The sequence below is a fragment of the Leuciscus leuciscus genome (assembly GCF_965113295.1).
Source record: "Leuciscus leuciscus genome assembly, chromosome: 4".
Classification (NCBI taxonomy): domain Eukaryota; kingdom Metazoa; phylum Chordata; class Actinopteri; order Cypriniformes; family Leuciscidae; genus Leuciscus; species Leuciscus leuciscus.
In genome coordinates this window covers 26405621-26549799 of record NC_138728.1, presented here as the reverse complement: position 1 = coordinate 26549799, position 144179 = coordinate 26405621, and the positions used below count along the sequence as shown (strand labels likewise).

Here is a 144179-nt window from a genome sequence, read left to right as displayed (position 1 = left end):
TCCTGATAGAAGATCCAACCACGGCCCATTATAAGATTTCTAGCAGAAGGCGTCAGGTTTTGATTTTTTATCTGTTGATATTTGATAGAATCCACGATGCCATGTATCTGAATAAGAAGTCCAGGACCTCCAGCAGAAAAATAGGCCCACAACATTAAAGATCCAATGGTATATTAAATTGTACACATGGGGTACTTTTTATCCTTGTGTGTACTAAACCCATCTGGCGTGTTTGCTGCCAAAAAGCTATTTTTTTTGTTTCATCTGACCACAGAACCATGTGCCGTTTGAAGTTCCAGTCATGTCTGACAACTGAATATGCTGGAGTTTGTTTTTGGAGGAGCGAGGAGGATTTTTCTTGAAAACCTCCCAAACAACATGTGGTTGTGTAGGGGTTGTTTGATTTTTTTTTTAATAGGCTTTCTGACCCCAAGACTCAACTAATCTCTGCAATTCTCCATCTGTGATCCTTGGAGAGCTTTGGCCACTCAAACTTTCCTCCTCACCGTCCATTAAGACAATATAGACACACGTCCAGGAGGATTCGTAACATCTTTAGTTGATTATAACTTCTTAATCATTGCCCTGATGGTCAGAATGGGGATTTTCAATTCTTTAGCTATTTTCTTACAGTCACTCTCTATTTTGTGATGCTCAGCAATCTTTTGCTGCACATCTATATTCAAAGAACTATATTCTTTGGTTTTACTCATTGTGATGGATGATTAAAGAACTTTGGCCTTTGTGTTTCCTCATATTTAAACTCCTGTGAAACAAGAAGTCATAGCTGGACAATTTCATGTTCCTAGTCACCCTGGTGTGCTAAAAAAGGTAAATATTAAGGAGATATTTTATTCATAAAACATTCTAGGGGTATGAATAATTGTGGCCAACGTATTTTGGAGAAAAACATTTATTTCATAATGTGATTTCCCCCCCACTTTCAATTCTTTTACTTCAATGAAAGGTTATTTTTTACAGCCATTTTTTTATCATATTTACCAGGGGTATGATTAATTCTGAGCACGGCTGTATATATATATATATATATATATATATATATATATATATTAGGGCTGTAACAGTACATGCATTCGTCCCCACGGACGTCACGGTTCGGTGCATGCAGTCGCACGACGAATACATTCAGTATGTATGGAGCGTGCACGGCAATTCATCGCTGTTTGCTACCAGTAAAAAGTGAAGAAGAAGTAGAGACGATCAATCGATATGTTTACATTTCTCAACCAGTGTTTCAACTGCGGAAAGATATCAATAAAACAGCTTGAGAATAATATATCACGTAGCATTACATTAACTTGGGCATTTAGTGTCGACAGCATGTTAGTTCCCAAGCGAAATGAACTCTAGAGAGAAGCATTTCGTATATGCACTATATTAGCCTATGCATTACATTTACTTAACCTGTAAGTAATGTCTTGATTATTTAATGTATGTTTAAATAAATTTGTCATGAAAACAACTCATGACAGCCACTGTGTAAATTATTATATTTCAAAAAATTAATTGGATTAGAAAATTAACTTTATAATTAGATTTAGAAGTTAATGCAAAACCTGCCTTATGTTCAATTTAACAGTACATACTTTTTTTTTTTACTTGAGTGTTGATTATTATATCTAAAAACAAATAGCAATTGAATTGAATAATTATATAATTATATAATTGTATATATATTACATCAGTTTGTAATAGAGTAATACACAGCAATATAATTGTAATAGAGTAATACACAGCAACATAATGCTGTGACAAATGCACATCTCACATCTCATTTGTATTTTGCTAAAAAAAAAAATTCAATTGTTATGTTTATTAAATGTTATTTAGAATTGTGAGACTAATATTTATTTATTGAACTGAATAGTGAAATAGCCATATCAACCCACCCCTAGTGATAACATGAATACTCACAGAGCTTTTCTGCAGTTCATCACAGCTGGTATCAGTCTCCATCTCCCCTCATATGATGTGTTGTATTTTATAGGCTCAAACTCATCCAGCACCTCCTCTGACATCTGAATCATGTAGGCTATTGCTGAGCAGTGAACAGGAGAGAGTTTCTTGTCTGAGTGTTTGTCTGATTTTACAAACTCCTGAATCTCTCTGCACAGAGTCTGATCCTTCACTTCCAGCAGACAGAGGAACAAACTGATGGATCTATCAGCTGAGAGATTATAACAATTGATTCTGTCTTTAATGTAGTGTGCAGTTTCTCTGATGGTTTCTGAGCTGTTCTCTGTGTGTGTCAGTAGATCATGTAAGAGTCTCTGATTGGACTCCAGTGAGATGCCCAGTAGGAACCGCAGAAAAAGATCCAGGCGTCCATTTTTACTCTTAAGAGTTTTGTCGGCAGCTGAAGTTAGTAGCTCACACAGAGTGTTTCTCTTAGACTTGTCTCTCTTATCTTCAAAATTTTCATATTCTTCACACAGAAACAACTTCAATGGCTCCATGTTCTTCATCAGATGGGAGTAAAACACATAGAAAGCAGCTAGAAACTCCTGAAAGCTCAGATGTATAAAGCAGTAGACTTTTCTGTGCTGGAGCACAGATTCCTCTTTAAAAATCTCAGTGCAAATCCCAGAATACACTGCGTCAGTGACGTCTATGCAACACTCTCTCAGGTCCTCCTCATAGAACATGGCATTGCCCTTAATCAGATGATTGAAAGCCAGTTCAGCAAGCTTCACAATCACTTCTCTGTTGGACTGCAGACATTTTTCTGTATCTCTCTTCTCATACTTCTGATTCTTCATGTTTATCTGAAGGAGCAAGAAGTGGATGTACATTTCAGTCAGAGTTTGAGGGATTTCTGCATCTTCTTTCGGGATTTTTTCAAGCACAGTGGCTGAAATACAACAGAAGACTGGTATGTGGCACATTATGTGGAGGCTTCTTGCTCTTCTAATGTAGGATATGATTCTTCTAACCTGATCCTCATCATTGATTCTTTTAGTGAAATATTCCTCCTTCTGAGGCTCATCAAATCCTTGAATTTCTGTTACACGGTTGATGTACTGGGAAGGGATCTGATTGGCTGCTGCTGGTCTGGAGGTGATCCAGATGAGAGCAGAGGGAAGCAGCTCTCCTTTTATTAGGTTTGATATCAACACACCCACTGATGAAGTCTCAGTCACATCAGTAACTCTCTCACTGTCTGAAAACATCTGTGTAATTCTGCTTTCATCCAAACCATCAAAGATGAACACAACTTTACACTCCTCATAAATCCTTGAGTCCAAATCTTGAAGTTTAGGATGAAAGTCCAGCAGAAGTCTGTGAAGACTGTATTTATCATCTTGAATCAAGTTTAGCTCTCTAAATGGAAGCACAAACATGAAATCTACATCCTGATTGGCTTTTCCCTCTGCCCAGTCCAGAATGAACTTCTGCACAGAGACGGTTTTGCCAATTCCAGCAATCCCTTTAGTAAGAACAACCTTTATTTTGTCTTTCTTACATTCTGGTTCATTTGAGGGTTTAAAGATTTCATTACAGAAGATTGGAGTGTCTTGTGAGTGTTGTGCTCTAGGTGTTTTCTCAATGTGTAATACCTCATGTTCATCATTCACCCATTCACTCTCTCCCTCTATGATGTATAGCTGTGTGTAGATCTGGTTCAGGAGGGTTTGATTATCTTGTAGTTTGACTGGCTCAAATAAGCTCTCATGCTTGTTCTTCATGCTGGTTTTGTGTAGGTCTTTGACTCTCTGTAGTTCATCATCAACTGGTTGGTGAGAAACCTGCTGCAGGTTTTTAGTCTGATCATCTCTGTGCACACAGCAAAAACATGAACACAAAGCATGAATGAAAGAGTGGGCAGTCCAAATTTAGAACTGAAACAAATGTAGGCTTCTATTTTTGCATCAAATTTAAGCAAAGTAGGCTAAACGTTAACATTGTGCGCCCAGTTTTTCTATAAAGGCTATATGCATCTCAACAGGTAATGCGTCTATATAATAGCTAGTATAGCCTACTTCGTGATATTTTAATTTGTTAGTAAATTTTTAACTGAAACATAACAGTGTATTAAATTAACATAACATAAATTAAACAAAATTATCGTTAAATTAAAACATTTGATGTTAGTCGGCAGCATTTGTGTTTTAGCATTCTTTATTATTTTAAGAATAAAATAGGCTTACATGATTAGCATAATTTTCTTTAATAAATAATGAAAACATTTCAACATAAAACATTGCAATAGAAAAATGTTACATCAATAAGCCTTTGCATGAGCGTAAGAGATTAAGCTTTCAGATGATAGCTTGGTGGTGAAGGCTACAACATGCGCCTCATGGGTCTTCAAGAGTTCAGAGTTCGAAACTCAACTCTATAAACTAATTTCATAATTTAGTCTTCAGTTTAATATTTTTAGAAAATAAAAACTTTTGAAATGTGCATTTATTGATTTGAAACACTTTTCAGAGCTTTATTATTCATTGTCTGTCCTTTTTATTAACATGCGTTTAGACGATAACATTGTAGACCCTATAGCTACATGCTGTTAACCGATGTTGGCCGACAGCGTTTATGTTTAACCAGTCTTGAAAAAAGTAAAGCGTTTTGTTTCATTATTAATGGCACATTACAACATAAATTTGCCACATTCCAGTGGAGCCTCTGTTGCGCTGCACAGACGACAAAACCCGAAGGTGCTGTTGAAGTAGATTATCAGCCGATCGCACCAGAAAATCACAATGGCCTGAAGATGATGAAGCTCGTCTTTAATCTGCTAAATCATTGTTTTGTGAATCATTCACGAAATTGAGATGACTGACAGTGATACTCATAGCAACGAAAGAAAATTTTCAAAACAGATCCATAGGCCTACCCAGAGCCATATAGAGAGAGAGTTGCGACAACTCCATTGACAACAATGGAACGCTTTTTTACAGCAATGGCGGCTCGTGGAGCCCCTCAATAGTTCCCGGAAGTAGCAGCAGCGCGGTAGAGCAGACCGTTTGTGATGGACTTTTATAAAAGGTAAGACGTTTAAAGAATACGATTGTATATTATCAGTACATCTGAATCAAATTAACTTGTATTAAAGCATGCTAGTTGATTATTGCTCTCTAAATTAGTAGTTTTAGGGGACGTTATCAGATAAAAGATAGGTCATTGGATAAAGTTAGTAGCTCATAACAAACCACGAACAGCCTATTAATGGTTAAACCCGTTCTATTAATGCAGTTTTATCCTTGTGTAATAAGAGGGAAAGGCTTCTAAACAGGGGTTAAATATAACATTGGGGAGTGTGATATGTGGAAGTGATAAAATGAGAATATCCGTTTCATTCCTCATTAAATGTGCAATAACAAAACAAAACAAAAACATTATTTTAGATTGCATTTTTGAGTAACAAAAACGTATGGGTGGAGTTTTTTAGACATTGTGTTTCTGTTGACTATTAGGCTGTCTATATTATGTTTCAGCTCAGCTGATTTTTGGATTGATGGGAAAGGGAAATGGAAGTTTATTTGTGAAATTAAAAACAATGCTTAAAAGCAGCAAGCCATTTTAAAAAACAAATCACACTAGACTTAATGGGGAATAATACTAAATACCACAACATGTAATCTATACTACTACTGTATATAATTTGTCCCGTTTTTGTCTCCTTTATCTCTCTCAACACAAGAAGCTCAAAGGAATTCAGTGGATCATGAAGACTCCCTGCACTGACGCTGTACCCTCACCTTCAGTTTCAGCATATTTTCTCCTCTCTGTGTCAGACACCACAAGAACAACATAGAGGAAATGACAGACAACATGCTTGACGTGCAGTTTATTAGACATTTATAAATCCCATTGTGCTAAATCAATGCAAAAGTATATATATATATATATATATATATATATATATATATGTATATGTATATGTGTATATATATATATATTAAAACTGATGTAATGCATATTTTTGAGTAGTGAACTTTGACTTTTTGAAATTTAAACAAGTTTCAGCTGTAAACATTTCTACACCTGACATGGAAAGTGTACCAACCTACCCATACTTGAAAACAGTTTTTACCAGTATTTGAGAGATCTACAACCCTTTTCACTCATCATTAAGGCTCCTCTGGACGATGCATTGTCATGTATACTTTAATTACTATAATAAAATAACCAAATAAATAGGTTTTATAGATTAAAGTGATGTAGCTCATGAATTTATCAAATTATGTTAAAAGTAAATGCACATGGACACTAATGAAATAATGTGTGTGTGTATAATCGTTTTGTTTGAAAATGTAATATTATACATTAATATATTATATATTAATTTATACAGTAATAAGTGCATGGGGTTCATAAGCATTGTAAACATTAAGATTAATGAAATTTCACTTAATTAAATTCTACATTTTACTTGTTTGCAATGGATTTTTTTAAGACAATCACCTGTTACCTGCAAGTCTCTGTCCTTGTGAAACCATAGTGAACATTACGTGATACCTTTAAATATTCTAGTTAAAGAACAATAAATAGTCAAAGTCAAGTCATCTTCATTTATATAGCGCTTTTAACAATGTAGATTGTTTCAAAGCAGCTTTACAGAGATACACGTATAATTTATGGTAACAGAGATTGTTTTGGCTTTATAGCGGTTCTTTAATAAAGTTATTTTCCAGCTAAAGTTATTGTTCATTGATTCGCTTCCGTCGGAACGATCATTTGTTATTAAATTAGGGGCCGCTAAGACGACACCATTCTCTCTACACAGACTTTAAACGCGAAACTAAATGAAATACTTGAAATACTTCAAAACAACTGCAACACGGTCTTTAACCAAGGTAACAGTTAACGTACGTAGCCAGAAATATGTTAACAAACGGCAGGCAACGCTGGTTGACCACTATAAACATTAAATAATAGCAGATTTGTATCTTTTAAAAATAAAATTACTGTAACTACAAACACATACTACATTCACATATCAGTGTATTATATACATATTGTAAATCAATTAATTTATTGACTACAAACTACCAAAAATCAAAGTTCTGCTCTCTAACTCCATCGATTTGAATTGGCGCTGAAGCACTTCCTGGAACTATCTGAGGTCTACGCGAATCACGTGACAACTAAGCATTTTGAACTTCCGTTGTCGCAACTCTCTCTCTATATGGCTCTGGGCCTACCCATACACAAAAGAAATATATGTGAAATATATTTTCAAAATATATTTTTGGAATATATGCAAATATTTGATATTGGCCCAATAAATATATTTTAGTTCAATATATGTAAATATATTTTCATATACGTTTACATATATGTTCATATATGTTTTAACTTTTGCAAATTGTTTCATTTGAAATTTAAAAAGTTAACATTTTCACAAACAACACATTTTCAGTAAATTTTTTTAGATAGACCACTTCATCTGTGGATAGTGCTTTACCACTTCCCCCAGCCACATTTTTCCTACTGGTCGGGGATCGAACCGGCAACCCTTCGGTTACAAGCCCGAAGCCCGAAGCCCTAACCAGTAGGCCACGGCCCTACTGACTTTATTAGTCTAAAATGACAATTTTATGTAGGAAAGAACACACAGAATGCAGAGTATTTTCCCCTATTTTTACAGAATTGATTACAGTTATTTAATAGTGTGTGTATGCAGTGTTAGACACTGAGTTCTATCTATTGTTTAAGTGTACTTCACTGTTGGAGTGTCACTGTTATACTTAAATGACTTAAATTAAATCAATATTTAAATGACTTCAGGAAAGATGTCAATAAAACAACAATAAATCTAATAATTGCACTTAGTGTCAGGTACGTGCCACCTAATATGACCTAATAGTCCTAGGAAAGCAACTATCTTATATTGCAGTCATTTAAATGTAAGTACAGTATTTATTATAGCTGTGTGTCATAATACAGTAGTGAAATATGGTAGCCTACTGTTGTATATAGGGGAAAAGGTAGAGGAATTACTATGATCAAAATTCATTTTCGACCCTTCTTTAGCAAGCTAAACATTTTATGACCATATATTTTGTCATATATTTTACATTACATGTTATAAATGCAAATATATTTCACACTTAACATCATATATTTTTGTTATATTTCAGAATATATTTCAAAATGATAAATATAAGTGAACAACAATGCAAATATATTGTATTTGGACATGTATTTGGAATATATGCCACATATATTTTTGACACTTTAAAATATATTTCAATATATTTCTTTTGTGTATGGGTATAAACAACTCAGAAAAACTCTTAACATGTTGTTGACTTGGCTGCAAATAAATAACAAACTAACTAAATTATTGCTTTCAATATAAAAACCAATGAAAATGTAAAAGAACACTAAAAGTGCTGCATGTCAGCCACACCAATTACAAAAAACAACTGTAACAAATTATTTAGCCTTTGTTGCTTAAAAGAAACAGAATGCCTTATTGAATTCACCTTACAATAAAACGAGGTTGATTGCGAATAAAAGAGCTCTGTATCTGATGATCACTCGCATAATCACATTTGTTTCTTGCCATGAACGTGTTTCCTCAACATTTCATGTTTAGATAATGCCATATTGTTGACAATCATACACACACTGCTCAAATATTCTAAAACTCAAGAAAAACAGTTGAAACAACTGGATTGAACGCTTCAAATTTAATTGAAAATCTTTAAATACATTAGCTAATTTAATAAGATAGGGCATACATTTGGACACATCAAGAGATTTATCCTTAAAGGAACTTTGCCTGCTCTTTAAGATAAAATCCGTATCATCAGGCTGGCTATCCGACACTCTCCATATGAAAGAGAAGCGATTAACACTTTATTGTCCTGCACCCCCACGATAAAGCCACAGAACTGCCCCTCAAAACCCCCCACAGGCTGTCTGAGAGGAGAGAAGCATCTGAGACTGACTTAAAACAAAGAGAAGTTGCAATTCACAATTAAATCACTATTCTATACATTAGCATTATTATGTTGATAATGAAGGAATTAAATCATTTAGGCTACATGTAATGTTTCTGTCATAAAAGTTTATTAACTGAATATTTCATTATTTCAATGTCAATGATCAGCTAAGCGCCACCCGCTGCCGCGGCGCCAGGGACCCTGACCCAGTATTGTGTTGGACCCTGAGTCTCCGAAGACCTCCTAGCAGCAGGAGGGAAGAAAGAGGGTCCGAGTCTCGCTCTAGCCGGACCGCCCTCGAAAAGAGCTCATGTATATCTCCCAGCTCCCTGTTTAGCTCAGGCAGCTGGAGAACTTTCTATTGTAGTCAATGGACCCGTTGCACTGCACGCGCCCCTACAAACAAACGCTGTTTTTACAGCGACCCAAATAAAACACATAAAGAGTATGTTTCAAGCACACAACACACGGGTTACCGGCCCCCTTTCACTTACTTTCATATTCAGATAACGCCCCATATCACAGGCCATTCATGAGATTCGCCTTCGAGGGGCAGGCTTTTCAATACACGGTTCTACCGTTCTGTCTGTCCCTGGCACCCCGTACATTTACGAAGTGCATGGACGTAGCGCTTTCTCCTCTGAGGCAACAGGGAGTGCGCATGCTGAACTATCTCGACGATTGGTTCATTATGGCTCAGTCGAAGACCGGATTATGCACGAGGACAGGCCTGTCTCCGGCCTCTGGTCGAGCTTACATATCAACTGCCTGGAAATGAGAGAAGTTTGTTTAGCCCTGAAAGCATTTCTGCCAGACCTCAGAGGACACCACGTCTTGGTCCGCATGGACAATATGTCAGTGGTGTCCTATATAAATCGCCAGGGCGGCCTCAGATCAGGCAACCTGTATGTCATGTCAGAAACCTCCTTCTTTTGGCCAACCTGCGCTCTTCTGAGAGCTGCTCACGTCCCAGGCATCCAAAATTTTGATTTTTTAACACTCCCCCAGGCGAGTGGTCTCTCAACCCACAGACGGTTTGTCTGATATGGAGTGTATTCGGCGAGGCAGAGGTTGACCTCTTGGCCTCGAGAAGCAACACTCACTGCACAATGTTCTTTTCAAAGAACAGTGACGCACTGGCCCATCCCTGGCCCAGTCGCCCTCTATATACGTTCCCTCCCGTCTCTATGAGCCCTCAGGTCATCAAACGGATCAGAGAAAGCGGATGCTCAGTCCTCCTAGTAGCCCCCCCTCTGGAAAACCCAGGCGTGGTTTCCAGAGCTGGCTCAGATGATGGACAAAGTCCCTTGGCCTGTGCCAGTGAGGAAGGATCTCCTCACGCAGGCAAACGGGACGATTTGGCACCCTCGCCCTGACTTGTGGGCCCTCCATGTGTGGCCCCTCAACGGGTATCCGGGGACCTCCCAGAGAGGGTCTTGAATACTATCACTGAGGCTAGAGCTCTTTCTACCAGACGCCTCTATGCCCTAAAGTGGTCAGTGTTCACCGGCTGGTGCACAGCTAGGGACTTCGAACCCCAGTCATGTGAAGTATCAGTGATACTCTCCTTCCTACAAGAGCTGTTGGATGCGGGTCGCTCCCCATCCACACTCAAAGTGTATGTGGCAGCCAGCCTACCATGCTCCTGTGGCTGGCCAATCACTGTGGAGAAACGACCTCGTCGTTTGTTTTCTCAAAGGAGCCATGAGGATGAACCCCCCCAGGCCCCCTTCTATACCGGCTTGGGACCTCTCCACGGTCCTTGGGGCCCTGAAAAGTCCTCTATTTGAGCCGCTGCAGTCGGCTGATTTTAAGTCACTTTCGCTGAAAACTGCTCTCCTGCTGGCTCTGGCAACAGTTAAGCAAGTGGGAGATCTGCAGGCGCTCTCTGTGAGCCCTTCCTGCTTGGAGTTTGGGGTTGGTGACTCCAGAGTCACACTCAAGCCAAGGCATGGATATGTACCTAAAGTGCTCTCAACTCCGTTCAGAGCGCAGGTTATTACATTATCAGCTCGTCCACCCTCAGATAACGATGGGGAGGCTAATTTGCTCTGTGCTGTCAGAACTCTAAAAATTTACCTGGAGCGGTCTGCGTTGTTCAGGCAATAAGAACAGCTTTTTGTTAGCTTTAGTGGCCGCACCAAAGGGTCTCCGGTTACGAAGCAGAGACTATCTAGATGGATAGTGGACGCCATCTCTCTAGCATACGCCTCAGTGGGCCAGGTTTGCCCCATAGGTGCTAGAGCCCACTCTACAAGAGGCATGGCTAGTGGTGTACCAATTCAAGACGTGCGGCGGCCGGCTGTGATTTTATAATATGGAGGTTCCTTGCCTGCAGGCTCAAGTCCTCTCAATATGATAATTAGACCCGACGGTGTCCGGTCTTATCAGTCTAACATGTCACTGTCCATAAGCACAATTGTCCTGGGACTTATGTTATAGAGAGAGCCTGGTTCAGGTGCTCCAGCCCCCTTATTCATGAAACCCGACTCAGGTCCGGTTACTGTGTTTTTTATTTTGCCTTGTTTCTGTGAGCCTCGGGGTGCTTCCCTAGGCTCCAGTGGATGCAGCCAGTTGCTAATAGTGCGGCATGTTACATTGTGTCCCCACTGCGTATTAGCTACGCAATACGAAGTGACCGTTCTCGAAAGGGAACGTACTTGGTTACTAATGTAACCTCGGTTCCCTGAGAGTAGGGAACGAGTATTGCGTAGCCTGCCGCACTATTGCAATCTGTCAGAGTTTGTCGCTTTAGTCGGCAAATAATGGGCTTTTTATAGACATAAGCCCCGCTCATTCTGGCGGCTCTGACGTGCTTTGGTGCGGGGTCGCCTGATTGGTTCGCACATCAGAGGCGCTTCGCCATAGGGTGTGCACTTGCCGTAGAACAGCCAATGGGCGAGCTAGACGCTCTGCTGTGTTCGCTGTGCAGCTGCACTGCGTTTTAAATATAGGCTTCAATATTTCTCAAGGAAAGGAGTTTCCCCAATGCGTATTAGCTACGCAATACTCGTTCCCTACTCTCAGGGAACCGAGGTTACGTGAGTAACCGAGTACGTTTTTAAACCTGAACTGTTTGAAGCAATCGGTTTCCCAAATGATATGAGTTACTTCCAAGGTATTTTTACAGTAACATACCGTAAAAAAGGAGTGCTGTAAATGAACGGTAGAGGGCTGTAAACTAACAGTACTTTGCTGGGAACCACAGCTGCCAGTAGATTACCGTTATTTTACAGTGAAATTTTTTTCGGGGGCTTCTGTTGCCCACCGACGTCTACAATATGAAATTAATCATTACATCACTACTAAAACATTAATCACTACTAAATCTACCACTTAACATTAATCTTGCACAGAAAATCACATTATATTACACTTAATTTTAGCATTTACTCTCCCTTTTGAGTGCCATCGGCAAAGCATGCAGGGAAATAGACATCCCAGCCGTTTCAGTTAAACTTAAGTTCGTCTAAATTAAAATAAATAATTTCGTAAAACTCAAAACAATGAAACAGTTCAGTTTACTTAAAATATATCAGTTCTCTGTGAACTTGAAAGAAAAAGAAAGTGCTAAATACTCATAAAAGTTAATCTGACTGTCATTTTTTTTTGTCATTTGACTGAACTAATTAGTTTAATTAGTTTGTCCTACTCAAACCAATTAATTATTTTGAGCGTTGGGGTTTACAGTGTAGATTTTTCATGTTTGTTGTAGGCTTATTTGGAAATTACCATAGTTGTAGTATTTCATCCTTACTGTTAATTGACATTAGCCCCACTTGCATTTCAAAATGCGGCAATTGCTGCTGTTTTGCAAAATGTCCCTTTGCGCCACCTGGAGGTCATTTCGCGAACGACTTTAAAATGGGACTGGTTAATTTTTGTCGTGGTGGCTTTGCCGCAGTTATAGTTAATGATCATGCCCTAGTTTTTTTCCATAGTTACTGATTAGTTACACCTGCGTTTCATTTAGCTCCCCTTGTTTGCCCAGTGTACATATACCATGTGTTTTACTTTAAAAACAGGAAACTTTTTATGCAATTTGGCCATTCATTTACACGACAACAGTGTTTTGGGGGCCTGAAAACGCAAACTTTTGAAAACAGGTTTCAAAGTACATGTTTTTGAAAACGATACCGTTTGATACATGCATATTATGTGTTCAGTCCATGGGTTCATGGTGTTTCTTTAAAAAGTGACATCGCCAACTACAGGCCTGGCAGCATAACATAGCGTTTGTAGTGGTTTTCGGGGATCAGTGTGTACGCAAAAAATGCAAAGGAAAAACTTTTCCACTTTTAGTACATCGTTGTTGTTTAAAATGACCCTTAGTTACTCCTGGTCAGGTCTCCTTAATGTTCATTATTATGTTTCTGAGATTATTACTAGTTTTTGTCTTGAGTTTGTACAATTTTATAAAGGCTGTTAGTCTCTCTAGATGATATGTGTAAAATTTGAGGTGATATGTTCACTTTTTCATAAAAGCATGAAATTTGGTACACTTGTAGTTTGGGGCCCTGAATATTTTCAGAAATGGAGCCATCATTTTACTTTCCGCCATAACCATATTATGTATTATGTATCAAATCTGCTGAATCAAACATGATAATGAAAGCCATGGCTCGCACTGGCCCGACAGTGGAAACGCGGCTACCGTCTCATTCACTGTCTCCTCCACATTGACACAAAGCTGTGCACTTTAAGGAGGCTTTTTTGCATTTGCAATGACCCCGGGAGTCTTTCTTGAAGCCACAACTTAAGAGTTCAAGGATGGACTGGCTTGCCAGTAGAAGAGTTGACCACAATGGTCTCCAATCGCTTGGGTCCATCCAACCCCAGTCTGTTGGAGATGGCATATTTGGTGCCACCTGAAGTACCAAGTTTCATGCTTTTATGAAAAAGTGAACATCATTTTAACATATCATCTGGACTATATTATTGTTAACCCCTTTGTCTTCATTGTGCACTGCTACTCTAATGCTCTAATGTGGACTTATCGAAAGTGTAAGCAACTTTTTTTTTCTGCAGAACAGAAAAAATGATATTTTGAAAAATTTGGTCACCAAACTATATATACCGTATTTTCCGGACAACAAGTCACACTTTTTTTCATAGTTTAGATGGTCCTGCGACTTATAGTCAGGTGCGACCTATATATCAAAATTAATTCATACTGACTGACATGAACCAAGAGAAAACATTACCGTCCCTGCTCCTGTAGCCTACCCCTGAAAAAAATTACTGAAAACAACTGATAAACTGTTAACTGAAACATTAACCTAAAGACAATTGAGAAAGACTGAATACAAACAAAATGCCCCCAAAAAGAAAAGGAAAAAAATCCATGTTTTCGGTCCTGATGCGGTGGTGACGCACGCGTTCATGTAACATGTAAGGGTGGCGCTGCCAATAAAGCACATAAAAGCTGTCACAAAGAACCGGCAAAAGTAATGATTATGAATATGTCAAATATAGCAAGGATACATTTTAATTGTTTATTAATAAACAAATGTTTTCTGCGTCAGTGTCGGCTGCAAAGATGAAGTTGACTATGCTGACTCGCAATCTTCGCAGTAGTGAACGTGCCGGAGGGAAATGCACATTTCATACGGATTACATAAGCAGAGAACAGTCTGTTTTCTTTCGTTTTGAAATGTTCTGTTTAAAAGTAGACATTTCAAGCTTTCTATACATGTCTCAGGTCTGTGAGGCAAGTAGGCTACCTTATACGCTGAGTTTCGGTTCATTTATGAGACGAGCTCCAGTTCACGCGCCGGCGCCTCCGTGTCGTGATTATCTATCGCCTATTATATTTACTTTAATCCAGGCAATTGGTTGATGAAACATTGATTAAAATTAAGATACAATTAATACAAAACGAAATTAAATTAAATTTAGACAGGCTTTGCTTTCTGTTTGAGGTCTCTGTGAACGTTTTAAAGCAGTCAAAGTGCCGCTTTCAGAGCGGTCCCGTCCGTAACATTGTTTTTTCCTCATAAATGCGAGCACGGAAAATAAAATAAAATAAATATTTTATGTTCTGTGGAGAGCCAACCCTTCTTCACCCAGTGGGTAGAAGTACTTTTGGTTTGCGCAGTGTATTTCACAGAATTACAAAAAAATATTTTGCCACCTAAAAGTTAAAGATTGTTTGTGTCACGTCACGCATGTGTATTTCCCTCATATTAAATATAAAACGCATGTAGAGATATTTTTCTAATGTCCCTTTATTAAGGGATTATGGATATATAAACAGACGTTTCAATATATTGGTATTAAATGCATTTTCTGAGAATTTATATTTCAAGTTTTGAATGCAAATGTCACATCCATAACACTGGAATTGCCCAATTTTAAAGAATTTATCCTGAACTAGTTTTGTGGTGTAGGTCTACGTATTTTATAATGTTAACTTAAAATAATACTAATAGTAATTTAAAGGCAGGGTAGCATTGGATCTGGACGGGAAGGATAACTCTGGGAGTTGGAAGGGGTGTGTCCCGATTCTGCCTTTTCACACCGCGACACAGGTTTGTGGATCTGAGTGTCGCGATTTCGGTTTCATATCGCATATCGTTACAGCCCTAGTTAATGTGTTACGTTAACATACCGGACACCTATTCAGCCTGTTGTTCTGTGTGCTATTATTGTGTAGTTGAATAACTTGCCTTTCCAGATTATGTCTATGATCCAGATAAATGTCTGTTCTTGGATTTTGTGAAATAAATTTCTAAATAAATGCGATTTATAGTCCAGTGCAACTTATATATGTTTTTTTTCCTCTTCATGACGCATTTTTTGACTGATGCGACTTATACTCCGGAGCGACTTATAGTCCGGAAAATACGGTATATATATTAGGGGTGTAACGGTACACAAACATGACGTTTTGGTACGTACCTCAGTCATGGTTCGGTATGGGTTCGTTACAGCAGGGGGGAGAAAACTAAACACAAAATTGCACAAAAAAACACTTTTTTTTTCTGTTTTTTTTTGTTTTGTTTTTTTTACAAATGTGCATATGTGTTTAAATACATTTTATTATAATAAAAATGTCCTAAAGGATAAAAAATATCTTAGCTAATGATGTTTTGCATTAATTAATTAATTAATTAAAATATAATGCATAGGCTAATATAGTGCATATAATAAATGCTTCTCTCTAGAGTTCATTTCTCTAGCGAACTAACATGCTGTCGACACTAAATGCCTAAGGTAAATGTAATGCTATGTGAGATATTATTCTCAATCTGTTTTATTGATATTTTCTGAAGTTGAAACACTGGTTGAGAGATGTAAACATATCGATTGATAGTCTCTACTTCTTCTGCGCTTTTTACTGGTAGCAAACAGCGTTGAATTACATGTTTAAAAATTTGTGGAGCAAAAGTTGCATGCAAAACCAGATGTATATAAATAAATAAGTAGTTTACAAGTGTCTGGAAAGCGACACAATTCACTGATTAACTAACTTTAACTACAGTCAAACATAACTCGTACTAGATTTAATGAGTGTGATATATTGTAATTAATTTCTCTAGGTTCATTCTGTGTTAGTGACTATCATATTGAACAGCGGTGGACAGTAACAAAGTATTTTTACTTGATATGTGTACTTCGTCCACCACTGATATTGAACAATGTCTCACCCTCGTTTCATTGCAGCAGTTCAATCAACAGGTTCAAACTACATATTAGTACTTACACAGTGTCAGTGGTCACTGCTTCATCACTGAGATCAGGAGGATGGCGCATAGATCCGTCACTCTTCATAGACACACAGCTAGTTACTGAACATGATGCTGTCCGACGTTCCTTTTGTCTGATAATGAGACAAACATATATAATTAGGATAATCTCTCTTTATTGCCAATGTTTAAAGGGGTCATGAATTGAGAAATCAAAATGTTCTTGATCTTTTTACATCTAAGTCATTGTACTATGAAAACATAATGTATCAGAACTCAAAACTTTATTGTTATTCCAAAAAGAAAACACTTCCAGGCTGCCAAAACATCTCAGGTTATGACTGTAACCATGGTTCCATGAGAAGGGAACGAGACACTGCATCTATGCACTATGGGGAATGCCTCAGCGTGACTGCATCTGAAGCACGTGTGCAACTATTCCAATTATGTTGGGTGTAGAGGCATATACCGCAAGCTATAAAAGATACACAGAACAAAGCAGCATTCGCTTCTGATTGGCTGAAGCAAGCTGCTCCCAGACATGCAAGAAATATGGCAGGGTGACGCAGTGTCTCGTTCCCTTTTCAGGTAATCATGGTAACAGTCGTAACCTAAGACGTTCCCTTTCAAGGGAACTCTATGCTGCATCTGACATCAACGCTATGGGAAATGAAATACCCACTGTGCCATACTGATGCATGCCTGTTCTAGTGTGAAGTCACTAAGAGCACAGTTTAGGATAAAAGCACTCGAGACCCTGGTGTGAAGTCCAAATCCAGGCTATAAAATTTGATCAAAATGTGTGCGGAGAGGCCCAGCCTGCCGCTTCACACACCTCCTGGAGGGAAACTCCTGAGGGTAACACTTTAGATGCCACCATACTCCTAGTTAAGTGGGCCCTCACTTCCAGAGGTGAAGGTAGTTCACGCGCCTGGTCGGCTGTAGAGATAGCCTTGTAACGAATGGATGTAATCAAAATGCCCTAGACATCATAAAACCTTCCCCCTCTCCCCTTTTGTTCAAATAAGGTCACCGGCCCCTAAGAGTCGCAAAACCAGTTTTCTTCAAACGCTGTTATCACCTCGGCTATCCATAAACGACCTTAGCAAAGACGGTGTCTGGAACCCTCAAAGACAGCACAGGAGACCAGACGGCACTAGCCATTTGGTCAAAGACTAGACAAACTTCCAATACACAAGACACTGACTCCATTTTTCCCCACACACTATCCCAAATGTAAATAGTATTTCTCCTGTGTTGTATGCATGTCACTATGTTATATTAGCCTAGTTATGATTCTTTAGTTATGTAAGGGTAACTTCAAATGCTGATATCCAAATTATGTTGTATCACTGCTTTAATGTCTTCAAATCCCTGTCTTTCTTGGTATCAAAAGAAATCTCTTTACATTTCATAATTAATGGTGTATAGTATGTTATAATAAATATATCATAATATTTTTACCGTTCCTTTGTGTAAAAATTGCACAAATTCTCTGTTCCACCATAAAAATGCAAACCGGGATAAAATAGAACAAAGACTTTCTCCCGGTCATCTTTGATTGGTCACCTCAACAAATGGGTGTGAACTGATAGGGCCTTTAAGAGTTCTCTGATCAGTTCAGATCTTGGCTCAATCTCTTTTGAGACGCTACGTTTCCTGTTTCCTTCAGGCAACTTTATCTTTAAGTTAACTTCGTTGGATTCAACGTGGACCACCCCAAGGAACCCAAAATGAATGCTTCAGCGCACTCCTGGCAAAATCATCAAGAATCTACCGCATCTGGACTTGTTCAGCAACCAAAGTCAATGCAAATACCTCAGGAAAGAGAGAGAAAGGAAACTTCAGACGCAGTCATGATGAGGCATTGCCTATTGCGTTGTCGTCATGTGCAGTATGGAGTTCCTTCGAAAGGATCAATGTTTTTTTTTTCTACTTCCTCCTCTATATTACATAATAGAGATGAATACATCTGTGTGTTCTCCCTTCATAATCATTGAAACTGTTTACACTGCACAATTGTGTCTACACCTTTTGGTTATGATGAGAACATTTGAGAGAACAAACTAAACAAAACACTGAACAAAACTGTATAATCAAAAATAATAAAAAAACTGCAATTTATGACCCCTTTAAGTTAGAATTCTTAATACTGATTATCGTATCGTATCGTATCACCTGGTGTTAACGGTCTCATCACTGAGATCAGGGGGATGACGCATAGATCCGTCACTCTTTATAGACACACAGCTGGATACTGAACTTTCCTTCTGTCTGATACTGAGAGAAACACATCAATAATTTAGATTTTTCATATAATTGGTACATTTGCCTCAGATCTTCTTAAATAAAGATGTATTTTTTAGATTAAATATAATTTGTTGAACTGGAACATAAGATGATAGTTTTCTAAGTCACATTACATGATTAGAAGTTTCTGTAGATTTCCATTGTATAGCTATACATTTCTTTGTTGCGGACCCGTAATCTATGCGTTGCCTCGGCTAACGCAAGATCCGAGCAGTGTGATTCTTATATTGTATAATATTCTAGTTTATTTGCTTTCCTACAGGACAAACAAACACCAAAACAGACACAGAGCACTTGCTGAAGACACTGAAGCTAACACTGCGTTGTTCCAGTATCCTTTATAGCTACCGTGGGATTCCATCATGTGTCACAGGGTGACGTTACGCCAATCAGAATTGGAATAATTGCACACATGCTTCAGACACAGTCACGCTGAGGCATTCCCCACAGCGTCGATGTCAGATGCAGTGTGGAATTCCCTCGAAACGGAACAAATCTATTTTTACTTCCTATTCTATATTATGCAATAGAGATTAATACATCATCATAAGACTGCCTGCACAGACACAGATCAACACCTCTTCGTCTATTTGACTCATCTACTAGTACATGTTAGTAAAGAGAAATATATTACATCAGGATTGCTTAGAATAAAAATAGATTTAAATGCCTAAACAACATTGTTCCTTTCAGTAGCATGAAAAACAACTGTTATTCGAACTGTGATTAAATTATAAAGAAAGCAATCAAAGGATGCTCCCTATACAGTATCTCACAAAAGTGAGTACACCCCTCACATTTTAGCAAACATTTTAGTATATCTACTCAAGGGACAATACTATAGAAATGAAACTTGGATATATTTTAGAGTAGTCAATGTGCTGCTTGTATAGCAGTATATATTTACTGTCCTCTGAAAATAACTCAACATACAGCCATTATTGTCAAAATAGCTGGCAACAAAAGTGAGTACACCCTCAGTGATAATAGCTGTACGTCGTTTAACCATCCAAAGCCACATGTCCTATTCATCATGCTCATGTTTTTGTCTGCTTGACAGGACCATACAATTTGTTGTATCTTGTATTAAAGCAGTTCAAATTTGTGCTTTGAGTACAATTCTCTCATACTGACCACTGGATGTTCAACATGGCACCTCATGGCAAAGAACTCTCTAAGGATTTGAGAATTAGAATAGGTCCTCTCCACAAAGTTGACCTAGGCTATAAGAAGATTGGTAACACCCTGAAACTGAGTCACAGTACAGTGGCCAGGGTCATACAGAGGTTTTCCAAGACGGGTTCCACTCGGAACAGGCCTCGCAAGGGTCAAACAAAGAAGTTGAGTCCTCGTGCTGTGCGTCAGGTGCAGAAGCTGGCTTCAAAAAACAGACGCATGATCATGCCAGCATTGCTTTAGAGCAGGGGTGGGGAACGTTGGTCCTGGAGAGCCACTGTCCTGCAGAGTTTAGCTTCAACCCTGAAAATAACTCACCTGATTGTAGCCTTAGTGATCCTGAAGACATTGATTAGCTGGTTCAGGTGTGTTTGATTAGGGTTGGAACTAAACTCTGCAGGACAGTGGCTCTCCAGGACCAACGTTCCCCACCCCTGCTTTAGAGGTTGCAGAAGCAGAAGGTCAGCTTGTCAGTGCTCAGACCATACGTCGCACACTGCTACAAGTCGGTTTGCATGGACGTCATCCCAGAAGGAAGCCTCTTCTGAAGCTGGCTCACAAGAAAGCCCGCAAACAGTTTGCCGAAGACAACCTGTCCAAGAGCATGAATTACTGCAACCATGTCCTGTGGTCTTATGACACTAAGATAAACTTGTTTGGCTCAGATGGTGTCCAGCATGTGTGGCGATGCCCTGGTGAGGACTACCAAGAACATTGTGTCTTGCCTACAGTCAAGCATGGTGGTGGTAGCATCATGGTCTGGGGCTGCATGAGGGCTCCTGGTTCTGGGGAGCTGCGCTTCATTGAGGAAAACATGGATTCCAACATGTACTGCGACATTCTGAAGCAGAACATGAAGCCCTCCCTTCAGAAACTGGGCCGAACGGCATGATAACGACCCCAAATACACCGCCAAGATGACAACTGCCTTGGTGACGAAGCTGAAGGTGAAGGTGATGGAGTGGCCAAGTATTTCTCCAGACCTGAACCCTATTGAGCACCTGTGGTGATCCTCAAGCGGAAGGTGGAGAAGCACCATGTGACTAACATCCAGCAGCTCCGTGATGTCATTATGGAGGAGTGGAAGAGGATCCCAGCAACAACCTGCGCAGCTCTGGTGAACTCCATGCCCAGGAGGATTAAGGCAGTGCTAGATAACAATGATGCTCACACAAAATATTGACAATTTGGACACAGTTTTGACATGTTCACTTAGGGTGTACTCACTTTTGTTGCCAGCTATTTTGACAATAATGGCTGTATGTTGAGTTATTTTCAGAGGACAGTAAATATATACTGCTATACAAGCAACACATTGACTACTCTAAAATATATCCAAGTTTCATTTCTATTGTATTGTCCCTTGAGAAGATATAGTAAAGTGTTTGCTGAAATGTGAGGGGTGTACTCACTTTTGTGAGATACTGTCAATACTGGATCTGTCGATCATGTGAAGAAGACAGACGTAATATGCTGCCATAAATGACGCAAATTGTCACGTGAACAAGCAAATCCACAAAGATCCACAAAGCTAATTAACGTAGATTTCAGCGCTTATGAGAAGCGCTTTCTCATAAAAGACTAGATAACTCGTCAGTGGCAGCAAGGAAAGAGTTAAGTTATAATTCTTACTAATAATGATTATCATCTCACCTGGTGTTAAAGGTCTCATCACTGAGATCAGGGGGATGACGCATGGATCCGTCACTCTTCATAGACACACAGCTGGATACTGAACTTTCCTTTTGTCTGATACTGAGAGAAACACCAATAATTCAGATTTTTCATATAATCGATAAATTTGCCACAGATTTTCTTAAATAAAGATGTTGTTTTTTTTTTTTAGATTAAATATATTTTTTTTCAACTGGAACATAAGATGATAGTTCTCTATCAGTCACACAACATGATCAGTTCAGTTTTGTTTATTTCTTAAGCACATTTAATGGCAACAACAAGGCTGACCAAAGTGCTGTCCAATACAAAATAAAAGACCATAAGATAAGAGATAAAAGTAAACAGAGAACAACAAAACAAGACATTACAATGTATTAAAAGCCAACGAAAAGAGACATGTTTTAAGACTAGATTTGAATGTAGATAAAGTAGAAGCAGTCCTAATTTAGTTTAGGACTTCTAATTTAGTTTAGTTTTGGACCCCGCCCAAGTAGCAGTGCTTCGCCTTCTGAGAATATAGTTCCCAGTATGTATACGGTTAGAAGATGGCTGTGTCTCATGTGACCTTGTTATTTGTACACGCTGTGACTATACAAATCACAACATGTAAATAGGAAAATGTTGGCGTTATTTTGTCACTTATTGGGAGCAGTATGCTAGCTGGAGCCGTTTACCTCCAGTCTTTGTGCTAAGCTAGTCTAGCGGTGGGTGCGTCAGACAGAGTTACGGCACGCACGGAAATGAAAAGGGTATGTATGACTTATCTAACTCTGGGGGATACAGTGAATAAGCTAAAGTCCCAAAAAGTCGGCGTGTTCCTTTAAGCAAGTTCTTGGAATTTGTAGTAAGTTTTGATCTTCAGACCTTTGGCTTTGTGAGGGATTATAGGGGTGGAGTAAATTAGACAGATAGTTTGGTGTTTGATTATGTAGAGATTTATAGACAAGTAATAGGATTTTTAACCCAATTCTATAATTAACTGGCAACCAAAGTAAATATTTCAGAAGGGGAGTGACATGCGTAAATTTTTTACATCCTTTCTAAAATTGCGCAGCTGCATTTTGAACCACTCATAAATGAGAAATTTGAGACTTAGATATACCATAGTAGATGGAGTTGCAATAATCCAGCCTAGTCATAATAAAAGCATGGATTGCAATTTCCAGAGACTTCTCTGATAGAAACGGCCTAATTTTAGCAAGCAAGCAGAGATGAAGAAAACTAGAACCAAATCACAGACCTAATAAGTTTATTAAACTTAAAGGTTGGATCAGTAGTTTTTGAAACACACTTTTGAAAACTGTGTTGGACCGAGTACCAAAACACACTTGTAACCAATCAGCAGTAAGGGGCGTGTCTACTAATGATTGGGAGGAGACACACAGCACAGACATTAGCCGAACGACAACAGAAAGATAGAGATGAAAGAGAAAAAACAAAAGAGGAAAATGTCTGTGGAACTTAAAATTAAAAAGAAGGCTTATGATAAGGCAAGAGGTAGAACTCGTGTTAATATCGGAGAATATTAACACGAGTTAATCTCAAGGAGCGGAAAGGCCTAACATCGGACACCGAGTTTGGTCGAAAGACTAGACAAACTTCCAATCCACAAGACACTGATGTCAGGGTTAGGGTAGGTGGAAGTAGCGAGGACTCACGTGCAGATCAAATGGGCTTTTATTAAGCATAAAATAAAACAAATACAAACAAAACTACCCCGAGGGGGAAAAACAAGACAGACTAGACTTGACTCAGCTTGACTAGACAGCAGGGAAACACACAGCATAGATACGACAACGAACCAGCACAGGACTGCAAACACAAGGAGAATAAATAGGGAGAGCAAACAAAGCAGGTAACGAGGGAGGACAGCTGGGGAAAATGAATCAATAATCAGGTAACAAGGTGGGCGGGGTTAGACAATCGACTAGAGAGCACATGGCACAAGGAAACACATGACAAGCCATGTGCTCACAACAAACAGGACTAGAACACAAAACGAGACATGAACACGCAGCTAGTGAAAACTCATAAGCCACGTGTTCACACAAAACATGACAACATGAAAGCACACAGCCAGAGAAAAACAAGCTGTGTGCTACACAGCACAAGACAAGAAAAAACACATGCAGACAGAAGAGCGCGCGGCTCGAGCGAACTCGAAACCGCGCGCGCTCACGTGACAAGACAGAGCGCACGAGAACAAGCGAAAGCTCTTTCCGTGCGCTCACAAAAGAAAACAAACACGCGGAGCATTGATGTCCGAATCCCGACACAGAACCGAAACCTAACCAGACAGACGTGTCGGGATCCAAACACCACGCCCCGCACATATAACAAGGCACGTAGACAAGTGAGTGCACGGCCCGAGCGCGCTCGGAACCGCGCACTCACACAGAGACGAGACAAAACAGGGAGTGTCAGAGCTCTGTCACAAAACCAAGAAATTAACTAGACCGAAGTGACAGAACCCTGACACTACCCCTCCTCCAAGGGACGCCACCTGGCGTCCCAAAGCGGGACATCAAAAACAAGACAGGAACATGACAAGACAACTCACCAACAGACAACACAAGACAGGAAGATCAAGACACAGAGACAAAGTGGGGAGGGAGGGAGGGGAGCCAAGTCAGAGCCAGCAGGAACATCCACAAAGTCAAAAAGAGGGACCAGGGAGGGACGGGCGGGTTGAGCCAGGGAGGCTCAGACAGATCTGGGGTCATGGCAGAAGACCAGGGTGGAACCGGAGGGACAGACCAGGGAGATTCCGGCGGGTCTGGAATCCTGGCTGAGGGCCAGGGCGGTGCTGGAGGAACTGACCAGGGAGATTCCGGCGGGTCTGGAATCCTGGCTGAGGGCCAGGGCGTTGCTGGGACCTTGGGTGGCATCGACAGGACAGGTTGCAAGGGCAGAGCCATCAGGGCAGGCGTAGCAGGCTGGCCAGGCTTGGGAAAGACAGGGACTATAGTGAGGAAGGCCATATAAGGAGGAGCAGGCTGCTTGGCGACGGCTTCCGGGTTGGCAACGGGCTCTGGGACCGCTTCCGGGAGCTTGGCCGAACCCGGCATGACTGGGAGCATGGGTGGCGCCGGCAGGGCAAGGAGCTTGGGTGGCGCCGGCAAGGCCAGGAGCTTGGGTGGCGCCGGCAGGGCAAGGAGCTTGGGTGGCGCCGGCAGGGCCAGGAGCTTGGGTGGCGCCGGCAGGGCCAGGAGCTTGGGTGGCGCCGGCAGGGCCAGGAGCTTGGGCGGCGCCGGCAGGGCCAGGAGCTTGGGCGGCGCCGGCAGGGCCAGGAGCTTGAGCGGGGCCGGCAGGGCGAGCAGCTTGAGCGGAGCCGGCAGGGCGAGCAGCTTGAGCGGGGCCGGCAGGGCGAGCAGCTTGAGCGGGGCCGGCAGGGCAGGGGGCCTGGACGGCGAGTCAGGGATAGCAGTCACCTCTGGGACGGTCCCCGGGCCCGGAGCCACCGGACAAGTCGTTGAGGAGGCCTTTCTTTTCCTCTTCCGTCTCCGGACCACAGACACAGGGACCACTGGAACTGGAACCACTGGAACTGGAACCACCGACACTGGGACCACCGGAGCAGGAACTGGGACCACTGGAACTGGAACCACCGGACTCGGGACCACCGACACTGGGACCCCCGACACAGGGACCACCGACACAGGGACCACCGACACAGGGACCACCGGAACGGGAACTGGGACCACTGGCCTTGAGTGAGCAACAGGAGCCCTCCTTCTCTTCCTCCGTTTCCGTGAGCAAGGTGGTGCTGCTGCAGTCTCAAGAAACGCCACAGGGGGCGCTGAAGTCTCTTCAGCCGCCAGTGGGGGCGCTGCAGCCTCTTCAGCCGCCAGTGGGGGCGCTGCAGCCTCTTCAGCCGCCAGTGGGGGCGCTGCAGCCTCTTCAGCCGCCAGTGGGGGCGCTGCAGCCTCTTCAGCCGCCAGTGGGGGCGCTGCAGCCTCTTCAGCCGCCAGTGGATAGGAGGCAGATGAGGCGGAACTGTTCTTCCTCCTCCCTCTCCCCGAAGGGGTCATCGGAGGACTGGGGACCTGGCAGCTTGTGAGATGAATAGGAGGTGGGCCAAGAGGTGGAAGGCCTCCCTCCTCACCACGGTTGTATACGTACCCCACAAACTGCCAGAATGAAAGAATCCCCAGCATTCCCATCTCCCAGGCACGGACAGGCTCATTAAGGCCGTTGTTGAAAATGTCCTTGAGCGCAGTGTTGTTAATGTCAAGCCCCTCTGCAGTGATGACAAACTGATGGGCAAACTCTTTCACTGTAGACACCCCTTGGCGAAGAGAAAAGAGCTTGCCATAGTGCTTCATCGTCTGACAAGTGGAGGGGCAAGCACTGGGAGATGGAAACAGGAAGATGACCATCTTTCTGCTGAGTCCTCTGATGGCCGGTTCATTCTGTTATGGTTTAGAAGGAGAGAACCCAATCGCAGACCATTTGCAGACATCTCTAGGGTTTAGTACAGAAAAAACAGGGAAAACAAAACCCACGAGGGGGCAAAACAAGACAGGATTGACAAACAAGACTAGACTAAGACTGACAGAAAACTGAACAATAAACTAACAGCTAAGACAGGATCAAAACACTTCACAAGACTTCTCAACAGGTTACTCACAAATGAATCTTCACATAAAGATTGGCAATGAACCGGCACAGGAAAGCAAACACAAGGGGATTAAATAGGGAGAAACTAATGAGGGAAACAGGTGACGGCGATGATACAATAATGATAACAAGATGAGATAACAAGGGGGCGGGGTTACATGACGAGACAACGCAAGCACATGGCCAAACAAATGGCCATGTGCTGCACATAAAACATGGGTCTGTCATGATCCTGCCTCAAAACAAGAAAGATCTAGGACATGAAGGCAGAACCATGACAACTGACTCCATTTTTCCCCACACCATATCCCAAATGTAAATAGTATTTCTCCTGTGTTTTATGCATGTCACTATGTTATATTAGCCTAGTTATGATTCTTTAGTTATGTTAGGGTAACTTCAAATGCTGATATCCAAATGATGTTGTATCACTGCTTTAATGTCTTCAAATCCCTGTCTTTCTTGGTATCAAAAGAAACCTCTTTACATTTCATAATTAATGGTGTATAGTATGTTATAATAAATGCATCATAATATTTTTACCGTTCCTTTGTGTAAAAACTGCACAAATTCTCTGGGCCACCATAAAAATGCAAACAGGGATAAAATGGAACAAAGACTTTCTCCCGGTCATCTTTGATTGGTCACCTCAACAAATGGGTGTGAACTGATAGGGCCTTTAAGAGTTCTCTGATCAGTTCAGATCTTGGCTCAATCTCTTTTGAGACGCTACGTTTCCTGTTTCCTTCTGGCAACTTTATCTTTAAGTTAACTTCGTTGGATTCAATGTGGACCACCCCAAGGAACCCAAAATGAATGCTTCAGCGCACTCCTGGCAAAATCATCAAGAATCTACCGCATCTGGACTTGTTCAGCAACCAAAGTCAATGCAAATACCTCAGGAAAGAGAGAGAAAGGAAACTTCAGACGCAGTCATGATGAGGCATTGCCTATTGCGTTGTCGTCATGTGCAGCATGGAGTTCCTTTGAAAGGATCAATTTGTTTTCTACTTCCTCCTCTATATTACTTAATAGAGATGAATACATCTGTGTATTCTCCCTTCATAATCATTTAAACTGTTTACACTGCATAATGAATCTCATGAAAAAACTGCAATTTATGACCCCTTTAAGTTAGAATTCTTAATACTGATTATCGTCTCACCTGGTGTTAAAGGTCTCATCACTGAGATCAGGGGGATGACGCATAGATCCGTCACTCTTTATAGACACACAGCTGGATACTGAACTTTCCTTTTGTCTGATACTGAGAGAAACACATCAATAATTTAGATTTTTCATATAATTGATACATTTGCCTCAGATCTTCTTAAATAAAGATGTATTTTTTTAGATTAAATATAATTTGTTCAACTGGAACATAAGATGATAGTTTTCTAAGTCACAATACATGATTAGAAGTTTCTGTAGATTTCCATTGTATAGCTATACATTTCTTTGTTGCGGACCCATAATCTATGCGTTGCCTCGGCTAACGCAAGATCCGAGCAGTGCGATTCTTATATTGTATAATATTCTAGTTTTTTTTACTTTCCTACAGGACAAACAAACACCAAAACAGACACAGAGCACTTGCTGAAGACACTGAAGCTAACACTGCGTTGTTCCAGTATCCTTTATAGCTACCATGGGATTCCATCATGTGTCACAAGGTGACGTTACGCCAATCAGAATTGGAATAATTGCACACGTGCTTCAGACACAGTCACGCTGAGGCATTCCCCACAGCGTCGATGTCAGATGCAGCGTGGAATTCCCTCGAAACGGAACAAATCTATTTTTACTTCCTATTCTATATTATGCAATAGAGATTAATACATCATCATAAGACTGCCTGCACAGACACAGATCAACACCTCTTCGTCTATTTGACTCATCTACTAGTACATGTTAGTAAAGAGAAATATATTACATCAGGATTGCTTAGAATAAAAATAGATTTAAATGCCTAAACAACATTTTCTTAGTTGTGGAAGAGCATAGTTTCTGCATACCTTCATAAGTATTTTGAATTATCTGCAATAGATAATTGTTTTGAAATGTAAGGACTTATGTAGTCAAGTCTCAAAATCATTCATTTCTGTTTATGCATTGGTAAATCAAGCCATTGACTGTACAGTCAACTTCACATTGTTCCTTTCATTAGCATGAAAAACAACTGTTATTCGAACTGTGATTAAATTATATACAGAAAGCAATCAAAGGATGCTCCCTATACAGTATCTCACAAAAGTGAGTACACCCCTCACATTTTAGCAAACATTTTAGTATATCTACTCAAGGGACAATACTATAGAAATGAAACTTGGATATATTTTAGAGTAGTCAATGTGCTGCTTGTATAGCAGTATATATTTACTGTCCTCTGAAAATAACTCAACATACAGCCATTATTGTCAAAATAGCTGGCAACAAAAGTGAGTACACCCTAAGTGATAATAGCTGTACGTCGTTTAACCATCCAAAGCCACATGTCCTATTCATCATGTTCATGTTTTTGTCTGCTTGACAGGACCATACAAATTGTTGTATCTTGTATTAGAGCAGTTCAAATTTGTGCTTTGAGTACAACTCTCTCATAATGACCACTGGATGTTCAACATGGCACCTCATGGCAAAGAACTCTCTAAGGATTTGAGAATTAGAATTGGTGCTCTCCACAAAGTTGACCTAGGCTATAAGAAGATTGGTAACACCCTGAAACTGAGTCACAGTACAGTGGCCAGGGTCATACAGAGGTTTTCCAAGACGGGTTCCACTCGGAACAGGCCTCGCAAGGGTCAATCAAAGAAGTCGAGTCCTCGTGCTGTGTGTCAGGTGCAGAAGCTGGGTTCAAAAAACAGACGCATGATCATGCCAGCATTGCTTTAGAGCAGGGGTGGGGAACGTTGGTCCTGGAGAGCCACTGTCCTGCAGAGTTTAGCTCCAACCCTGAAAAAAACTCACCTGATTATAGCCTTAGTGATCCTGAAGACATTGATTAGCTGGTTCAGGTGTGTTTGATTAGGGTTGGAACTAAACTCTGCAGGACAGTGGCTCTCCAGGACCAACGTTCCCCACCCCTGCTTTAGAGGTTGCAGAAGCAGAAGGTCAGCTTGTCAGTGCTCAGACCATACGTCGCACACTGCTACAAGTCGGTTTGCATGGACGTCGTCCCAGAAGGAAGCCTCTTCTGAAGCTGGCTCACAAGAAAGCCCGCAAACAGTTTGCCGAAGACAACCTGTCCAAGAGCATGAATTACTGGAACCATGTCCTGTGGTCTTATGACACTAAGATAAACTTGTTTGGCTCTTCATTGAGGAAAACATGGATTCCAACATGTGCTGCGACATTCTGAAGCAGAACATGAAGCTCTCCCTTCAGAAACTGGGCCGAACGGCATGATAACGACCCCAAACACACCGCCAAGATGACAACTGCCTTGGTGACGAAGCTGAAGGTGAAGGTGATGGAGTGGCCAAGTATTTCTCCAGACCTGAACCCTATTGAGCACCTGTGGTGATCCTCAAGCAGAAGGTGGAGAAGTGCCACGTGACTAACATCCAGCAGCTCCGTGATGTCATTATAAAGGAGTGGAAGAGGATTCCAGCAACAACCTGTGCAGCTCTGGTGAACTCCATGCCCAGGAGGATTAAGGCAGTGCTAGATAATGATGCTCATACAAAATATTGACACTTTGGACACAGTTTTGACATGTTCACTTAGGGTGTACTCACTTTTGTTGCCAGCTATTTTGACAATAATGGCTGTATGTTGAGTTATTTTCAGAGGACAGTAAATATATATTGCTATACAAGCAGCACATTGACTACTTTAAAATATATCCAAGTTTCATTTCTATAGTATTGTCCCTAGAGAAGATATAGTAAAGTGCTGAAATGTGAGGGTTGTACTCACTTTTGTGAGATACTGTAATTACTGGATCTGTTGATCATGTGCAGGAGACAGACGTAATATGCTGCCATAAATGACGCAAATTGTCACGTGAACAAGCAAATCCACAAAGCTAATTAACGTATATTAAAGGGGTGGTTCAGGATTTTGGACATCGGACCTCATTTCCAAGTTAGCCTGAGTGTTATTTATCAGTGGAGACAGTTTTCAAAAAATTTCACCCAGTCCTTCCAGTTGCATAGTTCGCCGGTGCTAGGCTAGCGCGAGTCAACGGTATCTGTTAGCCTGCCCACTCCACAGTACACCAAAATCAAATAAATTATAACGCCAGACCATCAATATAAATGTCTGTTGAGAGAATAATGTTAGAAATCAAACTACTCTTGCATCTCAATGATCGCATTACATTTACAGGAACTAGTTTCTCAGCAGCGGCGGAATTTTACTTTGCTCCGGTTAGTAGTACTGCGCCGAAAAGTAAACACAGAACAGAAGCGCACTACAGTCGGGACGTCTAGCTAGCTATTTCACGTCTAGCTAGCTATATGTAGCTATACATTTTCTGCACTGGCACCACCAGTCTCCCGATGTTCTGTCCCGGTTCTCTACGGCATCTCCAGCTGCTGTTGTCTCTACAGACATTCTTTCTCTTTCTGCCCTTTTAGCATCCATCTCGATTAATTATTCGTCTGTGTATTCCAGCTCATACATGTACAGTTCGTTGAACAACACACATTCCTCGTCTTCATCGTCTCCAAAGTCCGAAACATTGGCATGGCTTTCAAACGTGGCCATAGTCCTATGTCTTGTTGATTTCTTCGTGAAATATACTCTGATTCTGTAGTGATGAGTGTCAGCGGCAGGTAAATACACTTGCGTGATTATCATGTGGACCGGCTCTCTCGGTTGCCTAGGTAACTTAATATCACTCCGCTGCTGCTGTAGACTGTGCTAATAAATACAGGGAACAAAGTATAACTATTGCAATGCGATGAAAGGGTAGTTTGATTTCTAACATTATTCTCTCAACAGACATTTACATTGGTAGTCTGGCATTATAATTTATTTGCTTTTGGTGTACTGTGTAGTGGGTAAAACTGCTTTTAATGGCAGGCTAACAGATACCGTTGACTCGCGCTAGCCTAGCACCGGCGAACTATGCAAATGGAAGGACTGGGTGAACATTTTTGAAAACTGTCTCCACTGATAAATAACACACAAGTTAACTTGGAAATGAGGTCCGATGTCCAAAATCCTGAACCACCCCTTTAAGTCTAAGTCAAAGTGTCATCCAAAAAGAGCTCACATAAGTAAAAAGTATTTTTAAGACTTTTTTATGGTCTTACATTTTTATCTAATCTAATCTAATCTTTAACCTAATTTAAGACTTTTTAAGGATCCGCAGGAAGCCTGTAATGTTGATGATCGTGTTATCTTACATTTGCATATGATTACATAATGCTATCGCTTGTTTCTGCATCTTCTTTGCCTGTGTGTTTCACTGTTTTGATCAGGAGATTTAGTAGGCTACTCTTTCAGGAGATGCATAATAACCAGTACCTTATAACAGTGAAAACTGGAAAGCCATAAAAATGTATAATTGGCGGGGAAGCGCTTTCTCATAAAAGACTAGATAACTCGTCAGTGGCAGCAGGGAAAGAGTTAAGTTATAATTCTTAATAATAATGATTATCATCTCACCTGGTGTTAAAGGTCTCATCACTGAGATCAGGGGGATGACGCATGGATCCGTCACTCTTCATAGACACACAGCTGGATACTGAACCTTCCTTTTGTCTGATACTGAGAGAAACACCAATAATTCAGATTTTTCATATAATCGATAAATTTGCCACAGATTTTCTTAAATAAAGATGTGTTTTTTTTTTAGATTACATTTTTTTTTTTTCAACTGGAACATAAGATGATAGTTCTCTAAGTCACACAACATGATCAGTTCAGTTTTGTTTATTTCTTAAGCACATTTAATGGCAACAACAAGGCTGACCAAAGTGCTGTCCAATACAAAATAAAAGACCATAAGATAAAAGATAAAAGTAAACAGAGAACAACAAAACAAGACATTACAATGTATTAAAAGCCAACGAAAAGAGACATGTTTTAAGACTAGATTTGAATGTAGATAAAGTAGAAGCAGTCCTAATTTAGTTTAGGTTTGGACCCCGCCCAAGTAGCAGTGCTTCACCTTCTGAGAATATAGTTCCCAGTATGTATACGGTTAGAAGATGGCTGTGTCTCATGTGACCTTGTTATTTGTACACACTGTGACTATACAAATCACAACATGTAAATAGGAAAATGTTGGCGTTATTTTGTCACTTATTGGGAGCAGTATGCTAGCTGGAGCCGTTTACCTCCAGTCTTTGTGCTAAGCTAGTCTAGCGGTGGGTGCGTCAGACAGAGTTACGGCACGCACGGAGATGAAAAGGGTATGTATGACTTATCTAACTCTGGGGGATACAGAAAAGCTAAAGTCCCAAAAAGTCGGCGTGTTCCTTTAAGCGAGTTCTTGGAATTTGTAGTAAGTTTTGATCTTCAGACCTTTGGCTTTGTGAGGGATTATAGGGGTGGAGTAAATTAGACAGATAGTTTGGCGTTTGATTATGTAGAGATTTATAGACAAGTAATAGGATTTTTAACCCAATTCTATAATTAACTGGCAACCAAAGTAAATATTTCAGAAGGGGAGTGACATGCGTACATTTTTTACATCCTTTCTAAAATTGCGCAGCTGCATTTTGAACCACTCGTAAATGAGAAATTTGAGACTTAGATATACCATAGTAGATGGAGTTGCAATAGTCCAGCCTAGTCGTAATAAAAGCATGGATTGCAAGACTTCTCTGATAGAAACGGCCTAATTTTAGCAAGCAAGCAGAGATTAAGGAAACTAGAACCAAATCACAGACCTAATAAGTTTATTAAACTTAAAGGTTGGATCAGTAGTTTTTGAAACACACTTTTGAAAACTGTGTTGGACCGAGTACCAAAACACACTTGTAACCAATCAGCAGTAAGGGGCGTGTCTACTAATGATTGGGAGGAGACACACAGCACAGACATTAGCCGGACGACAACAGAAAGATAGAGATGGAAGATAAAAAAACAAAAGAGGAAAATGTCTGTGGAACTTAAAATTAAAAAGAAGGCTTATGATAAGGCAAGAGGTAGAACTCTTGTTAATATCGGAGAAGCTTACCAGGGCTGGAGAGATCTCAAGGAGCGGAAAGGCCTAACATCGGACACCGAGTTTGCTTTATTTCTTCTCGATAGGTGAGTAACATGGTTTAGCTTTGTTTCACAGAACTAATATATGCTGGCCATTGCTTGAATATGCTCGTGTGTCATCTTTGCTTGTTTTTTTCATTTGCGATATTGTCGTTCGTTTCAGCTATGAAAAAGACACATTCATTTCCACACCATATAAGCCTGGAGCATTTAAACCTCCTCAACTGTCTGTTTCAAGCGTCGGCTCCCAAAGTGTGTCTGAAAAGTAAAATGATATACTCCTAATATATGTTTGTTTACTTTGGTTCCTCGTTTAGTGATCGATATAACCCCCTAATCTTGTTATAGTTGTAATATATTTGTTACAATGACTGTCGTGCTCGTGCTATCGAGTTGATCATGATAGCTTTGAGTTTTTGGGATGGGTGTTGAGCGTCGTCTTCCATGTGAAATGGGAGCTGAACCATTGACGCGTTAAAACACACATTAGTCCCAAAACACATTCGACATGGATTACCATAGTAACACATTGCTTTCACTTATTGATGACATCATACCCTCAGCCGGCAGGTACAGCAGATTCCGGCATAGCCGTTGCCTGGGTTACAGTCGCGTACGTAAGTGCGGGGTGTAGCTATCAAATTAAGGGCGAGAGTATAATAGTGTGTAAAACTTTCCCAATGGGTTGTACGTTTTGTACACGGCCAAAACATATTTAATAATGAGACAACTTTTAAGGCAACATTATGAATCTCTGCGGTGTGTTAAATACCCTATGTATAATGTTAAACTGAATTGATCTATGTCTGGTTTTACATGAGAATCTTAGGGCATTTTCTTTTCACAAATACATTTCCAAGTGTCTTGTTTAAAAATACATTCCAAATCTTTTCCTCATTTGGATTTAGAAAATGCTGTTTCCTCTCCATAATAATCAATGAAATTGGCATACATATAAAATACAAAACCTCTGGGCCCTTTTTCCTCCATTATAATGTTATATTTTGGGAGCGAGGAAAGAGGCAATAAATGACCACCTTGTTGTGTAGCAATTTAATGCCTCACCTGAAAATACTTTTTAAAACATTTTTTTTTTGTAAGTATAAAAGAAACTTTGCATTCAATGGTTCAAATGTCATGAGCATATCTTCCTCATACAAATCACAAAATACGATTTTTATACCAATAATAATAATAATTAATTTGTTTAGCGTTTGTCATTTTGTTAAATGTTTACATTTATATAGTGCTTTTCTAGGTACTCAAAGCACTTTACATATGGAAGGGGGAATCTCCTCAACCACCACCAATGTGCAGCATCCACCTGGATGATGTGACGGCAGCCATATTGCGCCAGAACGCCCACCACACACCAGCTTATTGGCGGAAAAGAGACAGAGTGATGAAGCCAATGAGTAAATATATGAGGATGACCACAGAGAGTCAGGACTTCAAAGACCACCAGAATGATCTGACAATGAACAAAGCAAACACTGGCTGGGGAGGTCCGTCAGTTTGTGGCTGCCTGCTCGGTCTGTGCCCAGAATAAATCTTCCAACAAGCCCTTCCCTTCCAGGGAGGGGTTGGTCTGCTCCAACCCCTCCCTATCCCCTTCTGTTTCTTATGTTTATCATGTGCACTTTTGTTTGTCCTGTCTTTATCCCACCCCCTCGTTTCCTTTTCCTTAGTTAATTTGCCTCACCTGTTGTCTCTTATTACCCTCTTAAATTGTTGCCCTGTTTATTTCCCTTGTGTGTGCTGTTCTGTGCCAGATTGGTGTTTGTCTTTGAGCTTACAACTTTCAGTTAGTGTTTTTCGTCAGGTGTCCAATTGTTTTTTGTTTTTCTTTTGGCTCCAGGATTCTCTGTCTATCCTGCATTCCTTTTTATTTGTCTACCCCTGCCTGACTTAGACTGCCTAATCTGGCCTGCCTGGGATCCTGAGTTTCTCTTCTCCTGACCTGGATCTGTTAGCCTGGCCATTTGGATCTATTCCATTTTCCTGCCCTGGGCTGCCAAGCCAGCACACCTGCCTGTTTCCTGGATTCTCCAGTAGTCAAAGTTTGTCTCTGTGTTGTCTGTGAGCAGCCTGCCCTCCAATCTGTCCATTCACTGGTTCTGCCTGCCTTACTGACTCTGACATCAGTACCAGCCTGCCCCTTCTGGGTTGTTTGCCTGCGTGAATTATTTCCTGCTACTCAGCATCTGTTTCTTTCCTGGCTAAGGATTGGTTTTGTTCTGACCCTCTTGGGCTGGATTTAGCTGAGTTTTGCCTGTTGCAAATAAATATTTTCTATTCACCTGCTTCAGAGAGGTTCTCTCTCCGTTATTGGTCTTGACAAGTTCGCTGCAGATTGACTTTTATACAACATATTAAACATAAAGAAATTTTAGAGAAATAATTTTTTTGCTGGACCGCTCAGATTCTCTCTCTTTATTGAAAATTGTATATTATAATTCTGTATCTTGCCCCAAGTGCTGGTTATTGTCTCACCTGGGGTTAAAGTCTTCTCTGAACTTAAGGGGTTCTGCCATGGATATGTCACTCTTTGTAGACACACAGCTGGGCTCTGAAGATGCTGCATTCCCCTCCTCTTGCTCCTCGTAGAGACAGATTTTAGAGGGGGCTTTCTTCTGTGTCTCCATGAAGATTTAGGTTCTGCATTTAGAGAGAAAAACACTAACAACTAAACACCATCTTTAGAGACAGTTAAGCTCTTCATTATTTAAATGATTTACAACATCCAATAAACAACTGTGATGCATTAAACAACTGACAAAATGCTTTACACACTATACAATAAAGCAGTGTCTAGCCACTTTTTTAGTAGCTTGGTTCTGAAAGTATTTTCCCCATTTATTTTTTTCCGATTATGATTCTACAAACACGATAAGAATTAGTCTTCACGCGATAATAACGATAAAGCCTAGTTGATGACATATTTCTGTTTGGGACCCATTCGCAGCTCACATGCATGTCGTCGTGCAGAGCGAAAAACAACTATGGTAGAAGGCAGATGTGAAGCTGAGGCGGAGTTTGTCGCTAAACGAGGAACTACCTCTAGTACAATCACACCATAGGTACACAGATATATTTTCACTCGCTGAACGCTTGAGAGTTTCGCTCTCCATCAAGCGCACTATTTCAGTTTATTCCAATGAATGCACAGTGTATTTGATGCACAGTAAACACTAGTGTGAGGCGCCCGACTCACCGTCGCTTTGCTGAGAGAGATCAGTGTTTCTCACACACTCAAAGAGAGAGTGAGAGAGTCTTAAGCCACCTTTCCACTGCACACAACATTCGCATACGATTGTCGCATTTCGCCCCCTAGTGTCAGTCGCACGGAACTTTGAAATTGGTCGTGAAGCAACCGTTACCCTCGGCTATTCACAATGGTAAAATTAATGATTTTAATTAATGTAATGCATGCATGAATATATCCACAGAAAACAAATGACCCTCAATACATCTAAAATAAAAACATAGTAGATTTTATAGAGCTAATCAATATAAATATTGATTTAATAATTATAAAATATTTTTTTCTGCCATAATTATTAATAACCGACATTTTACATAAATAGCGTTTACAGAATGACGTTAAAGTGTTAAAATATTGGTTAGAATACATCGCATCCGGTCGACGGTCGCATACGTTCTAGCCGCAAAAGATATTTCAACGCATCCGAAGCTCGAATCGGATCCGAAATTTCCGCATACGCATATGATCGGAACTCCACGCAGCTCCCGTACTACTGTCCAATGGAAATGAATGACTTCCGGTCCGACGGCTGTCATTTGTCGTGTGCAGTGGAATACGATTGTCGCATTTCGCCCCCTAGTGGCAGTCACACAGAACTTTCATTACGATGGTACACGGCAACATGGGAGAGAAGTTGATTCTCGCAGTCTCCGAATACCTCATTCTGTATGATATAACTCTTGAATCATACAGAGACGTCAAGCAGGAAAAAGCCAGGTAGTGTTTTACCCACACTGATTTGAAGTATTTTTTTTTTTGCGTCTCCAGTAAATGAGTGCAACAACAAGAGCCTTTATTCTCCGTGCATTTACCATGGTTGAATGAATGAATTATACCGCCAATAATTTTGGATCGAAAATGAATACAATATTAAAAACAATAATATATATACATATATACTTATTTGTTTTCCGCATACGCATATGATCGGAACTCCCCTCAGCTCCCGTACGACTCTCCATTGGAACGGCTGTCGTTTGTTGTTTGTTGTGTGCAGTGGAAACGTGCTACATGTTAACGATATTACCTGTAGTTGTTGTATTTTCCTGTAAAAATAATGAAGTTCATTTGGAATAATTCAGCATTTATGAGCAAGCAGAAACTAGCATCTATGAGCAAACTCCTCTAGCTTTGAGAACAGGCGCGCTCAACTCCCAAATCGTTTATGGGTGCGAGTAATAAAAGACGTTATCAAAAATAAAGATGAAAAACCACACTCTCGAAGTATAATTTCATAAATGTATTGTTACCATGTCCACACAGACGCGTTTCGGCCTAAGCCATCATCAGTGTGTACATATAATGTACATATAATATAGAGTTTGTGGTTTTTCAAACTCCTCTAGCTACCTTCCCTCTTCATGCTTCTCTCTCCTCCACTCCCCACACACCCCGCTTCATGTGCACGTGCACTAACCCCCCAACCCCAAATCATTCTTGTCTGTTATTGGCTGGAACGTTATTTTTTCTTGCCGTTTGTGGAGCCTGGGCTATCTACAGAGACCGCGTTTTTTTACAGTGTGTTCAGGGGACAGGCAGCTTGCGGATAGTGAGGAGATGTTTGCTGGATGTGACAAAAAATGTTTTGGCCAAAAAACGCGTGACATCGCTTAGAGCACCTTTAATATTCATGAACCCAACAGCTCATCAATCCTAGTGCAGTTTATATTATTAGTAGTAAAAGTCGTAGTAGTATTATTACAGTATCTTATTAGAATTGTTGTTATTCTTATTTTTTCACAGAAACACTGAATTACCAACAATGTCTTAAGCACCACCAGTCCTAAGTTCTGTTAAAATGACAAATATGCATTCATACGTTTTCAATCATACATGGTTACCAAGTTTTAATTCTAATTAGTTAAGTTCTATCATTAAATAATGCTTGATTATTTGCACTTTCTTGTAATTTTGTAACCTATCTGGGTAGGGATTGTTACTTTTGCTGTTTGCACTATTTTTTGCCACTGTTTGCACCATGAGAGTATGAATAAATACAGAATCTGTGTTTACATTTCAAACTTACATTGATTTGAATTATTATTGTGTAATTATTATTGTGTGATGTTTGTCAGTACAGTTGCACTATTTAAACATTATCTGCCCTTTTACAGAATAAACGTATATCTGCAACTTTTCCATTTCTGCAAGGGCTGGTGTTTGGATTTTTACTGTTTTTTTAATTTATTTATTCTTTTGTGTAATTGGTATATTATATGAGCCTATTTGATGATGGGTATGTTTTATATTAGATCAATGTTTGTGTTTCTGAGACTCTCAAGAGTGAATGCAGCTATCACTTGTAGCCAAAAACAGTGGTGTATGGTACTATATTTATATCGTAAATGATATTAGCGCAATACATACGATAAAATATTGTGATATAGTTTTAAGTCCATATCGCCCATCCCTTTTTTTTAATGAACATTAATGAACTGGCGTGCATAAGAGCTGTAGGGCAGGATAGACACTGTCAACTGCAAAATCCACCACACAAGTCTGTGAGTCAAAAGTAGATGTAGTCCCTGTGCTTGTATGATCTGAATATACAGTAGTTACTCAACCAAAATGCATATTACCGTCGCGAGACCACAGCGTTAAATAGGCTACAACCCAATCACATGTGACACTCATTCGAAAATCACCACCAGGTGGCGCAAAGGGACATTATTGTAGCAGTAATTGTAGCAGTTGTAAATTGGTAATTAAACATGAATTAAACAATCTGAGGTATGATACAGATGGCATAGGGAATAATAGGGAATGGCATTCTAGGATACCACTCATATAGTTTTTTTGTAATAGGGTAGAAATAGCAGGATTAGTATTATGCTGTTCTGAAATCAACCATTATTACATAAACACAGTAAAAAAAAAAAAGAGGTGAGGCTCCAGTGTTGAGATTACTTTACTTTGGGTGCTTGGTATAGTTTGTACGTGGTTGTTCTCGTGCGCAAGATGCAACAGTATAAAAAGCAACTGTCATGATTAAGGGTTACAAAAGATAAGACAACATTTATTAATTATAACCAAATTATGTTTGATTTATTAAATAACGAAACAGATATTTATCAATTGGTTTGAGGCTTTTCAAAATGACAGATTATATTAATTAAACTAATAATAAATATATTTCTTTATATAATTACACATGGATGTATTATATATACATGTATATTAAATGAAAATACACTCTCAGAAAAAAATAAACAAAAGCAGTCACTGGGGTGGCATCCTTTCAAAAGGTACACCTTTGTCCCATATTTACCCTTATAGGCAGAGGTGTAGCAATAGGGCATGCAATGCCCCAGCATTTTGAGGGGGCCCCTGAGGGCTGATCATTTATACAATCAGAAATGTTAATATAAACACGCAGCAACATCTCTGCATCCCCCTTAGTGGGGCCCCCTCTCTCGTAATGCTTTTGCCAACTCCCCTCTGCCGCCTTTTTGGTGGCACAGCGCTTACTCGCGGTACTGTAGAAAATGCATGATTTGATTTGATAAACATGAAGAGGACTTATCCGTCTGGCATGGCCGCTCTCTATTGTTAGGCGCATATCGAAAGTGTTTGTACGGAGTGTGGATGCTGAAGTAAAATGAGCTTCAGGACATGGAGGCGCCGGCGTACTCACTTGCATTTTTTTCATAATACATTGCATAATACATCATTCGACTACTTTTATTTGTGTAAACTCACAATAACAATAAAAAAGTGTTGCTTTTGCAAAATAAAGAAAACAAAGAGTGTGCGCTTTCTGCCGTCTTTGTCTCTTAGAACTTGAGAGCGCGTCTCAAAAATGAAACGAAACTCAGCGCGGCGTATAGGCTACTTGCCTCACAGAATTGAGAAATATCTATAGCTATATAAAGCTTGAAATGTCTACTTTTAAACTAACCAATTTGAATCGAAAACAAATACTCTCTGGTTATGTAATCCGTATGAAAGGTGCATTTCTCTCTAAAGGCGCGTCCACTACACTGTGGAGATGGCGAGTCAGCATCGTCAACTTCATCTTTGCAGCCAACAGACTCAGAAAACCCTCATTTTTTTAGTAAATAAACAATTACTTCATTACTTTTCATTACATACTACTATCATTACTTTTGCCCGGTGCTTTGTGGCAAACTTTATGCGTGCGCTTAAGCATGGAATAAAATAATAAAATAAAGATTAAATTAAGATGCTAACCATATATTTCTATATTTAGGAGGAGCATTGTTTGTTCCTGTCACCACCACACAAAACACAGTTTTTTAAGGTGACAATCTGTTATAAATATGAAGATGCTGTACTGTATCTTGGAGATTGTATTGTATTGTATTGTATCTTCTGTTATAAGGATGAAGATTGACATTTTGTTAATTAGAAAATATAAACAATTTATGTTCTGTTAGATGTGTTTTTACTTTTTGTGTGCTGTATAATTATACTGTATATCTAGGCAAATAAGCTATATTAACAACAACAAAAAATCTTTTAGAAGGGCTTCATTGATTAATTTTGCCTGGGGCCCCCACTTAATGTAGGTTCGCCTCCGCTTATAGGGTGCATATAGTATTAGTACCTTAATGGTACACATTAGTACCTCAAGTGTAGTACCTTTTGAAAGGGTTTTGTACCTTTTTTTCTGAGAGTGTATAGTCATTTATATTATACTTATTTACAGAAATTATATAGTCATCATACATCACACCCCTCTCGTGTGTCTAATGCCATCGCAGCAGGGTGTTCAGAATGAAATCATTCTGTCAAATGAAGATATCCCATGCTCAGGGAGAAGAGAGCAGTGAACACTGAACAGGAACACAGCTTTTTTGTTTGTTTTGTTTTTGGACAAAAAGTCCAAAAGCACAGGCCATCTTTAGCATTAGCATCAAAACACATCACACATTCTGAGAGTGTGGATATGGTGCAATAAAGCAAGCCAATCTCAGCAGCTGGCATTTACTTGCATTTTTGAAAGAGGAGTGTTTTGACAGAGTAAAAATGAGTATGGAAAATTGTGGACAAATTCATTCCTTTGTCACGGATGAACAGATCCATCCAGTTGTCACACACCACTTTGTAAAGGAAAAACGCTCTCTGTTTCTAGCTTTTTAGACAAGTCAAGTCAAGTCACCTTCATTTATATAGCGGCTAGCGCTTTTAACAATATAGATTGTTTCAAATCAGCTTTACAGTGATAATAGGAAATTAATGGAACAGAGATTATTTTGGCTTTACAGCAGCTCCAGAAAAAAAGTTATTGTCCAGCTAAAGTTAGTTTTTGATTGATTCACTTCCATTGCAAAAATCATTTAAAACTTAGGCCTAGTGTTTACACGAGAACGCTCGCGGGTGAAAACGTAAAAATATTTTATTTTCGTTTCGTGCCTTTCGTTTAGACGGCGACGGCGTTTTGGGGGCTTAAAAATGCAAAAAAGTGAAACCACCCTCCAGAGTGGAAATCTTAAAAACGCTCCACCGTCGCGTTCCCGTCTAAACGGTAAAAACGCAAAAGTCTGCTAGACTGCTAGGTTGTACGCAGGCGCGCGGACTTGGTGTTGTTGTGTGGCAGTGCTTCACATTGCCACCTAGCCGCCTGGAGTGCATACTAGCCTACATCGAATTTCACACTTTTGCGTCACCATAAGCATGCAGATTCAAAAAGCAATCTTTGTAACTTACTGGTTTCTGGTTTACTGGATTGTTCAAATGTAGCCTAAAACTACAATCATAGAAGAGAAAATGTACATTGTGTTCACATCCACAACATACAGCTTGCTTTTCTTACATAGTAGAGATATTTGAATAGAAGTGAATCTAAAATGTTTCTTTACCCTAGTGCTAGGGCATTAGCCTACAACATTAGCAAAGTGCCAACAGTATGTTTATAATAAAATGTGGTAATAATCATAACATCTCCATACACATAGAATTACTATAGAACAAATATAGAACTTACGGTTATATCCAGGCTTAAACGGTGAAATCATCCACCGATATGAACTGCATAGCAGGAAAGTTAATCTGGACTGTCTTCACGAAATCGAAAGTAAACCGAAATGGCATAATTCTAGTGCAATACATTAAACATTCAGAAGGAGGCAGCTATCACAAATGGAAAATATGCAACAGCAAGTATTTAGAAATCGAATATTCAATCTGTGTATTGTTTCTACCTCAGAACGAAAAATCAAGCTGAATTCTTTTTTTCTTTTTTCTTACAAAAAGGGGTCTGTTTTCTAATTTTTCTGCTTTCAATATTTAATAAAAAAATTTTTTAGAAAAATGAACGAATGATACACGCACCGGACCCAAATGCAAGTGCTTGGATTGGTCTGTTCAGGGACGTCTCTCAGAGATGCATCTCCACTTTACCTGGCTGACAGGACAGCCTGACAATATTAGGCTGCAAAGACTTGTGTTTCAGATCCTCCTGGTCTGATCAGTGATCAGCTCTGCTCAAATGTCCTTCCTTTCCTCTGCATGGACCGCTATAAGTTTCATGTCTAATCTTTAACTACCCATACATTAGAGTAAGAACATTAGAAATGCACTTGGTCAGAAAGTTGTGACAGCCATTTTGCCATCACGCTTCTTTTGGTCAGTCAGTCGCTTGTAACACCTAAAGAACATTACTTTCATGTATTCCAGTTCCTAATATTCTCACCGAACTGCATAACAGTGTTGAGAAGAGTCGAGTGCAAGGTTTATCAAAAGAGCAAAGACAAGATTTACATCTGCAAAATATACAATAATTGGGGCTGCCATGTTAATAAATTAATTTTAAATGTTATGCTAGTGTTCCTTGATAGTGAAGTGAAGTCGAGTCAAGTCACATTTATTTATATAGCGCTTTTTACAATACAGATTGTTTCAAAGCAGCTTTACAGAGATAACAGGAAAATAATGCAACAAAGTTTGTTTCCAGAAGAAAATAGTGTCACAGTCCAGCTTAAGTTAGTTCAGTGATGTTTCATTTTTGTTGTAAAAAAGTTTATTCATTTAGTTAATTTAAATATATAGCCGCTCTGGAGAAAACGTGATATCATCGTCCAGCTCAGTTCAGTTCTCAAATAATGGTGGGCAGGCAGATTAATATTATTGTTGAATATTAAATTAAATGTTAAATGTAATGTCCCCAAATAAGCAAGCCCAACCAATGGCAACAAATGTGGAAAAAGGCGACAGTGGCAAGGAACCAAAACTCCATCAGGTGGCAGAATGGAGAAAAAAATCTTGGGAGAAACCAGGCTTAGTCAGGGGGCCGGCTCTCCTCTGGCCAATGAACAAACAGTGTACTATGATTATGATTCAGGCAGCATTATAGGTCAGAAGTCAGATTGGATTGGAACAATCAGAATATTATCCAGTTCCATCTAATTGAAGATCGGAGTCATCACGCCGGTATGGAGACGGGTTTGTTGAGGATCAGTGCCGATGGCTGTTGTGTCAATGAGGCCTTCACATTGGAGAGTATAGTTGACACAACCTCTGCTGACACTTCAGGGATGCATTGTGGTCGTGTCTAGGCGCAAAGAGTGTTCCTAGGTTCCTAACTGATGATGAAGAATTGACAGAACAGCCATCAATTGTTAGACAGTATTGTTTTTGGTTTTGTATTCACCTTATTTTCCAAGACAACAAGGCCCACAAGTCAGGGCGAGGGTGCCAAATCGTCCCGTTTGCCTGCGTGAGGAGATCCTTCCTCACTGGCACAGGCCAAGGGACTTTGTCCATCATCTGAGCTAGCTCTGGAAACCACGTCTGGGTTTTCCAGAGGGGGGCTACTAGGAGGACTGAGCATCCGCTTTCTCTGATCCGTTTGATGACCCGAGGGCTCATAGAGACGGGAGGGAACGTATATAGAGGGCGACTCTTCAACATTTTCAGAAAATGTTAATTTCCTTTGTTTTCTCAGAGAGTTGCCCTCTCTTCCAGTTCTTCCAGTCTTACAGCTTAAACACGTTTTTAATTTTGGTTTATCTGGCAAAGAAATGTATATTGTAATTGTGGTCATCCCCTTAGGTGCCTTCTTTCAAAATGTGGATGTCTCAAATATCTGCATTAATACCACTCGAGAAACTCACTTATGATACACATCAAAAGTCTAATGACTTTTGGCAGAAATGGACACCTCTTTGGCACTATGTCAATAACCTCTCCTGACTCTCTACTCTACTTTGTATATTTGCTAGTCTGCCTGACATTACATTTTTTTAAATATATATTTTAATGCATTTCATTTTCTCCCTTTTTTCCCTCACTGCATGTTTGAGGCTGTATTTGAATGCTTCTGGACATTGGAGTAACCAACAAATAAAAATAAATAAATAAAAGCAATTAGGTACAAGAGGCTGTTCTGTATTGTGAAGTAACTAACCCTATCCTTAACCCTATAAGTTCATGTAGTTAATATTACTTAATATTTAATTTGTGCAATTACACAGTAACATCACCTTAAAATAGTGTAAAGTAAAAAAATAATTTTTATTTTTGAGAGAACTATAATTTGAAAGTAAATTGAATGCATCTTTCTTTTCACTTTTCTTACTGCACATCAACAAAATGAAAATTTGATGGGCCATATTTCAGATATTTATTGTGCCTATATTACACACTGCATTGTTATGATACATTTTTTGTATGTTTTTTTAGCTTGTTTTCCAAATGCTTAAAACAATTAAAATATACAGTATAATTATTGCAATTGAACCAGAGATTTCACGCTCTAGAAAAGTGCATGTCACCATCCAGTGGAAAACAAGGAAGATTCTTTCAGGAAGTTGGTTCTTTAGTCGCATTACTGTCCGTTTCAGCATTTACAGGACTGGATCCTGCAGGAGAGCTCAAGTTCTCTGGTTTCTCCTCAATGTCTTTAGTGTGCGGCTCCTCCTGAGGGAGATCTTCACCAGAGGGTCTCACAGCCTCCTCTACTGGGGAAGTGTCTTGTGGAGGCGTCTTAGATAAGGGACTTGATTCGTCAGGACACAAAGAAGCAATGCTCTCCTCTTTCACGCCAGGAAACGTCCGGTCTGGATACAAGAGCTTCAACAGTTCCTCAAAGTAACTCTCCAGATTAGCACCCACACTGGCCATCTCAGTGTCTTCCTACAAACAGTGTGAATACACAACATTAGTTGTCACGTGTGTGTTCTTCAATTAGAGGCACTCAACACTCATCACTTATCTATTAACAATGACTTTCATTCCATATACATATACATATACATATACATATATATATATATATAACAGATGATATTCACATGTTCAATTTTAACCATAAAAAAACAGATTTTAGATGCCTTTCCGGATACAGGCTTTCTTTTACAAAACATGTCTTAACAACTTTTAAAGCAATGTCAGAACACCTCCAGGGCCCAGAAAACACCTCAGATCCTAGAGGGTTAAATTATAAGTAAAATGCACCTGCAATGTTTTGCATTTTCTGACTTTCAGTCGGATAAAATACTATTTTTCCAGTCATATTATGCCATTGAAGAATTCTTAAATATGGCGTTTCTTAAAAATATCTTCTTGTCTTGTCCTCATGAACCCGATATCGTGCATCTTCTCGTGTCATGAGCTAAGAATATCGTCACACCCCTAGTTTTCACCAAGCACATTCCAGTTTCAAGGGGACATATCTTGAAGATAATATGTTAACTTGCAAATCATCATACCTTGTGGAAAGTTGCACAGTTTTTGAAAATCAACCTGACGTCCGCAACAAAGTCCTCAGTGCTCTTATAACTGCTTTCCCCCAGTTTGCTTCTGATCACAGACAGGTCCATTGGCATCTTTATTATCTCACTGTATTCTGGCATCGACTGCAAATGTGAAGAGTGAACCAGGGTCAGAACAGAAAACAGTTCTTATCATTAAAATTGAAGCTTTGATTTAAACCCTAGAATCAACGCACTGATTCAATGGCACTGTCTGTGCCATTTCCCCCAAAAATCTGAAGAAAAACCGAAGAAACTATTCCATTTGATGGAAATTAATTTTATATTTTGGTATGGTGATTATTTGTAAAAAAAAAAAATTATGACAACTAAAAAATCTGATTCCAAACACAATGATTTCTTTATTTAATAATTTAATAAAATTAGCATAAATTGAAGGCAGTGGAAAAAACACTACCACAATGTATAACAATTTTAACACTTAATGGAAATCATTAAATTGTACATGAAAAAGAATTAATCATTATTTTCTGTATTACAATAGGCTACTGAGATTTCTGACAGGAAAATGTGCTTTATTATCATGAAAATGGTCACAAAACCCCCAAAAACAATAGTTTTCATAAAATAGGCTTAATTTTTATTGTGCAAAATATTTTCTTCTTTGAATTTGTGGTGATCCAGGCATGTATAGAATTTTATTTATTTTTTATTTTTTTGCAGTTACCTCAATGAAAATCAATCCAATCTAGTTCATGCATGTAGAATGCTATGTGAGATGGATGATCTTACCGATGGTGTTACAGGCTCCTGAAAATCTGTGCTGAGCTCATTGCAATAAAGACGAAGCAGTAGTCGCTCACATTTCTGCATGGACACAAATAAATGCAGCCATTATAAAAGTTAAATGTAAAATAAGTTTTTAAATGTTTTTTAAATAAAGCAGAACTGAATTGAAAGTAGTCCATACTCTTCTATCCACAGGAGTGAAAGCTTCAGAATCCGGATCCTGCTTCACACTGTTCGATTCTCCGCTAGCATTGACGTTATACTCCATTTCAGGTGAGGTAAGGTCACGGCAGAATGTACAATACCACTCACCACTAAAGATACACATATACATATTTCAATCATGACAACTCTCTGAATTGTTTTAGCATGTTAAAGGATAAATCAATGTTAATGTATTTGGTCTTGGTGGAATAGATCTGCTGCGCTACTGCTGCTACTTCAGAGCAAGTATGTTGCATAAATAGACGTACATAAATCCCATAGCAGATTCTGACAGGTGGAGCTGGGGGTGGTGGAGGGTTTCAGAGGAATTTTGATAGCGCAATACAATCAATTCAAATTGATACACCTCTTGATGGAAATAAATGTTGTGATGTTATTTCCATCAAGAGGTGCATCAATTTTTGGTCAAGATCTTGTATTGGCAATGCAAGAGTCATGCACTCAGTAAAGTCTCCTCCAGCACATCCCAAAGAATTTCAATGAATTTAAGGTCTGGACTCAGAGGTGCCGATTCATGTGTGAAAACGATACATCTCCCTTCCAATCATTCTTTCACAATTTGAGCCTGATAAACCTGGAATATGGCCATGATGTGTCTTCATACAAGTTTTTAAAGAAATTAAAAGCTACACTCTCCATCAATTAGAGTTAGAAGAACTGTTGCCAAACATAAAACATGATAAAAACACAATAATAACTGCAATAATGATCCAATCATAGACACTCAAGCATTTGCCTTTTTTAATTCATTTAAATCCAAACAGCAATTTTTTTTCTTTGGCTGGGCAGTGTATATGGAAATGCCTTTTTTGAGACAATACAACAAATAAATTACTTTTCAAATGACAATCCTAGGTCTCATTTGATTATTTTTCATGGACACAAAACAAAAACACATTCACATGCCTATGACATAAAAGACTCAATTATAAAATATAGTTTTGTCTTTAAAATCTGATTAGATAAACAACTAGCCAATGTAACAATGTAGCTATCTTAAATGTCCTAATTGAACTAAGGTCTAATCCTGGCTTAATCTAAGCCCTGTCTGTGAAACCAGGCCATTAGATATGAAATCTCTACAGATTAAATTATCTAATCAGTTTAATTTAATAATTTCTTATATTCAGTGGGGGTTGTTTTAGCTGCTTTCGATATTTCCGTTACCTTGGAGAAGCAGTCAGAGTGGGGATATGGCAGCTAAGATGGAAGACTTTGGGACATTTGTCACAGCAGAGCAGTTCTCCTCCGTTCTGGCACACTGCGCACCAGTCCTCATTGGGGTCTTCGTCTGCTTCTGGGGTCTTCTCTGTTTGCTGCTCACCCTGCAGTGGCGTTTGAGACTGAACCCCCGTGCTGTCTGGAAGACTGGCTTTAGCACTAGTGTTTACCTACAGTAGCATAGAAAAAAAAAAAAAAAAAAAATGTAATATATATATACAAAAATCCAGAAAATCACATTGTATGATTTTTAAATAATTAATTTGCATTTTATTGCATGACATAAGTATTTGATCACCAACCAACCAGTAAGAATTCCGGCTCTCACAGACCTGTTAGTTTTTCTTTAAGCCCTCCTGTTCTCCACTCATTACCTGTATTAACTGCACCCGTTTGAACTCGTTACCTGCATAAAAGACACCTGTCCACACACTCAATCAAACAGACTCCAACCTCTCCACAATGGCCAAGACCAGAGAGCTGTGTAAGGACATCAGGGATAAAATTGTAGACCTGCACAAGGCTGGGATGGGCTACAGGACAATAGGCAAGCAGCTTGGTGAGAAGGCAACAACTGTTGGCGCAATTATTAGAAAATGGAAGAAGTTCAAGATGACAGTCAATCTCCCTCGGTCTGGGGCACCATGCAAGATCTCACCTCGTGGGGCATCAATGATCATGAGGAAGGTGAGGGATCAGCCCAGAACTACACGGCAGGACCTGGTCAATGACCTGAAGAGAGCTGGGACCACAGTCTCAAAGAAAACCATTAGTAACACACTACGCCGTCATGGATTAAAATCCTGCAGCGCACGCAAGGTCCCCCTGCTCAAGCCAGCACATGTCCAGGCCCGTCTGAAGTTTGCCAATGACCATCTGGCTGATCCAGAGGAGGAATGGGAGAAGGTCATGTGGTCTGATGAGACAAAAATAGAGCTTTTTGGTCTAAACTCCACTCGCCGTGTTTGGAGGAAGAAGAAGGATGAGTACAACACCCCAAGAACACCATCCCAACCGTGAAGCATGGAGGTGGAAACATCATTCTTTGGGGATGCTTTGCTGCAAAGGGGACAGGACGACTGCACCGTATTGAGGGGAGGATGGATGGGGCCATGTATCGCGAGATCTTGGCCAACAACCTCCTTCCCTCAGTAAGAGCATTGAAGATGGGTCGTGGCTGGGTCTTCCAGCATGACAACGACCCGAAACACACAGCCAGGGCAACTAAGGAGTGGCTCCGTAAGAAGCATCTCAAGGTCCTGGAGTGGCCTAGCCAGTCTCCAGACCTGAACCCAATAGAAAATCTTTGGAGGGAGCTGAAAGTCCGTATTGCCCAGCGACAGCCCCGAAACCTTAAGGATCTGGAGAAGGTCTGTATGGAGGAATGGGCCAAAATCCCTGCTGCAGTGTGTGCAAACCTGGTCAAGAACCACAGGAAACGTATGATCTCTGTAATTGCAAACAAAGGTTTCTGTACCAAATATTAAGTTCTGCTTTTCTGATGTATCAAATACTTATGTCATGCAATAAAATGCAAATTAATTACTTAAAAATCATACAATGTGATTTTCTGGATTTTTGTTTTAGATTCCGTCACTCACAGTTGAAGAGTACCTATGATAAAAATGACAGACTTCTACATGTTTTGTAAGTGGGAAAACCTGCAAAATCGGCAGTGTATCAAATACTTGTTCTCCCCACTGTATATATAGTCTGACGTTCAGATCTATTTCTTCTCTGGTCTGGTGCAGAATGAGTAAAAGCTTACAAAATGAACTTCATCATCATCCTCTGGTTCATCTTTGATGACGATGACCGGTCCTGGAGACAACCTGCGTCGTCTTTTGGTGGAGGGGTTTGATGGGCCACTCTGGGGGGCTTCTGCACGTTTCCAGGAGACAGAACTAAAAAAAAGAAGAAAAAAAAGAAAAGGAAAACAACAAAATGACTAGAAGCACATTTCATGAAGGAAATAGCAAGGTAGTAAAGGTATTAAAAGAATGGACCTTTTTACAAACTGAGATAACGTATTTCTGATATTACTATCTTGCAAAGTTTTCTTTTTTATACATACATATACATATATATATATATATATATATATATATATATATATATATATATATATATATATATATATAGTAATTTTTAAACATAAAGGCCTGTTTTCACAGACAGGGCTTAGATTAAGCCAGGATTAGGTGTTATTTCAATTAGGACATTTAGTTCGCTTTTATAAACGTGCCTTAGATGAAAAACATTACTATCTTGAGACAAAACAATGGCACTGACATATTTTTGAAGATGTGTCAGTGCAAGTCGGCTTCAGTTAAAACAGCTCAAACATGCATTTTAGGCTGGAACTAGACTTAAACCTTGTCTGTGAAACAGGGGTATTATACCTTAGAGTTAATTAGTTAACATGTGAGCGTCTTTCTCTCTTCTAACTGCTGTAATGAATAGGTCTCATTCACTAACAATGCGTACGCACAAAAGTGTGTGTAAAATCTGCATACAAACCTTTTCACACACACAAAAAAAACAAAAAACTTTTGTACTAAAATTGATTGTAAATTTAGTAACACCTGAAACCACTTTTACACAACAATCACATGGATGGCCTTCTAAACGCGTTGAAATATATTTAAGATATACAATTTTATTTGATAAAACATTTTTTGTATAATTGTATTAATGTAACACTTTTTAATTAAAGGTATAGCGGAGGATTTTCCAGAATTTTAGAAAAGAACCGCCCTCTCCACTTTTTGAAAAAATGCACATGCGCAACACTCTACCTGCTCCCGAGAGGGAACGCCTATTCAACGCTAGCATCGCTAATCATAGCTTACATTAACTTTTACTAGCAGTGATTTTAAATGGATTTCTCCAAATAGCATGCCAAACTTTACCTGTCGAGTAGAAACTTCGCGACTGAGTCATCAGTGGGAAGCCCAACCTGTGCTTTTAGCACACGCCAGCATCTGAAATATTCTCCCAAAAACACTGGTCTTGTTTCTTTCTTCAGAGGCCTTTCTCTTCTTGTCATACAATTCGTAGACACTTTTTCTCTTGCGACCCTCAGACATTTTGAAAAAACCCGGTGAGAACGGCGAGCTTCAATGAATGGCTGAAACCATAGCTCACCACACATATACACCTGAAAGTGCGCATGTGCAGAAAGGACGAGCACGTACGACGGCCTTACGTAAACATATCACCAGAATGATTGACAATTAGGAGGACCAATAGTCTTGATGATCCACCCGGAAAAAGAAAATCCTCCACTATACCTTTAAATTCATTAATTTTATTGAATGTGAAATGAAAAAATACTATTGAAAAAGCTAATAAAGTAGGCTATAGTCCTACAAAGCTATTGTAATCAGAGCATGTGAGCAGATCAGTGAACAAGAGGATAGCGTCATTTTACCAGCGTTGTACAGCACAGTAGGGCTATTGCAAACAGAAACAAGTCAACTTCAGAGAAATTTCATGTCGGCACATCATTTGAGCAGACTTTGTTTTTCCAGTGAGCGGTACATGAGTGGAGCGTTTTCTTGGGCCGTGAGCAGCTGTACGGAGCAGAACATTGAGCAGATGTACAGATGTACCTGCTCGGCCAGAGTCGCTTCAAAGTTGTGCATCTTTGGATGCGGAGCCGCACGCAAAGCACTGAACACTGAGGGACGGGGTGGCATGTATTTCCGGCTCATATTTTCGGCCTTATTTCTCTTTTGGCCAAAATACGAAAATGCCATTTTCTGCCGATAATTTTCAATGGCCAAAATTTCAGTGCATCCCTAGTTTTTATTTCAACAAATAAGTGGGGCAGTGGGTTGGTGGCCAAGTAATATAATCGGTATACAGCCAAACAGCGTGTAACACCAATAGCACAGAATACCGCAGCAAGCCTAGTCCTGTATAAAAGGTGTTTTACTGTGTTTACATTTTCCGTGAAAAGTTCTCCTGTGGGTATAAATGCGAATAATCCATGTAATTATAAGTGAAAGAGACCCAATCTATCTATATTATTTTCCTCTTTTGGAGAGTTCAAGAAATCATTTTATCGTAGTCAATTTCACACATCCCTACTACAAGAGTGCACATGAGCTACAGCAGTGAAAAGAGATGACTGGATATATACAGTACTAACAATGGTAGGATATGTCAGTTTTTTTTTTCCAACTTATTGTTAGTTTGATGGGTAGAGTCAAGCTGGCTAGTTAAAGCGACAGTTCACCCAGAAATGAAAATTCTGTCATAATTTACTCACCCTCATGTTGTTCCAAACCTGTATAAATGTCTTTGTTCTGTTGTACACAAAGGAAGATATTTGGAAGAACGTTGGCAACCAAACAGATCTCGGGCCCCATTGACTACCATAGTAGGAAAAAAAGTACTATGGTAGTAATTAGGGTCCGAGATCTGTTTGGTTACCAACATTCTTCCAAATATGTTCCTTTATATTTCTTTACATGCCCTAAAAGTAAACTTCACATCACTCCCATTATAATGAATGAAGCTACACATGCTCACAGTGTTAACAGATTTATTAATTGTAATAGGAATGATTAAATGTTCCAGACTGATCCATCTACACTATGAGACACTTTCATTGCCTCTCATTTACATCCTTGAAATGGTCTACAGACGGTTATAATAATTTAGTATGCAGATAAACGCAGATCAATCAATATGCAAATATCACAAAGATATCCATATTGATATAACATTTGATATGATGCATAACATTTTGTATGAAGCATTTTAGGATGAATTATTTACAGAAGAGAACAAACACATAATGACTTAAAAAACACTCAAAACCTTCAATTAACAGAAAAATATTGATAAAATATTTACCTGGTCTTTGGTTCTGATGAGGTGATGGACATCTGAGAAAACTGCCTTCCTTGTGCTAAAAGTCAGATAAAATCAAGGCAATATTCAGTTAGTACTGTAACACAAAGCAATTGACAACACAGAACAAACAGTATAATGAACTGGACAGCAAGCCTTTATTTCTCCAATTAACAAGACAAGTCAAGGTGGTTACCAATGTCAGACATTTGTTTTTTTGCTGATTAAGCATACCAGTTCGCTCTGTTGGCGTGGAGGGGTGACTGGGTGGATAACTGGGCCTTTGAGCCGACAGCAGCGCGCTTGGTTCATATCTCCTGTTCAGGTATGATGTTGCCTGCATGTTTTGCTTAAAAAGCCACAACAGAATTGTGCATGTTATATATATAATTGGCCAGCGCCAATATTACTGTATATGGTGGAATAAGATGGCCACACTCACCTGATGGAGCGTGTGTGGAGAGGGAAGTGAAGCTCCACTGGAAAGAGCAGCACTGTGCGGATAGCGGCTTCTAGGCAGAACCTCCATCGGTTTAGGAGGGAAGGTGGGATTGCTGATGAGACCCCTCAGAGTCTTAAAGACAGAAAAAAACAGCAAGTTCAGAGTTACACAACTGTTTTTCCATTCATAAGTGAACACTGTATTAACATACACTACCGTTAAAATGTTCGGAATATTTCCTTTCTTTACTTAAAATTTCCTTACAATTTTTTTCATGTTTTGAAAGAAGTCTCTTCTGCTCACCAAGGCTTCATTTATGTGATCAAAAATACAGTAGAAACAGTAATATTGTGAAATATTTCTACAATTTAAAAGAACTATTTTCTATGTGAATATATAGTAAAGTGTAATTTATTCCTGTGATGCAAAGCTGAATTTTCAGCATCATTACTCCAGTCTTCAGTGTCACTTGATCCTCCAGAAATCATTAAAATGCTGATTTATGCTCAATTATTTATTAATTATTAAATAGTTCTTACTATTATCATTATTAATGTTTAATTTTTTTTAGCAGCTTAATGTTTTTGTGGAAACTGTAATAGTATAGCTTTTTAATGCCATGTCAGCATCTCAGGCTATCGTCAAGGCAAAAACAAGAGTTGCATAAATGCAATAAAAATGAAAACCAAACAAAACAGCAGTTAATATTATACAAGATGTTTTAGATTAACATATGATACAAATTCTAAAACTTTTTTTGGTTGGAAACCGTAATATATATATATATATATATATATATATATATATATATATATATATATATATATATATATATATATATATATATATTTATTTTTTTTTTTCAAGAATCTGTGATGGATAGAAAGTTCAATAAACAGCAATTATTTGAAAGAGAAATCCTTTGTTTTGTTTTTATCACATAAGACACTTTTGATCAATTTAATGCATCCTTGCTGAATAAAAGTATTAATTTCTTCTTTTTTTTTAATCTTACTTACCCAGAACTTTTGAATGGTAAAGAAGAAAATAAGAAAAAGTGTTTCTTGAGCAGCACATCAGCATATTAGGAAAGATCATGTGACACTGAAGACTGGAGTAATGATGCTAAGAATTCACAGGTTTTGATCACAGGAATACAATTACATTTTAAAATATATTCAAATAGAAAGCTTTTCAACAGCAATAACATTTTATATGTATAAAAGTGTTTTTGATCAAATAAAAGCAGCCTTGGTGAGCATTAGAGACAAAAATATTAAATAATTTCAAACTTTTGACATATGTGTCCTATGATTTACAGTAACTTTCTTGTAATATTAAGTCACACTTCACCTGTGGAGGTAAGTTAGAGGGCTGAAGCATAGGTGGAGGGCTTCGTGCGCCATATCTGCGCCCGTGCTGAGGCATGTTGGGTAACGTCTGAGATGGCGAGCCACCCTGTAGGGGTCTATGTTGAGGCGGCCCCGGTAAGCGCATACCGTGGTACCATGACCATTGATTAGGTGGTTGGTGGCGGTTGGTTTGCTGGGAGAGTTTCTCCACTTGCATCTGCAGTTGGGCCAGTGTGCTCTGCCGCTGCTGCTGTTGCTGCTGTTGCTGTTGCTGCTGCTGGGACGGTGAGCTCCGGAACCCTGCCTGAAGACCATCGGGTCTGGGGCCTGGGTTCATTTGCTGGAAAAGGAATTGCTGTGGACCGCTGGGATGACGGACTGGAGTTTTCTCTACGACTAAAGAACCTGGGAAAAGATACAGGAACATTTCCATTTGAGAAGCTGTAGATTTGCAAGAATTTCACTCTCACACATACGCAAGCAACTTAAAGTACACTCCAATGACAATGAGCGCAGATGCACACATTCAGCACGTGGACTACTTAGTGGACCTTTCTTTTTGAGAGCTCAAAACACTTGCACATGCGCTGTTGTCAGTGGATAACAGTGCACATGCGGACCAGTGGATGCATTAACCGAATATTTCCCGTTACTGACTGAATACGTGTCCTCTTTCTTTTGTGAAATAACTCTAAATACCACTTTATTTCTGTGACTAATGTGCAATCTTGACACAAATTAAATTCATTATGATCAATGTTATTACATTTTATTATAAACCTGTGGTAAAACATCAATGCTTGGGTTTTAAATCTTTAAGTAAACAACAAAAATGCCAACAAACGGCCGCTTTTATCATGTTCGTTTTGTGATCTCACTAGTTTTCAGTGATTTCTTTATGGTTATTTTTCTGATAAAACTTCCATTTGTTGGTGAAATGCTGGATTTGTGTGACGTTGTTCCAGAGAGGCGTGTTACGGGCGTGTTTTAGTGTAGCGCTGCGGAGCTTCAGGCACGACGGTGGAAACACAGCGTGATTTTGGGCTCGCTGCTGCAGGCCCAAGGCTTTTAGCCCTGCCCGTTTAACGCCCTGGCTCGGACTGGCCCGGTAGTGGAAATGCGGCCGTTGCCTCCATCCCTGAGGACACACCAGGGTCAAATTCAGCAGTGGATGAGCAAGACGAGGAGGAGCAGCGCCAGCACCAGCCAAGAGAAAAAGAGACAAAGAGGATGAGCTGCTCGAGCTAATAGGGAGGACATGAAGTTTCAGAGAGAGTCAGAGAAGAGGAGATCGCAGGGAGAGAATGGACAGACTGGTCGCTCATTATTTTGACAGATTACACTATGGTCCTGTTTACACCTGGTATTAAGATGTGTTTTGGTCGATCGGATCACAAGTGAACGATGCTGAATTCAGGTGTAAACGGGCTTAAAAAAATTCAAGTTTTCAATTAGCTTTATTTTGTTGCGCTTTTGCTACAATAAATAGACATCCACTCTTGGATTGCGTGTGTAACGGAATGTGCAGGCTGATGACTGATAGAGAATGCTGTGTTTACTTTTTAGCGTCCTTGTTAGCGCACCCAGCCCTGCATGCCAGCTATCAGGGCTCGAGACCGACTCGGAGAAGGAAGGTTAGAATTGGAGGGTGAGCTTCGGAGGCGGAGCAATTAAGAGAGGGTTGTGTTTGCTTGGGTTGATTTCAAATATCAACAATGTTCTAGCCTGGAAATCCAGACCTAAATCTAAAAGATTAATGGTCTGGTGTCGATCAATGAAAATCGTCCAGCTCGAGGGGCGGCACCAAGCATGCATTTGAAAATCTCACAACACGCAATTGGATAACACTACGACCAATCACAACAATAAACCCCATACGCTTAGCTACCAGCGGAGCTAACTGGTAGATTAGACTCTTCCGGTCGGCAAAACGGCAAAACAGCAAAAACACCCTTCTTGCAAAGGAACGATTCGAGCGCCCGTCTTCTGTTCCTCTTTTGGGAAAAAGCCAAGTCTAACTCGTTCATTGTAGCGGCCAAAGCCGTTTCAAACCACTGCTATTTATCCATAGGCATCTTTCCATGTTTACTGATGACTTCGACGTCACAGCGCTGTCGTCTTCTGTTTAGCTCGCCTCTGGCCCGCCTATATCAGATAACCCGATGTGATTGGTGCAGCTCGGATCGAGGGGCATATTTAATGAGCTCCATTGCTCGACACCAGAGTAACTCGCTGAGCAAATTCAACTTGTGCTCTCGCGAGAACTCTGGTTTACCAGGGTAACAATGTTCAGCAACTATAGAGGTTTTTAGGTCTCAGTTGAAAATGTATCTTTTTAACTTCGCTTTTGAAGGAAGAGCATGTGTGGCTATTTGTGTGTAGGCATGTTAATTTTTATTTTTTATTATATGCTTATTATCTTTATTATTTACTCTTTATATACACTTCTAAAACAATTGTGAAGCATTTTGGGCAACAAAGTTTTTAAATGTGCTATATAAATAAGTTGAAGTAGTGTGTCTCTTTGACTACCAACACAAGTGAAATGAGGTTGGAACAATATTTAATGTAACAACACTCGGAGCACACATGTGGTTTCGGTGTGGAATGACACGATGAGTTCAGCAGAGCAGATCACAGTTCATTTCCAGACCGTGTTTCAACGTTTTCTTGACATATTTCATAGTGCTCCAAAAACATGAGCAAGCACCGTAAATGCACACATTTTTCCTCATGTTTTCTTCAAATTAAATGTATATGTTGCAATAAGGACACTGATACAGCCGTACATCTGATCATGAACACAATGAATTATTCTGATACACTGAAGACAATCATGTAGACTGAAAATTCAAAGACAAATGGACAAAAAAATGCCTTTACTCTTTCTGTGTTAAACTGATGTGTCAGTTTGTTCAGAGATTGTAGTGCTGGTAAAAATAATGAAAATATTATTAGACCTTTTAAATGTTCTTCCACATTTTTTAATAGACCAATAGCTTCGCAAAGTTATAATGTTGATTTGATATTTCTAAGAATTATTATCAAAACGTTCATGAGTCTCTAATGATAAGAGTTGGTTGTCATAGGTTTATATTTTTAAAAAACATCAAGGTGCCCTCAACTCTTTTTTTTTTTTCTCCGTTCATTTATTAATATTAATTTGTCAGTACCCTCTACACTCCCACTTTCTTCAGCTTTACACAGCCATCTCTTCAGTCTTTTTCAAAAATGACCAGTGCTTAAACAAGGGATTTCATGACACTTTAAATTAATGACATGATACATTTCACTAAGTTGTACTTGTACTGTATCTTTCAACATGATGTTCACTTATGTTTATTTCGTGCTGTAACTAGTAGTAAAGAGGAAGAGATGACTACAACGATCTGTCACGCCACATTAAAAGGTGTCAAAATGACATTTATTTTTTCAATTTGTTTTAAAATTGACCAAATTTGTTTCATTTCGAAAGTATCAATGCTTATTTTGATTATTGGATGGCAACAAATAATGTTTTTAGAGAAGTATTGTTTATGCATCAACTAAAAACAGCACAGACTAAAAGATCTCAGCTCATCAAAATGGAGATCGACTAAAAAGGAGAAATCAATATTGTTAACACAACCTTAGTTTCCACACGCTGACTAGGGCTGGGTATCGTTCAAAAACTTTCGATATCGATACCGACACCTTGTCTTAGATACCGGTTCCTGTACAATACTTTTTTCGATACAAATTTTATGAAATCCGTTTTAACAAGATTGCATTACACATTACCTAAAAATAAAAAAAACTTTGGTTTTATTTCTTCTGTTTGTTATCTTTTTTTTTTTTACAGACTCAAAGGGCCCTATCTCGCACCCAGCGCAAGTGACTTTGTACACAACGCATGTATATTCCTATTTTGCACCCGCGCAAAGCGGACTTTTCCCTCCACAGAAGCACGTCGGTAAGTTAGGAAATACACTTGCGCTCCCGGGGGCGGTTCAGCGCAAAGAGGAGGCGTGTTCCGGCGCAAACGTTCCTTCATGCTATTTTGCAGGTTTAGAAAACAATTGCGCCACTAACCAGGAAAAAATAGTTTAAAGTCAGTCGCGCGTTGTGCATGTTATTCATATGCTATTTTAAGGGCGCATGCTTGGCCATAATCAATGTAGCGTGTGCACAATGCGCATACACTTTGATTTAGTTAGATAGATAGATAGATAGATAGATAGATAGATAGATAGATAGATAGATAGATAGATAGATAGATAGATAGATAGATAATTTATTATAAAAGCATACATCTAGCTTACACATTTACCCAAATTATCATACGCCTGTTTAACCGAAGCTAATATGGGTGTGTTTCTCCATTTCAATGTAACTTCTCTCTTTTACGGCCGTGACGAGAGTGTTGCTCTCATTGGCTGTGAAGCGTTCCTGGCTCGCGCCTGGCAAATCCGCCGTTACAATAGCAATCCGCTTTGGAAAAAGCGCCTCTGCTCTTAAAGGGAATGTGAGATGTCGCTCTGATTGGTTTATTTCACGTTACGCCCAAACCACACCTATGAATAATGAAGCTACTTCAGACCAACCCATTTTAGATTTGCGCCTGGCGCAAGAGTCATTTATCCCGCCAGGAAAATAGCAACAGCGCCGAGACCCGCCCACAAAGTTACTTGCGCTTTGCGCTTGACACTTGCGTTTCAGATCGTTAAAATAGGGCCCAAAGACTCATAAAGGCCACTGGGGACGGAATATATGCCTTGTGCAACTGAGCCTTATTGGCTCATTGATGTTGACGAGATTAACCCCTTAGCTATTGAAATTTGGTACCAAACGACAAGACATTTTGTGATACTCTATGGCATAGAGTAGTGTTGTTTTTGGCAGCCTGTTTTAATTTTAGTTTTAGTCTAGTCTTTGTGTCAAGCTGTCGTTTTAGTTTTTATTAGTTTTAGTCACGTTCATACTCTTTTTAGTCTAGTCAAGTTTTAGTCGACGAAAACTGATGACATTTTAGTCTAGTTTTAGTCAATGAAAATTGTATTTTAGTCTCTTTTTAGTAATGCAATTTTATTTAACCCAGTCAATATAGAATTTCAAACAAGGTTATCTTATTTAGTATATTTAGGGCTGTGACGGTGGCAGTTTTTTTTAACACCGCGGTGGTAATGGACCAACTACCGGCGGTGGTGGGGTTATAAAAACAAAAAACAAAACAAAAAACTCGTTTTATATTTCCACACAAAGACGCGTGATACCACTCTGCTCTCTGAGGGGGATGTGGGACACGAGCAGGAAAGAGACCATCGATCTCTTTAAATGATAACTTCGTGTTTTTTACTTGATGTAAATTGGTCTGAAGAGCGAATTTTATTCTTCACAAGGGCGAGATATTTAGGCTATGTTTGAGATTGCGCTGCCAGAGAAAGTGAAACTAAAAATCACCCGCGCGTGTGAAGCGCGCTTTACAACTAAACTTGACGCGCCCTATGTCTAATATAACAAGCACAAACTGTGTTAAAAATAATTTGACATGCAAGTACAAATGTAGGCTATCTGTCCTACAGCGTTTTTCTACTTTACCACAGTAAATAATACGAATATAATAGGCCTAATTAAAAGCGAACCAATGAAGAAACGTAACCAGAGACGGTGCCAATAACGCACATAACAGCTGTCACAAAGAACCGGCAAAAGTAATGATTATGAATGTGTCAAATATATCAATGAGACATTTTAATAGAATAACTAATGGAGTAATATTGTTCAATTCGCTGATAATCGGGTGACCAGATCGCAAACCAGAATTTAAACCCGACAAAGCTATGGGTTCACGCACAATTCTCTCATTCGTCGTGACGTTATAACATTGCCGTCGGAGAAGCACTAATTAAACGTCACTGTTTTGGTCAATGATTTCGGCCCCCAAAAACTGTTTTGGCTGAAATAATTTAGGTTTGCGAAATTTCGGTGCATCGCTCTGTAAAATGATGTTCTTGGAAGCCAAATCTGAATATTGTGATGAGGGATTTTCGGTATATAATAACTTAATTAGCTCTGTTCATCACAAGGCTACAATATCACAAAACTTCAGAAGACTTGTATAGCAAATGGTAATTTCAGCACTTTATTTCTTTACAAAGTTTTATTTTTTTGCTGTGAATGGTTATTGAATACCTATTATTCACCTATAATACTTTTCTTTTAGCCTAACGAATATTAATTTCAAACATGCCAAAAGTGTGTAAAAAAAAAAAAAAAAAAACCACCAGTGGATGAAAACCACTACCATGAATGTATGTGAACTGATTCTGTAAGCGTCTTACCAAGATCCACATTTGTGGCCCAAAAAGCAGATCGACACTGGAACCGAACCAAGCTCTGGGGAACATACGAGATGTTGCACTTTGCTCGCATGAGGTACTGGATTTGACATGTTATCTAAGAGGAGAAAAGGAATGTGAGAGACCATCAGCCAAACAGCGGGATGACCAGACCTGTCATAATAATTACAATACGTAATTTGTGATTATTTGAGATAACTGAGATTATCACTTGACATTACTGTTACATTAATAATAAAAAACACACAGGAGAGATGTCATATTATTTTACACGTTTCACTTTATACCCGTCTTGACAAGAGAAAGACACTTACCAACCGCTTACAGTACAGGAGGGCCGTTCCACTGTTACTGGCTGTGGCCCACTTTGTGAAGTTAATCACATGTTCGAGATGTGTGGAGAGTGACGTCACATCATGTTGCTGCTTTTTCAGGAGGGTTTCATGGTCCTTCGTGATGGCCTAAATGAACATGTATTTTACGTTTTATTAGCTTATGTAACACCACACTAATATGTTATATTTAAAATTACGAATTTAACTTGTGGGCAAAATTGGAATATTGTATATAAAAAACAAAATTGCGAATAAAGCAGTTTGCATCTCATGTTTTTAAGAGAACATAAATGTCACTTCCTGGGAAACTGGCACAAAACATCTGTAATAAAAATGGAAGTTGCTGCAATCGGGGCAGAAACTGTGGCTCTTTTTTCCCACATCATATAAATGACTTCGCAATAAACGCTTTCATGTTGTCTAGCGCCTCAATGAAATAAATTGTCTGTGCATTTTTATAACTTATCCACATCATGTTTTTCTTTTTTTAGACGATATCCCAAAATGCGCATCAAAATAGGTGAATGGAAACATAGCTATTGTACTCTACACCAATCAAATGTGACAGCGATGCTTCTCAACTGGTTTTGCTCCAGCACATAAACTTGACATTGGACATCAAATGGCAACCCAAAAAAATTCCCAAAATTGTATATCATATTGATAGCATGCGTTTTGCTGCAAGGGAAGCTAATGTAGTCTATTTTTATTTGACCAGCTTCTACTAAGTGATTTAAAAGGATTGTTGACCCAAATATAAAAATTCTGTCCTCTATTACTCACCCTCATGTCATGTTCATCTTCAAAACAAATGCAGAGAGCTTTCTGTCCCTTCATTGACAGCTACACAACTACCGCTTTGACGCTTAAAGTTCATAAAGAGATCGTGAAACGAATCCATATGAATCGAGCAGTTTAGTCAAAATCTTCTGAAGAGATTTAATTGAGGCTTTTATTCACATCTAAACATTCATCAACTCACACATTGTTTGAGATAAACAGAAAGTGAAGCATATTCGCACATCAAGGAGGTTCGGTTGAGCTTCTGTTCATGTTCACTGATCAATGTTTAAATGTGAATAAAAGCCTAAATTTAATCTGTTCATCATATAAAGCGATTGAGTCTCTTCAGAAAATTGGGACTAAAATACAATCTCTTTATAAGCCTTTTGAAGCATTAAAGTGGTAGTTGCGTAGCTGTCAATGGAGGGACAGAAAGCTCTCAGATTTCATCACAGGATTCTTCATTTGTGTTCCGAAGATGAACGAAAGTCTTACAGGTTTGGAACGACATGAGGGTGATGATGACATAAGGGTATAAGATGACAGTATTTCCATTTTTGGGTGAACTATCCCTTTAAGGTTGATAAGCCTATCAATATTGTTATGTCAATTATGTTGTATAATTGTATTACTAGCATTTGTTTTTCCCTGCTGTACGTAACCCATAATAACACACCTGAGACCAACCAGTTGGAAGCACTGCTCTTGATGATGATGAAATATTGGACACTAGTACCTCAAGTTGATTGACTAATAACTTCCCCTTCCTGTTGATCTCCATTATGAGATTGCAGATGGACTTTTTAATCTCATTAGCCACAGTCTTGCGATTTTCATCCACTTGCTGAAGACTGACAAAAACAAGAAAAAAATAGACCATTAAAATAAATAAAAATGAACAGTTTTCACATACTATATATCGTAACAGTGTACAGGGTTCCCAGTTTTTGACAAATACATTTTTATGACTTCTACTTCATGTAATTTCCTGATTTTTAAAACTCATCAAACAATGACTTCAAACAAAAAGTTAAAATCAAACAGAAACATTTCTAGTGAAATATATCTAACTGAGCACAACTATAACTGTATATCCACCATAGCATGGCTTCCCAAACTTTTTTGCCAGCCGAACCTTTTAGAAGTAAAATATTTATTCAAAGTACCCCCTGAGATTTTATGTTAATATTTCAATAATTTAATGTGGTTTCCTGATGTTATAAAATGGTAAATGAATATATTAGATATTAAGTGTGTATGCACACACACACACACACACACACACACACACACACTGTATATGGTAACAGTTTAATGTTGATTGTTTTAAAAAATATATTTTGTCATATATTGTGATTTGATCTGCGTTATGACATTTCATTTCATATGAAAAGTAAAATGTCTCATATTGCCACTGCTGAGAAATCCAGATACTAAAAACAAAGACTTCACTGCTAATGCAATGGCATTACTTTTAAGGGTGTTCACACTTTACAAGAACCAACTAACACTACAAGTAACATTACAAATATTTATGTCTTAAATTCTTGACTTGCAAATGTTTTAACGGCAAGTCCTAAAGCTTTTTTTGGAGGAATACTGGCGAAACGCTGTAAACTTCTGTCAACAAAAAAATAGGAAAGTATGAGAATTTACAAAAAGTAAACGTAGCGCACTGCGTTCCCAAATGCATGTTAAACTCAGTGCTTGCAAGATGGAGGTCGTGAGATACAGCATTCAACTTAGTCGCTCTGAAAAAAAATATTATAAGCTGCATGCGTGTAAATTGCCACTCTTTACTCTGAAACATGCAGCACAACTATATTCTTCTTTAATTAAATTGCAGCCTTTGATTTGATAATCACAATTTGATAAGATAAGATGTCACTGTTTCAGTTCTATTTTGATCAATTGTGCAGCCCTTTTTATTTCTTTCAATGTTTTTTGAGATTAAGGAACCCTGGCTTTACATTTTCTAAATACACATAAAAATAAATAAATAAAAATCACATATATAACATAACATACCCATTGTTTATGGTATTAGATACGTCCTCTATAGCTTTCTTCTTTTCTTGAAGTTGGCAGGTCATATTTTCCAGATGTTCCTTGTGGTTCTTATACGCATCTTCTAGAAATTGGTAACTGTATTGGAAAATCCTGTGTTAGCTGTAGTGTTCAGTTATTACAGAGACTGATGATGTCAGTGATATTTGCATTTATGTTAAAGCAATAAAGATCTATAGGGCAAAACACTGAACAGGGACAGATATTAAAACGCACACTGCTTCAGAAGTACAGCCTAAAGACTTTCAGATGACACAAACATTTTAATTCTGTCATCATTTACTCACCCTCAAGTTGTTTCAAACCTATATTCATTTCTTATTTCTCGTGAACACAAAAGAAGATATACTGAAGAATGTTGGTTACCAAACAATTTCGGTGACCAGTGACTTCCAATGACAAAAAAACCTCAAAATATCTTCTTTTATGTTCGACAGAAGAAAGGACGTCACACAGTTTTGGAACAAGTAAATGAACAGAATTTTTTGTGAACTATCCCTTTAAACAGAGGTCTTCAACCCTGGGGACCCACATGAGCAATGTGCTTAACACCATGATGAAATTGTTGTAATTACCAGATTTCAACTTGTAAAAAGCATTCACGTCATCGTAGAGCTCATAATTACAGCTTGTAAGATGGGAGTTTTCTAAGAGCTCCTACTTGTACCACATGACCGCTGTACCACCTGTTACGCCCTCGGACGTATATGCTATTAAACTGTGGTTTTCTTTTCTCTCTCGAGTTTTTCCTCTCTCAACTGCTCCAGGTTCCAGCTTCTAATCACCTCGGAAAGCGGATTGTCTCCTCTGTTGGCATCGCATCTTTTAAAGGAGTAGTTCATTTTAGTATTAAAATTTCCTGATAATTTACTCAACCCCACGTAATCCAAAATATTCATGTCTTTCTTTCTTCAGTCGAAAAGAAATGAAGGTTTTTAAGGAAAACATTACAGGATTTTTCTCCATATAGTGGACTTCAATGGGAACCAACGGGTTGAAGGTCCAAATTGCAGGTTCAATGCAGCTTCAAAGACTCACGATCCCAGCCGAGGAATAAGGGTCTTATCTAACCATAGGTCATTTTCTAAAAAAATAAAACAATTATATCGTTTTTAACCACAAATGTTTGTCTTGCAGGTCCACAACTTCACGCATTACATAATCACGTTGAAAAGGTCAGACGGTAACCTGACATATGCGGAAAATGTAGAGAAGGGTGAAAATCTAAATTCCTCCTCCAACTTCACAATCGTCCGACATCGTTGTTTTACCTTTTTTTTATTTAGTAAATGGCGTTTTAACTTAATCTTTACACGTTCGCTTTGTAAACACTAGGTCTGTACTTCCGCCTACGTCACGCGTGACGTCACGCCTTTCAACATGATTACGTAATGTGTGGCGCAATTACGAAAACAAGCGGCTGTGTGTGTGTTCTGCTGGGAGGATACTTGTGTCAGCGTCCTTCCGAACTGTTGTTGTAAAGTAAAGATGATTAGAAGAGGAGTAGCCAGGTACTCACGCTTAACGTTTTTCCCTTCATCTTTTCTTTGGTTATTGCTGCTAGTATTGTTACTATTGTGCCGGTATTAAAAGGCAATCTGTAAATAGAAAAATGCCACTATCTTGTATGAAACGGGTGGCTATTATTTTTAAAAGTATATTTTCTCCTGGTTTGAAACAGATAGGGAGTTAGGGAAGTGGAATGCATTTTGCTTTACTATTACTTTATTAGGTTGTAGTAGTGCTTAAGTAAACCGCTAGTTTCTGTTTTGTTTGTCATTTTGGCACATACCCATTTCTGAAGCTCATGTAATGGCCAGTAAAAGGAAAAGACTGAACGCTCCTACAATAAATGAAAGAAAACCCACGCTTTTCTTATGTGTCGTTTTTCATTTATGTTACTGCACGCTGTTCCTAGACCGGGACGTAACACAAGTTACACAACTGACCACTGCAGATTCATTTAGGCATTGATAGTGCAATAGAAACGCATAATTCCCTGTATGAAGACGTGAACAGCTCTGAATACAGCATCATGTGTTGTCATTTCAAGACTATGATAATTATGACATGGCAGCATTAGATCCAATTAATTAGTTGATCCAATTAGATCCAACCCTAAACAGAAGGGAACTTAATTCTCGGGGAACCACCCTAGTGGCTAGTTCCTGGGAACTAAGTTCCCTTTTGTTTAGGGTTGGATCTAATTGGATCAACTAATTAGTTGGATCTAATGCTGCCATGTCATAATTATCATAATGGTTCCCCTAGGAACGTTTTCCTGGTTGCATTCGCACCGCCGGTAGGAACTCTGAAGTGACGTAAGCCACGCTTGTTGTTGTGACTTTTATTTTGAAGGCGCTGAGAACACCAGAGCACACAGTGCTCACTTTCTCCATGTTCACTAGTTTACGATCTGTCTAACAGTCCTGTCTAATATGTTATTAGATAGAACTGTTAAACATAATTACACAGTATATGACAAGTTATAGGTGTATGCTGTGCGGTTGATGTCCAGTGTTGCTAGCTGTGCAGAAATACATAATCATGTTTCTCTTGTTTCCCTCAAAGTTGCGTTTGGATTTTCTCTTTAGCGTAAAGGTTAAGAGGCCAATCTGTCACTGTTTTCCATGTTCGTGGAGTTAGTTTGTGGAGTAAATATATAGACTATAATCTGGCTTTTACACAGGCTTTTTCAAAAATGGCCGGTGCTGGGGTCTGGCGTGCGTTCGGCCAATCAGCGTTCACTAACGTCACGGATAGTTCCTATAGTATTGGTTTAGACCCTACTCTGAAGTAGGAGATTAATTAGTTCCTCCAAAATTAGTTCCTAGAACCAAAATTGTTCCGGTGCGAACACGCCAAAATCCGGGTACTTCCGCCAATAGTTCTAGGAACTATGAAAAGGTTCCTCCGGTGCGAAAGCCCCTAAACACACCTTAAGTAGCTACTCAAGGTCTTCAGGATTGCTTGAAAATAACAGGCAAGTGTGCCGAATCAGGTTGGAAACAACTTTTCAGGACAGTGGATCCTCAGGAGCAGGGTTGAAGACATTATGCCTGTTAATATGAGACTAGAGTGATAAACATTCCATGAATGATTTCTTACTACAGCTATAAAGTCACTACACATGACATGAATGTGGGCCGTACTTATGGTCCTTGTGTTTGAGTAGCTGACAGTCTCTGCACGTGAGGCGGTCGCAGGTTTCACAGAACAGCTTCAACGGCTCTTGTCTGTGGATGTCGCAGAAGACGGGCTTCTGTGTGGAAGCGCCCATCGCCTCTGTGAACGAACGGGAAGAAAAGTTCATTTGTGTACCTTCAGAATCGACTCCTGCAAGTTTGTAAAGTTTAGTTTCTGTAAAAGACCATGAACGGTAGTGTCACCAAAAAGTTTTGGACACTCAAGTCACACACTGTATATATGTATTATATATACATATACTGATGAGCCAAAACATTATAACCAGTCACGGGTGAAGAGAGGGTTGCTCCCAGTCAATAGATGATGATTTACCAACAGTGTGTTTTACTAACTGTGGTTGCCAGAACTTTACAGTGAAAAAAATAAAGTAGCAACATTTTAGGATTTACACATTTAGTTTACAGGAAATAAAAAAGTTTATTTCATTAACCGATATATTAATGTTAATCTAGCCTGCCAACCAACTGAAATGCTGAAATCAGTTTTGTTTCTTTATAATACACTGACAAACATAAGAAAAACACCGGTAATGAAGAGAAATCCACATGTAGAAGCACATTACAAGTTGCTTTTCCACAAGCTGAGGTAAATACTAATATACGAGTTCACAACACTGTATGTATGTATATACTGTATATTATTGCTGTCAAATCGATTAACAAAAGTTGTTTATATGCATGTGTGAAAGTCACACAAGGAACCCAGGGAATGTCAATTTGCGGTTTTTCACTGTGTGAATTAGTTGTTTTTCTACATTAAATGCCCTGTTAGATTTACAGAGTTCCCACACCTTGGTTAACTTCAAATTCAAGGACCGTTCAAGGACTTTCCAGTTCCAATACCCTCAAATTCAAGGACTTAATGTGGGGACACATTTCAAGAGAGAGCAAGGTTACATCCTCTTTTTTACAGTCTATGGTTACATCATGTTACCTTGTAAGATACATTGTTACAGTGTTCATGTGTCAAACACAACTATGCAAAAAAACTTTTTTTTGCCCATATGATCTGATATACTATTTGTTGTATTTCTGTTTTGCATAAAACTGAAGAATATTCGGTACATCCTATCCTGTGTTCTAAAATGATCTGATATTAACGTTTGCATGGATTTTACTGAAAAGAGCTTAGGCTCATGCAACCAAAAGTTTTAAGATATATGAATATGCATTTAATTTTTTCTTGCCTCATGGTTTACATTATCTTAACAAGCATTCTTTGTAATCTTCTTTGATGAGCCAAATATCTTGAAACCTGAATTTTCCAGGCATCACGTTTCAGCGTATTTTTGCAAAGTTTCACGGTGTGTCTGAAACGCTGAGGTACCATCGTTGTAGTGTGCATGAACGTCATGGTAAAGTGCAACACAAAGTACCTCACATGGGAAACACTTAAAGTAGTTCACTTTAAAATTGAAATTAGCCCATGATTTACTCACCCTCAAGCCCTCCCAGGTGTATATGACATTCTTCTTTCAGACAAATACAATCAGAGTTATATTAATAAACATTCTGACACTTCCGAGCTTTATAAACGGCAGTGGATTGCAACCAACAGATTGAAGCTCAAAAAAGTGCATCCATCCATCATAAAAGTGATCCGCACGGCTCCGGGTGGATAATAAAGGCCTTCTGAAGTAAAGTGATGAGTATGCGTAAGAAAAATATTCATATTTTAAACTTTATAAAGTAAAATAACTAGCTTCCAGCCAAATGAACATACGGACTCGACTTAAGTGTAAAGCGCAACTTATGCGAGTAATGCGACGTACTGCTGTACATGACGCACTACGCTACTTCTGACATCCTAAGTTGCGCTTTATATGTTTTTTATACAATTTTACATTGTAACGTGATAAATATGAATATTTTTCTTGAACAAACTCATCGCTTTGCTTCAGAAGGCCTTTATTAACCTCCCGGAGACATGTGGAGTTCTTATAGAATGGATGAATGCACTTTTTGGAGCTTTAATCGGATGGTTTCAATGGTTGCAATCCACTGCCATTATAAAGCTCAGAAGCGTCAGGGTTTTTATAAATATAACTCTGATTGTATTCGTCTGAAAGAAGAAAGTCATATTAGTGTTGTCAAAAGTACAGACTTCAGTACCAAGTCGGTGCTGAAATTTAAAAAATGTAATGCTTTGAGCGCTGTTGAGCGGAATCGTAAACGCCTCTGATTGGCCATTGTGTTCATACGCTCATTGGATATGTCTGTGATTGGCTACAATGATCAACACACGGGAGCGTTTAAAAGCACACGGAACTGTTTGAACGTTTTTTTTTTTTTAAACGGGTGCGGGAGCTTTTGAAAGTACAATCAGCCGTCTATCAGTGGACCGGTCCACCGATAGACACCTGCTTTTAAACGCTCCCGTGTGTATCTGTGTAAGCACTCGTTGAAGAGCGTCATTGATGTATATTTACAACATGTTTTTGAAGCGCTGACCATTGTAGCCAATCACAGACATATTTGATGAGCGTGTGAGCAATCAGAGGTGTTTACGATTCCGCTAAAAAGCGTCAAATTTTTTGTACTTTTGACAACAATAAGTCATAAACACCTGGGATGGCTGGAGGGTAAATCATGGGCTAATATTCATTTTAAAGTGAACTACTCCTTTAACGCAACGCGTAAATGCGCGTCACTAACGTAAATCAAGCAAGCTAGTATGCATAGGCCACAAAGTGTTTGCGAAATAACACATTAGCGGAGCGGAGGGAATAATATGGACTTTTTCCAGAAAAATTTCTTGCACAAAATAAAATCAAGCACTTTCAAGGTCCTGTATCTATTATGTTTATTTTCAAAAATTGGATTTGGCCTTGAATTTTTTTTTCTTTCAGATTCACAAACTTTCAAGGATTTCAAAGGATCCGTGGGAAACCGGGATTTATTCGAGTTTAAAGGATTAGTTTACTTCAGAATTAAAATTTCCTGCTAATTTACTTAACCCCACGAGATCCAAGATATTCATGTCTTTCTTTCTTCAGTCGAAAAGAAATGAAGGTTGAAAACATTCCAGGATTTTTCTCCATATAGTGGACTTCAACGGTTATCGACGGGTTGAAGGTCCAAATTGCAGTTTCAACGCAGCTTCAAAGACTCCACACGATCCCAGCCGAGGAATAAGGGTCTTATAGCTAAAAGATCGGTCATAAAAAAAATAAAAAAAATAAAAAAAATATATATATATATATATATATATATATATTTCTATACTTTTTAACCATAAATGCTTGTCTTGCACTAGCTGTGATGCGCCACACTTTACATAATCATGTTGAAAAGTCACGCGTGACATATGCGGACGTACCGACCAAGTTTTTACAAAGCGAACTTGCAAAGACAAAGTCAAACGCCATTTACAAAAAAATTTAATTAAAATAAAAGTTGTACGATTTTAAAGTTGGAGGAGAAAACGAGATGGAGTTTTTCGCCCTACCCTAAATTTTTTTAACCGAAACATGCGTGACCTTCCAACATGAATACGTAATGTGTGGCGCATCGCAGAGCTAGTGCAAGACGAGCATTTGTGGTTAAAAACTATATAAACATTTATTTATTTTAGAAAATGACAGATCGTTTGGCTACATAAGACCCTTATTCCTCGGCTGGGATCGTGAGTCTTTGAAGCTGCATTGAAACAATTTGGACCTTCAACCCGTTGGTTCCCGTTCAAGTCCACTATATGGAGAAAAATCCTGGAATGTTTTCCTCAAAAACCTTCATTTCTTTTTTCGACTGAAGAAAGTCATGAATATCTTGGATGACGTGGGAGTAAATTATCAGGAAATTTAAATTCTGATGTGAACTAATCCTTTAAGAAAATATCTTATAAGGTAACTTAAATTAACAGGTTTTTACTGTAGCATTTTTACAGACTTTCACCATTAAAATGTAAATTTTTTACAGTGGACTTAAAATGTCTAAATGTTACTAACCCTAACTCAGGTCTCACAGGCTGATATCAATTACAAATGTTTAGGGTCAAACCTGAGGACATTTCCGTTATCTGCCGGACCGTGTGATCTCTGGTGAACTTCACACGCTGATGAGCATCGATGCAGGTGACGCACAGAAACTCCACACACTCCACGCAGAAACCGCTGGCCTCAGTGTTATCGTCGCAACTCACGCAGAGCTGAGAGCAAAAGAGCCAATGTCAAAGCCAATGCCACTTGAATGAATAAACATACACATTAATTTCTTCACAACCAGCCTTGAATGCTTTAAAAAGCATTATGCAGCATCAGTATTGTGATTTTAAGGAGCATTATGGCACTGTGGTGTTATAAACATTGACAGGCGTAAAAACACACACACCTGACAGCTCTTTTCCATCGTGCTGCTCGGCACTTCCACAGAATCCTTGACAAAGAAGTTATCCAAGACCTCAACATCCATACACTCCTGCTGACAGACTGGACAGCGGATCATGTTCACTGATGTAACACAAGAGAGGAGAGCATGAAAACATATTCACCAGCATGTCACAAGATACAAAAGAGGAGATATTATTAAATAATAAAATAAAATCCATTTATTTGAGCCATCATTATCAATATTGGTATCACTGGCCTTAATTCATAGTAGGCTACTTGGTAAATATATGCCATTAAACAAATATTTATAATATCAACAAATTAAAAGTCTTGTGCTGTTTCCTCATTAACTCAGAGATTTAATGACCATATATCTATGATTGTTACTGTAGGTGTGGTTAATCACGATTAATTATAGAAACCTGTGTGATTATTTGGATCGATTAAAGAACTAACTTTATGTAAAAAAACAAACAAATTTCACCCCTTTCAGAAAAGTTTTTTCTCTACGATTCAGTCTCTCTAAACCCCTCCTTTCAGCGAGACTACTCTGCTCTGATTGGTCAGACGGACCAGTCTGTTGTGATTGGTCTACTCTGCTCTGATTGGTCAGATGGCCCAATCTGGGGCATGTTCAAGTTCAAAACGGTGCGCAACGTTTTGCTACGGTTTCCGGGTTGAACGTCATGTTTCCTGGAAACGGCGTGCACCGGTGTGCAACGGGGTTTGAGATACGTTTTCTCTTGTTTGGTGGGTGTGTCAGAACTGCAGTCCAATCAGCAGCAACATGTATATAAAGCATGCGGTGTTAAAGTGAACTTGCACAATGGGTTCAAGGAAAGTAATTTACAAATGTGTTCGATGCAGCTCGGTATACGCAACAACTGAGGATATTAGAAGACATGTTTGTCGTAAGTTTTATTGTAAAAATATAGGATATCAACATAATGATGTAGTTGTTTATATTTTTAGCTTCATTGCAAGTGTATGACATTTGGTATAGAAATAAACAATGGTAATTAAGTGCTTTTCCTAAAAATGAGAAAGAAAATATAGGGTATTAAAACAGTATGACCTACAAATAAAGTCAGTATGTGAGGCTAAATACATGTGTTTTAGTCTGAATTAGGTAAGATGTGTGCTTCCATTTCAGTTTCAGCAATCCCTTCACTCGATTGGGATGTTCTCTTTTGTTCTGGGCGGCAAGTGCAGTAACTGTAACATGGAGCATATTTTGTAGTATTAAACACATATTTATACCGACTTCATCAGGCTCAGAAAATTCTTCACAAAGAACACAAAGAATGAGCCTTCTCAGCTGCCATAGTTGCAACTCTTGCATCATCAGAACAGTGTGTTCAACGCATCACCGTTTCTATTTAAAAAACGTTGTGCAACGTTTTGCCGGGGCTGAACGCAGCCCTGTTGTGATTTGGTCTACTTTACTCTGATTGGTCAGATGGCCCGTCTGTTGTGATTGGTTTACTTTTCTCTGATTGGTCAGACGGCCCAATCTGTTGTGATTTGGTCTACTTTACTCTGATTGGTCAGATGGCCCGTCTGTTGTGATTGGTTTACTTTTCTCTGATTGGTCAGACGGCCCAATCTGTTGTGATTTGGTCTACTTTACTCTGATTGGTCAGATGGCCCGTCTGTTGTGATTGGTCTACTCTGCTCTGATTGGTCAGACGGCCCAATCTGTTGTGATTTGGTCTACTTTACTCTGATTGGTCAGACGGCCCAGTCTGTTGTAATTGGTCTACTCTGCTCTGATTGGTCAGATGGCCCAGTCTGTTGTGATTGGTCAACTTTTCTCTGATTGGTCAGACGGCCCAATCTGTTGTGATTTGGTCTACTTTACTCTGATTGGTCAGATGGCCCAGTCTGTTTTGATTGGCCTACTCTGTTCTTCGGACCGCCTCGATAAAGATACGGAACAGTGACTACGCAGCAAGTTGAGTTGACAGAGTTTAGCGATTTGGAGAAGAGAAAACTATAGAATAATGTCATGGAGTTCATTCATGAAGCGTCCGGCCGTACATACATCCGCACACAGTGTACATTCAATTCATGTAATAGTGGTAATAATGCGATTAAGGCGTTTACAAGCCTGTTTATTGCGATTAAAATTGGCGTACGCCCCAAAGGTTAATGCAAATATGGTTACTCTGATTATGAGCTTAATTGCATTAGTTTTATCGAAGTATTGTGTTTACATGAGGTAAAGTTTAATCGCAATATTGCCAAAATCCCATTATAATCGAGTGTTGTCGCAGTCAAAGAGACAACTGTTTTTTCCACGTTTCCAAAACTAATTTGTTTGACCTTCCAAAGACTGACGAGTGGTTAAAATTTATTTTAAACACTGTTCCTGAACATTATAACTCTAACGTTTCTCTGAATAACTTTTGTAACTTTGTAATGTATATTTTATTTATAAAGCGTAGTGTTATTTTACATTTGATTACAGTTTCTGTACCTAAAAATCTTAAAACACTGTTTACTTCAATCGTATATTTGGTCAGTTGTATTTATTTGTGTGATTGCTAATTTATTTGTTCTTTTATAATTACAGTGTTTATTTGTCTTTAATAATGCTTGAAAATTAAATTAGTTAGGCTAGCTGTTTTTGTTAATCTATGGTATTTTTAAACCATAGGTAAAAGTTGCTTGTGTAAGCATTCTTTAGCCTGTTAATTTTTGTTCATGGTATTCAGCATTATTTAAAATAAATGTGAATGATATCTAAGTTTAATTTGACCTTATTGGAATCGTTAAAGATACCCAATCAATCCTACCCATGATGAATCATAAGTATTCAATTTGAAAGGAATAGCAGCATGTCACTCAGGGCCTTCTTATCCCCAAGGTCTTCATCTTTTAACTTAAAAATAAAAACTAAATTTTTTTTACTCCACAAATCTAAAAATATATGAATGTGTCCACAAACCCCTCATTAAAAGACACACACACACACACAAATCAACATGATACAATGTCACAGATCACTATTTTCCAGAGACACAAAATGAGATCACTTAATCTTAAAATGGTTTCGACTGACTAGATCTTCCAAATGTTGACATTCTAATGAAATGACAAAATTTTACGAAAAAAAAATAAGTGGGGTGGGTCATTTTACCCTATATACTTTAGTCCTTTTTGTATATTCACATCACCTTCATGCATTTGACAGACAACCTTATGCGAAGAGCTTTACAGTGCATTCAAAGCACATTTTTGATCAGTCATGCATTCCCTGGGAATCGAACCCATGGTGTTTAGTGCCATGCTTCTACCATTTTGTAAACATCGAATGTTCTTTGTTCTAGCCTGAACTTTTACAGCAGCTTCGGTTCTTCTGTCACAGCCATCTTAAGATGAATTTTGTGAACGAGTAATAATGAAAGCAAACTCTTACACTGGTTGGCGTTGCCGGCTGTGCTGGCAGGTGTGTTGTGAGCTGGTAAACATCTCTTACAGAAGGAGTGCAGGCAGGGCAGAAGCTTCGGTTCTCTGCTGCTGAAGCTGAGCTTACACACGGGACACACGTCCATCAGAGCCGTCATCATCATCATCCTCACACTACCCTGGTCTTCATCATCACGCTTACTCTCCGCTTCGTTCTCCACGACAATCACCACATCATCAGATTCAATCTTCTCACTTCCATCCATCCTCTTATTTCAGGAAGACCATCTCAGATTCGCACCAGTAACCGCTGCTGTGCTGCAGTCCGCGCTGTGATCTTCATAAACATCGGAATAAATCTACACAACGCTGAAGATAAGCAAAACATAGAGAATCCCGTTCACTTAATAGCGCGTTATCAATAGTGAATTACGTTTAGAAATGTAGCACAGTGCTGTGTTGTTACCAGACGCATAGGATGATGACGACCAGAGGCCACAGTAATGACGTCCCATGGCCTCCATTGTGACGTGTCCCACGGCAGCCGAGAGAGGACAAATGTCTCAGGGAAAAACAAATCGCATGGTAAAGGTATAATGAGAACGAGCCGTCTTATATTCGTAAACGCAGATATACTTTGTAAAAATTGTATTCTTAATAGGATAAATAAAAATAAGCAATGAAATACTTTGAAAAGCTAGTGAATTCTACCAAGTTTATATGTGATTTGTAAACAATTAACTTTTTCTTGTATTTTATTCTTTTAATTATTTTATTGTAATATAAATGAATGAGAGTTAGCAAGAAATACATCTATAATAATGATTTTTAATAATAAATAAATAAATAATAATAGAATAATAATTTCCCCTGCAGTGTGTAGCCTTTTTTTATTTCAACGTCTATGTAAAGTTCCTGTTTCAAGTTATTCGGGTACAGAGCGTATAATGTTACACGCCCTATGGTTACACGCCATTGTCATCATCATCAAGAATCAAATTGGGTATATAAAACCACATAAATCATTTTAAGCTAAATATTGCTTTATCCAGTTCATTTTAAATCAATTGTTGATAGTTAGGGAGAGTGGGGCACAACCCACAACCTAACAGAGTTCAGCGAAAAATCGGCAGCTGGCAGAAGGAAGTAGTTGCACTGGCAGCTGACGTCAGCTGCCGCTAATAAGCGGCGACCGGAAGTCGGAGGTGGATGCCGCTTTTAGCCAGGCAAATAAGTTATTATATCAATATAACATTTTAGTGCTTATTTAAATAAAATAATTCTATTAGTAATTATTTGATATTATTTGATTAAAAAAAGGTTTATCAAATATAAATCAAGTAACGAAGATCATAGACATAGCCTAATAAAAAAAAATAAAAAAAAACATTAAGCTACATTTGAAATTATGAATTTGTACGTGTATAAATATAATTTATGAATGAGTGTACATGTTTGTTAAATAATGAAATCTATACAGGAAAAAAATGCCTATGTAATCATATTGTATATTTATTAAACATAGGCTATACCCATTTAAACTTAAAAAATGAGAACAGGCAAAGGCAAAATTCCTTTCAGGATAAATCTCTGTCCAAATAGGCCTTAATTAAATTATAAATATTGTAGCTAATGTATTTAAAGGTTTTTCATAAAAAAAAAACACACAGAGCTGAACACAGCACATCTTCCTCCCTCCATGCAGAACAGGACACAAATAGATGAGCCAGAATGCTTTAAATTTCTGAACATTGAACATTGACTCAGTCTTTTTTCACCTGTTTCTCAATAAAATTCATAAATGTTAGTCATGTGAATAACATATCTAATCTCATAGAATAATTATAAAAAATACAAATAAAAGCAGATTGTATCTCAGTATTTCCGCACAACTGATTTAAAACTGGCTAGTGTCTTCTGCTAGTTAGCTAAGCATTAAAGAAGTATCAGTTAACACTTTACAATAAGGTCTCATTGTTAACATTAACATTTAAACCACCTGTGCATCCCAAATCACATACTGTCTAAGTAGGTACTACATTTGAATTCGAACTTACTGACTGTATGAATATGGGTAGTATGAATGAAATTCGGACGTACTACATCAGCAATGTTGTTACTATCACATGACCTACCAGCATCAGTTGCGTTGCTTCATTGCCATTCACAACTCATCTCCCAGACTTCTTCCCGACAGTCAAAGCGAATTTACGTCACGAAAGTGCGGACTTGTAGGAAGACCACAAGTGTTTAGGGTGCCATTTGGGACAGAGCAAAGTGTCTATTGAATGTGCACTTCAGAATCTCGCTGTTAGAAGCTGCTCATCTGGGTATTTTTCGCCTTTTCCTCCCAGAAATCTATATATTCTGACATACTACTCTGTTGGTGTACTGTTTTTCACATACTGTATGTATAGTAGGGAAGTATTCGATTTCGGGTGCAGCTTATGTCTGTTACAACTAGCCCAGCATTAGGTTGTTCCTTGCTAACCCCTATATATCAGTAATATCCAAAGTATTAACCGCTTTAATTTCAGTCCTGCTCTGATTAATAGAAAGACCTGAGGCATCGCAGAATAGATTTAGCAGTTGAAGCCAGAATGTGTGATTGAGATAATTTCAAATTCTTCAATTTCAATGTTGTGTTTTAAAGGCACACCATGCAAGATTTGTACCTTAATATGACAGCTTTGACATCATTTCGATGGTAAACAAACTCATAGTAGGGAGAATCATCCAGATAGCAAAGCCAGCAATGCAAGTTTGAGAGGTGGCGCCCCGACAAATCTCGCGAGAATCACAACTTGCCTTACGGCACGACGTCACATACATCAACAACATATGAAGCAGCCTCTATGGAAAACACTAGCACGCATTTCAGACATGAATCATGGCAGAGTCGACGAAGAAAGCGCGGTCAGAAGAGGGCAGTACTCCACAGCGACTCCAGGGGTCGCTGTTTGAGAAAAACGTAAACTGCATAGTGTGCCTTTAATGAAGTGTTTTGCATCTGCTGTCGGCAATGGAGGAACTGGGACCAATAGGCCAATAGACCAATGTCCCTAGTTGAGCCAGCAGTAATTGTGGCCTCCGGAGAAGCATTAAGACAAGATGTCTGAATAAGGAATCTAGACGCATGGATAGCTTAATATGTATATAATGTATATAATTCAATGGACTGTCTGGGTCCACAAGACTGTTAATACACTTGCCCATATTATTGCCGACTAATGCCAAACATCAGGCTCTGCAGCTACCGATCTGGTTAATGTAGCTCTGCAATCGGTGGGTTCAAGAGCAGGTCAAAGCCATGGGGTGGTTGGTTCAGGCGCGGCGCAAAGTTTGTATAGTGCAATCATCCTTATCTGAACCTTGCAGGGATACTTATTCTGATTCCTGGTCAGGTATTTGGACCAGCTGTTCAGAGCAGTTTCATTTAATGTTTCAATTTCATTTTGTTTAATTTAAGGCTTCTAGTTATTTGCCCTGGTGGGGTGTACTGTATTTCCATTGCAGTGCCAGTTTCGAATGCAACCCAAAAGATCACATAGAGCCCTGCTCTCTCTCCCATATATGCTTGCAAAATATTTGTTGCCATTCAATGAAAAATCAATTAGTTTTAAATGCACTTTTGCACATCTAAAGACTACAATTTTGTCACCAGCCACCCTCAAACACTGGGATGTATTCTACAGTTAAAACAAGCTCAAAATGATCTCAATAAAGATCAAACCCTATTCAGAAAAGATGCAATAGAGGAGATAAAACCACCTAGTGACGTCAGTGATCATGTTATGCCTGGTACAGGTTGTATGATTTTGGCCTGTCCCAGACGAAAGATGGCCAATCGTGGCAATTTCTGTGGCCGTGGCTCCTAAAAAACGGTGGCCCTACATCGTACAGTGAGAGAGGTTCAAAGACGGCAGTTGTCACAGTCTTGCGACCAAGGATAGCCTGCGATAATTTTCTGACAGTGTCAGAAATGTAGCATGATCATCTCACAGTGTTTGCTGCTATGATCTACGTCTACTGACAAGCCAATAGAAAAGAAACACGAAATGGCCTATTGATCAACGTGACATGGTGCTAAAACTTAAAACTACTTACCTCAAGCCTCATTTGCACTTGGCATGCCAAGTTGTCCTCTTTTCCCAAGCCATGACCTCGTCCATATTCTCCTCTTTTGCTTCCTCCTTTTTCAGCACACATAAAAACCACAATTGCCAGAGTGCGATTCATCTCGCTCTATTTGTTTATACCACTAGCGCATGCTGATGAAATTTTATTATTCTACACTAACTTGGTCAGACAGGGAACATGGGAAAGAAAGGGGAGCAAGATGGGAACATGGGGAAGAAAGCTTCGGTCCCAGCATATCAATTATCTGGAACCGAAAGTTGTTTTCAACAGTAAATCACTTTTTAAATCAGAACACAAAAAAATAGACCGCTCTACAGTAATTTGAAAGTGATTGCAGTACCAGTTTTGGCCACAATCTTACATACGGTTCCTTTAAGTCCGGTCGAACGATATATTAATTAAATTCAGATTGGATTATGTTGGTAATAGGCACTTACCTAACGCTAAAATAAGTTTTGTACCTCTATCAAGTGCTTTCGATCTTCTTTCTGATCTGAATGGTGTGTGGAAAACACTTGAGTTTTGCCACAGACTTGTCCCAGCGCCTAGAACGCAACTGAATGCTTTTTCAAGCGCCTCCATACTTGAAAAACTGCGGAAAACTACTTATAAACAGGAAATTATGGAATATTTACGTACATATTTACAGCGGGTCTATTAACTTTTACAGAAGGTAAAAGTCACTGTAATCTTTACTGACATTGTCTTTAATGAATACTGAGATGGCACATTCGGACGGGACTAAAATCACTGAGAAGCTCTGGTAATAATTACTTGATCCCACCTCTTCATGTTAAACTAATCCCATCCAAATAAGACTTAATGTGGCTTCCACACCACAACCACAACTGGGCAACCAAACACACTTGTGAGCTTTTCAAGATCTTTGTACCATTCAAGAGCTTTGTACTTTGTAAGATTTTTCTAATGAAAGTTCAATAACCTTGTGTATGCTTTTGTTCAATAAATTGTTTGTGCATGTCTTGAATGATTGGTGGTGTACTAATTCTGTGCAGGTTCAGAATGGCCCTTTAGTGATAAATATATGGGTGATGCACATCGCAGACCCTCGTGAAAGATTTGTTATTCATCTTCCACTCAGTCATGCTCTCTGGCGGTCAGAAGCCAAGGAAACAGAATATATTGGTTACGCATATAACCGTGGTTCTCTGACTGGCTGAAGACAGCCAGTCTCCAGTCACTCAGGTCAATGAAAAGACTTCTAAGAAAGTTGATTGTTGATTTGTAGGCAGGCATTTATTGAGACACATCATTAAGGTCACAAGGCGAAAGCTACTATTTAGGGTTCTTCACAAGCAGAAGGACATGAAGGTATTCCACTCATTTATGCCCTCTAGTGGTCTTCCACCAGTCATAGAAACAGTTACAACGCTTAACCAACATTTCATCATGCAACTGTAAAACTAAACAAATAATTTGCAGACCTCCTCAAAATTAAGTAAACAAGTTTTTACTAATAATATATGCTAGGAGACAATAGGTGGGTCAATCTAGACACTTTTATTTAAAGGCACAGAAGGCTCACAGCTGCACCTCAGTGTTTACAGGTGATGTGATTGTGGAAACTATTAGTAGTTCCAAAAACTGTCCAAATGTTCAGATCTTGAAAAAAAAAAAAATTAACATAGTAAAAGCAACAATTAAAAACAATAAAAAAAAAAAAAAGTTACCACAGCCGTTATTCATTTTACATTCATACAATAATATTGAATATCTGTACACTTTTCTGACTGCATTTGATAGCTTGAAAAAGTAAAGTACACAGTATTGGATAGTTTTCCCTATAAAGAATTTAGCAAGCAAACAATTTTTTTTTTTTTTTTTTTTTAAATTTAGTAAATAGGCAAGTTGAAGAGAAAAGACAAAATCTACAAGGAGTTTAAATGTTCTAGATGGACTTTAATGTTGCATTTTTAAGAAAGATACAGAAGATATGAAAGACAGGAGGATGAGACCGTATAAGAATGACAAGTACAAAGGTCTTTGGACATGTAGATGTTTGATGAAATTGTAAATAAGTTATTAAATAATAAAGAATATCTTTTCTTTTTTTTCTTAGACGTAAAATCTAACAAGGATTTTAAAGATTCTACATGCACAACACCTTGCCAAAAAAAAAAAAAGAAGAGCCAACATCAGATTGTTAGGGAAGTGTATCAGTGCATGTGTTTCATAAGATTGGGCGTTGTTATAGTTTGCTACCTATTTGTAATAACTTGCCTAAGTGAATCATCAGAACAGGTCAGTCTCGCATCTTTTCACCCCTTAAGTCTGCCAGAAAAAGGGTGGAGTTATAAATCAACCGTTTCAATAAGGAATAAACTGTTAAAGCAATGACTTGACAGAGCTGTAGAGCGGTCGCAGATAAGTGTAGCTGTGGGAAGTGGCAGTTCTTACACAGAGGAGGGCGAGAGAGGCCGTTATCAGTCCCAGGTATGGTAAAAGTGTGTAAGTGTGTTTAGGCGGATGTACAACAGCCTCCGGCGGGTATGCCAGTCTGCGGCTCGTCATCAACGATCTGTACGCCTCTCCGGGCTGTGCTTGTGTGACTCGCGCCGTTCCCCCTTGACCTCTCCTCCGCCTGAGCTGTCTCCATCATCCCTACAGATGCCGGCGAAAACATCACAAATTAAAGACAGATAAGTAATAATCTATAAAATAGACAAATAAATATATTGCAAGTGGATGACTCAATGTCTTCATGTTTTGAAGAGTGACTTAAAAAGTTTGACGACGTTGTAGAGTGTTGAAGTTTGCGTGAAAAGTAACATGAAAGCACACGGGACCGCCACTTTTCGCGTTGTGAATGATTGTTTATAGTAAAAAAAAAAGTTAGTATTTTTCTTATACACACCAATCGTTTTGCTTCAGAAGACATTGATTCATCCACTGAGGTTGTATGGAAGGCCGCCATAATATACATCTATAAATGTATACTAAGTCTTGTCATATACTCTGGGAAAGCATAAAGTTGAGTTAATTTTTGGGTGGATTATCCCTTTTTCTGATAAAACCGCAATTGCAATATATAAAAAAAAAACTCAAGGTAGTAAACTAATTATTAAAAAAAATTTGGCCAAATTGTACAGTCCTACAAACAAGCACTAGAAGCGTTTCTCATTAAGGTTTGGGAAGATTTTTGGCGCATGTTGAGTTCCAAAATCCACGTTATAACCAACCCAAACTCAAGAGTTTGAAGTTCGTGTGGAGCAGCATTTAATTTGAACAAAGCCGTTCTGAGACAATAGCCGCGTTACAGATTTGTGCAAAACTTTTGCGATATTTTATGAATGTCGATAAAAAACGATTGCAAAATGACGGCGACTAAAACATTTTTTTGGTATGTTGGTAGGTTTACGTATATCGCAGCTAATGCACTAGCCATTATTTGTAATCGAAGATGTAGGTGTGTTATCCAAGCATTCATGGCAAGGAAAGCCCCTTATACTTGAGAGTGCCACGTATGAGGCGTTTCTCCCTCCTGTCTGCTTCAAGGTCTTAATAAATTGTGGCATTTCCTTGTCCTTTAGAATCCAGTATTCAGTAAAATGATCGACTTTTACGTACGCCAGATGGCCTGTAAATGTGGAAAAACGCTTTCCATTATCATTTTTGCAAAATTTTCCTTTTTCGAATTGCCTGAAAAACCACCACATGCGAGCGTAAACATTTTTTTTGCGGCATATGGGAGTTTTTGCGAAATTGACGTATTTCCATTGGGCGTATTTTCAATTTGTAATTTGCGCAATTTGAAGGGTAATGAAAACGCTGGATCATGAGCTGCTGGAGTGTAAAAAAAACACAGTGCCAAGCTTCACAATAATTCCTATATTCTATAGGAACCGAAGAGAACTAAGTAATGTGTCGTCTAATGAAGAGTTGAGCCCCAGGGTTCACGAAGCATCAAATTTACACAGGACGCGCACTGACAGAACTCTTTAATTTGACAGACGATCACCTGGTTGCACAACATGCATCTGAAGTGTGTAAAACATTAACACTGTGAACCAAAAAACATGGTCCACTTTCAGAATTATTTTTAACGAATATCACACAAGTTTTCATACACGTTTAAATAGAAAAAATAAATACTGTGATATACAGCGAAATCGCCAAAATCTTAATAAATACCGTGATACAGATTTCTGGTCATTCCGCCAAGCTCTATGCTTGGTGAACATTACAGTCTAAACTGACTACACTTAATTTTTGTTTAATTTTTGGTTAAAGATTATACTTTTTTACATTTTCCACTTTAGTGTTTAATGTTGACGTTTTAGCATGAAAAAGGTTGATGGACTCCAACGGGAGTTACTCTCTTTATTAGTAAGAACTGTTCCCTGAAACGCCTTGATTGTAGTCTTCCAGGAACGAACACATCTCAATATTCCTCATTTAAATAATTCTCGCCCCAAGGCATAAGCAAAAAAAAAAAGGGACAAGGTCTGGCAGAGTTATGGCGTGACATTTCCAAAACACACTTCAAGTGTTTGACCAATCACCACACACTGATCCAGCAGACCAATCAGAGCACATTGTGCTTTTCAGAAGGAGGGGCTTAATAGAGATCAGAACTAAACAGAGCGTTACTGACAGACTGGGAAGAGAGGTGCTGCAACAACGTCAAAGATTTGAAAAATAATGTTTTTCTGTTTTTTTGTTGTTGTTGTTTTTTCATTAAAGCATGAAAACCTATCCTAGTAGACCCAAAAAACTAAATTAAGAGTTCGAAAAAGGTCATCTTAAAAATAAATTGATTTTAAGTTTGAAAACAAACTTCCTTTCAAATGTCTGCAAGTATCTTCCTAACAATAGGATTCAGCATATAATTGCATCAATTGTAAAAACACAAAAACACTGAGTGATCAAACATTTAGGTGAGATGATAATTCTGCTTCACCTCAAATTAAACTCAAACACCTCCATCCCCACCCCCTCCTTCTGAAATAAAATTCAGGCCCCGATAAGGGAAACAGACAGACTGACAGAATACACAGCATCTAAAAGTAACATACGTTTACACAGGTCCAGAAACAGCTCCTCAATGCCTTTGTTTAATTTGGCTGATGTGTGATAGTGTTTTGCACCCACTGACTCTGCATATCTGGAAAAGGACAAAAAAAAAAATTAACAAAAGAATAATTTCTCAGAAAGCACGTAAAGGCGCTGGAAGTAGGCCTGCATGGTTAATCGTATTTTAATCATGATAATTATAATGTAAAAAGAAAAAAATCGTTGTGATATTGGCCTGCTGTTTATTTATCCTAAAACCTTTTTTTTTCTATATTTACGTTATCTTGCACTAGTAATACACCTCCACTATCTTGCTTCGGGGTTTCCAGATGCCAAAACCTTAAATCCCCTAAATGGAGCTTTTATCTTAAAAGGATACATTTTCCACTGAATGTTTTACTTAATCGGGTCAATTTGGCAACCAATGCGCAGACAGAAGCTCTCTCTGGGATGCAAAAAAGCGCTTGATGATCTGACAACACTGACAAATATGCATGTTGGAGTTCACTGATGTCCATTGTGAAATTCTGCTCGAATTAAAGAAACAATTATACAACTAGTCTACAATAAAAAGTGTATATTATGTAATGTAACATTACTGGAATTAATTAGGGGTAAAAAATAAAATAAAAATGCATCGCAATTCTCTCTTCAACGATTCTGGAATCGATTCAGGGAAATACAGAATTGATTCTGAGCTTAGATTTGAACCGCAGATGTGCGATGCATGTACATGTGCTTTAGATACACCCGTATTCTGCTTGCTTCCAGTTCCTCTCACACACACACACACACACACACACCACTCGAACCTTCCGTAAAGTAATCTTTCATAAAGTGAATGCAGCTTATTAGATCTCCCGCTGTCTATGATGTCATCAGTAAATCAAACAACAGTAAAGCTGAGAAAGAGAAAAAAAATCACTCACTGCTCTTGAATGGAAAACATTTAGATACCCTTAAATACTGAAAGCACTCTTTGTTTATTGCTTGTAATGTTTTATTTTTTATTTTTTTTATTACTAGCTTAGCTTGTGTTTTTTTATTTTTTTTATATGTAATTATTTTAAAAAGTACTAATAATTACATATGTAATTAAATAAAAAAATATTTTAAGATTTATTAATAAGATTAATTAATAAGAAAAAAAAGTAGATCAAGAATTGTTTTGGATTCGGGTCATGACTGCCAGAACCTTTATTGCATTGAAAGTTAATATTATACAATAAGTGCATTTTGTGTGTGTGTAAACTTCTCTGGATTTTCTCAAATGAGATTAATTGATTAGAAATTGCGATTATAATATTTTGCGAAATAATCGCGTATAACCATTATCGTGCAGCCCTAGCTGTAAGCATTTAATTTCGTGATAAAATGTCCCTAATACTGACAGATATCAGTGAAATTTGCTTCTCAAATAAATGTGTCTTGTTTTAAGGATGTTTAGATCTTTTTACTGGAAACCAGGACAAAAACACTGATTGAGAATGAAGGTTCAGGATAAGAGCAGTTTAAGCAAAGATATTCCCATATTTCTAAGGTAAATTTTGTTCCGCTGAATAAAACCTATTTTGAAAAGTAACACAGAAGAGCACAATCTACTGCTCCATTCAGTACATCTTGTGTAGACTCATCTTCTCATGTGACCAGTCTTAATCATGTGACCAGTCTTTTAGTGCATGTGAACGTCATACATCCTCACTCAAATAGTGTATTATACAATGTTAATCTAAGAGATATTACTACAGACTATGACTATATAAAACTGTATGTGTACTTTTGTAACATATACAAAACCAAAATATATGAATATGTCTTTAGGCATAAAGACTTTATATAATGCTTTATATGATGACAGTGTTTCAGGCCACTTTGAAGCATACGGCCATTTACAAGCCAAATCCGATAACTTATTAACCAACACTGCTGATAGCTGAAAGTTAGAGCCAAATTGAAGTTTAGATTGAAATAAAAATAAAGCTATAGAATTTTTTTTTAAGTTGATAGACAGACTGACTTCTGTCCTTCGCATCCAAGGTTTCCTTCACATAATCTAATATCCACAAGGCATACTAAAAACATCCTGATTCAATAAAAAACACATTATCTGCAGTAAAAACACCTTACAGACATGAGAGATGTACATACCCCTCTGCTTCCTCCACTGAAACATGTCGCTCTTTGTCCAGGTCAATTTTATTGCCTAAAAAAAGAAAGTATATGTTCACAGCAAATAAGAAATATTACATCAAAATTGTATAATGCATATAAAGTCGTGATTATGGAAAGTTTCAGACATAACCATTCATTGCATCTTTATTTAATATTCAGTCTAATAAGATAATGCTTTTCTACTATCAATAATAACACATTTACCATCATCGTTCCCACTCTTTAAGACCAAAGAATTCCCATGACTTCTCCAGTTTAAGGATTTCGAGTAAATCATTTTTGAGTTTCTGCTCACAGAGAGCGATAAAAATAGCTGATGATATGTTTTAGAGCTGAGCACAACTGGAAAAATTGGATATTCCCATGATCTTAAGATTTTATCCATTTCTAGTTTCCCAGGCAATCACCATTTTAAAAATCTCTCATATCTTCCATGACTAGGGAACCCTGTAACATCTTTAAACCCATTTGCCAGATTTCCCACCAAAATCACCCCAATGTTACTCACCTACTATACATAAACAGATCTCATTCCCCAACATTTTCCTCAATTCTTTTACCCAATTCTTCACCTATCAAGAAAACAAGAGTTAGGGTTACAGCAAGAACAAATCATTAAAAAAACCATTTACCATATTAATCTACAAACTAGAACCCAATAATATAATATCACCCAGTAAAATACTGTGTCTTGAAGAATAGTAAAAAACTTGAGAACTGATGTAATACATTAATCGTTGGCTTTCATAGTCATTATTATATTCTAGGGGAGTGACGAGAGTGTTACGAGATTTTGCAATATTAAAACGTGATGATATTTCTCATCGAGGTGAAAGCGGTCTCGCTATTTCAGCAGAGTTGAGTTTGTGGCAAAAACATTTTCCAGTGCTTGCATTATGTCATACTCAGAAGGTAGACCTGGAGTTATATTCGTTAACATTATTATTGCCTCGTTATTTTATATGTATTTTAAATCCTTTTAAAGGCTATTGTTCACTTAGGTCTATTTTTATTACCACAAAAAATATTATCCGATTACTCAATCAAAATAATTAGGGATGCACCGAAATGAAAATTCTTGGCCGAAACCGAAAACCGAAAAAGAGGAAACTAAGGCCGAAAACTGAAACCCCGAAATAAATTATGCCAATTATTAGTACCATTGCATTTATGGCTATGACTGTGTACTAACTTTACTATAATCAAGGCATTGCATAAATTAATATTAAAGTTTCAAAGAATAAATCAATTTAAATTTTATGCAAATATTTATTTAGCACATTGCAAAGTATAAAATTAAATGTTTAACTTGACCCCACTCGTGTACATTAAATAATAATGTAAAGCCTACTGGCCTGCAGAAAGGTTTAAAAATGAAATGTTCTCTCATAAAAACAAAGTGCATTTAGGTCAATACTGCCATAGCCCATAATAATATCTGCAGCTATATGCTCATGGACGTGAGTTGCAAAAACCATAAACGGCTAAGGTAAACACACACACCTCTGATAAATGACGGCTGCTCTGCACACACACGCAAGGTCTCTCGCTCCCTCTCTCTGCCGCGCACGCGCGCTATATGCGCGCTCATGCTCGCTCGCGATTCCGGGAGATTTAAACTAATTTGCGGGCATCAGGGAGCCGCTATCAATACGCGGGAGACTCCCGGAACTTCCGGAAGACTTGGGACGTCTGTGTTTTAAAAATCGCTGTCCGTGGGTCACTCTCAGATATATTGAAATACGTCCACACCGCAGATATGTTGCTTCAGACAAGCACGTGCAGGTCGCGGTATCTGCTGTTTGCGTCATCACAACATTTCGGCCGTATTGTTTCGGTGATAAAAGTCTTTCGGCCGAAAACGCACTTTTGGGCCATTTTCGGCCGAATATTTTCGGTGGCCGAATATTCGGTGCATCCCTAAAAATAATCGACCGTTTATTCGAATGACAAAATAATCGTGAGAGCCCAAGATTAGTGAAAACATTTCAAAGTGCACCTGCATTGTTTTGCATTTTGTGACTTTCAGTCACATATTTTGACATTGAAGATTTCTTAAAATAGTGTTAAAATATCGTCTGGCCTCATTCTCATGTATAGCCTTCTCGTGAGATAAGTGTATCGTCCCACCTCATTAGTTTCTGATCATTTAATGTAAGCATTCACCTTCTGAAACGAGTCCTCATCCGTGACGTCGTACACCAATATGGCGCCATTGGAATCTCTGTAGTAGATCGGTCCAAGGGCATGAAAACGCTCCTGACCAGCCGTATCCTGAGACCAAAGTAAACATATTCAAGAACAGAAACCTAGTGGTTGTCCACTTAGAAGAACCAATTAGCTACTGTGAAGAGTTTCATGACTGAATTATGCATTTTAACTACTTTTTGCAATGCTCATGCAGGCATCTTGTGTTCGATACGCAACTGACTGGAAAATTCTTGTCAGAAACTTGGAAGTAAAGTGCAAACCTGACTATGACGAGATGAGAGTTATTGTGTTTGGCTCATGGAGTTACATTTTGAACACATTACTGGTGTTATTGTGAAGAAAGTCATCTTTCATCAGGACGCAAAATATATTTCAACAAACATGCTACGCTTCTGAAACATCTTTCCGTTACAGCTGACATCCCCTCGAATCACTGGGCTCCATTCTGGTAACGCCCACTTTTATCAGCACAAAAACAAAATAATATCTAGAAAAAAAACCTACATTTTCCTCATTGGTGTTTGTGAACGCTACTTTAAGACTGCATCTCACCAACTATTGAGTACGAGCTGTTCATTCTCACAGACATCTCACAGGCATTTATACAGGGATCACTACCTTCATTCCAAAACAAGACTTTGCTTAATCTTTTTATTCAAGATCAACTGCTACACAAATGCTACAACCACAGTGAGGAATGTGTGTGACTCACCCATATAGCCAGATTGACTCTCTTTCCTGTGATGTTGAGCTTCTTTGTAAGGAACGATGCCTGCAAACAAAGACATAAATGCATAAATTTGTATTAATTCAGAAGATTGAAGTCGATTTACATTTCAGCATGCCAGCAGCCATATCACCCTGTAGGCCAGGACTGGTTTCCCACTGAAGCTAAGCAGGACTGAGCCTGGTCAGTACCTGGATGGGAGACCTCCTGGGAAAAAAAAGTGTTAGTGAGGCCAGCAGGGGGCACTCACCCTGTGGTCTGTGTGGGTCCTAATGCCCCAGGATAGTGAAGGGGACACTATACTGTCAAAAAGCCCCGTCCTTCGGATGAGATGTTAAACCAAGGACCTGACTCTCTGTGGTCGTTAAAAATCCCATGGCACTTCTCTTAAAGAGTAGGGGTGTAACTCCGGTGTCCTGGTAAAATTCCAAATCAAATCAATCATGGCCTCCTAATAATAATCCCCATGCTTTGAATGGCTCTATCACTCTTTCTCTCTCTATAGCTGGTGTGTGGTGAGCGCACTGGTGTTGTTTGACTGTGGCTGTCGTTGCATCATCCAAGTAGATGCACACTGGTGGTGGTTGAGAAGAGATCCACTGACATGATTGTAAAGCGCTTTGGTTGTACAGTAGTACATAGGAAAGCCCTGTATAAATGCCTCATTTAATTTTATTTCATTTCAAACTTATGAATTTCACTTGACGTGCCACTAACTTCTACAGTAATTGGAAGACATTTAAACAAAGTAGTTCAGACACCTAATGTTCAAGAATGCCTGATTTAGGCCCCGATCACACCTAACGCGTTTTTCAGGTTCGAAAACGCGAGACACACAGCCCTTACCATCACACAGAACGAGCAGTGCGCTGCGTTTTTTTATGTTGCTAGGCAACCACTGAAACAGCTGTCCTGTCAGTCAAGTAAACGTCAAATCTGCCTTTTATTAACTTTATTTACTTTCTGTTAACATTGTGGTAGTTACGGTTCGTGAAGTCGTTAAGCTCCTGAGAACCCGCGAGAGCACCACAAGTTCATCCTCCATCATCGCACTCTCCGGGCGTTCAAGCAACTGTAGCTTTCATCATTACAACGGAAGGCCCACCTCTCCATTCATTCGATTGGACAGTGGAAAAAAGCGCGATGACGTCGGGCGCTTTTTCCGCTCGGAGTTGCTTTTTTTTTCAACTTCAAAAACGGGAGGCGCAGGAGGCGCATAAACAGCGCGCAGAACACTCGCTGCCATAGGAAACCAATTGAAAATAGGCGCCTCTCACTGCCAAAAACGCGTCAGGTGTGATCGGCCCCTAAGGGTGTTCACACTTAGTTCGGTTTGCTTCAAGATTAGTTTGGTCCGGAACAAAAAAAAAACCCATTTAGTCCTGGTCTGCTTAGCATTCAATGAAATATTAACTTAAATTCTCACTCAGGGCTAGTAAGACAATTTTTTACGTCTAAGGGGTTCGGCTGAAGAAGAAAAAAAGCTTGGTCAAAGAGGAATGATTATAATCCATACAATCATTATAATGGATTATTGACAACATGTAGCAGATTTCACAGTGTTACATAAAGGCCACAGCAGACTTTCCTGTATGCTTTATAGTTTGTTACACAGTAACATGGATGAATTATTACAAATCCATCCTCATTCTAAACTCAGCCACAGTGATAAAAATCTTTGATGGCCTTTCATTATATTTAATGTTGAGTTTTAAAGGATTATGCTAACCAATGCAGTTTAAAATAAAACATAAAAATACCCTTTTTCCCACAGAAAAAAAAGAAAAGAAGATCATACAGGTTTGGAACAACATGAGAGTGGTTAAATGATGAACATGTTTTTGAGTGAACTAACCCTGTAAATATACATAGATTTATAGTTACATAAGGCATAAGATATACACACCCTTTGATAACTGATAAAAGACGTCTTAATTGTTATAAGGACAAAGGGGGACAGTATTGAAAAATCAAATAGGCTATATAATCAATACATCATTCTTCCCTTTATGTTATTTCAAAATGTGGAAAATATTAATCTTGTATAATAATACAAGTATAATAATTATTTAGACTCTTGACTGGTGTATGGACTGGTTTTGACTACTTAAGGTATAAAAAAAATGTTTTAAACTACACACAAAAGTTTGGGGTCAGTAAGATTTATTAGGCTATTTGTTTGTATTGACAAAATATACAGTAGTCAACATTTGAAGTGGATCAAAACCTTTCGAAGTTATACATGAATTTTGAACAATAGCCTACCGGTTCTTGTCTTAGGGCAACTTTGATGAACTTTTTTGATCCACTTCAAATGTTGACTACTGTATATATGTATGTATATATATGAAGACTTCAGATGCAAAAGCCTCTAAGTCCATCTAAAGTTTTTTTTTAATTTTACCACCATTTCTGAATGGGCTGAGGCTGGGATTTAGTGAGTTTGAAGTTAAAGTATTTGATGAATGTATAGCCTTCTATGTGTAGAGGCTTTTGCATCGGAGGTCTTCATAAATATATATATATATATATATATATATATATATATATATATATATATATATATATATATATATATATATATAAATAGCCTATACATATACTTTTATTCAGCAAGGACACATTCGATTAGTCAAAAGTGCCAGTATTTTTTTCACTGTCACATAAAATTCTATTTCAAATAAATTGTGTTTTTTAGGACTTTCTATTCATAAAAAAAAATCCCGAAAAAAAGTATCATCAGGGTTTCCACAAAAATATTAAACCGGTTTTCAACATTGATAATAATAAGTTGAGTATCAAATCATACAGAATGATTTCTGAAGGATCATGTGACACTGAAGACTGGAATAATGATGCTGAAATTTCAGCTTTGATCATAGGAATAAATTACAGTTTAAGATATTTACAAATAAAAAGCAGTTATTTTAAAATGCAATAATATTTCACAACTGAAAATACACAACATCTGTTCTAATCTTTCTGTCATAATTCTGTCACTACCCATTTCCATCATAACTAAATATGTGCACACAAACATCACAAATGAACTGAACATGTTTTGGTTCTTATGAAAAAAAAGAACAGGAAGAGCAGCAGTTTCCTCTAACTGAATATATACAGGTAACGTTAGGCTAGTTGATGAAAAACTTGGGCATAAATTAGTGACCACATAAAGATTTAGGTTTAAATGCCCAACGGATTTTTTTAAAGAACAATAATTTCAAGTGGTAGCATGAAAAACAGTAAACATAATTATACAAGAACTAACTAGTCAAACGGTGTTTGGATTACAAATGAAAGCTTATCGCGTGGCACTACAGGCCACTGCTTGACATCTCATGTTAAATATATAGATATTATACACAGAATATGATTATATACACCATTTTTATTCGAATTGCATATATAATCTTATTATCGTGCTATATAGGCTAATCTATCACAATCTAGGCCCACCATCTACTACTATAGGGAAAACAAAAACGAGCAAAGCAACTTAATAAGCTAACAAATCGTTTATTACAACAAGTAAACACACAATATTTTCGATATATTACAGCTGGCTCACACATATAATAACGTCGAGTAACGTTCGTTCAGCAGACTCGCTCACCTGAAGGGTGGTGATGTGTTTGTCGTTGAATTTGTTCTCACAGTATCGCAGCACCAGCGATGTTTTGCCGACGCAACCCTCCCCCAGAAGCACCACCTTGAACGAGTACGTCTTCCCTCCAGCCGCCGCCATGCCCAAACTCTCTCTCTCTCCCGGACGCAAAAACAAAGCCTGATTCGAGCCCCACTAGCCGATCACAGCAGCCATATAGATCCACAGATGACAGTAACGCACACAAAGAGCCACCGATCTGCGCTTCGCATGAAGTCTTCGCACTGATTCCACTGTTAAACACTGATTCACTCCTGTTGAAGATCTGCCATCAGTCTAATGGCGCTCTGTGTCTGTGACGTGACTGAGAGGTGGTCAGGTGATCCACGGGGCCGCGGCTCGGTTTCCTATGAGACTCACACGATTTATTCCTGCAGGGGGCGCGCGGTGGCTCAGACTGAGAGACTGAATGCATTGAGCCGCTTCAGACGTTTTGTTTGATTTATTTCTGGTGCAGAAATTAGTTTGTTAAAATATGTAATCATTTTAAATAGGTTGTTTAAAAAATTTTTAAGATCAATAAATCACACACTTCAACTTACCCCCCCCCAAATTTCTCTAAAGGCAAACGGTAATCCAAAACGCCTGTGATTCGTCAATCTTGGTTCAGCGCAGAGAAAAGTAACACGAATCACGCGAAAGCCACCTGAATTATAACGACGATGAACTTAAAGGGATAGTTCACCCAAAAATGAAAATTCTGTCATTAATTGACCCTCATGTCGTAAAACAGCATTTTATGAAGAGGCACGATTGCTTTATAGGCTATGATGAACAGATTTAATTTAGACTTTTATTCACATGTAAAAATTCAACAACTCCAGTTGTGGTAAAAGGGTTTGTTAAACAGTTTGTTTGACACGTGAGAACCAATTAGGTTCATTCTCTGTTGTTTGAGCTTCTTCAAGAACCAATGAGGTTTGTCAAGCGTCAATCATGTTCGGTTGAGCTTCTGTTTATGTTTGTTGATCATTGTTAATATGTGAATAAAAGCCTAAATTAAATCTGTTCCTCATCTAAAGTGATTGAGTCTCTACAGAAAATGTGTACAAAACCACTCAATTCATGTGGATTATTTTTCCGATCTCTTTATGAACTTTTTGAAGCATCAAAGTGGTTGTTGCATACTGTCAATGGAGGGACAGAAAGCTCTCAGATTTCCTCAAAAAGATCTTAATTTTTGTTCTGAAAATGAACGAAAGTCTTACGGGTTTGGAAAGACATGATGATGAGTAAATGATGACAGAATTTTCATTTTTGAGGGAACTAACCCTTTAAATAAATAAAAAATAAAGCCTGGTTTCACAGACAGGGGTTAGATTAAGTCAGGATTAGGCCTTAGTTTAATTATGGCATTTAACTAGCTTTTATAAATGTGCCTTAGAAAGAAAAGAAAAACATTACTGGTGTGCATCTTGAGACAAAACAATAGCACTGACATATTTTAAGATCTGTGTCATTGTAAGTTGCTTTCAGTTAAAACATCTCAAACATGTATTTTAGTGGGACTATAGGCTTAAACCTTGAACTGGGGGAAAGAGAAGAGATGTAAATTATGATAGTTATAAACATCTGACCAATCAGAGACAACATCTGGGCCATTAATCCCCTCCTATTTAGTATAAATTTTCTTTCCATTCTACCAACTGATTATTCTTGTATAGTCAGAACTGACAGTAGTTGCTAGAAAGTCTTATGACTTTTAAAAGCAGCAGATACCATATAATTCACGAGTGACATATTACGTGTAAAAATGTAAAATAATAAAAAAGGAGAAATACTTGGCCAATGTTTTCTTATAAATTGATCTACTGTCAAAAGTAAACTATCATGTAGGCTATTGGTTGTGTTTTATTGTTTAGTATGAAATGTATCAAAATATTAATCAAAATGAAAGATCTTTATTGGAATGTGTCAATGAGGAAACTATTTAAACAGATTAGTTTAAGCTAACCTTCTAAAATAAAACTTTTTACATATGTTTTTTTTTTTTTTTGTCATTTGCCTACTTTTTAAAAATCTAATTAAAAGGAATTTAAACATGATTAAATAATTTGTCAAATATCTTTACAGATAAGCTGCTTCTTATGGTCTTTGTATTAGGTCTGATTGTTATGGTCTTAGAAATTACAGATCCAAGATGGATATTTCAAAACTCCAGGAGTGCAGTTACCCTCCAACTAATCGCATAAAATACATCAGATCTATTTTGGGCGATGCATTTTGGCAGGGATGCGTTTTGCTGCATGGTGAATGTCAGACTTCAGATTGCCATGGCAACAGCAGAGAGCTACAGTACATGTTTGCCACAAGACGACACAGCAGACTGACTTTGGCAGATCTGAATTGTTTAAGAAGAAAATCATCCAACATGATCTCCTCTTAAGAGCTCATGAGTAAGAAATGGAGGATTTGTGGGGTGTCTATGAGGTGTTGAAGATGACGATGAGTTGTGCTTGAGGATGGGCATCATCGTTGTAGAAGGAACATTCTAGAAAATACATGTTCTTTAAGAAGTCACTAAGCAAAAACATGGCATTGCAGTCAAGGTCCTGGTTTTTATGAATGCTAGCCTGAGTTCTGAATGAAGAAGGCCGTCATGTGACTTTTTCTGACAGCCCTTTCTTGATCAAGCCTGGTCCAGAGCCATAGAGAGAAAGAGTTGCGACACTCTTTGATGTCGCCGCTATGGCTGTCACGTGGTTCATGTAAGCCCCAATAGTTCTAAAACATACGCTGGCTGTCATGTTATTCTATGGGACAGACAGCAGCGACTGCATTATTGAACGGTAATATGAAATAAAACACACACCCAAGTACTTTTTCAGCTGGTATTGCATTTTTTTAATGCCAGTTTTGCATTTGGAGAGGCAGGGTGACAACGAAAATACTGCATTATTTAGAAGTTTTAGGTTATATTTTTGGAGGGAAAAGCTTAGTGTCCATGTTCGCATGGGTAATAGCACTGGCTGTAGCGGCTCCAACTTAACTTTGGCATATCATTAATCTGATAATAAACGTCTCATGATTTAGCACAACTGGCCTGTATTAGGCTATTGATTCTCATGATTTTGATATAAATTCCGATCCAGCCATTAGCCTACCTTCGTGATCACGCAGAGGTTTGCCGTGACGGTCCGTTCTGAAGTCACAGAAGCTAGCTCATTTCTTCTGATGAAAGAGACCACCCCAGAACCACAAATGTAAAACATGACCATGTTAAGACTAAGAATATAATTTTATGATTAAGCCATACACATTATCAAAACTTTAACAGATTAAAAACAAATTTACGCTTTATGTTTGGATTTATAAGTAGGCTAAGTGTAGAGTGAAGATTTTTCTAAGAGTAAGGGTATAGCTGTAACTCAAAGTAACTTAAGCAATTAACTAATAAATCATTTAAACGTCTGTTACAATACAGCACTTGTGACATAAATTAAGCATGGCTGATACAAATGAAGGTTTTCAAATAATTTTTTTTTTTTATTAAACAATGACAAACAACAAAAATGCGTGCTTGTGTGAGTGAACAAGAAAAATGCAAATATAGTTCTATTGTGGCACTACATGATATAAAACCCTCCATCACGTCACATAATGAAAAGTTAAATCCTAAAAAAATAAAAAAATAAAATCAAAGTTGCTATAAAGGTGGTATAAAGGTGGTAGCGATTCATTACCGAACTCTTAACTGTTACTGTCACAGCTGACGAAGTTGCGCTAGCTAACTAGTTAGCATGCAGTGCTTGAAAATTGGTTGAAACAACCAAGATAAAATATAAATAATTACGCTGTGCATATACAAATAAAGACCAGTATAAGCATCGCAAAGGGCCTCTGATACAATTTAGACAGTTGACAATTCAAAAGAGGTCGATATTTCAGCAACTTTACCTCTGGAACAACTCGACGCGGAGCAATGTAAGTGAATGGGGTCCAACGGCCAAATGACAGTGTTTAGAACTATTCCGATCTTCAAATCCCGGAAGTAGGCGGTTACGAGCGCCGCCATTGATTACAACGAAGGTCTATGGAAGTGTCGCAACTCTTTTCTCTATATGGCTCTGGCCTGGTCTATAAAAGAAGCTTTCGCACAAAGAACCAAGTGATGCTGACTGAGAATCAAAGACTACATTTCATGCAAGACTGCTTTAATATTTACCTCGCTTTTAAGTTGTTCTCTCTCTCTCTCTCTCTCTCTCTCTCTCTCTCTCTCTCTCTCTCTCTCTCTCTCTCTTCTGTGCTTCTGATAGACTTAAGTCTTTTTGACTTGACTGAGCAAATAACATTCGAGTTGGCTTGACAAAACCTTGTCCGAAAGTTGCCTAGTCTTCTTAGTGGCTGCAATAATCAAATCAATTATTATTATGACATAACATAGCACATGTAGGCCTGCAAGATGTCTGTTAAATATCACTTCATCTGGAGAGCATGCATCTGCTGTTTACTAACATCTGATAGACGTCTTTAAGATGTCAGTCTTACATACATTCTAAATCATAAACATCTTAAAAGATATTTTCTAAATGTCTATTTGACATCTGACAGGAAACGTCCTATAGACGTATTGCAGATGAGCAAACAATCTAAAAAATTAGTCTTCCAGATGTACATCAAATAGACGTCTTCGTGGGGTACGTGTGCTATCAGTTTCGAGATGTGCAGAATCTGCAGATGTATTTATTAATTCGTAGAAAATGTACTTTGGCCAATAAAGTTTTTTCATCTCATGTTTTTTTCCTACTCATTTTCTCTTTTGAGAAATAACAATTCACAAATGAATCAATCATTCCCTTGAACGGGTTTAGAACCGAATCGCAGAGCGTTTTTGAATCACTGGACTAGTTTGTGAGGTGATTTGGTACTTGAATTCTAAACAACGAAGCATTAAACATAATAAACACAAGTAAATGGTGAAGACAGCTGCAAACATTATTATGAATGGTTAATTCATCACAGAAAAAAAAAAGAAAAAAAAAATCATAATTCTTCTATCTTTCCACGAGCTATAGAAATGTATGCTATTCTCGTTTTACTACAGTTGTATTTGACTAAAATAAACAACAGGTTTAAAAGATAACTATTTAAATGACTATTTTTTATTTGTTATGGACCAGACGTAACATAGCCTGAATCGGTTCTATAAAATGAATTGATCAACCGAATCGACTCGCTAAATGAATCCTCTCAGCGCTAGAGAGACACAGGGTGTGTGATCACAGAAGAAGCGGAATTATTGTATTAAACAGCCATCGTTTCAGTGTCTCAACATAGAGACACTGCAGCCTCGACTGACATTCATAAAGGCATAATGTATTTTTAATAAAACGAGGAGAATCATGTTCGTCAACGCGGCATTAGTCGTTATTTCTTTATTGATGGGATTTCACGTCACAGGTGAGGCTAAAAACAATATCGATATCGATGTTTGTTTTAATTCTTGCTGTAATAATTTCCTCATTTGCTACTGTAAGAGTGAATTCGGCGTTTATTTGGCAAATACATATGGTGTGTTTTTAATAATATATGGGCAGTTGGATTATTTGAAGGCTAGAAGGAGTAAATAAAACCAATTTCATGTCATGGAAATAGTGAAATTATGCGAACCTATATTAGACAGGAAAATGTTTATCTAGTCAGTGCTAAAATGAATAAGAATATCACCTATGCACAGTCATTTCTGAAGCGCAGATCAGGTACAGTAGCAGATAACGCAGATATTCATTACTTTTTTTCTTTTTTTTTTTTTTTCTTTTTTTTTGTAGCCGTTGTCTTGCGCCTGTGTCATGTTCATACGATATTTATTTTGATGTTGTATGATACAATATATTATATTATTGATAATTTGCAAAAATTATTTATTAAGGCTGACTTGAGTGTTGAGTTTTCTTTCTTATAGATAGATAGATAGATAGATAGATAGATAGATAGATAGATAGATAGATAGATAGATAGAGTTTGGAAGGTCATGGTGATTAGTAAATGATTAAAAACTTTACATTTTGGAGTGAATTATCCCAAAAGGAAAAATAAATAAATAAAATGCATTTATTGTCATCTTTGGGTTCATCAACACTCTTAAAGATATTTATAATGGATATTAAAAGTTCTTCATGGAACCATAGATGCCAATAAAGAACCTTGATTTTTAAGAGTGAATGCCATTTATTTTAATTGGATTTTCTTGGCTCCAAGTGGTCCAAGTTTCATTTGTATCGGACATCAAAATTGTTTCCTTTACGCATGATCCCTAGATATTTTACATTCTTACACATCCAGTCAGTCAGATTTCATTACAATGTTGAGTTCTTGAAGTTATTCACTTGTGTTTTTATGTGCATATTTACAAAACAAGACAACAAAAGTTGTATTCAATATGCAAAAAATATATATTATAAAATGTACTGTTGTGGCCCTGGATTGAAATTGGTTTAATAGAGTATTCCAGTCATTAGGCTATATAGTAACAGCTGTGACGTGAAACTCTTGTTTCAGGGGGCATCTCTGAGGACGATGAAGTTTATCAGAGACCGCATCGACGCATAGCTAATGGATTGACTGGCCTCGTGCATCAGCACACGGGTGTCCTCAGCCAGGGAAAGGCTTTGGGATTTCATGGGGAATTGCTTCAGACTCAGTCCCGTGGTCGATTGGCCAAGCTGATGCCTGCAGTGTTTCTAGAATCCCATTTCCGAAGAGCTCCACAGAGGCAGTCAGACCTCAACTTCGTGCAAAACATCGACCGTGTGGAGAACAAGCCTGTGTCTGCCCACCACACGGTCACAATGGTGAGATCCTACACACATTGAGATGTTTTAGTTACTTTTAAGGGATAGTTCACACACATTTTTTCATTCTGTCATCATTTACTCACCAAACCTGTCATTCCAAACCTGTGAGACTTTTTCGTTCATCTTCGGAACACAAATAAAGATCTTTTTGATGAAATCAAGAGTTTTCTGTCCCTTCATTGACAATATGCAACTACCACTTTGTCGCTCATAGTTCAAAGTTCATAAAGAGATTGTAAAACTAATCCATATGAATTGAGCGGATTAGTCCAAATTTTCTGAAGAGACACAATCGCTTTATATGATGAACAGATTTAATTTAGGTTTTTATTCACATATAAACATTGATCAGTGAAACATAAACAGAAGCTCAACCGAACCTGCTTGACGCACGAGAACAAACCTCTTGCGGAAGCTCAAACGTGCTGTGTAACACGAGAATGAACCTCACTGGTTCTCACACGTCAAGCGAATATGCTTCATCTGCTGTTTATCACAACTGATGTGTGAGTTAATGAATGTTTATATGTGAATAAAAGCCTAAATTCAATCTGTTCATCATATACAGCGATCGAGTCTCTTCAGAAAATGTTGGACTTTTATGATCTCTTCGTGAACTTTTTGAAGCGTCAAAGTGGTAGTTGCGTCTGTCAATGGAGGGACAGAAAGCTTTAAGATTTCATCAATGCTCGGGCAGTTCCTTCATACACAGAGCGGTCATCGACAGGTAAAAAAAAAAAGGCGCCATTTGAGGCGTTATAGTGTTTTCCTAACAACTACAGACAGATTGGAAGAATAAGTCCAAATGGACTCGATTTCAAAGCCGCAATTCCATGTTCTGATGCAAATATAAATGTAAATGGTGCACACTAACAGCGAGTGTTAAGGCCGTTTCACAACGGACGCAGCAGTGGAGTGTCTAGTTCATTTTCACAGAGAATTTCATTCCTGTTTTTCCATTGTTTTTCTATGTAAACAGACATGTTTGACCGTTGCGCTTCTTTTGCAGCATCTCATGCATAACACATTTATATTGAGCTCAAGTTAAAAGAAGTTCAACTTTTAAAAAACACGCCTCTAGAAAAATAGTTTTAGCCGCAGATATGGCAAGTTGAGACATCTGTGCCTTTGTTCATACGGACATCTGACTGCTAAGTAGGGTTTGTGTTTTCAGCAATAGTGCTTTACTGAGAAAAGAAGGTCAGGGAAAATCTGCAAATGGAAAAAATTTTGGCAGTGTTTTTTTTTTTTTTTTTACTTGTTACTTTGCACTTAAAAAAAATTAATAAAATAATAATATTTACTATTTATTCAAGTTTATTTTATTTTATTTAGGATAATATATTTTTGACCCTTAATTTCCATGATCTAAATAATTAAAAGGTTGTCATTTGAAAGTGTGTAGGCCTACTTGCATTATTATGCTGTTATATTAGGATTATATATTCAGTGGCATAAAATGGTCTTAAAATGACAATAATATCGTTTACCGCAATTATTTCTGGGACGATATATCGCAAAACAAAAAGTAGTTATCGTGACAGGCCTAGTGATGAATGACAGAATTACAATTTTTGGATGAACTAACCCTATAATTTGAAAAGGGTGAGATCAGATAAATGAAATGTTTGCCACATATTTTTAAAGACGTACACACATGCCTGCACATGCCTTTTATATAGTGTGTTTAGTGGTCTCTCAATCAGCTTTCTCTGTTTGAATGAGAGTCAGTTTATTTTCCCCTCTTAAGGTTTAATTTGAAGTAAAAAAAAAATCAATATTTTTCTGTATTGATCCTTATACAATGTTAGAATTGCAAGTGTTCATACTTAATTCCGAACATAAACCTGCGTGTCTTAATCACTTAAATAAACATGTTACTGACTGGATCAAAACAAGATGCCAGATGTGGCCAGGCAAGGTGCCAGCAATGTTGCTAGGGTGTTCTGGGTGTTTGCTAGGTGGTTATTGTGGGGTGCGTTTGATGTACAATGACAATGCACAGTGAATTCTGCTTAAGTACCATAGTACAATACATTAGCTAGTCATGACTTTTTCTCGAAACTGTACTGACTTTGTAACATCCGTTGTTTGAACCACGTTGGTTAAAAAATATGGAATCGTTGTTAAAGACGTCGTAATGAAGGAGTAACTTCTGCTCCGTCCCACCGACTCCCCCTTGGTCAGGCGTCGCTCCACTTACATACAGGCCATCCGCTATCCCTTTTCCCCTATGGCTGCAGCGGGCTCCTTTCTCCCTTCAGCATCGCCAATGTCCGATGTCGGCAGCCACGCCTTCTACATCTAGGCTCCTCCCGCATTCGTCTCTGCCGTGGGCGGTCGGCTCTGGGGAGCTCTGGGTCTGCGCCATCGGACTTTCTCCACCCTCAACATCTGGGTCTCGTCGTCACCAGCCCTTCACCACATCCCGCCTCCATCCCTTCACTTCAGCCTCCCTGAAACGTTTCGCCATCTCCTCGTCCTCCTCCAAAGCCCTCTCCGGCCCTCCCTCTGTTCTGCCCCAGTGCGAGGTCACGCCTTGCCAGAGGGGGCGACATGTCACCATTATCATCATGGACTTTTAATTTGTTTTCATTCTAATCATGTGTTCCTTTGTTCAGTTTTCCCGCTCCTCATTTGTGTTCATTGGTTTCAGCTGTGTCCTATTAATTATCCTTGTTTGATCTCTCACATTCATTCTCTGTTCGGTCTATGTTGCATTTAGTGTGTGTTGCCCTTCCTGTCTGTTTATTCTTTGTATTATTGTCATTAAACTTCGTGTTGGAATTATATTCATCATCTTCGTCTAACTTCCTGCAACCACCCGTGACAGTAAGATTATTGTTGGAAATAACAAACTTGTCGATGTCTACTTTACTATATTTGTTCTCCATTGTTTTGCTTTGTTTACAGATGTTTGATTCACGGATACTTGCATCATACTCCCGTGTTTCCTTGGGTGCTAGAGCACCCACTTAAAGCAATTCTTTCATTCTTTCAACAAACTACGGGTATGTTTACTTGTCAACGATATGCTTAAAACTGAGATGTTTTCCTTTGAGTTTTCCACGTACAGACGACATCATTGTCAAAACGATCTCCATTCACACAGATCCGCGAAAATGACTAAAACGCTGTATTCTGCTGCCAGGCCATTAGATGGCGATGAAATACTGTAGATTGAACACGTAATACGCATGTGCACGACATCATCGTCTCTTGATCGATTCGGTATGAAACCTCAAAATGAATAAATACAGTCAAATGCGAACTCAGAATATTACGCAAACCTGCAATAATCAAATATGTTAAATTACACAAATATACGTTATTTATTTAATCTCACTTTATTAACCAGTGTCTTCATTGCTGACCTTTCATGATATAATTCAACCATAAAAATAAGCAAAAATGACTTGAGATAAACATTACATTTCTGTTTCATTTTTTTGTTATTATTGCTGAAGTAAGAGTGTTTCTTCTTCCGTGTCAGCTGGACAGCTGAAAAGTTTGTACAGGCGTGAATTTGCATTTACTTCAGCCTGAGGCTTATTCATTTCACTTTTGGTATGAAAGGGCCTTTAATTTTTTTGTTATGAAAAAAAAAAACCAAGCAAGCCCAACCCAGCTTAGAAAAAGTAACACAAAAACCAACTCGATTTCCATAAAAAGTAACTACTGTAAGTAATGCAATTAGTTACTTTTTTAGAGAGTGACACAATATTGTAATGTAGTGATGTAAGTCTGTGGGATTTTTTCACTTATTTTACTCGCCACCATATAAAAACTGTAAGTCGGATCACTTAAAGTTGCAATGAAACACAAGCGACATATCTTTTCTTCTGTATTGTATCACATCCGAGTGTAATGGATTATCGAAAAAGAAACCTGAAACTTGTGGGAACTTGGTTTTATGCATGGGCTTTTGATTGAATTTTGAGTGCATTGGACTTAAAAATGGAGGCAGCTGAATGTGAGCTTGCAGGGGCAGGTTAAAGTGGACTTAAATGATTGGAGAAAAATCTTTTGTTTCCACTGCAAGATCCAGTTATAAAAATATTTTGATTAAACATTAAGAGGTAAAAAAAAATCAAACATATTCAAAGGTGAATTGTTTACAATATGATCTACAATATGCATTTAGAAAATAGATTTTAATTTCATGTTGACTAAAGAAGCAACACACCTCTCCTCAGTGATTTGCATGATTTAAGGTGTTTTATTTTATATGGTAGTTTAGGTATATGAGTAACATTAATAGATATATTTGCTGTAGCAACACCTCTCATAAAGATGAATAGGTTTGACATTGAGTTTGGCGCTGAACATTTGGCAACTGTCTATACGTACCAGATTAAATAATGTGTTTATGCAAGTATTACAGTGAGGAGGATGTGTTTTATGGTGGAGTGAGATGAACTCTTTCACCCTCAGAGCCAATTACACTAATGCACCTGATGCGAGACCTCTGGAAGCTTCCACACTCCCACGAGGTGTCCAAAAAAATCAATCACAGCTCGCATATATCACCACTTCAGCTCACAGCACTGCCTGTGAGAGTCACACATTTATATATTTATTTGCTTTAATGCCGGTGAAGCTTAATATGGGATGTGCTCAGTACACAAAAGGTCATTGCAATTTGCCTGTCAAAATTAATGCAGGTTTGAGAAGTACTTCAGTGTGGGTGGTAATTAAAGTCAACATGAAATCAACATCGACCCTGCTTATGTCATGATTGCCCTGTTTTCTGTGCTTGTTATGTGGACTTTGTTTCTCCACATTAGTCCCTCATGGTTTGTACCTGTGTCCTAGCCTTTGTACATAGTATAACTCTTGGCTGTGTCCAAAATCGCCCCCTATACACTTATATAGTGCACTAATTGAGAAGACAGCCATTTTTAGTGCCGTCCAAAAAAGATTGAGTTCACTTATTCACTCCCATAATGGACATCTGCAGAACTTTTTATTCACTCCCTCAGTGGACTATATTAGTGGAGTTATGTAGGGAATAGTAAATGAGGGTATAGGGGGTTTCGGATACAGCTGTTGTATTTCATATAAGGAGGTTTGATTCCAGGGGTTTCAGGGTTGACTCGTACTCCCACCGTAGGAATTAATGGAATCGACTCCACGACTACATTTGCTTTAAATCAAAACAGGGTCAAGAATAAAAATACATGATTGTAGTTGTTATTAAACACTAAATGTATTCTTTTTTCCAACATGAGGAATTACTCTGTTTATTAATACAACACACATTACACTGGTTGCAAGCGGCGTGGCGTGACAAAAGCAAATAGAACCCATTATTAATTCTGATTCACCCAGGAGCTGCACCTGTAAGTTCTGTTTTTGTGATGTTTGAGTTGGGGGAGGCTCGACGCACGAAAAGGGTGCTTTCAAGGTTGGTTGAAAATATGCTTTATTTTTGTAATTAAAACTACATACTTCACCTCTACCAAAACAAAGAAGGAAATCCGCAGGTGAGTTGCAACTTGGCAACTTTACAAACTTAACAAAGACAATTACTAACAACTCAAGGTAGAAACACGGGGCAATATATACAATAGAAAATGAGCAGCTAAATAAGACACAGGTGAAGAACATAATCAGTAACCATAGAAACAATCAGTAACTAAGGCCTGGGACACACTAGACCAGGGGTAGGCAACCTAAGGCACGCGGGTTAATCGCTGGCACACAAGCAAATGCGAGAGAAGTGTCTGTATTTCATTGAGATAAAGTAGTCTACCTGCACACAGATCTACATTTTGATGTAATAATTCCTCATCGTAAAAAAACGCGGAACGCACATGTAGGAAACCTCGTGAATTACGGCCATTTCACGCATAATTTTTTCGGCGTGCATGTTAATCAATGATCACATTCACACCGGGAGCGGGAGCAGCGCGTGAGCGCCCAACAGGAGCGTCGCGTGAGCAGCAGTGAAGCGGGGGTTTCGTCGCCGAGTCTATTTTGTCTGCACTGCTCACGCTCAATTAAAGTGAAAGCCCACTTTTGATGGACAAAATAAATATGATTTCAAACAAAAGTGCCCAAAATGCACAGAATGTGCATGTCTAGTGTGTTTTAACAAGAATTGGATTAGGTTATGTCAGAAAAGAAAATGAAGACTCAAAAATATTTATATAAAATTCACCCATTTAAACTTGTTTTTATTATTCAATTTGGGTAAAAGGATATGGTATTTTATTTAAAAATAATATATAGAAAATAAATATTTGTGTGTGCTGTAAAGTGGTTAGAAAAAATGAAATCGGAATCGGCTAAAATCGGTATCGGCAGGTCAAACTCAATGAAAAATCGGAAATCGGAATCGGCCTAGAAAATTGTCTCTAGATTGAAGTTATAAATACTATTAAATTGTCTATCTAAATCTAAAACAAATTTCAAGAGAAATATTTAAATTTCTGTACTATTTCTGTATAAGCCATTATGAAAATGTAAAATGTTTGTGTATTTATATGAGTGTGTTTGTGTGTGTGTATATATATAGGCTATGTGTGTGTTGTGGCACAGTGATGAACTCGGAAACTTAAAAATGGCACTTTATGACAAAAATGTTGCCGACCCCTGCACTAGACGATATTTAAATCTTAAGCGATTTTAAAACTGTGACAGAACACAGACATAATGACAGTTTCAACCGATTTTTAGAATTATAATCCTCTGAATGCACACACTAGATGATTCAGCCGGACCACGAGACCACACACTTGTTGATTGTTGGAACAATTTCACAGTGAGATGAGATCCCATGAAGACTCGCGAGATCCAACGTGATTTAAATGAATAGTTCACTTCCAAATAAAAATTCTGTCATGATTTACTCACCCTCGAGTTGTTTCAAACCTGTGTGAATTTCTTTCTTCTGTTGAACACAAAGGAATATATTTTGAAGAATGTCGGTAACCAGACGGTTACCCCATTGACTTCCATGGTAGGAAAAAAAATACTATGGAAGTCAATGGGGTCCATCAACTGTCTGGTTACCGACATTCTTCAAAATATATTCCTTTGTGTTCAACAGAAGAAAGAAATTCACACAGGTTTGAAACAAATCGAGGGTGAGGAAATCATGACAGAATTTTCATTTTGAAGTGAACTAATCCTTTAAGAAGAAAAACAAATGGAGGACAATCGACGTCGTCAGCTGGCTCTCCTGGAGTGCGTTCTGTTTTAAAAAAAAAGAATTTGGGTGATCTTCTTTCTCAATACTCCACTTTTGTGGCATGTTTGTGGCTGCCAAATTTCAGTTATAGAAACATGCAACATCCGGTAGGTGTTGCATGTTTTAACCATTGGTGATAGAGACATTTTAAATGAATTTAAATGAAATTTCAATAAATCAACTCATGTCAAACAATGCAGTATTTCTCCTGTACTACACACTACACTACAGCTTTTTTATGCTTAACATTATATTCACATAATCAGACATATTTTGATTGTGTAGTTTACATGTAGAATGGCAGGTATATTTTAATCATATATTTATATTGTTATTATTGTTACAATCATTATATGTAAAATTATTATTAAATGTTTTATATATATTTAATATTTAAAATATTATACCATACATCCATTTTATCATGAATAATAATATTTTTTTTTTATCTTGGGTCAAGTTATAATGTTAGTTGTTTATGACTAAAACAGTGATAATTTAGTAACATATCATTTATTTAATTTTCAATGACCATTTTACACACACTCACCCTTACTAATAACCAAACTGCTTGTTTACATTGAATGCAAATTTTATTTTGATAGTTGTTCTGCTGTTACGAATAAAAAGCATCTATTCTACTGCCTACCTCACAGTAACTGACACCGTGAAGTTACTTATCATCCAGTAGGCGTTATTGACATATAAATGTGGTCATGTGTTTTGATGTTCATCTGTCTGAGATCTGAAAGCTGCAGAAGTTGTCACCGCTCAGTTTCAATAAAAGTTTTGACTTTCATTTCATCGTTTTCACTGAACAATAATCTTTTCTCAAAAGATCAAGGAAAATGTGATTCCTTATGATATGAGGCCTCTACAGTGTTGCAAACGTTTAATCTTTCATTGCATCACACAGGGTTGTCCCTGTTCTTCTACCTCTCTCAGTTCCCATTGTGGTTTGGGAGAGAGTCAATGAAAGATTTGTCTTAAAAGTTATTTTCTGATCTTTGATGTCGGTGTTCCTCTTTCAAGAAGATCTGAGGCTATAGCTTCTGTTCCCACCAGCAGAGGGCACAATCCCCAATCACTCCTGCCCATATTTCCTGTAGACCCGTGTAGATATGCAATTTGGTAACACAATTAATGTGAAGTCTTGTTAGTTTAGGTGCAATTCTAGGCATATATATATATATATATATATATATATATATATATATATATATATATATATATATATATATATATATATATATATATTTATTTGCTAGTTTATAATGTTGATACAAAGCTCTATCAACAAATAAATAAAAACATTATAAAAATCTAGAATCTTCCATGTTATTAACTGTATAATGGATATAGGATAAATTCATTGTGTAATATATATTTTTTGCATGGGCTTTAAAACCGTTCTGTTGATTCTTAATATTTTAGAAAGGATATTGTTCATACACCATTCTTCATGTTTTTAGGAGGAAAATGATGACATAGAACTGTATGTGTCGTCTGTTGGAGTATCAGAACCAATGGCTCATGAGGAAATGATCCAGTTGCTCAACATCAACACCCTTCACCACAGCCCTGGGCCGCTTGCAACCACTGAGGCGTCCACTGAGGTTTGTGGCCTAACTGCTCTTGTGTGAAGTTACAGTCAGCTGTAAAACTACAAAACATATATTTCAGTCATTACAACTCATGTTAATGGATATGACAATGTTAATTTAATGAATTTTGTCTTGGACTAAATATACAAATGCTGCTGCATAGCAAGTATGGACTGTGAGTTGCTGTGAGCATATATATGTTATATACAGAGGTGTGTGAGTGAGTGAGTGAGTGCGTGCATGCGTGCGAGCGAGCGATTCATCGTGCTTTTTACTCCTTTATCATCATGCACTGACGTACTAAGTGATGTTTGAAATCAGATACTCGTGTTGAGCAAGTGTTTCTGACCTCTTGTGATCGAATCAGAAATATGTATTCATTCATTCATTCATTCATTCATTCATTCATTCATTCATTCATTCATTCATTTATTCATTCATTTATTTATTTTTGCCGTATGGGAGGTTTTCAAATATATATTTCAAAATTTTTATTGCTAAAATATATTTCAAAATATATTTACATAAATATGTTTTTGGAAATTTTTTGTATATTTTTGAAAACATTTTTGAAAATATAAATATATATTTTAAAAGCATTTAAAAATACATTTCGCCCTATGTATTTTAATCTAAGAAAATACATTCACATGTCACATTTGAAGAAAAATGTCTCAGGGTACAACTGTAACCATGGTTCGCTGGGAAGGGGAATGAGACACTGCGTCCTAAGGCTCTATGGGGAACCGGTGTTGACAGCGTGACCGGTGTCTGAAGCACGTGCCTAATCACGACAATAACATTGGCGGGTGACAGCCTATGACATCACTAACGGTGTGATTAGAGTTTAAAAGGGTACCTTTAGTACACATCAACAACTTTATCTGAAGGAGATGTGGGCAGGCATACCCGAAGCATGGCAACAAGACGCAGTGTCTTGTTCCCCTTCTCAGGGAATCATGGTTTCATTCGTAACCTGAGGCGTTCCCTATCGAATTGAAACTCGCTCTACATCCTAAGACGCTATGGGGAAGAAATGCCCACTCCAACCTGCTGAAAGAATGAAGAGGGAATGTGAGAACTGACATAAAGTCAATGACTTCGTGGTTAGACATGGAGCTAGGTCCGAAGTAACAGTTCCCTGCTCCAGAGTGACTCTCTTCCCTAGGGCTAAAAACCCTGGCTATACATACTCCATGGGCAGAGCTCAGGGCCTGGTATTCTGGCCCTTCAGGGGACACTATACCCCTGACGAATGGAGGTCTCAGGAAAATCACTCTCAAAACAAGAGGAGACCTAGCAACACTCTAAAACAATATCATCAAAGAGGATAACAGAGAGCCAATGACCTGATATAGTATCCGAGGGGAGCTCTAAGAACAGAGCCTCAGCAGGACGACTCTCTAAAGCGAGAGGAGGCCTGCTATGTTCTACACTAAGGACTGCTTACCAAGGAGGCTCAAAAAAGAGCCTGACAACTACATACACTCTAAACAAAAATGGTGCTAAATAGCACTAAAAGTGGTTCATTGGCTTGTAATCATAGGGGAACCACTTTAAGTGCCATATAGCACCTACCTTTGTCAAATGGTGCTATGTAGAACCATAAGAGGTGCCATATAGCACCTTAACCACCCCAAAGAACCGCTAAAGAACCGCTGAAGAACCAAACTGGGCTTAACAGGTTCTTTAAATGGTAGTGGTGCTATATAGCACCTTAACCACCGCAAAGAACCCCTGAAGAACCGCTGAAGAACCATTTTTTTTTAGTGTGTACTGCTATCCAAGCTGAGCTCTGGGCAGTGGAGGCCTCAGCAGGATGACTCTCTAGAACGAGAGGAAGCCTAGCAACGCCCACCCAGACGACAGTTTAACAAGGAGGCTTAAAAAAGAGCCTACAACCTAGTCCACTGACTAAACAGAGCTCTGAGAGCAGAGGCTTCAGCATGACAACCCTCTATAGCGAGAGGGAGCTTAACTGCGCTCTACGCAAAAGACCACCTCACCAAGGAGGCTCAAAGGGAGCCGTACGAATGTCATGTTATTTTATGCGGAGCTGTAGGGAGTGGAGGTCTCACAACGCTTCCCTAACGATGGTTCCACCAAGGAGGCTCACAGAAAGTCATTCAACCTGGAGTGACCACCCAGACGGAGCTCTAAGAATGGAGGCCTTGGCAGGACAACTCTCTAAAACGAGAGGAGGCCTAAATACGTTCTAAGCTAACGACTGTTTACCAAGAAAGCTCAACAAGAGCTCTACAAGTCAATACTGCTATCCAAACGAAGCTCTGGGGAGCGGAGGTCTCAGCAGGACGACTCTCTCTTTACTCCACCAAAGACAGTTCCACCAAGGAGGCTCACTGAGAGCCATACCACTCAATGTCACTGTCTATAGCAGAATGATACTGAAGTCAGAACAAGCTCATTAAAGGGTGCAGAGGACCTTGCCCATAACTGGGAAGGTTCTACTCCATGCTCATCCTAAATGACCAATGGGAGCTAACAGCTACAACCATTGTAAAACCTGTAATTAAAATTTGGTCTCTAGACTCCAGCACTCTCAGCCATACAACAGGAGAGGTTCACCCAAAGTGAACAGATCACTTCCTGTTGGGGTCCAGAGACCAGAAGAGCTCCGAGCCTTCCTTGGTCGGCAGATCACACGAAAGTATAAGGGGGCAAGGCAAAGTGCTAGCCGCACCATCATAAATGTTCAACTGAGACTCCAGCATTAAACCGAGTTCTCAACTATTAAGGATTCCACTTACATTCGACCACAAAGACATTGCCATCAAGGGGGGGCTGCTGAGTGCTAGCTGCGATCACTCAGAAACAAATGTCTTTGTAGGATCTCAAAACTCCAGACACTCCCGAAGGTGCCTTACGACAAAAAAGGGTCCTCGAACTGGGGCAAAAAGAAAACTTCCTTTTGGGTTCTCGAGTTCGAAAGATAATAATGTAAAGTATTTGATAATTAAAGTCTTCCTTCCAACGTTCCTTCCTAGTCGTGAGCATTTCTGAACACCACCATCCGTAACAGTGAGAACCCATATGCAGATTTATTCAAATAAACAAAATATAAAATGGACAGACTTGAACTTGAACACATCAGCAACAGTTATAGGGAACAAAGCTAGACAAAGGAACAATGAAACATGAGACTAATGATTGACAAGAAACACCTGAGCATGATCAAGACAATGAACCAATGACAAAACAGAACTGATTAACACATGACAAGGGCAACCAACCAGCAGAAGACACATACGACTAGGGAAGCACATGACATGATCACATTAGGAGCAAGGGAAACACATAACTAACAGGAAACATGACTATAAAAATAGGTGTGTTTGATTTAAAGGACAATTCCGGCGCAAAATGAACCTAGGGGTTAATAACACATGGGTACCGATTTGACCGTTCTCTGCTCACTTCCAAGTCACAGTTCAGTTCACGTAGAACCGTGTTCGTGGTTCGATTGGTCCAAAGATGGCTCCTGCCTGTATACGCGAAGTGTCTTTATAAAGTATCTTCTTATTAAACTGTCTGTACACTTACAAAGTTCTCAATGCTTCGGTTTGCATGTAGGGACCCTCATTATGCTACCGTGTTAGTGTGGGGCTATTTTGAGGCTTGTTAGTGGTATTAACTAGCGATTTCTTTTTACTTACTCTATGCCCTATATCCTAGCGTTATAAGCTAATCAGTGGTTCGAGCTAAAACGGGGTACATTCGATTAGCATGAAAACACACGGTCGACTCGGTACTCAGTGTTATTAACCCCTAGGTTCATTTTGCACCGGAATTGTCCTTTAAAGCAGCGCTGTACAAACCGATCAGTGAATGGCATTAAAGTCCCGAAAGCATGCATAGCCGTCTGCTCTCTAATCAATCTCGTGGTACTTTGATGTCATACACCGACACGGTCTGTGCAACACTGCTTCAAGTCGAACATACCTAATACGTACATGAACAAGAACAAAACCTAAACGAATGTGACATAAATGCTGTAAGAAGCATGGCAAAACACAAAGTATTTTTGAATACACTACATAGGCAATGACTCATGGGAGATAAAAACTGTAATTGAAAATAAATGCAATATTTTAAAGAAAAGTATATGTAATTGTAGTATTTGAAATATAACAATATTGTTATTCTTCAACCCATTAAAGCATTAAGGCGCTTTTTCTACCTGATTTGACCATTAAAAATGTCTTTCCTCTTCATAACCCAGAAGTCCCAATCTTTCTTTTTTTATCATCTAAACCCCCATAACATAATTAGATTTTTGAAGTTTTTTAAGTTACATTAAACCTAAAATGAAATTATATTGACAATGATATACAAACATTGTGTATATACAATAACAGGGTAATCTTTGACGCTAATGTTATATAAAGATATTGTTTGTAGCATCAAAGTACCTAAGTAAGTGCAAATTTATAGTTTCAAATTAAACTTTTACTACACATAATGTAGACCTTTAATATACAAGTTCACTTCACCTCTGGAAAAGCATTTTTTTTAATGCATCATATAGCACGTCATATTTGTTGTTGATGATGTTTTGTAATACATTATTGTCTTAATATAATATAATATCAATTATTTATTATTTATATAATTATTATACTGATTTTTCACTATTTTTAGCTTTTTTGCTGTATGACAAGTGCATTTTTAAGTATACTTGTTTCATGTAAACTCTCCACTAATATGAGATCATTATTAATGATTATAAAACAACAAGAAAGATAATGTTTAAAATATTTTTTTATGTTGAATATAGCATGTCACCTCTCAGGACCATGCTGTTAAGGACAGGTGCATGTGTGTTGCAGGACTTTTCATCCAGTGTGTGTGTCTGTGTGGGCAGGTTTAGGGGTGGAGTCAGCCTCTGTCTAGCTCAATGTCAATGTCTTCCTTAAGATCGCACTTGTTGATCCTCATATCACTTTCTCTCAACCATAGTATAAATGCATGTTAGGGCTCTCAAAACTCATGTCCGATGTAGCATGCATTGACATTGTTGGTTCTGGACACTTTTGATATTTTTTTGTGTCTGTTTTTGAACAGAAGAATGTTTTCAAAAACCACCATGAGAAGAACAGCATCTGGGGTAAAGACGGATTCTACGTGCTGGTTATCTGTCTCACAATATTCATCATCATCTTCAGCTGTTTAATGGTACGTATCTCTCACAGTCTTCTACCATTTAGTTGATTTGAATAGGATATGATGCTATGTGGGAAGATTAATAAATGCACTTTATTATCTCAGGAAACCTAATGTTTTATTGATTTTGTTTAAAACTTTGTCACAGAAGTTTCTCCTAACATTCTTTCATAGATATAGAAAGAGTTTCAAGTGAGTAGATAGTTGTCATACAGTAAGATAATAACACTTGATGAAATGACAACTCCATGAGAAATGTTTAAGTTCGTATTGAGACTAAAAGTAGATACATGTGAGATTGCTGGGATCTTTCTCTGGAGAAGCGTCTGAGAAGCAGGAAACCTACGTAAAAGTCTCCATTTGCTCTCCATTCCATCTCAGTGCCGTCTTGGAGAAACAAATAAGTTATTAAAGAGTTCTCGTTTTTGATTTTTTTTCTTTCCTGCGGGTTTGAATATTGAATTGTGAATTTGAATATTGAATTTAAATATTGAATTGAGTTAATTCACTTGGAACCGTTCAAATACTTCCTGTTTCATGCTTGTCTCAGCAAACACCCTCGTGAAGTAAACACCAACAGTTATTAACATTAAAACTTAGATCATTCAAGTCTGCATACACTAAAGGCAGTGAGTAATAGTGAAAAAGACCTGAACAGAAGCAGAGACACAGGATATGATACAGAAAAGAGTCATTGCAAAACGGATGTATTGTGGCAGAGGAAGTCGCATGGTTTCCTCTGGTGGTTCAGCACTTTAAAAGGATCAGCACTGCCATCTTGGTCACAACTGACTCCGCCCTCTGATTGGTCGACGTTTGCTCTTAACGTTTTAAGTCTGTCCTAACTCTGGCGATGACATCATAGCACGTCCTCAGAGCACCCGCACTCTCTTGCGCTGACGGACTGAAGAGCTTAAGGAATAATTACCGCGTTAAGCTGTGAGCCAATCTCAATGACAGGGTCTGCTAAAGCATTATTAGCATTGTGAATCTGTAAATACTAGGACAGGAGGAGTTTTCAAACTCTTTATGATGATCCTTTTGCGGGTGGCACCCCTTTCAAATTTATATTTCTATTTATATTGTGAAAGATCAAAATATTATAAATACGGTAAAACATTATCTGGAAAATATTTACTTTTTTTTTATTATTCTACCCACCATTAGCTTACTGTTAGTTGTGAAAAGAAACATAACATCTTTGTGAAAAGAAACATAAAACTATGGCTATGTTCAGATAATAAAACTGTTTAATTTCATGATTTCCAACTAGTCTGTAGAAAGCAGTATGAAAAAGGTAATACTATAAAATTTGGTCAATTGTTACCAGGTTTATTATCGTTAACTAAAACCAAAATTATTAAAAACATTTCAGTTAACTGAAATAAAGCTGAAACAAAATAAAAATATTAGTTCAAAATAAAACGGAAATGATAAATGTTAACTTGGCATTTAAACTGAAATAAGTTGAAGCACTAAAATGATTGACTGGAAATAGATAAAACTAAAACTGAAACAAAAAATAAATTGAAACTAAATAGTACTAATATTTAAAACACACACACACACACACACACACACACACACACACACACACACACACACACATATATATATATATATATATAAAATAAAATGACTAATGCACATAATGTAATTACTAAAAGTAACATGAAAAATTTAAATATAGCTAATTCAAAATATGAATTCAACTATAATAAAAATAAAATAACACGAATTGTAACATATTATATGTAATTTATCTGCATTGAACTTTATTTATAATTTATTTTTTTAAATATATTTAATTTTATTATTTAACTTTTTTTTCTTCTTTTTTTTTTACACATTTACCCCATGTTTACATCCACAACTTGCATTTTTATGTTGAAGAAGGCATGTGGTACAGTGTTTTTGATTACTGAGTAACACCTTATATAATAGTGTTCATTAATAATTCATTCATAAATATTATCACATGGCTCTCTAGAATACTTGATTCTGATTGGTCAAATTAGACATTTCTAACAATTTAAATGTACATTAACAAATAATCTGCATTAAACAACAGTATTTATTCAAATTAAACTTTTTAAAACTTGATTAAACTTTATGACAGAAGTTGACGTAGGCCTATGTGTGAATCGTGAACGCTGTGAGAGTGTACATTGTGAAAGCTGCTTTTTGCCCCTGTAGGGCAGCCGGATCCATTTGCAAGTTTCATTAGACAATTTAAAAACCACATTAGTGTCCGGGAAAACAAACATGAATAAAAGTGTTGTTTGTACAAAGGTAAAGTTCATTTGATAGAAGCCAGCACTGAAACCATACCACACTGCTCATTATGATGATGAGATAGAGACCTCTGGTGGAAAACATGGTAATTACTGTATACAAATGTGAACAGGTTTATTTTATGGTAAGAAAAAACATACTCACTCATATTTAAATAATTACTGATCTAGAGGCATTGCTAACATAGATGTTAAGGTATTTTCCAACTAGATACATACTTTTAAAACCATGAGAATGAAGATGGCTTTGAATTGAATTATGACCCTCAAAGCAATGCTGTAATTGATTTAATCATGGATGCATGTGTTTTAATGTGATGCAGAGTTTAATGAAGATTATAATAGCTCATTTAAGTCCTCAACAAGATTTGAAACTGACTGAAAGTATTTGAGACACTTTAAATTATGACGTAGAAGAAAAAATTGAGTACTTACAAAATGAAGATACATTACAAACTGATTTGTTCCTTCATTGCAAATGTCTAGAATTGATTTTTACATCAAAAACTGGTGGGAAATGGTTAGATGTAAAGTTTTGTGGAAACTGGGATGACTCTACCAATAAAAATAAAAATCTCATATCTTCTCCTGACCCAGAAATAGGTGTTTGCAAACCTGACTCCGTAAAAACATCTCATGTACAAAAGTTGCATATTTGTGACCCTGGATCACAAAACCAGTCACAAGTCGCACGGGTATATTTGTGGCAATAGCCAACAATACATTGTATGGGGTCAAAAAAAAATATTTTTCTTCTATGCCAAAAATCATTAGGATATTAAGTAAAGATCATGTTCCATGAAGATATTTTGTAAATTTCCTACCGTAAATATATAAAACATTTATTTTTGTGAGTGGATGCAGCACAATAGCGAACAGCTTTTGACAACTTTAAAGGCCATTTTCTCAATGTTTTGATTTTTTGCACCCTCAGATTCCAGATTTTCAATTTCAATTTAATTTTTCAATTCAATTTCAATTTAAAAAAATTGACCCATGTGACTGGTTTTGTGGTCCAGGGTCACATTTATGCAATTCAGCAAGTGTGTCCTGCATCTTCACATGTGAACATTGTGCATTTGGGTAATACTTTATTTTGATGGTCCCTTTTGAACACCCTGTTGACTATAAGTAACTTTGCAACCACATGTCTACTTATTTTAACCCTACCAGTCTACTAATACTCTACTAACATTAGTTAGTAGACATGTAGGTACAAAGTTACTTATAGTCAACAGAATGTTAAAGGGACCATCAAAATAAAGTGAATCCTGCATTTGCTGCAGTAACTGGGATTTGATCTTAACTCTACTCCCATGTTCTATATTATTCTGAGTGTGTAGAGTTTTTCGATGAGTTCACCAATCTGCAATTTTCAAACAGAATTCAATTCTGCTGTAAAGCAGCTCTAAAAAGACAATAGTAAACAGTCGTTATTCAGTTGAAATCCGTTCAGAGTTGATTCAGTTCTGTTCAATAACTGTAAAGTTCATCAAGTATGGAATGAGTTATAAAGCAGCTCTGGAGAAAACAGTGATGTCATCATCCAGCTCAGTTCAGTTCTCATCCAATGTTGTCAGTGCAGTCAGATCAATAATATGGAATATTAAGTGTCCCCAACTACGCAAGCCAGAGGCGACAGTGGCAAGGAACCCAAACTCAGATATGGAGAAAAAACCCTCTGGCCAGACGAATGAACATGGTGTGATTATGATTCCAGGCTGCATCACAAACCAGATTGTGGATTGATTTCATTCAGAATATTTCATACAGTCTGGGGATACATCATGCCAGCATATGGAGGGAGGAAGAGTTGAAGCTGGTCATAGGGTCTGTGCAGAGGACTTGTCTGGTTCTCGTTGTTTTTAGTGAGGATCTGTGCCGATGGCTGTCTAGTCAATAAGATCTTTACATGAGGTCTGTCTTTAGGGCTCGCCTAGTTTTCATGGTCTCCACTGACATTCAGGGCTGTTGTGGTCGTCAAGGTGCAGGTTTCCCATCTGATCTGGATATGGACCGGATATGGTGTACTACGGTTACCTCGGGATAAGAATGAGGCAGATTAATATTATATAGGCCTAATTTTACTACGTAACATACATCTGATGTCATGGGAAGTGTTCATGGTTCTGGTTGACCTAATTTATGCAGCCTAACAATCCTTTAACGCGTGTTAATTATAGAAATGTGATGGTGTGTTATGTGTATGACAGGTTAAAGAGATGGGTTTTTAATCTAGGATTAAACTGACAAGAGTGTGTCTGTCTCCCAAACAAGGCTAGGAAGAAAGTTTGGGCACTAAATAGGAAAAGGATCTACCGCCCACAGTCGATTTTGATATTCTTGGTACTGGCCAGAATTTTGAGATCGCAGTGGACGTGAAGGATTATATGCGATACTATATGTACTGATTTTTTTGCTGAAAAATCATTAATACAGTAATAATCATTAACGGGAATGACAAAAATCATTTACTGTCTTTAGTGGGGTTTTTTTGTAAGATTTAACCGATAACTATCTGCAAGTGAATTTTATAAAGTAATATTTTCTTTCCTCAGGTGCTTTACCGAATAAAGGAGAAGGAATTCTTGGATCAGCAGCTTAAAGACCCATCCCCATCCACCCGGGACGTCCAGCTGGCACCCATCCCTGTTCATGGTGCTCAGCCTCCTTTGACCCTCAAGAACAGCATGGTCCAGGCCAACCAGACGTCCAAACCCAGTGCCACCCATTTTACCAGCAGTACAAGCACCCCGTCCTGTAACATCGACATCAATCAAACTCTTTCCAGCGTGACGACGTCAGAGCCGCAGTGCCCACCCAGCCACTCTGTGGCTGAACTCAAACCCAGTGTGTCCTCCACACATTCCCCCTTTAGGATGAAGCCTGTTGGAGGCCTTCAGGAGCGGTAAGACTTATTTTGTGCATAAAAGTGCATTAATAAAATCAGAAGTTATAATGTGCTCCCTCATGTTGTTTCAAACCCACATGCTGTTATTTGTCTGTAAACTCAAAAAGGAGAATTTTAGAAGAATTTTTGAAAATAATAATAATAATAATAACAATTATTTTGTAGCTCATTTTTCTTTTGTAGAGTTCTATTTTTCTAGTGTTTTACTAAATATAAAAGTTCAATGGCAACAATGTCTAATTACAAATGGCATACAAATAAAGCATTTAGTTTTTTAGACCGTAAATTAATAGTGCAATGGGTATTATTCATTTAATGTGCCCCAGGGCACCATGGTCTTGACATCTGGACTTTTTCTAAGACTACGTTCACACTGCAGGCTAAAGTGGCCCAAATCTGATTGTTCTTTTGTGCATGCGGGTCAGTTCAGGACTGTAATTAGTTCACACTAAAAACTGATAGTGGCCACATTTAAAAGATAATGTGAACAGCCAAAAAAAAAAAAAAAAAAAAAAAACATCTGAGAAATAGATCAGAATTGAGCATTAAGGCTTGCAGTGTGATCTTCACACTTAGTCCTTAGAGTATTCTTAGAGTACTTAGAGTATTGAAATGAGTATTCCAGTGAGTATTCCAAAAATACCCGGATGGTCTACTTTTTCCGGTTAGGATCCAAAGTGCAGATCCGTACACACTCTAAAGGCTAATATTGCCCACAACCCATTGCGCGTTGGCCATTGGACGAGGATTCGACTAGAACTACAAACACAAATAAAAAGTGATAAAACAACAAACATGGCGGATGTGTTAAATTAAATTGAATGTGGAGGATTTTAACTTTGACAAGATGATTGACAGGGCAGTTTAAATGGTGATAGGATGCACATAACTAAGCGACAGAGCTGTCCGTTAAAGACGCAGTTATGACGCAATATATATACTCTTCTGCTACTCTCTCAAAAGTATGTACTTTTTCTTCACAAAAACAGTACATAATTTTAGGGCATAGTGTAAGTAGGCAAATTGGGACACAGCATGAGGCTATAAATCTGCAATGTCATATATGACATAAAAGTTTGTGGGCCCTATTTTAACGATCTGAAGCGCAAGTGTCAAGCGCAAAGCGCAAGTAACTTTGTGGGCGGGTCTTGGGCGCTGTTGCTATTATACCGCCGGAATAAATGCCTCTTGCGCCCGGCGCAAATCTAAAAGGGGTTGGTCTGAAGTAGCTTCATTATTCATAGGTTTGGTTTGGGTGTAACGTGAAATAAACCAATCAGAGCGACATCTCACATTCTCTTTAAGAGCAGGCGCGCTTGTTCTAAAGCGGATTCCTATTATAACGGCGGATTTGCCAGGCGCGCGCTAGGAGCGGTTCACAGCCGAGGAGACCGATGTTCTCGTCAGGGACATTGGGGATGGAGAAACCCACCCAAATTAACTTCGGTTAAACAGGCGTATGATAATTTGGGTAAATGTGTAAGCTAGATGTATGCTTTTATAATAAATTGTCTGTCTGTCTATCTATCTATCTATCTATCTATCTATCTATCTATCTATCGTAATAATGTATGATTTGCAAAAATGAAAACTGCTGCTTCTGTGTAGATGAGAGAATCAAAGTGCGCGTTGTGCACACGCTACATTGATTATGGCCAAGCATGCGCCCTTAAAATAGCATATGAATAACATGCGCAACGCGCCACTGACTTTAAACAATTTTTTCCTGGTTAGTGGTGCAATTGTTTTCTAAACCTGCAAAATAGCATGAAGGAACGTTTGCGCCGGAACACGCCTCCTCTTTGCGCTGAACCGGAGCGCAAGTGTATTTCCTAACTTACCGATGTGCGTCTGTGGAGGGAAAAGTCCGCTTTGCGCGGGAGCAAAATAGGAATGATACATGCGTCGGTGTACAAAGTCAATTGCGCTGGGTGCAAGATAGGGCCCCGTGTGTTATTGTCTCCCCACACTGACCACACAACATCAATTTGGTCACAGCGCCACCTATTGATCAAAAGTAATAAGGACATTACAATTACAATAGGTGACATTCAAGTATTTATAGGTATTTATTCAGCTATATTCAACCATGCATCAACATTTAACTAAAACATGTGAAATTAAAACTGTCCTTGTGAAAACCCAGTCTCTTGAAATATTAATCATTTTAAATATGAAATATTAATTATAATGGGTACACTGTTGAACTACAATGTTGTGAGATGATGCTTTAGTTATTTTAGTTATCATTATCCATGTTATATACGTTTTAGTGCGTTGTTACGGAGTACACAACATGACTTAGTTCAGATTAATTCCTGTAGATGTAAGGTGTAACATTTAAGTTGTGTATATGTCTGATTAATTTCAAATGTATATGAATGAGTGAGTTAACCTGCAACTGTAAAGCACTTCATTTTACTGCTCTCGCAGCTCAAGCGACTAAGTACCCAACATTATGACTTGTTTCTATGAAACTATCATTCTTTCTAGATTTTTCTTTCTTTATCGTAAAAAAAACCCCCAACAAAAATAAAACAACCAAATAACAAACTGTTAGTGCATTGTGCAATGTCTGAGGTGTTATTTTTCTTTCCATATTTTTTCCAACAGTATGTTTTAATTAAAACTGTTTAATTGTCATAATAATGAAAATTTTAAATCTTGTCTTTATTATCGTTTACAAAATAAAACCTTTGTTACAAAAAAAATATTTGTTAATAATGTCGTCGACGCAATGCTCACAATACAGAGAGGACCACTTGTACTATGATATTTGTAAAGGGTTAAACTGTATAATTAAACTGTTTAATTAGAAAGCAACTGGGATCAACATCTAAGATAAGTGAACACTATTTCACTCCATATCTCTATGCATATTGTGTGGTCTGCTATTATTTCCTAAATGTGCAATCATAACAAGTTTTAAACTAAGTGTCATGTTTAACAGTCTTGCAGTAGTTAAAATCCACGTGATATCAATCATGGCTCTTTGAAGCAGCAGTCTATGTCTCCTGTCTATGTTTATCCATGTGCGGATATACTGTATGGTATAAGACCAAATTATATATGTTACAAGACCAAATCAATTTTTTCCTCAAATATAATGTTATTTTTATCTCTCTCGCAGACGAGGATCTAATGTCTCTCTAGTGCTGGATATGAGTGCTTTGGGATCGGTGGAGCCTATAAGTTGTGGGGTCGTGACTCCACGAGAGCGTGTGACTCAGGAATACCTGCAGTCTGCCAGTCGAGTCCTCTCACGACAACAGCTTCGTGACATCACATTGAACACCCAGAGACTGCATGCGGAATTTGTCGTAAGTGACACACCAGTGCACCACTAATAAATACTTTTAGCATTAATGGGGTTCAACTTGACTTTTATGTGTCATGGGAATTACACACAGTTGAGGTTCAGTTAAGGTGTGTTTCCTTGATGTTGTCACGGGGTTGCTCCACAAAAGATGACAACAAGGAAAATAGAGTACAAATAAGGTTATTTACTTTAATAAAACAAAGGTATAAATCCAAGAAGGTATAATGTAACAGTGTGTCCTATACACAAACAACACAACACCAGACAAACAACTGAGGTGATGGTAGTGGGAGAAACCAAGGTGGCGATGATGATGGGAGGAGCCAGGAGCAGGAGTAGCCAGGTGGTGATCCAGAGCACAGTCAGGACGAAAGCCCACAGCGGAGTCGATGGAGGGAGGAGCCATGGTGGAGACTTGGCTGACAACTCCCGGGGGATGGATAATCGAGATGAAGCCGATGGTAGTGGAGCCCAAGTCGCAGACTGGACTGGGCAGCACCGGCCAGAGTACCTGAGGACTAATGCAGAGCCGGTGGGACCGAGGACCAAGGTGGAGCCTGAGTGAAGGTGGAACCAGATGGAGCCGAAGGGGTGGAGAGACATAGTGGACGGCTCGTAAGTCCATGCCGCAGGCAGGGTTACGTCTGACCAATCGGAGCCGGACGGATGAGGGAGCCCGGTGAAGCCGTAAGGACGATAGTATCTTGTGAAGCAGAGGGAGGGATGTGCCAAAGTGGAGCCAACAGGTTGACGAACCGAAAAGAGTGACGGGATCAGTGGCTAGAGGCGGATCCAGGGGATACACTTGCCTGAGCGACACTGGAGACCCGAGGCAGATCCACACAACTGAGTGGTGTTAGAAGAGAAGTCAAGGGGCTGAAGGAAACCAGTGGAGGTGAGGCTGACAGACTGGCTGAATCATGAAGTGGAGGCGGGAGAGGGAGGCTGGGTGGGATCAGTGACAATGACACAGCAATATCTGGATAAGTTCGTCGTAAAGCCTTCTCCAAAAGTGCATCTTTATGGTGTACTCGTCCCAACTAACCTGATGGCACAGTTCCAGTAAATCATCCATGAAATCCTCCAGTAGCTGTCCTCCTTGAAATAAGGATTCTCTGGATGGATGGTGTCTGCTGAATAATCCATCTAATTTTTTGTAATTGTTTTTTTTTTTGCAGTCTGGTGCTCTGTCACGTAGTAGTTCTCAAAGGATGACGATGAGGAATATCGAGTTCAAATAATAGTGATAACTATCTTACTAGTGATAAACGAATAAAACAAAACAAAGGCAATAATCCAAGAAGGTGTTACGTAACAGTGTGTCCTAAACACAAACAACACCAGACAAACAACTGAAAGAACTGACAGGCTTAGATAACAAACTTAATACAAACAGGTGGGTGGTAACCAAGGTGACAAACTAGTGGTTGGAAACAGAGAACAAAGGAAAACTAACTAGATAACTAAAGCAGGCAAAATAGGAATGAAACCAAAACTGAGCATAACTGTGACAGATGTAGGATTTAATGGATGCTTTATGTTATATCTGAATGTAATATGCTGAAATCTATTGTAAGGCTGTACACTTTGAAGTGCTTATGTAATGGTGTTTCCATTGTACTCAGCTGAGTGTGTAACTTTTTTATCCACAGGAAATTCCCATGAACTTTGTGGATCAGAAAGAACTGGATATCCCAAATCATGGATCAAAAAATAGATACAAGACCATTTTGCCAAGTTAGTATCTGAATTTCTACATTTTGTTATTATTTGAGTTGAGTCATGCCACAGTATTGGTATCAACTACTGAAATTTTGGTATAGTGGCAACATTAAGTGCTACATTTACATGCAATAAAATAAATCTGTCAATAATTGAATTGGTGGCTCAATCTGACTGAAAAGCCTTCTTGCAAACTCATTGATCGATACAACCAAGTTCGATCAGAATGGCATTTCGATCCAATTGAAATGGGTTGTGTAGTTATGTATGTATCTTAAAGGCCTACTGAAGTGTCTTGGAATGCGCAGCTTTTTATGATGCATTGACGTAATTTCCACTGAAACAGGAAGCTAAGGCGGGACATTTTAAATGGCTTCTCCCCCTTTTCAAATAGCCAATAGCGCTTAGTTTACCTCACAGACTGCAAGTCATACTTGACAGCACCATGGAAGCGAATCCAAGCGCTGATGATACGTTGGATTCAGTAGAAGATGTGTGAATAAATTCCAGTCATTTCATTCTTAACCAACGGAATAAAACTCACGCAACCGATATTTATCAAGCCGGGACACGTTTGTGTGCACTTAGTTTTGTGATTTCACCGGAACGAATATAGAGTCTCCGCAACGGCAATAGATTAATCTACCGAGTGAAGACTGCATGCGCGAGCCACAAGAGAACACGTATCCATGCCACTGATAGCAGTGGCAACGAGCATTCAGCAGCTTGCTAAAAAAAAACAAAAAACACAGCAACTGTGGTTCTGTTCATGATAGACGCACATGCACATGTAAATGCGTATGTGAATCAGATTCAAAGTTTAGGATAAATACGGTGTAAACAGAACTCTCAAAATCTGAAATCAGACCGAATTTATTTGGATTGACGAAAATCAGTGTAAATCACAGATTCGTGATTTTATCGCATTTTTACAAAATGTCCCAACTTTTCTGGAAATGTGGTTGAACTACCATTATTTTGAAATCAGCATAGCATGCACTTTTATTTTCAATAAAACATAACATAAGAGTGTGTGAAGTTAAACAGTGATTTATAGGATTTTAGACTAGAGATGGTGAACTATTTGCAGTATGTTAATAGTGGAATGGTGGCTTGTTAATGTCTCAGGGACCCTTCATGACTATGTGGACCACTTTAAAGTTGTCTGCTTGTAGTTAGGTCAGAAAGAACACTTTATACATTTTCATTTTCTATTTTTACATCACTAGGTATATTTTATCCCAATATAATCTATAAAAGGTACATATTTGAGAACAGCAGTAATGTAGTGCTATTTGCTAAGGCAGCATACAGAGATCCCAAATGTGTTCCCAAATTTGAGGTAGTTAGGGGGGTGAGGGGGAATGCTCCCTCGAAATAATTTTGACATTTTCACACCCTTGAAAAGGTTCCTGGAGATCTACTCACCTGCAGGGTTCAGATCCAATCCTGATCCAACACACGTCTGTAATTATCAAGTGCTCCTGCAGATCTTAATTAGCTGGTTCAGTTGTGTTTGATCAGGGTTGGAGCTGAATTTTGCAGCCAAGTTTTATTGAAAGTCCATTTACCCCTTTAATTATATCATATGTTTGCTTTATAAATGTCATCGTCTTGTGCACTAGTGGGCCACTGTAGTATACTGGTGAATCAATTATAATGCAACAGAAATTTTCACAAAATTCACATTTCATTTCAGATCCACATTCCAGGGTTATTCTGAAGACTAAGAACTCGAACGACCCGCTCAGCAGTTACATTAACGCCAACTACATACGAGTAAGTTTTCAGTGACACACTCGCAATTTTTTCAATAGCCTATGCCAGGGCCTCTTAATGTTCTTCTTGAGGTAACTTCACTTAAATCTACAACCATCAAAAATTGTAAAGTGAAACATTATAAACAAGAATGTTTAATTTGATTGTATTTGAAGTATCGATTTGTAGTATCGAAGAGTCTTGTTGCTCTAGCTTGGCTCCGATGGGGGTATACTTAGTTCACCTCCATTATGTCATTATATCTGTTTAAGTTCGGCACTTTTTTATTTAGGGCTATCTTGGAGATGAGAGGGCCTTCATTGCCACTCAGGGTCCAATGATCAACACGGTGAATGACTTCTGGCAAATGGCCTGGCAAGAGGACTGCCCTGTCATTGTCATGATTACTAAATTGAAAGAGAAAAATGAAGTAATTTCAATTCAAAAGTTCTATAATCCTCTTAGTATGACTAAATAGACTGTGCATGTGCAAAGAGTTTGTTTTACTGTTTCAGAAATGTGTTCTGTACTGGCCTGAGAAGAGGGGGATCTATGGGAAAGTGGAGGTCTTCGTTAATAATGTTAAGGAATGTGACCACTATATAATCCGCTCCCTTATACTAAAGGTATTTGCATTATAAAAGTAAAAGTAATAATCCAAAAGAAATACTATTGTCAAATACTCTAATGGATCATATATTTTTATTCCCTCAGCAAGGAGGCCAGAGTCGTAAAGTGCAGCACTACTGGTATACCTCATGGCCGGACCATAAGACCCCAGAGAGCGCTGGACCCCTGCTGCAGTTAGTTAATGATGTTGAGCAGGACAGGAGGGGCTTTACATCCTGTGGGCCGATTATTGTACACTGCAGGTACAGGAGCTTATCAGCAAAACATTAAAAAGTGTCTACCGGTTGATGCACTATATATAAAATACCATTCATGTGTCATTGTGAAAAACTGCTATTATACTACTATGATAAAACTACTATAATCCAGTGCTTGGTAAAAAAGTGCTTGAAAACCATTTAACTTACCTTTGAATTTTTGCAGTGCTGGAATTGGTCGGACAGGGTGTTTCATGGCTACAACAATTGGTTGTCGTCAGTTGGAGCTGGAGGGAGTTGTGGATGTGCTGGGAATTGTGTGCAAACTTAGGACAGACAGGTACAACTGTTTCACTGTTTTGCAATTAAAATTTGTGACTGTTTCACTGTTTAGCTATTGAAATGTTAAAGGGGTGGTTTATTATGATTTCACTTTTCTAAATTTAGTTAGTGTGTAATGTTGCTGTTTGAGCATAAACAACATCTGCAAAGTTCCAACGCTCAAAGTTCAAGGCAAAGGGAGATATTTGCTTTTAAAGAAAAAGCTTTTTAAGGACTACAATAAATGGCTAGTAGGGACTACACAAGCTTCCTCCCGGGTTAGTGACATCATGAACCCTAAAATGTACATAAACCCCGCCCCCGGAACACGATTTATAGATTATCATGACAGAATATGCTAATCAATGACTAGAAGATAACTACATATAAGCTACATAAATTCATCAACTAACCATTCAGAAATGTTGTTTACATGTTGTGACTTCTTCTTGAGTCTCTCCATCATTGTCTGACTCCGGTTTGAACATAAAAGGCTAAAAGGAACAAAAGTTTTTGAAATTTTCAGTGCATGTCTGTGTGAGTGCAAGCTGTTGAAGCTCCGCCCCCTGTGCCGGGAGCAACAGCTCATTTGCATGGACAGACACAAAACGAAGTGTTTTTGCTCACCCTCAGAAAGTGATAATTTTAACATGCTATATAAAAATACCTGCAGGGTATTTTGAGCTAAAACTTCACAGACACACTCTGGGGACATCAGAGATTTATTTTACATCTTGTGAAAAGGGCATTATACCACCCCTTTAATGTATTTGGTCTTGGCATACTAGATCTCCAATGCTGCTGAATACTGCTGTTGATTATTGCTGCAGCTGCAGAGCAAGTATGGACTTGCTACTACTAATAGATACACAGACACACTGCTGTGAGCATGTGAGATATGCTGCTGCATAAATAGACATACATAAATCCCGTAGCAGATCTAGGCAGGTGGAGCTGGAGGAGGTGAAGCGTTAGAGAGAAAGCCTACAGGCTGGTATTTTGGTTACACATTAAACTGTATCTTGCTTTTAACTCCACGTAAACTGCCACAGGACGGAAAGACTAAGAACATTACTTAACACATCCAATATTACTATAAATGCAGTATAATAAATGGTAAGAGCAAGAATTTCCAGTATTTTCACTGTGAATAGAGGGAAAACTGTGTCTTAGTCTTTTCAGATTATGCTGATTACATTACACAGGAATATTTCAATATCAACATTAACATATTCCAACTGTTTGGGGAAAAACACAGGATCCAGTCACGAATGCAAATTAACAGTTTATTTTAAATAAACAGGAAAAATAAGCAATGCAGGGTGGTCAGATGTAGTCATGCAGAGATAGCAGCAGGCCTTGGCAGCGAAGAGATTGCAACAGAGGTGGGAGTAAGTCACACATGTGCAAGTCACAAGCAAGTCTCAAGTCTTAACCTTCAAGTCTCAAGCAAGTCCAAGTCAATTTTGTGAAAAGCAAGTCAAGTCCAAGTCAAGTCACTGCTTTATGTCAAGCAAGTCAAGTCAAGTCGTAGCTTGGGTCACAAGTCACTGGCAAGTCATACAAACGTTTGATGATTTCACTGAATTTATATACTAAAATAAGTTAAAACTACAGAAGTTGTGGACTATGGTTTTATTTGCAACATTTTTTTTAAATATGCATTTCCGCATACAGCTGAGTGGTTACTACAATAAAAATCTAAAAAATGAAATAAATAAAATTTCAAACTACAGAGCCTAAAATGTAAATGTAACTGAAATTAGGCCAACATTAAAGCGTGAAAAAATAAATATGCCTCAAACATTGCAGAAGACCATTAAAAGGTATTAAACAATTCACAATTCAAGTATAATGGTTCCTATGCCACCAAATGGCATTCTTCAAACTGGCATCCCCTTTATAGAAGTTATATATTTTTAATTATGAAGTTAAAACCGCCAATAGGTGGCGCCAAATCACCGTCTTAATGTACGAGTCATAGAATTCATTCAACTGATTTGTTCAAAACGGCAGATTCGTTCTGGAACTAAGCAACTAGGTCACTGAATCACAAATACGCATAACTCTTTCTGTGGCTTGTTTGGAATTATTGTCATTGGAGAAATAGAGCAAAAACAGAGAATATTTGGAATATTATGTCTAAAATGTCACATCACAATATTCACTCTTTTTTTTACTGAACTGTTTTATAAAATCATTATCACATTTGCAATCGCGCCAATATTCTGGAAATATTTTTTAATCCCATATGTTATAGGCTAATTATAAAAATAACTCATACTAGGGCAATTTTTCCACCACATTTTGAATTTTGCGTGCATATTAATTCTGCTGGCATTTTGCCCCCAAACCCCTGATAACATCTAACCCTGCTTTAAGAGAAACATAAAACACGACAAAACATTAACAGTTTTCTATGTTGTTTTTTGTCATTGGAAAGAACGACATATTTGGCTTTAAAGCATGATTGGAAAGAAATGTGGCAAATGTTATAGAAAACATATGCCATCATTAATTATCATTTGAATATTGACAACATTAAGCTACATTTGAAAACATAATTGTGTATAAAGAGGCATGCTGTTTTTACCAATATTCTCTCTAGATTTAAAGATAGTCAAATTAACTATAACAAACAGGTTAAACAAGCCATAGCTTACTTTTAGACGTGGTGAATGAAGTTCGACTGTTCGAGGTTGTGATGGTCGTCCGATATCCCTTGCCTGTTATTATGCGTACAGCAAATCTTCTTGTATGAATATGGTCAATTTCTAGTGTTTATATCCAAAAAGAAACGATGCTGGGAAATGTTTTTGTATTTAGCGAGCTCACCGCGATGTATGTTTTTTCTGGGCTTGTGCAGCGTCACGCAATCGCGCAGAATCTGATGACTGGCGTCAATGGTTCCGTTGCTTTCATTTTGTTCATCAATTGATGTTGCGATGATTTATATAAAAATGTATATCAAGTCATTCTCGAGTCATACAGTTCAAGTCAAGTCAAGTCTCGAGTCATTGGATCTCAAGTCAAAGTCAAGTCGAGTCATTTTCTTAATTTAGTCAAGCAAGTCTCAAGTCCTTAAATTTGCGACTCGAGTCTGACTCGAGTCAAGTCATGTGACTCGAGTCCCCCATCTCTGGATTGCAATGATGTCAGTCAATTCCCTGAAACTGCAAGGCAGCCAGTAATCCACACTCAAACAGGAAGCAAACACATAGGAACAGAAGACTCGAGAGAATACTGATGGAACAGAATGGCAAGACATGAGCACAAGAATGATCTGACAAGGAACACAGCAAACACAAGACTAGATATGGGTGACAATAACGAGCTGCAGGTACGCTTAGTCTGATTAGCTCGTCAGCACAATTAGTAGCTAGGCAACGCTGACGAGCAATCAAACCAGTGACAGAAACACAACAAAGCCATGTCAGAATGTACATACAGACCCGTGAACCGTGACAGTACTCCTCCCCCTAAGAGCACCTCCTGGCGTTCCCAGGGGAAATTGCCTGGCGATTGTAATCATCGATAAGGTAAAGATCCAATGTGATCCAAATGTCTCTAGCAGGAACCCAACTCCTCTCTTCCGTACTGTAATTTAGAAACATGAAAGAGAGGATGACTTCTGTATGCCGGAGGAAGATTGAGCTGGACTGCCACTGGACTAAGAATCTTGGTGACAGTAAATGGGCAAATTAATTTAGGAGCAAGTTTACAGTTGGTGCGCAATGTGGGACCAGGGTCTCGAAGGAAATGACAGCGATTGAAGGAGTCAAGCAGGGGGTTGATTTGAAGTCTTACAACTGGCACAAACCGAGCAGGCCAAATCAAAACGACGTATGTTGCGAGTCATAGCTTGCCACCAGAACCCTTGCTTTATGAGAAACATGGTACGACTCACTCCCGGATGACAAGCCACCTTAGAACAATGACCCCATCGAATGACGTCGGACCATAAACTCTCAGGCATGAACAAACGATCTGGTGGGCACCCAGGTGGAGGCATTACCCCATCTAAGGCAGCGCAGACCTTCGACTCAATCTCCCAAGTTACCATTGAAACCACAAATCTATGTGACAGGATGGGCTCGGGAGAATGCAGGCTTTCAGATTGGTCAAAAACACTGGACAACGTGTCGGGTTTGGTGTTTTTGGAACCCGGACGGTAGGAAATGGAAAAATTCTAAATGACTGGAAAAAAGAGCTCACCTGACCTGCCTAGAGTTGCCCAGATCTGATTTACTCTAGGTTCTTATGTTCGGTCCAGATTATGAAAGGTACCCCTGAACCTTCCAACCAATGACTCCACTCCTCCAAGGCAAGCTTGACTGCCAGCAACTCTCTATTACCAATGTCGTAATTGCATTCGGTGGGTGACAAAATACGGATGCACCTGCCATTCACAGAAGAGCGCTGGGAGAGAACCGTGCCAGCCCCCAGCTCTGATGCATCGACCTCCACCACAAACTGATGAGAGGAATCAGGGGCAACAAAAATAGAGCTGGAACAAGGCAGCTCTTGAGTTTGGAGAATGCGGTCTCATGCGGGCTGCGCTCAACCACCTGAACATCGTGGTGGAGGTCAAGGGAATCAGAGGGGCAGTTGGCTGGCTGTAATTGCGAATAAAATGCTGGTAAAAATGTATGTTATCAAACTCAAATTCAAAATGGCTTTATTGGCATGACTGTACATAATACAATATTGCCAAAGCTTGGAATACATAGAATAATAAAAGACATCAAAATAATAAAATATTATAACATAACTTAAATTGAAATGTACAAATTAAATTAATTGTACAAATTAACAGTATAACAAATTAGAATATGTGTCAACATTTGATACCACAGTGTTTTAACATACACACACATGCCAGTGCTGCTGTCTATTCCTGTCCTAATATGATCTTTATCTGTTCTATTTCAGTCATGGCTGTAAATTTCTTTATTAAGTTAGTGAATTTGTTTAAGTAGAGGTCTCTGATTGAACTGATTTATTTTTAGACTGTTTGAGAATTTGGTTTATTCTGATGTTTGTGTGAGAAGCAGTTCTGGTCTGAGACTGGTTAGTGTTAGTAGAATTAGTCAGGTTAGTAAGTCTCAGAACCAGCTGACTGAGGGGACTTGATTTTAAATGCATCCAGAATTTGAGGGATATTTTGTGCATATTAACAATCAATGGGAATCGGCCTAATTCTGCCCTACATGTATTATTAGGTGTTTTCCTTTGTAATTTTAGAATAATTTTGCAGAATGTTGTGTGTAGGGCTTCTGTTGGATGTCTGTCCCATACGGATGCAGTGGGTGACAGCAGCACCAGGTCGTCTGCATACAGCAAGAGCTTGATGCTTTTGTCTTGTAGAATGAGTCCAGGGCCTGTAGACTGTTCCAACTGCACCGCTAGTTCATTCATGTAAATGTTGAACAGCGTTGGACTCGGGCTACAGCCCTGCCACACTCCTCTTTTCTGGGTGAAGAATTCTGTGTTTTTTGCCAATTCGTATTGCACATTTGTTGTTCGAATATTGTTGTTGTTGTTGTTGGCATCCTTCTGTCTTCGAGAGACAATGGTTTAGAATCTGCACCCAGGTCAGTCTGTGGTTTGGTTGCAGACTCTGCTATGACTGTAGAGTCCGATACGGGAGCGACAGCACCGCTGGCAGTTGCTACAAGTGTAAGCAGTGGTGGTGTCAGTGGGGGCAGGCTGAACGCTTTGCTGCCGGCGGGTCCTCTTCTCCTCCCACTGCATTGCTCTTTTTTCTTCAGCTAGAAGGACACCAGTCTTAACGGTGGATCGCCAATTTTCGCGGTCCAATGTCACTGCTTCCAAATCAGCTGGGCAGATGCTGCACGCTTTCAAGTCTCGCTTGCAGGCGTCCTTATAGCGCAGGGTTGGCCGTCCAGTTGGTCGTGTTCCTGTGGCAAGCTCCCCGTACAGAACGTCCTTTGGGATACGACCATCATCCATCCTGCACAGGTGGCCAAGCCAGCGCAGTCGCCTCTGTGTAAGGATGGTGAACATACTTGGCATACCTGCCTGAGCCAAGATGGCTATGTTTGTGATACGATCCTGCCAGGTGATACTCAGGAGTCGTCTGAGGCAGCGCATATGAAAGGCATTCAGTCTTTGCTCTTGGCGAGAATATAGAGTCCAAGCTTCACTGCCATAGAGGAGGGTGCTCAAGACGCATGCTTGGTACACCATCAGTTTTGTTTTGAGTGTCAACAGAATGTTGTCCCAAGCCCTCTTTGCTAGTCGAGCCATGGCGGTGGCTGCTTTGCCTATCCTTATATTGAGCTCAGTATCCAGGGATAGGTTGCTGCAGATGGTGGAGCCAAGGTAGGTGAAATTCTCCACTACCTCCAGGGTGTGGTCGCCGATAGTGATTGCAGGAGTGGTGTCGACATCTTGAACCAATATTTCGGTTTTCTTGAGGCTGATGGCAAGGCCAAACTCTGTGCATGCATCTGCAAAGCGAGTGATAAGTCGCTGGAGGGCACCCTCAGTGTGTGCAGCAAGAGCAGCGTCATCTGCAAACAACATCTCCCTTATGAGTACCCTGCGGACCTTAGTCTTTGCTCTGAGGCAGGCGATGTTGAAGAGGTTCCCATCACTCCTAGTATGGAGGAAGATCCCATCTTCGGAGTTGCAGAAGGCATAGCGCAGGAGCAGGGAAAAGAATACGCCAAAGAGTGTTGGCGCCAGAACACACCCCTGCTTCACACCACACCTGATTGGGAAGGGGTCTGAGGATGACTCGCCATACTGGACTGTGCCCATCGTGTTCTCATGAAATGATATAATCAGCTTCAAGAGCTTGGGGGGGCATCCAATCCTGTGTAGGAGAGTGAAAAGGCCAGTCCGACTGACCATGTCGAACGCCTTGGTCAGGTCTATAAAGGCAAGGAACAGGGGACGTCTCTGCTCACGGCACTTCTCCTGTAGCTGCCTAAGGGTGAACACCATGTCAATTGTTGACCGTTTTGCTCGGAACCCGCATTGCGACTCCGGGTACACACGATTGGTGAGCAGTTGTAAGCGGTTAAAGATGACACGTGCAAAGGCTTTCCCCGCAACACTGAGGAGGGAGATCCCACGGTAGTTATTGCAGTCACTGCGATCGCCCTTGTTCTTATAGAGCGTGAGGATCTTAGCGTCTCGCATGTCTTGGGGTATGATGCCCCCTTCCCAGCATTTGAGCAGGAGGTTGTGGAGGTGGCCGAGAAGAGAGATCACTTTTCCTGCCTTGATGATCTCTGGTGGAATTCCATCACTGCCTGGTGCTTTCCCACAGGCCAGTGAATCGATGGCCTTCCCAAGTTCCTCGATGGAGGGTGGCAAGTCAAGCTCCTCCATGATGGGCAGAGGCGTGGTATTTCGAATGGCTGTGTCAGTAACAAGGTTCTCTCTTGAGTACAGTTCCTGGTAGTGCTCAGCCCATCTCTCCAACTGCTTTCGGCGATCTGTAATAATCTCGCCGGAAGTAGATTTTAGGGGAGCAGTCTTGATGGGGTTGGGACCAAACGCTTTCTTCATGCCCTCATACATGGCTCGGATATTACCACAGTCTGCCGAAGTCTGAATATCACTACACAACTTCAGCCAGTAGTCGTTTGCACACTTTCGGGCAATCCTCTTGGTGTTATTACGTGCCTCTCTGAAGGCAGCCAATGTCCTTGTAGAAGGCTGTCTCTTGTGCTCAAGGAGAGTGGTACGTTTTGCAGTGATGGCAGGCTCCAGCACCTCGATCCCTGCCACAAACCAATCTTCACTCTTTTTCACCTTCTTCCCGAAGGTGTCTGAGGCGACCTTGTACACGGTGTCACGGATGTACTCCCATCGCATCGTAACACTGTCTACTGGGCAGTCCTCCAGGGCCTCATCAATGGCCCTGGCGAAGCGTTCCCGCAGCTCTGGCACTGATGTTCTTGCCGTGTTGATGCGAGCGCGGCCCTTCTGCTTCGAGCAATGGGCTCGTCTAGGTTGGAAGCGCACCTTACTGCTGACCAGGGAATGGTCCGTGTCGCAGTCAGCACTGTGATACGTGCGAGTGAAGAGCACATGCTTGAGCATGGGTCTCCGAGTAACAATAAGGTCAAGCTGGTGCCAGTGTTTGGATCTGGGGTGTCTCCAAGACACTCTGTGGTGGGGCTTGGTGGGGAAGAAGGTGTTGGTAATGCACAAGTTGTGGTAAGAGCATAGCTCAAGTAGTCGCTGTCCGTTCTCATTAAGCTTGCCAACGCCAAAATGTCCAATGCAGTGTGGCCAGGAGATGTAGTCAGCGCCCACCTGGGCATTGAAGTCTCCGAGCATGAGCAGGTTGTCTTTCGATGGAATCTTCGCAATTTTGGCCTCAAGTTCGCAGTAGAAAGCATCTTTATCCTCAGCTGTGGAGCATAGTGTGGGGGCGTAGACGCTGAAGATGTGCAAGGGTCCCAAGGAGGTTGTGAGACGGAGGGAGAGGATACGCTCAGTCCCCTGAGAAGGAGGTTCTACTGATGTTAAGAGAAAATGTCGCACTGCAAAGCCGACCCCATAAAGTCGGCGCTTGTCTTGCTCCAGTCCTTGCCAGAAGAAAGTGTAGTCTCTCTCCTTCAGACCTCCACTGGATGGAAGACGTGTCTCTTGAAGGGCGGCAACGTCGATGTTGAGCCTTAACAGCTCGTGATTGATGATAGCGGTTTTTCTAGCGTCGTCAACTTGCTGAAGATCGTCACAGAGGCCAGGGCACAATGTTCTGACATTCCAAGTTGCCAGCCGCAGGGCTGGTGATTTTTTGGTCTTTTGATTATTTCCTGGTGCTGGGTTTTACAACCTGCCTGTCGATTTTGTCTAAGCTCCATGCACCCGATGAAGCAAGCAGGTTGTGGCGGGGTAGTACCTAACTGCCCGGGGGCTGCCCGGGTTAAGGCGGGCGGTAACGACCCAATGGAGCACGATGGTTCCTCCCACCGTCGGGAGCAACCCCTAGCGCCCGGCTCGACGCCAAATGAGCCACTGATAGACTGCTGCTCCCCGTGTTGTTTCTGCACTGAGACAGTGCAGCTGGAGTGACCTCTCCAGGTGCAGGCCTGGGCTAATAATATGGAGATCCTGGGTTGCCCAGACGTCAGGACCCCCCTCTCGGCTTTGCTGGCAGGGTCTGGCAGAAAGGTGAGCCAATACAGTCAGTGTCAACGCAGCTGCAGGAGTTGCCGGATGGTGACAAGTTCCTTCACCATCCACCTGAGGGGCTCCACTCCTGATTTTCTGTTGGGGTTTACTCCCTTAGCCTTTGTTTTCCTTGGAGCTAACCACAAGGCAGTGGCTCACGAGGGTTTCTATACAGAGTTTTCCTTCTCTGTTGAGGTATGATGGTATATCCCTTTGGTCGCTCTTTGTCTGGAACACATTTGTTGTTCGAATATATTGATTTTATAATATCATAAATTTTACCCCCTACACCACTTTGTAAAAGTTTGTAATATAATCTGTTGTGCCAAATAGAATCAAAAGCGTTTTCTTTTTTTTTTTTTTTTTGACAAAGCACGCAAATATTTTTCCGTTTTTTGGTCTGTGTTACGTGTTTATTGATAGGGTGTGTAGGGTGTAAATGTGGTCAGTAGTTCTGTGATTTGGAATGAAGCCAATCTGACTCAGGCTCAGGACATCTTTGTTTCTGTAAGGTTACCACAAAATATAATTTTTGAAACAAGAAGATAGTCTAATTATGTTTAATATCAAATCTTTGGTATCACTCTTTGGAAAAACAAATGTCATAAAAACTACCTTTGCTTTCAGCAGCAAAAACAATAACATGGCATTTATCAGTATAATAATGTACCTGACAAAACAAGATTTTCATAAAATTGAGACTCACCTGTAATTGTGTGCTGTTTTTTTCCGCAGGGGTGGTATGATCCAGACTGAGGAACAATATGAATTTGTGCATCATGCCTTGAGTCTCTATGAAAGCCGCCTTCCTGCAGAGCCTGGACAATGAATTTTAACTCCTAGAGGAGCTTCAGTTTTCATACCAAGAGATCTGCTATTGCCATGAAATTTCTAAATCAAGAGAGAAGGCGCCAGATTGTGTTCGTGAAGAAGGATGTTTGTGCATGTCAAGGCAAGGGTTGCACACATCTGATGTTGTCTGGAAGCCGGTGTTGTCAGCTAATGTATTAGTTGTCATAACTTTTCGATAGCCGCTGTCATGCTTTTCAAGGCTGTCAAATGGTTTTGCCACTAGTGTTAAAGTGTATCAGTGTCATTGTACAAGATATAGTTCCACTAAATAATGCTTTTTTAAACACAATATACACAGCATAAAGACTATATCAGTTTTCCTTCATTTTTTCCTGATTATAGGTTTCAAAACACCATGGGCAAAATTACTTAATTGTCTTTATGCTGCAGAATAAATGAGGTATTAATATTCTGTGTATAATAGTACGATCATGTTTCATCAGAATACATATTCATTTGTTCATTTTTGTACCTATTTGTTAATTTATGAGCATATTCTTATGCTGATGCAGAACACAATTTTGAAATATTCTGAATGTTTCCTGTGTTGCTGCTGCTGAATCTACAGCTGCGAGTTCAAAGTCTGAATTGAATTTTATGAGAAAGAAAGACTGGATGCCTCAACATTTATATTGTGTTGTCATCGCTGTAATGCACACAACAACAAACCAACAGCAAAACAGCAAATGGCTCTTATAAGCGGGTTTTTTTAAATAACAAACAAATACGGAATTCATGATTTTTCGGTTTACAGACAATCTATCAATCGGTCTAGAGACTCACTAAATCTGTCACCGATCTTTACGGAACCAAAATTATTAAGTGGATTAAAATGTAATATAAAAAATCCTTATTATTAGGGGAACAAATCATTATAAAATTAACTAAATGAATAAATATATAAAGAAATAACAACAACAAAAGCAAATACATTTGAGGAAATTATGTAATTATATAATATAGCTAAAATTTAGGAGATTGTATTTGTATCTAGTGGTAATATTATTCTAGTGTTTTATTCAATATTAATGTTTTAATATTTCCCCCCAAATGCATACATTTGTTGTGTATTTAAGGGTTCATGTATCCTGGGACCACTTGGGTTTTGCTGCTAATACTGCAATTGTTTATGGCTTTAGGAATTAAATATGTTGTATGAAAGTGAATATTTCTAAGACATTTATTTTCTATTGTATTTATTATTATAAAAATTATTGTTATTATTACTCAATACTTTTATAAACTATGGTTAATGTCATTGTGCACTGTTACGCAATATATTTTCCACTATGTGGGCTTAATGTTAGGCAGTCAGTGACTTTTTCCTATTTATCCTTAATAATGATGAATGTGAATACTCTCATAAAAAAAACAAAAAAACATCATAACCACAATTACAGTATTATAATCTGCACATATGGATGCCTCAGACTGTGAGGGTAGCAGTATAAGCAACCCAAACTGATGATCTGAGCTGTTTTTATATGAAACTTTGGTTGTGGTAGAATTAATTAGTTTCGTATAATGGGATGTATATTATAAATGCATAACTTGGTCCCGATAATCGATAATAGAAGTTATTTGTTAATGCTATACTACTATATTTTCCACTTATAGTGTGTGTTTGGTCCTATAACAATGTTAAACCCTCACCTAAAGCCATAATATCTCATGTTTACATTTTTGGCACTGCAAGTTATGTTTTATATATGTTAAAATATGCTTATTCTGTTATTAAAACCTGTCATGTGAAGAAGTGTTTTTGTAAATAAATAAGTGAAACTGCCAAGTCAGAAAGCATACAGAAACTAGGATTCTGACTTTATGGTCATTACTGCCAATAAATTAACCCTGTTATCGTGTCTGGATCAGGGTTTTTATTTTATTTTCTAAGACTCTTCTTTCAATGTTCATTTCATTCCATTGTGTTCAGTTCCTTTTCCTTAGCTGCCTAGGTTTTTAATGTTTTTATGAAGAAAAAGTTGATAATTTTGAGTGTGTAGTAGAAGAGAAGGCAATTATAAGGCTTGAAGCTTACGCTGCTATTTTGAACCAATAATCAGAACAAAAAGCAGTTGAAGGATGATGTGCATTCATTTGTTTATCTGACTCCAATATAATGAATCTAACTCCATTAAAGTTGTTGTTAATCTTAAACCTCTTATTCTCTAAAGGTAAAAGTCTTTCTTAGAACTGAAAGGAAAGTGTAGGATTTAACCTGAACGTTTAGATTGGAAAGTTAGTCACTTTAGCTTTAAACATATCAGTGGTAAAATGAAAGATTCTCAAAGCCTTTAAAGCAGGCAAAGTGGTGTTAAAGCACTGTTAAACATGAGTGAGGACTGTTAGGACAGTGACTGTTAGGAAATGAGTGATGAATTCCTTGCATCAGATACTGTACAGCATACTGTAAAGAGGAAGAAGGCCATTGTCCCATATTTAATTCACATGTATACCAATATGCAATTACCCTGCCTCATTGGCTGACATATTTAACAAATAGATTATGTATAATGCTTTATTTATTTATTTAATTAATTTCCTGGAAAGGCCTTATATGGGCAATGATATAACTGCTACATATGTATTTTATTTATAATACAATGAATACAACATTTGTATGATGTTTTATAGTATTTTCCCAGTAGTACTGTTAGTGTTGCAGAATTATATGTGTGTGCAAATGCAGAAGCTGCTGTACAGAGTTAAATTTGAGGTCAAAGAGATAAGGATGAAACCGCTCTACACATCATTCTACAGATGACTTATTTATGCTCAAAGTAGAGAAGAAAACATGTATTAGAGCAACTTTATAACCATTATGTGTTGCATGTGGCCGTGGATGAAAATGCAGAAAATGCAAAAGAGGAGAAGAGCTTGCCAAATGTGGAGGAGATCACTTAAAACAGTAATTTTTTTAAAGAAGGGCATTCCCAGTCTGGTTGACCTCATTTGGGGAGGTCACTAATCTATCTTTAAATATCCAAGATGACGACGCTGAGATCAGATGCTGCTTTGTGACCACCTGAAGACCTTCTCTGGTACCATAGTTCTCTGACACCAGACATGGCCTTGATTGTTTTTTTTGTATATATTTGTACTTTGACTTACATAGAGTTGTCATAAGCTGGGTTTGATTTTCTCCTTTTCTGTTTTCTCTCTCTCTGCTCATTACAGCTACCTTGGCTCAGCTGTTCGCTAACTCACAATCAGTGCTCACGCTGATTAAGGCCTTGTCCACACTAATACGTTTTCGTTTGAAAACGCATCTTTTTCTCTAAGTTTTGGCCTTTCCCCACACCGAGATGGCTTTTTTATTAATGAAAACAAAGCTTTTTGAAAACGCTCTCCAAGTGGATACATTTGAAAACGCCGTTTTCGCATTGTAGTGTGGACTGTCAAAACGGAGGTATTTAAAAACGATGACGTAAGTTTAGTCATGTGACGCATATTGTACCAATAGATATTCATGTTTATACTGATATTGTGCCTGTTGTGCCATTCACTTTCACACTGTTGCTAAAATATGTTACTTTGCACACTCTTCATATCACAGTCCTGCAAAGATTACAGAAAATGTACTCACATTTGCTGTCCTGCGGCAAAACATGAAAGCAATTGCGTTCAGACCAAACATGGTGACTAAGTGCGATCAGTGAATCGTGAGATCTTTTGCTAAATAAAATGATCCTGTCAGAAGAATTGCGCGATAACTTTATTATTTATTTTTCCGTCTGTATCATCTCAGTGAGCTTTTGTGAGGTTTTACGCATGCGCAGTAAGGTGAATTTAGCGTTTTCCAAAAGTTTCTCATCCACAGTAGGCGTGTTTCCATTACAGATTTGCGCAAAACTTTTTTCTAATTGTCGACAAAAAACGATTGGGAAATGACGGTGTTTCCATTAACCGATGTTATGCGACTAAAACATGAATTTTTTCCTCTCGCGATAAGTAAAGTCATTCCAAAAATCATGGCAACGGACGTTGGTTGGTTTATGTATATCCCAGCCACTGCACTAGCCATTATTATTAATCGAAGGAGGTGTATGTGTTTTTTCCAAGCATTAATGGTAAGGAAAGACCCTTATACTTGTGACCGGCACATATGAAGTGTTTCTGGGTGTTTCTCCCTCATATCTGCTTGGAGGTCTTAATTGTGGCATTTATTTGAGGTTTAGAATCCATTATTCCTGTAATTCTTTTGTCTTTTATGAATTGAAAAGAAAAGAATGAAAATAACTCTGTCTCGTATTATGTCCAAACATACTACATCACATCTACATCAGGTGACCTGTAAATGCGCAAAAACTGTTTCCATTGCAGTTTTGCTAAATATTTATTTTTCGAATTGCCTGAAAAACCACCTTATGCGAGCGTAAAAACTTTTATTGCGATAAATGGGAGTTTTTGCAAAATGTACGTGTTTCCATTGGGCGTATTTTCGCAATTTGAAGGGTAATGGAAATGCTGTAGCACCTCTACATATTTATATTTAATTTATGTCAGTGTGTTATGCAAGAATGGAAATTGGATTAAGGTTATCAAGTTGTATCTTGATATCTAAGCGCATTATTGTGTAAGCGCATTGATGTCTAAGCGCTGCTTGATGTCAGCGCATTATTCCGGCGCTGCACTGTGGCGACGAGTGCCTACAGCACGTCTGAAATGTTTGTTTGTTTTATGAGTTATATGTAAGCGTTTTTCATCACATAAACCTCGAACTACACGCTTTGAAAGTTTGGTTGCTAAGTCAGAAGCTAGCCAACAAAGTCAAGATGCGTTTTGTTACGCAGTTTTTGTCTATCGTTCTGGCGATACACCTGTTGCTGTTAACAGTCCTTTCACTGAGTCGGGGAAGCTATGCATCGGCCGCCGCCACAACAAATGGGATTTTACATTATACCCGGGATCAACTCTGGCAACTAAGGGATCTGCATAGCGGAAACTTTCCAGTCGATCTGCCAGATGAGTGTACACGGACATCCACATCACCGAGGAAAAGAGGCCGGCGAGGAGGCGTACGGCGTAGAGTTCGCGCACGGGGGAGCAAGCCACCTCTACCTACGGTCATCCTGGCTAACACCCGCTCCTTGGTGAAGCAACTTACGGAGCTACGGAACGCTGTGAGGTACCTCTCAGAGTATCGGGAAAGTTGTCTGTTGTGCTTCACGGAAACATGGCTTAAAGACACGACTGATAACTCAACACTCAGGATCACAGGGTTTAGCGACCCGATTAGACTGGACCGTGATGCACAGGTAACCGGCAAAAGAATGGGAGGGGGTGTGTGTGTTTATATAAATGAGCGATGGTGTAAAAACTACACAGTAAGAGACTCCCATTGCTCTGAGGATATTGAGCTATTGTCACTGTCGGTAAGACCTTATTATCTACCTAGGGAATTTGGTCAGGTGTTTGTCACTGTGGTATATATTCATCCCCGCGCTAATACTAAGGTCGCGGCAAATAGGTTATATGACACAATGGCTAAACTAGAAAACATGGCACCTGATGCACCGAAGTTTGTGCTCGGAAACTTTAATGGATGCTCAATCAAAAGCGTATTGCCCAATTACTATCAATACGTCGAGTGCCCGACAAGGAGGGATAAAACACTCAATCTATGCTTTGGGAATATTAAAGACGCTTATAAGGGCTATGCAAAACCACCCCTCGGAGACTCGGATCACAATGCAATCCAGCTTGTCCCGCAGTATAAACAAAAGCTCAAGACCAGCAAACCGGAGATAAAGACAGTTAAACAGTGGACTAATGAGTCTGTGAACGCCTTCGAGGCTGTTTTGATTGTACTGTGTGGGACATTTTCGTGTATACTAGTAAGAACTTGGAAGAGTTGACTTCAGTGGTGACTGACTATATTCGGTTCTGTGTGGACTGTATAATCCCAGAAAAAACTTTTAGGGTATTTCCAAATGACAAACCCTGGGTAAATAAAGAATTAAAAGTTGTACTGCACAGGAAAAGGAGAGCTTTTGAGCAGGGAGACAGTACTGTATGGTGTAGAACAAATTTCCGAAAGGATAAATAAATCTCTCTCTAATACTATGAAGTTCTTGACTCCATTTCCTATAATGCTGTGCTGGACTCTTGTATTATTTCCTATTTTTGTTTCTTCCTGTTTGGTGTTTTCTTCATGAATGAAGATTGCATATGTATATAAGGGGGTAGGAACCAATGTGTGGTGTGTTTTTTTCTCGGGAACTTTTCCAATTGACGGACCTCTAACTTACCAGGTGGATATCCTTGTTTGCAGCATTGCTGGCAGGATTTACTTTTGTCGTTTTGGAGTGTTTCGTGACATTGGACTTTTTGACGCAATGCAGCACAAAGGACTGGGGTACATTTGTCTGGGACTAACGAAGGCTGTGGTAAGAGCAGAGGTGGGTAGTAACGAAGTACATTTACTTCGTTACATTTA

At 38.7% G+C, this 144179-nt stretch overlaps 4 protein-coding genes and 3 long non-coding RNA genes across 18 annotated transcripts in view; 3 read left to right on the top strand and 4 right to left on the bottom strand.

Annotated features, from left to right (window-relative positions):
- Positions 1–42876, bottom strand: part of LOC309496316 (NACHT, LRR and PYD domains-containing protein 3) — a 94831-nt gene extending 51955 nt beyond the window's left edge. For 4 of the 12 annotated variants that reach the window (XM_082166304.1, XM_082166306.1, XM_082166307.1 and 1 more), the window contains exons 1-8: positions 42766–42876; positions 36048–36211; positions 32006–32120; positions 27555–27656; positions 21746–21847; positions 18785–18886; positions 16624–16740; positions 1936–3795 (exon numbers count right to left, since the gene is read on the bottom strand). In XM_082166304.1, coding sequence (XP_082022430.1) covers positions 1936–3795; positions 16624–16740; positions 18785–18886; positions 21746–21847; positions 27555–27656; positions 32006–32120; positions 36048–36198 — 2549 coding nt within the window. In that variant the 5' untranslated portion in view covers positions 36199–36211; positions 42766–42876. Of the gene's footprint in view, positions 1–1935; positions 3796–16623; positions 16741–18784; positions 18887–21745; positions 21861–27554; positions 27670–32005; positions 32121–36046; positions 36212–42765 lie in introns of all 12 variants that reach the window. The other 8 variants (XM_082166308.1, XM_082166313.1, XM_082166312.1 and 5 more) reach the window with 8 other exon arrangements.
- A 2512-nt stretch (positions 42877–45388) lies between these two features.
- trim24 (tripartite motif containing 24) lies at positions 45389–76385 on the bottom strand. The gene is made up of 18 exons (XM_082166316.1): positions 75863–76385; positions 72443–72561; positions 72113–72260; positions 68060–68192; positions 64869–64985; positions 63577–63691; positions 62037–62183; positions 61705–61819; positions 55386–55789; positions 54033–54164; positions 53825–53939; positions 53594–53648; positions 50496–50631; positions 48674–48897; positions 47463–47595; positions 47285–47359; positions 46490–46636; positions 45389–45914 (listed from the first exon to the last, which is right to left on the bottom strand). The coding sequence occupies exons 1-18, from the start codon at positions 76116–76118 to the stop codon at positions 45582–45584; spliced, it is 2904 nt and encodes a 967-aa protein (XP_082022442.1). The 5' UTR covers positions 76119–76385; the 3' UTR covers positions 45389–45581.
- Positions 57931–60242, bottom strand: LOC309496327. The gene is made up of 2 exons (XR_014205114.1): positions 60107–60242; positions 57931–59226 (listed from the first exon to the last, which is right to left on the bottom strand). It is a non-coding gene; the product is annotated as an uncharacterized lncRNA (long non-coding RNA).
- On the top strand, positions 68117–70400 carry LOC309496326. The gene is made up of 2 exons (XR_014205113.1): positions 68117–68253; positions 68304–70400. It is a non-coding gene; the product is annotated as an uncharacterized lncRNA (long non-coding RNA).
- A 5107-nt stretch (positions 76386–81492) lies between the features above and the next one.
- On the bottom strand, positions 81493–94113 carry rab21 (RAB21, member RAS oncogene family). The gene is made up of 7 exons (XM_082166319.1): positions 93753–94113; positions 90122–90181; positions 89365–89472; positions 87707–87770; positions 87175–87229; positions 85029–85117; positions 81493–82614 (listed from the first exon to the last, which is right to left on the bottom strand). Exons 1-7 carry the CDS (start codon positions 93882–93884, stop codon positions 82472–82474), a joined length of 651 nt encoding a protein of 216 aa, XP_082022445.1. The 5' UTR covers positions 93885–94113; the 3' UTR covers positions 81493–82471.
- A 4893-nt stretch (positions 94114–99006) lies between these two features.
- On the top strand, positions 99007–139625 carry ptprr (protein tyrosine phosphatase receptor type R). Its single transcript, XM_082168572.1, has 13 exons — positions 99007–99203; positions 100302–100594; positions 109265–109408; positions 114479–114589; positions 119430–119779; positions 122913–123102; positions 124754–124838; positions 126523–126602; positions 126874–127011; positions 127097–127207; positions 127296–127453; positions 127635–127748; positions 137624–139625. Exons 1-13 carry the CDS (start codon positions 99146–99148, stop codon positions 137715–137717), a joined length of 1926 nt encoding a protein of 641 aa, XP_082024698.1. The 5' UTR covers positions 99007–99145; the 3' UTR covers positions 137718–139625.
- LOC309496819 lies at positions 106290–106700 on the top strand. The gene is made up of 2 exons (XR_014205252.1): positions 106290–106556; positions 106612–106700. It is a non-coding gene; the product is annotated as an uncharacterized lncRNA (long non-coding RNA).
- Positions 139626–144179: the final 4554 nt, after the last annotated feature.

Coding starts and splice junctions, on each gene's coding strand:
- trim24 (XM_082166316.1), bottom strand. CDS start 76,118: ATGGATGGAAGTGAGAAGATTGAATCTGATGATGTGGTGATTGTCGTG. Junction 54,165..55,385: donor CCTCTAACTTACCTCCACAG/GTGAAGTGTGAC, acceptor TCTGTCTTTAAG/ACTCTGAGGGGTCTCATCAG. Junction 48,898..50,495: donor ATGATGATGAAGTTCATTTT/GTAAGCTTTTAC, acceptor ATGCTACTGTAG/GTAAACACTAGTGCTAAAGC.
- rab21 (XM_082166319.1), bottom strand. CDS start 93,884: ATGGCGGCGGCTGGAGGGAAGACGTACTCGTTCAAGGTGGTGCTTCTG. Junction 85,118..87,174: donor TCAGTGGAGGAAGCAGAGGG/GTATGTACATCT, acceptor GTCCTTTTCCAG/ATATGCAGAGTCAGTGGGTG. Junction 82,615..85,028: donor GTTTCTGGACCTGTGTAAAC/GTATGTTACTTT, acceptor CGGCATCTGTAG/GGATGATGGAGACAGCTCAG.
- ptprr (XM_082168572.1), top strand. CDS start 99,146: ATGTTCGTCAACGCGGCATTAGTCGTTATTTCTTTATTGATGGGATTT. Junction 99,204..100,301: donor GATGGGATTTCACGTCACAG/GTGAGGCTAAAA, acceptor CTCTTGTTTCAG/GGGGCATCTCTGAGGACGAT. Junction 126,603..126,873: donor TTAACGCCAACTACATACGA/GTAAGTTTTCAG, acceptor TTTTTTATTTAG/GGCTATCTTGGAGATGAGAG.